The sequence below is a fragment of the Macaca nemestrina genome, chromosome 4 (assembly GCF_043159975.1).
Source record: "Macaca nemestrina isolate mMacNem1 chromosome 4, mMacNem.hap1, whole genome shotgun sequence".
NCBI lineage: Eukaryota > Metazoa > Chordata > Mammalia > Primates > Cercopithecidae > Macaca > Macaca nemestrina.
The window spans coordinates 128,551,400-128,691,024 of NC_092128.1; the positions used below are offsets into that span (position 1 = coordinate 128,551,400).

At 54.5% G+C, this 139,625-nt stretch overlaps 3 long non-coding RNA genes and 1 pseudogene across 12 annotated transcripts; 2 read left to right on the forward strand and 2 right to left on the reverse strand.

Moving 5' to 3' along the window:
* Positions 1 to 1,689: 1,689 nt before the first annotated feature.
* On the reverse strand, positions 1,690 to 12,076 carry LOC139362889 (uncharacterized). Of its 2 annotated transcripts, XR_011622439.1 has the most exons (6): positions 11,365 to 12,076; positions 9,719 to 9,893; positions 9,445 to 9,526; positions 6,443 to 6,614; positions 2,684 to 2,769; positions 1,690 to 2,047 (listed from the first exon to the last, which is right to left on the reverse strand). It is a non-coding gene; the product is annotated as an uncharacterized lncRNA (long non-coding RNA). The 2 variants fall into 2 exon arrangements; XR_011622438.1 differs by lacking the exon at positions 11,365 to 12,076 and having other exon boundaries at positions 9,719 to 10,615.
* On the forward strand, positions 3,719 to 4,983 carry LOC105465772 (mesoderm-specific transcript homolog protein pseudogene; annotated as a pseudogene).
* An 11,265-nt stretch (positions 12,077 to 23,341) lies between the features above and the next one.
* On the reverse strand, positions 23,342 to 87,152 carry LOC139362890 (uncharacterized). 5 transcript variants are annotated; one of them, XR_011622441.1, is made up of 9 exons: positions 87,138 to 87,152; positions 72,734 to 72,855; positions 64,114 to 64,205; positions 54,274 to 54,375; positions 44,751 to 44,869; positions 42,858 to 43,277; positions 40,011 to 40,095; positions 37,136 to 37,312; positions 23,342 to 23,942 (listed from the first exon to the last, which is right to left on the reverse strand). It is a non-coding gene; the product is annotated as an uncharacterized lncRNA (long non-coding RNA). The 5 variants fall into 5 exon arrangements; XR_011622443.1 differs by lacking the exons at positions 72,734 to 72,855; positions 87,138 to 87,152 and adding exons at positions 77,040 to 77,126; positions 78,593 to 78,765; XR_011622442.1 differs by lacking the exon at positions 87,138 to 87,152 and adding an exon at positions 78,593 to 78,607 and having other exon boundaries at positions 72,734 to 72,851.
* LOC139362892 (uncharacterized) lies at positions 43,273 to 85,912 on the forward strand. Of its 5 annotated transcripts, none has more exons than XR_011622457.1 (18): positions 43,273 to 43,515; positions 47,468 to 47,575; positions 48,649 to 48,779; positions 52,112 to 52,327; positions 53,211 to 53,387; positions 55,489 to 55,547; positions 56,090 to 58,233; positions 59,528 to 59,586; positions 60,715 to 61,203; positions 68,246 to 68,310; positions 72,746 to 72,800; positions 76,138 to 76,307; positions 76,440 to 76,555; positions 78,390 to 78,487; positions 78,805 to 79,021; positions 79,895 to 79,959; positions 84,407 to 84,529; positions 85,278 to 85,912. It is a non-coding gene; the product is annotated as an uncharacterized lncRNA (long non-coding RNA). The 5 variants fall into 5 exon arrangements; XR_011622459.1 differs by having other exon boundaries at positions 56,090 to 56,248; positions 57,750 to 58,233; positions 84,407 to 85,912; XR_011622460.1 differs by having other exon boundaries at positions 56,090 to 56,248; positions 57,796 to 58,233; positions 84,407 to 85,912.
* Positions 87,153 to 139,625: the final 52,473 nt, after the last annotated feature.

The following is a 139,625-nucleotide window of genomic DNA, read 5'->3' on the forward strand; positions in this document are numbered from 1 at the left end:
TGGGTGTTTCAAGGAGCTGGCACCTCCTTCTCTCTCTCTCTTTCTCTCTCTCTTCCTCCCTCTCTCTCCGTCTCTCTCCATGTGATGTGCCTGCCTGTTCTCTTTTCACCTTCTACCATGAGTAAGTTTCCTGAGGCCTCACCAGAAGCCTAGCAGATGCTAGTGTCATGCATGTAAAATCTGCATGTACAACCTGTAGAACCTTGAGCCAAATAAACCTCTTTTTTTTTTTTTTTTTTTTTTTTTTTTGAAGACAAGGCCTGGCTCTATCACCCATGATAGAGTGCTGCAGTGGTGTGATTATAGCTCACTGCAGCCTCAAACTCCCAGGTTCAAGCCATCCTCCCACCTCAGCCTCCCAGGTAGCTGGGACTACAGGCATGCACCACAACACTTGGCTAATATTTGTCTTTTTTGAAAAGACAGGGTTTCACCATGTTGCCAGGCTGGTCTCAAACTCATGAGCTCAAGCAATCCTGCAGCCCCAGTCTCCCAAAGCACTGGGATTACAGGTGTGAGCCTCTTTTCTTTGTAAGTTACCAGCCTCAGGTATTCCTTTACAGCATGGCAAAACAGACTAACTCACCCGTTCTTAAGTGTACATTTTGGTAGCATTAAATACACTTATAATGTACAACCTTTATTACCGCCCACTTCCATAATTCTTTTCATCTTTAGAAACTTAAATTTTATATACATTAAACAAGAATTCCCCATTTTCCTGTCTCCCCTGTCCCTGGAAATTGCCAATCAACTCTCTGTCTATATGATTGCGACTACTGTAAGTACCTCATATAAATGGAATTATACAGTATTTGCCTTTTAGGGGCTGGCTTATTTCACTTAGCATGATGTCCTTAAGTTTCATCCAGGTTATATATAGCATGTGTCAGAATTTTCCTTATTTTTAAAGCTGAATGGTATTTCATTGTGTTAAATGAACATTGTGTTTATTCATTCATGTGCAATGGACACTTGGGTTGTTTCCATGTATTAGCCATTGTAAATAATTCCACTCTGAATGTGGCTGCACAAGGATCTCTGAGTCCCTGCTTTCAATTTTTTTGGGTATATAACCAGAAGTAGAATTGCTGCATCATATGGTAATTTTTTTTCTTTTTTTTTTTTTTTTTGATGGAGTCTCTCATTGTGTCCCAGGTTGGAGTGCAGTGGCATGATCTCGGCTCACTGCAACCTCCGTCTCCCAGGTTCAAGCGATTCTCCTGCCTCAGCCTCCCGAGTAGCTGGGATCACAGGCACCTGCCATTACGCCCAGCTAATTTTTGTATTTTTTAGTAGAGACAGGGTTTCACCATGTTGGCCAGGCTGGTCTTGAACTCCTGACCTCAGGTGATCCGCCCGCCTCAGCCTCTCAAAATGCTGGGATTACAGGCATGAGCCACTGTGCCTGGCCAATTGTACTTCTAATGTTTCGAGGAACCACCACACTGTTTTCCACAATGGCTGTACTGTGTTACATTCCTACCAATATTCACAAGGGCTTCAATATCTCACATGACTGTAATTTATGGGCATATCAATTGCACAAGAAGGTCCAAGCTGGCCTTACTCAAAGGTCCAACAGTTAGTGCTGGCCATTAGCTGGGCACCTACAGTTCCTCAATGGTGCCTGTGTCAATCCTGGTATTCCAAGCAGATGCTAAGTCTGGATTTATTTGAGAAAACTCTAACAAGAGTGTAAGTAATTTATTAGGAAAAGTTCTGCAAGAGAAAATGGGAAGGGAGCCAGCAAAGTCCAGGAGAGTCATCAGACCTCAGTGCATGTCTAGCACCAGTGGAGAAGGGAAAGATGGGAACACAGTGCAGGGCAAGACTTCACACGAGGTTCTGCAGAAGCTTCTGCAAAGCTAATGGGGAGCCCATGACAGGAGTGGTGCATTTCCCAGGAGTGGGCTTGCCTGAGAATCCTGCCATGCTCAATCACTGCCTGGGAGCAGTCGGGAAAGCTTGGCTTCCATGGAAACACGGTGATTGGTAGATTTCTGAGCACAGCAGCTGGGTCAACTCATCCCCTGTGCTCCAACATCTGAGGAAGATAAGTGGGAAAAGGATTGGTATAAAGAACTGCACCTGCTTTGTAACTTCATCCCATTCACAAGAAGGCAGAACAGCTTCTCTTTACATGGAAATTATTGCAGTGTATTGCAGTAGGCCTCTGGCAGGGCCTACTTCAATAGTGATACTTCTTCCCTGGACCTCTGCTGCAGCCTCCAGCACCACTCAAGGTCTCTATTCAAATGCCATCCTCTGCATAGGTTCTTCCCTGATGACCCATTTAAAATCTGAAACACCTCTACCCCAGTCACATTTCTTGCCCTACTTCCCTGCCTTATTTCCTTCTATGGCGGGTGTTGCCTTCTATATATTATGATTCATGTTTGGCTCCTTCACTAGAATATCAGTTCTACAACTGCAGGGTTTGTCGGTTTTATTCAGTGTTATATCCTTAGCATTTACAAGTGGGATGGCCAAAGAATGTGCTCAGTGAAACAGACTTTTACTGAATAAAGAATAGTGGCTCATGTCTGTAATCCTAGCACTTTGAGAGACCAAAGCGTGAGGATCACTGGAGGCCAGAAGTTTGAGACCAGCCTGGGCAGCATGGCAAGACGCTGTCTCTACAAAAATTTTTTTTTAAAAATCTAAGCATGATGACAAATACCTGCTTGAGCCCAAGAGTTCCAGGCTGCAATGAACTATGATCACACCAGTGCACTCCAGCTTGGGTGACAAAGTGAGACTTCATCACTAAAAAAGAAAAAACAAAAAAAGAATGAAAAAAGTCTTTGACCTATTATGCATTGTCTTGCAGACTCTATTCATCTATGTATCATCTATCTATCCATCCATCCATCCATCCATCCATTTATCCATCTACATATCTGTATATCATCTATCCATTCATCCATTTATCCATTCATCCATCCAACTATCCATCAAGCTACCTATTCATTCATCTATTTATTCATTCATCCATCTATCCATCCATCCATCCATCCATTTATCCATCCATCCATTTATCCATCCATTTATCCATCGATCTAGCCATCCATCCATCCATTTATATATAATCTTATACAATTTATATAAAATTTAATCCATTTGTATATAATCTTATATAATTTTTCTCTACTTTGTTGTTATCCTTCAGTTACTAAGAGCTAGAACACTCACATAATGTGTATGGGGTCACTCAATTGTGAGTGCTGGACCTTGGATGGGAACCCACGCCTGTCTCCAAATCTACTATATTTCCCAGTAACATGCATGGCCTCATTACAGAGATACAGACAGAGAAAATGAGGAAGGAAGTGAGGGAGGAGGAAAGAAGTGACAACATCCACATATACCTAAACCCTGCTAAATTCAAGTAGAGTATTCCAAGTCCCGTAACTAGAAAACCATCTTGACTGTTTATATTGTTTTGTTTATCCACTGAAATGTCCAACACTTTAGCATAGCTTCAACAAAGTGCTTTTAACGATGTGCCTCCATTATAAGGGCAGAGGGAGAATCTTCATGAATTTGAGTGATTTCTGCTTTGGAATCACACATCCGCATCTGGGTGGCTTCTCTGAGCTATAAATAGATGAAAGAACTGCAAGATTCTGCACTTGCTAGTCCACCTGAGGAGAAAGCTTCCCAGCAAATTGAAGCTCTTTAGAATACTTCTTGAGAAAATGCAGGCAATGGGTTCTCCCAAACATGGAGTCCTGTAGCCCAGGTCTTACCTGAATCAGGTAAGAGGCGGGGAGGAAGGAGTGATCTCCCCGTGCACCCTCGCAGCCCGCTTCAGGACTGGAACTAGCGCTCCTTGGTGGGTGTGGCTCGTGTGCGTGGGCCACACCAGTCCTGGGGGGCAGGATGAGGGAGTGGTGGGTCCAGGTGGGGCTGTTGGCTGTGCCCCTGCTTGCTGTGTACCTGCACATCCCACCCCCTCAGCTCTCCCCTGCCCTTCACTCATGGAAGTCTTCAGGTAAGTTTTTCACTTACAAGGGACTGTGTATCTTCTACCAAGACTCTGTGGGTGTGGTTGGAAGTCCAGAGATAGTTGTGCTTTTACACGGTTTTCCAACATCCAGCTACGATTGGTACAAGATTTGGGAAGGTCTGACCTTGAGGTTTCATCGGGTGATTGCCCTTGATTTCTTAGGCTTTGGCTTCAGTGACAAACCGAGACCACATCACTATTCCATATTTGAGCAGGCCAGCATCGTGGAAGCACTTTTGCGGCATCTGGGGCTCCAGAACCGCAGGATCAACCTTCTTTCTCATGACTATGGAGGTACGGTTGCTCAGGAGCTTCTCTACAGGTACAAGCAGAATCGATCTGGTCAGCTTACCATAAAGAGTCTCTGTCTGTCAAATGGAGGTATCTTTCCTGAGACTCACCGTCCACTCCTTCTCCAAAAGCTACTCAAAGACGGAGGTGTGCTGTCACCCATCCTCACACGACTGATGAACTTCTTCGTGTTCTCTCAAGGTCTCACCCCAGTCTTTGGGCCGTATACTCGGCCCTCTGAGAGTGAGCTGTGGGACATGTGGGCAGGGATCCGCAACAATGACGGGAACTTAGTCATTGACAGTCTCTTACAGTACATCAATCAGCAGAAGAAGTTCAGAAGGCACTGGGTGGGAGCTCTTGCCTCTGTAACTATCCCCATTCATTTTATCTATGGGCCATTGGATCCTGTAAATTCCTATCCAGAGTTTTTGGAGCTGTACAGGAAAATGCTAATGTGGTCCACAGTGTCGATTCTGGATGACCACATTAGCCACTATCCACAGCTAGAGGATCCCATGGGCTTCTTGAATGCATATATGGGCTTCATCAACTCCTTCTGAGCTGGAAAGAGTAGCTTCCCTGTATTACCTCCCCTACTCCCTTATCTGTTGTGTATTCCACTTAGGAAGAAATGCCCAAGAGAGGTCCTGGTCATCAAACATTATTCTCTCACAAAGTCCACTACTCAAATTGGTGAACAGTGTATTGGAAGAAGCCAGCAGGAGCTCTGACTAAGGTTGACATAATAGTCCACCTCCCATTACTTTGACATCTGATCAAATGTATCTTGGCTTTGTTTTTGTGTTATTAGGAAATTCTGATGAGCATTACTATTCACTGATGCAGAAAGACGTTCTTTTGCATAAAATACTTTTTAACACTTTGGATTTCTCTGAAATATTTAGAAGTGCTCATTTCTGGCCCAGCACCAACAGGAATTCTATAGTAAGGAGGAGTCTCCTTGAGTGACTTTATGGGCACATGCCTTTTAAAAGTTCTTTAAGCAACACAGAGCTGAGTCCTCTTTGTCATACCTTTGGATTTAGTTTCATCAGCTGTTTTTAGTTATAAACATTTTGTTAAAATAGATATTGGTTTAAATAATATAGTATTCTAGGTATTTGATTTAACACTATGATTTACCTATACATTATATATATTTTATAAAGACAGTAAACCAGCATACCCTTACTCTGCCAGAGTAGCGAAGCTAATTAAACATGTTTGATTTCTGAATAAATTGAACTAAATCCAAACTACTTCCTAAAATCACAGGACATTAAGGACCAATAGCATCTGTGCCAGATATTTACTGTTATTAGCTGGGAAGACCAATTCTAACAGCAAATAACAGTCTGAGACTCCTCATACCTCAGAGCTTAGAAGCATGTTTCTCTTGAGCTACTATAGGGGGGAAGGGATTGTTGTGTAGTCCAAGTCACCATGCTGAATGTACACTGATTCCTTTATGATGACTGCTTAACTCCCCATTGCCTGTCCCAGAGAGGCTTTCCAATGGAGCTCAGTAATTCCTACACTTTACAGACAGGAAAGTTCCAGAAACTTTAAGAACAAACTCTGAAAGACCTATGAGCAAATGGTGCTGAATGCTTTTTTTTTTAAGCCATATTTCATTGTCTTAGTCAAAGCAGGATTAAGTGATTATTTAAAATTCATTTTTTATTTTTATTTTTATATATTTTTTTTATTTTTTATTATTATTTTTATTATTTTTTTTTGGAGATGGAGTCTCACTCTGTTGCCCAGGCTGGAATGCAGTGGCCAGATCTCAGCTCACTGCAAGCTCTGCCTTCTGGGTTTACGCCATTCTCCTGCCTCAGCCTCCCGAGTAGCTGGGACTACAGGCACCCGCCACCTCGCCTGGCTAATTTTTTGTATTTTTTTAGTAGAGACGGGGTTTCACCGTGTTCACCAGGATGGTCTCGATCTCCTGACCTCGTGATCCGCCCGTCTCGGCCTCCCAAAGTGCTGGGATTACAGGCTTGAGCCACCGTGCCCGGCCTTAAAATTCATTTTTTAAAATTAGCAACTTGAAGTATAACAGCTTTGAAACTGGAATAAGTGTTTATTTTCTATTAATAAAAATGAATTGTGACCAAAAAAAAGAGAACATACATGATTAATGAGCCATGTAGAACATATGCCAGAATCCACATGCTTTCTAAGTGCGTTCTGCATAGAAGCAGGGATTGTTGGTATCCAAGATATAAGGGCCTCTGTACACAGGATTCCTCTTCTTGTTCCAGAAAAGGGAGGAGATGAAAAATGCATCTACGGCTAAAGAGGCCTGGAAAACAGAGGTTGCTTTGAGAGAAGTATGATGTAACTGTGAAAGGAAAATAAATCTGGGGGCCCCAAATCATTAAGCTAAAGGGAAAAGTCAAGCTGGAAACTGCTTAGGGCAAACCTGCCTCCCATTCTGTCCAAAGTCAGTCCTCTGCTCACTGAGATAGAAGCATATCTGATTGCCTCATTTGAAACAAAGGCTCATCAGGAACTCAAAAAAAACCAACCATTTGTCTCTTACCTACCTATGACCCGAGTCGCCTGGCCTTTGCCTCCAGCCGTCCCACCTTTCTGGACTGAACTAATGTACATCTTACACATATTGATTGATGCCTCATGTCTCCCTAAAACGTGTGAAATCAAGCTGTACCCTGACCACCTTGGGCACATGTCGTCGGGACCTCCTGAGGCTGGGTCACGGGTGTGCACTCTCAACACTGGCAAAATCAACTTTCTCAATTAACTAAGACCTGTCTCACATTTTCAGGTTCACATAACCTTCCTGCAAAAGAATTTGAATGCCTCTAGTTTGACAGTTTTCATGTTTAGCAGCATAACTAACACTTCTGTTAGCACTATGAACAAGGAACTCCTTATTGAAAATAGAAAGCTAACTGAGATTCTGAAGGGCTTGTTTAGTTTACAGACAAAAGCAAATACCCCATCAACACAAGATTGACAGCACCTGAAGGCCCACTGTGTACTGCTTTGAAATCCACCTCATCTCTGAGTGATAAAGCACACTCTGAAGAGACTGCAAGACCAGCTTTTCCGTAAGTGGACTGTGGGTTATTTATAGTCACTCTGCACATGTGCTAATGAGCCATGGCCGCCTGGCAGACATAATTTAACTTTCTATGGTTCTTTGTTTTCTCATCTGTAAAATTACAAGGTCGGACAAGTTTAATTCTAAGAACTGTTGAACTGACCGGGCATGGTGGCTCATGCCTGTAATCCCAGCACTTTGGGAGGCTGCAGATCACGAGGTCAGGAGTTCGAGACCAACCTGACCAACATGGTGAAACCCCGTGTCTATTAAAAATACAAAAATTAGCCGGGCGTGGTGGCATGTGCCTGCAATCCCAGCTACTCGGGAGGCTGAGGCAGGAGAATCATTTGAACTCGGGAGACAGAGGTTGCAGTGAGCCGAGATTGTACCATCGCACTCCAGCCTGTGTGACAGAGCTAGACGCTGTCTCAAAAAATAAATAGATAAATAAATAAAAACTAAGAACCGTTGAACTAAAACATTCCCTGCTCTCAGGACACTGTGGTTAAAATAGTAAGTTATTCTGACTTCTTCGTAACCCTGACTGTCCTTCTTCCCTATTGATTCTCAACAGAGATTTTCTGCCTGCTCTAACTTACCCAAAACATTAGCGCAGCTGATGATCTGACACGCTGAACAATGACTAAACAGTGACTGAGAAAAGGCCACTTGCTAAATGTATGTAGGTAAGTGTTCTAACCTCTCTAGGTCTCAATGCTGGTGTATGGAAGACATACTTGATAGCAATAACTTAAGCCTGAAAATAATGCTATGGTCTAAGGAAATGTGTGTTCAAAGTTCCAAGCTAAGGAATCCAGAAGTGGCCAACCTGAAGATTCACTCCTTATCTGTGAAGCACATCAGAAGCCCTGGCCCATCCCCTTGAAATGCAGGCTCTACAGGGGCTCGAGGCCCTTTGTTTTGGGTTACATACAGGTTGCTAGGTGGGGGTTGCCAAGTGAAAAAACATTATAACCTTCATACATTTTTGTAAAAGATAGGGAGTCTCCTGTCCAGCCTGCCACTCCTGGACTGCACCATTTGTAAGTCCTCAATAAACCCTTTTGTCACAGGACTCTTTGGGTGCCGCTTTGCCAGCTGGAAACCTCTGTGGCTGGCAGCACCTCTGCCTGAGCTTTGCTTATGACCGCTGGGTTGGCTCTGCCCACTCAGCCCAGCAGGCTGTGCTGAGCTGGCTGTGCTCGGCTCTCACTACCGGCCCAGATCCCACACTCGCTGTGAGTGAGCCAGGTGCAGAGTGGCGAGGGGTGTGTGAGCGAGTAAGCATGGGGCACAGCCATGGCGTAGTCAAGTGCACCGCCTGCTAAAGTGGGGTGGGCAGCTCCAGGCACCAGGCATAAGCTCTGTACAAGGCTGTGGCTGGACCAGATGTGCCTCAAGTGGCTTCCGCCTTGGGTGCTGGCATCTGGATAAGGGGAATATGTTGGTGCCTGAAAATTCAGAGACACCACCAACCACAGAGGCCTAAGTGCATGTTACACCATGTCACAGCTCTGGATCAGGGAGTCCCAAGACCTGGGCCCCCAGAAGGTTTACCACTCTTCCCTTGTAGTCCAGCAAATGAGTGTGTCACCACCCACTTCTTGGCTGGCCAGCCAGGAACTTGCTACAGCCCTTTTCACTCCTGCCATTTAGCAAGCTCTGGGTTCTTGTCCCATGACCAAGAATAAGGTTATGTGGACAACCGGAGAGAGCAAGGTGGAGAAGAGTTTTATGGAGCAACATAACAGCTCTCAACATGAGAGGGGAACCTAAAGTGTAGCCCCTTCCCCAAGGCAGGTAGTCCCAGTGTGTGGCTGAGTCTGGGGTTTTATGGGCTCAGAATGGGGGAGTGCGTGCTGATTGATTCATGGGTGGGCCTGGAAAAAGCATCATTTGATTGTCTAAAAAGGCATAGAGGAAGTTCTCACTCTAGCCCTGGGCTGTAATAGCTATGTTTTCAGGCTTTGAGCTGTCTTTGGTTTGAAGGTCAGACTTCACCAGGGACCTGCCTCTGGCTGCCTAGGAATTTGTCTTCCTCCTGCCACTGACATTATGTCACCTTCACTGGCTCCGGGTCTTCTCTTTGGCTTCTGGGACATGGTGCCATCTCTACTGGAGTCAACAAGGGTCTGGCGCAATAGCTGGAAATTTGCAGAAGAAAAGAAAAGTTGCTCAAGGATGGGTGATGAAACAAATAACAAGGATGAAGCTAACAAATAGCATTCTATTTCTCAAGATTATAACAGCCCAAGATTATTGAAAGGAAATCACATTTGGAGCTGTCTCTCTGGGCTAGTTTGCTGGCAGATCTGCATGGTGGACCACACTGTCACCTGTCGTTTGTGTCCTTCAGCATGATGAACTCTGCTGTACGCGTCCTGGTGCTGGATCCGCTATTACCAACAAGCTAATTGAGTTTGCTGGCCTTGAAAATGCATCCCTGTAGGTAATGTGATGATGTAATGCTGTGTTCCTGCCCTCTGGATTTCCTCCTGCCATTACGGAGGCCTTATTTATAAGAATGGAAACAAAATCAAAAACAAAAAAACCAGGATCGCCTTTTGATGTGACTTAAACAAGGCTGGAACAGAGCCTGAGGCTTAGCCTTCCACATGCCCCTGAGATGCCAGGACTCAAGTGAAGCAGGAAAATCCCAGAAAGCAGGTGGGGGTCCATGAGAGTCTGGTGGACACAGGTCTGAGGAGGACAGGAACATAGGTGCAGGGAGGATGCCTGGAAGAAGGGTGAGCAAATGGCAAATGCTGGATGCACAAGCACCACTTATGAACAGAAGGAGGATGGAGCTAGGTCAAATAATCCAGCAGACACTGAGATGAGTTTGGAGGGAAGGCAGGACCCCTCTGAAGTCTAAGGAAAAAGAGCATGACAGACTGCCCAGGGCAGGTGGTATGCCCAACACAGGACAAGCTGGAGACAGACGGGGAAGTCCATCTGGGCTGTGCAAGGGAAAGCTAGAAACTATCACAGCTGGTCAGCTACTGGAAATTCAGTGAGCCCCTCTGTGCCAGAGGTGGGGCTGTGGAAAGCCAGGCAAGCCACCTGCCCTCATGGAACTAACCTTCTAGTGCTGTAAATCAACCGATAGGGCAAGAAGACAGACACACAGACCAGTGGAATAGAATCAAGTCCAGAAATAAACCCTTGTATATGTAGTCAAATGACTTAGAACCAAAAGCATTCAGTGCTGAAAGGACTTTTTTTTTTTTTTTTTTTTTACTTTTTTGAGATGGAGTCTCACTCTGTCACCCCGGCTGAAGTGCAATGGCACGATCTGGACTCACTGCAACCTCCACCTCCTGAGTTCAAGTGATTCTCCTGCCTCTACCTCCCAAGTAGCTGGGGTTACAGGTGCCCACCACAATGCCCGGCTGTTTTTTGTATTTTTGGTAGAGACAGGGTTTCACAATGTTGGCCGCTGGTCTTGAGCTCCTGACCTCAGGTGATCTGCCTGGCTTGGCCTCCTAAAGTACTGGGATTACATGTCTGAGCCACTGGACCAGTCCTTGAGCTATACAACTTTCTGAAAGCTGCTCAATTGTAAATTTAGGTGCTCAATTGCTATAAACTTAGGTCCCTTAATCAGTCTGCTTTTTTTTTTTTTTTTTTTTTTTTTTTTTTTTTGAGACAGGGTTTTACTCTGTCACACAGGCTGAAGTATAATGGTGCAATCATGGCTTACCACAGCCTGAAACTTCGGGGCTCCAAGGATTCTCCTGCCTTAGCCTCCTGAGTAGCTGTGGCTACAGGTGTGCACCACCACACCTGGCTATTTTTTTTTTAAATCTTTTGTAGAGATGGGGTTTTGCTATGTTGCCCAGGCTGGTCTCAAACTGCTGGCCTCAAGTGATCCTCCCAATTTGGCCTCCCAAAGTGCTGGGATTACTGGTATGAGCCACTGCACCTTGCTACTAAGGCTGCTTGAAGCGGAACAGAGACAATGAAATAAAGTGGTTATTACCTGGCAGACACAGTGCGTCCGAGAAGATATTCGTGTTACTTCAGTCTCTTTTGTCAAAAAGCTTTCTGATAAAAGTCAAAATGAATTATGAATTTTCATCATGAATCCTCTCCTTCTTTCTCCCGGTGCAGTGAACAGAGCCTCTAAAGTTGCCCTTGGGGTATCTCTTATCATACCGTTTTGCTCTTCAACATTCCCACCATAATTAACTACTTTTTGTGTTGCCTTTCATTTAGAGCTACGCCCAGTGCAATGACTGCCTCCTAGCAAATACTTCATGTCCTCAGCAGCACAATGAAGTTAGAAAAAAATGCAAAAATACTTCCTGAGTGAGTAAATGACTATGTTTTTTGTAATGCAATGCACACACAGACACACACCACTTCCAATGAAGGGAATCATTAAAATATTTTTAACCCCTTTCACATCAATATTGCCCATGTTAACTGAATCACTACTTGGCAAAATGAATATATATATATATCACTAAATTGGACTGTGAGAGCTGAGCATAAACACGTTGCAGAAGAAAAGTCCTGGTTTGTGATGACAGGTGAAAGGAAATAGTGCTTGCCTCCTAATGGAAGAGAAATTTCCCAGGAAGGGAAAGAATAAAAGCAACCTGAAACAAAAACAACATGAATCAATTTCATTCTGAAAGGAACACAGTGAAACAATGTTGCTAAATGAGACACAATTTCCGACAAAGATCTTCTCTGTTGTCCAAGAACTTTTATTGTGCTGTGCTTACCAAGAAGTATGTGTTTTCTTCCCAAAAAGAGACAATGTACTTTATTTTATGCGTGGTACCTCTCTTTGTCTCTTCTCCCCACTTGCTGCAATTTAAGCTGTCTATTGTAGTGCTCTATCTCTAATCAGCCCTAAATATCTGAAAAGTCCTGAGTTTGCAAGAATTAAAAAAAAAAAAAAAATAGGGCCTCAGGTTTGACAGCAATAGATCCTACTGTCCCCTCGGGATGACATTCCCGCACTGTGAAGACCACAGATCCTCCAGTAACAAACAGTAGCTCCTGGTTGCCTCATGTCTTTGTGTAGAGGTCACAATACCTGCAAGGGAAAGAGCATTGCTGGGAGAGCCTGGGCTACTTTTACGAAACACAACAGGGGCAGCTTCATGTTAAAGGCAACGTTTGGGTGAGAGGGAAGGTAGAGATACAGTCCTTGAACTCAAGGACGTCACAATGGAAAGCAAACTTTACGATGCAAAAATGACCCTTTACACTTAACCCCAAATTGCTATAAGCGACTTTCTTTATTTTTGGAGACAGGGTCTCACTGTGTTGCCCAGGCTGAAGTGTGGGCAATGGTGTGATCATAGCTCACTGAAGCCTCAAACTCCTGGGCTCAAGTGATCCTCCCGCCTCAGCCTCTGAGCAGCTGGTACGTAGGTGTGTGCCACCAGGCCCAGATAATTTTGTAAATATTTATTTTTCTTAGAGATGTTTCCCAGGCTGGTCTGGAACTCCTGGCCTCAAGTGATCCTCTCTTCTCGGCCTCTTGAAGTGCTGGGATTACAGGCGTGAGCCACCGTGCCCAACTGCTATTCAGCTACTTTCAAGCACTGTGCCCTTGCCTCCTTAAACCTCGGTTTCCTCATCTCTAAAATGGGATAACAGTAACATCAGCTGCAAAGGATTGCTGTAGGGAGCAAATCATATCATACACGCAAGGCTAGTATCACTGTGGTAAGAGCTGGAGAAATACCACTTCTTGTTATTATTTGTATAGTGAGCTTTTTATACCTTAGCATTCCTTGGTGTAGTGAGTGATTAATACCGTCTTATTTTTAATGAATGAACAATTAGAACCCAATTAAGCAAAGAGAATTGCATTACTTTTCTGATTAAAAGCCTGATACCAAAGTATGAAATTTGAACTCTGTTGCGTGGCTTTCCATCTGGCGCCACGCTCACCCACTGGCCTCTTCCCTGTCAGTACAAGCTCTGCTGAGCCACCTGAAATTACACACACTCACTGAACATTCACCGCATTTGAACTTGACTTGTGCCTATGGGTCCGAACATAGCATGTGCTCAGTCCTTTCCTCTATGACCAACAAATGGCAGATGGGAGTGGGTCGGAGAATTCCTATGTGATCTTCAATGCCCAACCCAGATGCCCCTTTCCCTGTGAAGCCATCCCTTGGCGCCCTCCTCTGGGTTCACACCATATTTGATGCCAGTGCTTCTCAAATTGTGGTCCCTGGACCAGAAGCAGCAGCATCATCTGGGCACATATTAGGCCAGTATCACTCTAATAGAGGCTGGAGAAATACCACTTGTTGTTGTTGTTATTATTATAGTGAGCTTTTTGTACCTTAACATGTGTTAGAAATGCAAATTACTTGGCTCCATCGTGGACCCACTGAACCAGAAACTCTGGGGCTGGGACTCAGCAACCTGTGCTTTAAGGAGCCTTTCCCATGATTCTGATGCACACTCACAGTAGAGAACCATAGCTCGATGCAAACTTCCACTTTACCGTACCTCCTGCACTTTCAAAATCACGTGCTTAAACATATGACTCTGTCCTACAAGAGTTAGCTTTTAGCCAACTTCTTTTACTTTCCTGCGTCCTAATTTTCCTCATCTTTTAAAAGTAGGAATGATCATTTTACTTTACAGGAATGCTTAAAATTAGCATTAATATATATAAACTGTGATCTATAATGTCTCAAACAGTAGTGTCCTCCAGATCCCTCCACCCTCACCTCTCAACTGTTTATTCATGATTGCCTAGTGTAATGGTCTGCATATAAAACTGCCCATTGCTTGCCAAAGAGACCCACCCAAGAGGTATAATTCCAGGTGGAGAGTCTGCTAGGCTTTGGGAACTGAGCGATCTATCGCAAACATCAACAAAAATGACTGAACTATTACAAATGAGTGAACCATGAGTAAACTCTTCAGCATGAGGTAGAGATGGCAGGAAAGGGAAGAAAGATTTATGGCTAGCTCCTAGAGAGGATGAATCAAGCCAGGGTCAAGAAAGGATAAGTTAGAGGGATGGATATACAACTTTGCAATCAACTTACTGTGATCGTGCCCTTGGGGTGGCTGTGTTGTATGTGAGTTATCTCTCCGTTGCAAAATGAGTATGCATAAAGATCCCAGAAATTGCACCATTTTGCCCATGAGCCTGGTTCTATACACATGGAAGGGCCTGCATGATGGATAACTGAAGGAGGCGTGGTGGCCACAGTGACGTCACCTATGTGGCTCACGTACCAGATAAAAATGTGTCACAGGCTCCATGCAGCTTTCCTGGCTGGAAGAGTTCTACAGATTTGGTGAACACATACTAAATGTTTTAGGAGTCAGGCAGGGCTTGCAGTCATCAGGGAAGGCTTCCCAGAAGTGAGCCATGGGTTTAAAGAGATCTGGGGTTCAGATTGGCAGACAGCGTTCAATGAATATTTCAGCCAAGGGAATAGCTGAGCACCCCCCACTAAGTGCTCTCATAAAACACCATTTGTTTATCTCATAGCACTTTTCACAATTTGTAATTATTGTTCATTTATTTAGGGTTGGTTTCATCCTTCTCCTATACATGCTAGTTGGGCAAGGGCCACATCCAACCTTTTTTTTTTAAATTATTTTATCCTGAGCATCTTAGAACTGGACGTAGTATGGGGTAGGTTCTCAATATATGTTTTTAATGTTCATCTCAATGGACACTGTTTAAATGAATGAATGAGTCAGGCCAGCTGACCAGGTAAGGCAGTGCCTAGTTCCAGAAGGCTCTGACATCTTTGCTGGAAAATCTGCTCTTAATATCATAGTCAGTAGACAATTGTGAGCTCCTGGAAAACAAAAATTATTGGCCAGGCATAGTGGCTCATGCCTATAATCCCAGCACTTTGGGAGGCTGAGGCAGGTGGATCACTCGAGGTCAGGAGTTCAAGACCAGCCTGTCCAACAGGGTGAAACCTTGTCTCTACTGAAAAATACAAAAATTAGCCAGGAATGGTGGTGGGCGCCTGGAATCCCAGCTATTCGGTAGGCTGAGGCAGCAGAATCGCTTGAACCCAGGAGGGAGAGGTTGCAGTGAGCTGGGGTTGTGCCACTGCACTCTAGCCTGGGCAACAGAGTAAGACAATGTCTCAAACAAACAAACAAACAAACAAACCAAGATTTCCCAATAATTATTAATTCAGTGAATTTATTCAGTAGTAGACTGTGCCAGACACCATATAAAGTTTAATCAGAGAGCACCCCTACATTAAAGGAGACCAGACTCTGAATGTGGGCAGGGATTGGCTGTGTACATGAGCAGCAATAACACAGAACAGGAAGGATGCCTGCTGCATGGGAGAGGTAGGAGTTCAGTGTGGAGAGATGGAAGGACAGAGAACTTCAAGTCTGTCTAGAGACAGCTTGTTGATGTGGAGCTGGGGAGACCGGGAGAGAGACCGGGAGAGAGCAGGTGGTTGAGTTTGGCTACATCCTCTTTGCCTCCCGCACAATGTTTAGCATACTGCATTGCACACTGCTGGCATTTAATGACAGTAATGTCTGTTGCATTATTACTTACTTCCTTGATCAAGGACGTGACAGAAGGCAACTGCGAATATTTTAAATGCAACTTTATCCAAACGGGAACTTGTTTTTTTTCACTAACCAAATTAACATTCAATTTAAAACAGGTCCTAAAAGTTCATCCATCAAAGGGGGATAGAAAGGATGATTTGTGTGTGTGTGGAGTATTGAGTCGTTTATCATTGCCTGAGAATTTGTAAGAGTTATGCAAGTAGGCAAAGACGGCCCATGTATGGCTCACATTCTGTCAAGGGCTTCATCCTAAAAGCAGCCTTTGGACAGTTTTAAAACTGGGGCATTTGGTCAGAACCTGCATTTTAGGAAGATCACCTGTATGGTTTTCTTTGTTTTGTTTTTGAGATGGAGTCTCACTCTGCCACCCAGACTGGAGTACAGTGGCACAATCTTGGCTCACTGCAACCTCCACCTCCCAAGTTCAAGCGTTTCTTCTGCCTCAGCCTCCTGAGTAGCTGGGATTATAGGTGTGCGCCAACATGCCTGGCTAATTTTTTGTATTTTTAGTAGAGACAGTGTTTCACCATATTGGCCAGGCTGGTCCTAAACACGTGACCTCGTGATCCACCCGCCTCAGCCTCCCAAAGTGCTGGGATCACAAGCATGAACCACCATGCCCGGCCTCACTTGCAAGGTTTTTGAGGGATGGGTTGGTGGTAGGAATGGCTAGTCTTCCTCCCTGCTCCAATAGTAACTACACTTCTCCCCTCTCTCATTGCAAGCCTCTCATGGAATAGGATTGTAATTATTGGCTCATGTGTCCTTCCTCCCACCAGAGAGAAGGGCAAGTTTTTGAGGTCATGGAGTGGGGCCTTATTCTTAGCAATCTCTCAGTATTGTATTAGCTAGCAAATTGTCAGGAGGGAAAACAAATGACAAACAATTTCAGTAATTCTGGCAATAAATGAGGCTAGCCTGAACTAAGGTAACATTTGTAAAACATGGAGGGCAGGCACAGTGGCTTACGCCTGTAATCCCAGCACTTTGGGAGGCCATGGTGGGAGGCTCACAAGGTCAGGAGATCGAGACCATCCTGGCCAACATTGTGAATCCTTGTCTCCACTAAAACTACAAAAATTAGCTGGGCATGGTGGCACGTGCCTGTAATCCCAGCTACTCGGGAGGCTGAGGCAGGAGAATTGGTTGAACCAGGGAGTCAAAAGTTGCAGTGAGCTGAGATCATGCCACAGCACTCCAGCCTGGCGACAGAACAAGACTCTGTCTCAAAAAAAAGAATGGAATGTGGGCATCAGATGTCTGCTACGCTTTAGCTGGAAGATATACAGGACTTTGTCACAGACGGTGGGGGTGAAGGAGGAGGAGTCAGGGATTTAAATGACTTAGGTAGAGAATGATGGGTGGCTCTTTGGGACAGGGCACAGAGGAGGAGAAACACATTTAGAGAAGCATAGCACAGGTTCAGTTTGGGACATGTTGTATTTAACAAACCAATGGATCTTTGAAGCAGAGATGTCTAAAATGGGTTGGATTTGCATGTATAAGGTTCAGAAACAAAGTTGAGCTAAGGAATTCGATGACTCCAAAAATCAATAGAGTGATAAAGACAGAGAAAGACATGAAGTCAGTCATCTGCTGTACAATATTTGGTATTGTCTAATTTTTGCCAACTGGGCCATTATAAGACAGAATCTCAATGCTGTTCTACTTTTCATTTATGTATTTATCTATATTCTTTTTTGCCTACCAGAGCTCCTTCTTCCGCGAATTGCCTTGAAATATCTTTGGCCTATTTTTCTACTTTTTTTCTGTCCTTTTGTCATTGGAGGATTTCTTTGTATACTCTAGAAATTATTCCCTTGACTGTTTTAGGCACTGGGAATATCTTCCCATACTCTGCGGTCTATTTAATTTGTATTTGCAGTTTCTAGCTTATGCCAGGGGAAGTAATGCATTAACTGAGCCCCAGAAATACAGTGGAAGAAGCACATTTCAGAGTAAGGTAAGGTTGGAGAGTAGACATATTGATTGAAGAGTGTAGGAATTTGACAGGCAAAGCCAAATATGTACCAACTGATGGGAATGGCATGTTTTTACGGGCTGTAATGTGGTTTGGATGTGTGTTCCCACCCAAATCTCATGTTCAATTGTAATTCCCCGTGTTGGACGTGGGGCATGGTAGGAGGTGATTGAGTCATGGGGGTGGATTTCTCATGAATGGTTTAACACTAAACTTGGTGCTGTTCTCATGATCATGAGTTATTTCGAGATCTGGTGGTTTAAAAGTGTGTAGCACCGCCCCCACCCTCCTCCCCCGTTCTTGCTCCTTCTCCAGCCATGTGAAGTGCCTGCGTCCCCCTTTGCTTCCCGCCATTATTGAAAGCTCCCTCAAACCTTCCCAAAAGCAGATTCCTCCATGCTTCCTATACCTCCTGCAGAACCAGGAGCTCTTCTTTATAAATTACCCAGTCTCAGGTATTTCTTTATAGCAAAGCGAGAATGGCCTAACACAGGGCACAGTTACAGAAAAGCCCAGGTGTGGGGCTGTGATAGGGTGGAGAGCCGCAGGAAGAGTGAGCACGAATGAGATGTTCATGTTGACAGAAAGCCAGGGGAGAGGGATAGGGGGAGCTTGAACCACAGTCTATAAAGAGCAGCAGATGTCAGTCTAAACATCTGGGGGTGGTGGAAGTTAAGCAGAGGAGAGACCTGGCCAGAGATTTCCTTTAGTAAGCTTAGCCTGGAAGTGGCACAGAAGGCGCTCAGAACAGGGGAGACTAGAATTGGGATGCCAATTTAGGGAACCTGGCAACAGGGTAGGGTGGTGAGTTTTATGTGTCAACCTGGTTAGGCTGTGGTACCCACTTATGGAATCAAACACTAATCTAAGTGTTTCTGTGAAGGTGTCTTGTGGATGTGATTAACAGCTCCAATCCGTTGACTACTTCTTATTTTTGAGACGGAGTCTTGCTCTGTTGCCCAGGCTGGAGTGCAGTGGCATGATCTCGGCTCACTGCAACCTCCGCCTCCCAGGTTCAAGCGATTCTCCTGCCCCAGGTGATCCGCCCGCCTTGGTCTCCCAAAGTGCTGGGATTACAGGTGTGAGCCACCACACCTGAACAATCCATAGACTTTAAAGTAGCTTTAAGTGAAGGGGGCTTAAGTAAAGTCTGTGAAATGGGTGGATTCCTCTTCCCACCCATGGATTCTTCTTTCAGTTGAAGGCCTGAAGAGTAAAACTGAGGGCCAGGTGCAGTAGCTCACACCTATAATCCCAGCACTTTGGGAGGCCAAAGCAGGCAGATCACCAGAGGTCAGGAGTTCAAGACCAGCCTGGCCAACATGGCGAAACACCATCTCTACTAAAAATACAAAAGTTAGCTGGGCGTGGTGGCGGGCACCTGTAATCCCAGCTACTCAGGAGGCTGAGACAAAAGAATCACTTGAACCAGGGAGGCAGAGGTTGCAGTAAGCTGAGATCGTGTCATTGTACTCCAGCTCAGGCAACAAGAGTGAAACTCCATCTCTGAGGTTTTCTGGAGAAGAACAAACTCTACCTCAAGACTGTGACAGACTAATTCTGCCCCAGTTTCCAGCCTGCCCTGATACATTTTGGACTTACCAGTCCCTACAATCATATAAGCCAATTTCTTCAACTCTCTTTCTCTCTCTCTCATAACACTCATCCCTAGGGGAGAGAGAAAAGATAAATAAATCCTATCAGTTCTCTTTCTCTGGAGAACTGACTGACACAGGAGGTAGGTATTGGCCTTTGAAGCTTTCTGTTGTTGCATGCCATCAACTGAAAATTAAATTTTAAAAGACACACACAATTCAATATATGTATATTTTTATTTAGAAATTATTTACATGTACCCAAGTACTAATATGTTGTATATATTACAAAACAGGAAAATAGAAGAATTTTAAAGAATGAACTACGGGTCGTGCATGGTGGCTCACGCCTGTAACCCCAACACTTTGGGAGGCTGAGGCGGGCTGGTCTCAAACTCCTGACCTCTTGATCTGCCTGCCTTGACCTCCCAAAGTGCTGGGATTATAGGCATGAACCACCATGCCCGGCCTCACCTGCATAGTTTTTGAGGGATGGGTTGGTGGTAGAATTGGCTAGTCTTCCTCCATGATCCCATAGTAACTATGCTTCTCCCCTCTCTCATTGCAAGCCTCTCATGGGATACGATTGTAATTATTTGCTCATGTGTTCTTCCCTCCCACCAGAGAGAAGGGTAAGTTTTTTGAGGTCATGGAGTGGGCCTTATACTTAGAAATCTCTCAGTAGTATATTAGCTAGCAAAATTGTCAGGAGGCAAAACAAATGACAAACAATTTCAGTGATTCAGGCAAGAAATGAGGCTGACCTGAGGCAAGGTAACATTTGTGAAAAATGGAAGCCAGGCACAGTGGCTCACTCCTGTAATCCCAGCACTTGGGGAGACCATGGCGGGAGGATCACGAGGTCAGGAGATCGAGACCATCCTGGCCAACATGGTGAAACCCTGTGTCTACTAAAACTACAAAAATTAGCTGGGCGTGGTGGCATGTGCCTGTAATCCCAGCTACTCGGGAGGCTGAGGCAGGAGAACTGCTTGAACCAGAGAGTCGAAGGTTGCAGTGAGCCGAGACTGAGCCACAGCACTCCACATGGTGACACAGCGAGACTCTGTCTCAAAAAAAAAAAAAAAAGGAATGGAACGTGGGGAACAGTTGTCTCAAAATATACGGGACTTTGACACAGACAGTGGGGTGATAAAGGAGAAGGAGGAGTCAGGGATTTGAATGACTTAGGTAGAGAATGATGGGTGGCTCTTTGGGACAGAGCACAGAGGAGGAGAAACGCGTTTAGAGAAGCTGAGGCAGGAGGATCACTTGAGTCCAGGAGATTGAGACTGCAGTGAGCTATAGTTGTGCCACTGCACTCCAGCCTGGGCAACAGAGCAAGACACAGTCTCAAAAAAAAAAAAAAAAAAAAAGAATTATCAAGATACTCAATTGTGGATACCATCTCAGGCCAGTCAGGATGGAATTATTAAAAAGAAACAACAGATGCTGGTGAGGCTGTGGAGAAATAGCAATGCTTTTACACTGTTGATGGGAAGGTAAATTAGTTCAACCATTGTGGAAGATAGTGTGGCGATTCCTCAAAGACCTAGAACCAGAAATACCATTTGATCCAGCAATCCCATTACTGGGTATATTCCCAAAGAAACAGAAATCATTCTATTATAAAGATACATGCACACGTATGTTCATTGCAGCACTCTTCACAATAGCAAAGACATGGAATCAACCTAAATGCCCATCAATGATAGACTGGATAAAGAAAATGTGGTACATATGCACCACGGAATACTACACAGCCATAAAAAGGAATGAGATCATGTCCTTTGCAGAGATATGGATGGAGCTAAGCCATTATCCTCAGCAAGGAACAGAAAACCAAACACCGCATTTCTCACTTTTATGTAGGAGCTGAACAATGAGAACACATGGACACAGGGAGGGGAACATCACACACTGGGGCCTGTTGGAGGGGCAGGGGAGGGAGAGCACCAGATAGACAGCTAATGCATGCGGGGCTTAATACCTATGGTTCCATAGGTGCAGCAAACCACCATGGCACATATTTAACCTGCATGTTCTGCACATGTATCCCAGAACATAAAATAAAATTAAATTAAAAAAAAAAAAAGAAAAAAAAAGATGCTCAGTTGTGGAATGACCTGGTTCTTAATAACACGCAATCCAGAGCAAAGCCTTGCTTCCTTGTGCTATTTTCCAAAGCATACAACACCAGCATGAATCCTAAATACATCCTTACTGAGGTGCCCTAGGGTTTTCCATGATCTGTGTGCTCTTCTTGCATCGCATCACTTTGTTCAGCTGTCAGTGTGTTCCTGGTGGTCTTGGAGGGGCAGGGCCAGCTTCATGTGTGTGGACCTGTGCAATCCACAAAGTCCTGGGCTTAGAAGCATTAATCCCTTGACCAGATTAATGCTTGGCTGCTGCCATATTGAATTCTTTTAAATATTTTAGAGACAAGGTCTCTTTCTCTGTTCCCCAGGCTAAACTGCAGGGGCGTGATCACAGCTCACTGCAGACTCAAGCTCCTGAGCTCAAGCGATCCTCCTGCCTCAGCCTCCTGAGTAGTTGGGACTACAGGTGCGGCCACCATGCCCAGTTAATTAAAATAATTTTTTTTTTAGAGGTGGGGGTCTTGCTATGTTGCCCAGGCTGGTCTTGAACTCCTGGGTTGAGGCCACCATGCCCGGCTTGAAATTCTTAATAATTTTTGTACAGGGGGCTCCCTGTGTTGGTTTTTCACTGGGCCCCAGAAGTTCCACAGGGAGTTCTGCTGAAGGGCAGGGCCAGTGGGTAACGTCAGGGTCATCGTGGAAGAGGATGTGAGAAGTGGGTGAATTCCGGACTTTTTGGCTAGGATCCGTAAGACTGGCTGATATTTGGGATTTGGGTGGGAGAAAGCAGGGAAGAGAGAGGAATCACTCCTGCATGTGGGCTGGGACTTGCGCAATGAGCGCCCTTTATCCAGATGGGAAATATCGGGTAAACAAGTCAAGCAGATTTTAGAGTGGGCAGGTGGGGTCAAGAATCTGTTTGGTGAAAATAAGCTTCCTACCAAATATTATAAAATAAGGATAGGATATTACATTTAAAAAAAATTGCAGACCAGCCAGGAGCGGTGGCTCATGCCTGTAATCCCAATACTTTGGGAAACCAAGGTGGGAGGATCCTTTGAGGCTAGGAGTTTGAGACCAGCCTGGGCAACATAGCAAGATCCCATCTCTACAAAAAATTTTTAAACAGTAGCCAAGCATAGTGGTGCGCACCTGTAGTCCCAGCTACCTGGAAGGCTGAAGCTGGGGAGGACTGCTTGAGACCAGGAGGTAGAGGTTGAAGTGAGCTATGATTGTGCCACTACACTCCAGCCTGGGTGACAGAGTAAGGCCCTCTACCAAAAAAAAAAAAAAAAAAATTGGGCCAGGCACAGTGATTCACGCCTGTAATCCTAATACTTTGGGAGGCCAAAGCGGGCAGATCACCTGAGGTCAGCAGTTTGAAACCTGCCTGGCCAACATGGTGAAACCCCGTCTCTACTAAAAATACAAAAACATTAGCCAGGTGTGGTGGCGGGCACCTGTAATCCCAGCTCCCTGGGATTATGACGCAGGAGAATTGCTTGAACCTGGGAGGTGGAGGTTGCAGTGAGCTGAGATCATGCCACTGCACCCCAGCCTCCAGACAGGGCAAGACTCCATCTCATAGCAAAACAAAACAAAACAACCACAAAAAGATAACCCAATATTGTACTATAGTTTTGCAAGATGCTACCACTGCAGGGGAACCAGGGAAGACAGTTCAAGAGCTCTCTGTAGTACTTCTTACAACCACATGTGAATCTACAATCATCTGAAAATGAAAAGTTTAATTTAAAAAAAAACTGGAAAATTGGTGACCCAGAAAATCAGGATGTGAATGGAGCAATAAGGCGGCTCAGGGCAAGCGTTGCTCATTTTTATTCCTCAGTTTTCAAATCTGCAAGGAGTTTGGGGGCAGCGCACAGAGGCGGACACAGTTGGAAACAGTGAAGGGACTGTTTGTGGTGTCTTGGGGGACGGTGGCAGCAGCTCTGGCACCTGAGCATCTGTCCTTCCTGGTGGTCTGGTGGTGAGGGCTGATGGGGTGGACAGCAGCTCATCTCTTGGAGGCCCTGCCAAGTAAAGGGGTGAACTTGGCTCTAGAGGACAATGTCCTTGGGTCTGAGGACATTGACTTCAGCGCTCACCTCCTCTAGTAATTTCAGGTTACTTTGGCAGTGGGACAGACACAGGGGCACGAAACCATGGGTAGGAGAGGAGGTCAGCGTAAGCCCGGTTGGTGTTCACTTTCAAGCTTTCCTTCACTACAGTCAGGCGCCCAGCGGGGGAGAAGAGCATCTCATCATAAGATATTTGCAGATGTATTCACGGAACTTCCCACATATCTGGATGAGGATATACGACTTGCCCCCTGGAGGAAAGAGTTAAATGAATCGCTAAAGCACAAAATGTTCCTGTAAAATTGCTTCCATATTTTATTAGATGCAGATGAGCATGAATTATTGTGACGCTAACAGGGGAGTTTGAAAATTTTGTTCTTACCTTTTTCCATCAACAACCCCCCCTCACCTAGATGGTTATGGAAGGACTGGTTGAGGGATGCTGGTTTGGGGTTGGACCATTGAGTAAAGAGCTCATTCGCTTATTAATTCATCCCATCAGATGTTTATGGGGCACCTATCGTATGTCAGGGAATGCAAGTGCAATTACAGCTTGCAGGTGTCATTCTTGTTGATCAACCTTCCAACGACACCACCAAGGTCCTTCTGAGATGCGCCATTTTTGTTTTGCGGTTATGCTGGGGATGGCTTTTGGGGGAGGAAGCTTCCTTTTGAGCCTCTCAGAGTGCCACTGTCTTATCTATGCCATAGAAAAGAAGGCGCATTTCACCTACCCCTCCAAGGTCAGAAATGCAAATTAACATTAATTCCACTTTCCCACAATCTCCCCGTTTGCATCAAGGTGTGAAACTCCATGGGGGGAAAATAGACACAGTTGTGCAAAACTGTTTTTCCAGCTGAACAGATCTGATTAGTTTCTTACACTCTGTGTGGCTCTGCCAATTTATTTTTTCTATTTATTTATGGGACAGAGTCTTACTCTGACACCCAGGCTAAAGAGCAGTGGCACGATCTCGGCTCACTGAAACCACTGTCCCCAAATTCAAGCGATTCTCCTGCCTCAGCCTCCTGAGTAGCTGGGATTACAGGCAAGAGCTACCACACTTGGCTAAGTTTTGTATTTTTAGTAGAGACGGGGGTTACCATGTTGGCCAGGCTGGTCTCGAACTCCTGACCTCAGGAGATCCACCTGCCTCGGTCTCCCAAAGTGCTGGGATTACAGGTGTGAGCCACCATTCCCGGCCACTAGTTTTTCTTTTTTAAAAAAATTTTTGGCCAGATGCGGTGGCTCACACCTGTAATCCCAGCATTTTGGGAGACCAAGGTAGGAGGACTGCTTGAGGCCAGGAGTTTGAGACTAGCCTGGGCAATATAGTGACAGCCCACCTCTACAACAAATAAAAAATTAGCCAGGTATGGTGGTACGTGCCTGTAATCCCAGTTAGCTGGGAGGCCAAGGCAGGAGGGTCACTTGAGCCTGGAGTTCAAGACCAGCTTAGGCAACATAGTAAGACCCCATCCCTGCAAAAATTACAAAAATTAGCCAGGTGTGATGGCACGAGCCTGTAGTCCAAGGTATTCAGGAAGCTGAGGTGAGAGGATCACTTGAGCCCAGGAGATTGATAGCACCGCTGCCCTTCAACTTGGGAAACTGAGCAAGACTGTCTCAAAAATTTTTTTTTTTTTTTTTTTTTTTTGAGACGGAGTCTCGCTCTGCCACCCAGGCTGGAGTGCAGTGGCCGGATCTCAGCTCACTGCAAGCTCCGCCTCCCGGGTTCATGCCATTCTCCTGCCTCAGCCTCCCGAGTAGCTGGGACTACAGGCGCCCGCCACCTCGCCCGGCCAGTTTTTTGTATTTTTTAGTAGAGACGGGGTTTCACCGTGTCAGCCAGGATGGTCTCGATCTCCTGACCTCGTGATCCGCCCGTCTCAGCCTCCCAAAGTGCTGGGATTACAGGCTTGAGCCACCGCGCCCGGCCTAAAAATTTTTTTATTTATTTATTTTTGAGATGGAGTCTCCCTCTGTTACCCAGACTGGAGTGCACTAGCACAATCTTGGCTCACTGCAACCTCCATCTCCCAGCAATTCTCCTGCCTCAGCCCCTACAGTAGCTGAAATTGCAGGCGCATGCCACCGTGCCCAGCTAAGTTTTTAGTAGAGACAGGGTTTCGCCATGTTGGCCAGGCTGATCTCGAACTCCTGACCCCAGGTGATCCACCTGCCTCAGTCTCCCAAAGTGCTAGGATTACAGGCATGAGCCACTGTGCCCTGGCAAAAATTTACTTATTTATTTTTATTTTTTGAAATGGAGTCTCGCTCTGTCCCCCAGGCTGGAGTGCAGTGGCACTATCTCGGCTCACTGCAAGCTCCGCCTCCCAGGTTCACACCATTCTCCTGCCTCAGCCTCCCAAGTAACTGGGACTATAGGCACCTGCCAAACCTGGCTAATTTTTTGTATTTTTAGTAGAGTGTTTCACCGTGTTAGCCAGGATAGTCTCGATCTCCTGACCTCGTGATCTGACCGCCTCGGCCTCCCAAAGTGCTGGGATTACAGGCGTGAGATACCGTGCCCAGCCGCAAAAATTTATTTTTAAGTTTTTCCATTTCAATAGCTTGAAGGGTACAAGTGGTTTTTGGAGACATGGAAGAATTCTATCGTGGTGAAGTCTAGGATTTTACAGCATCTGTCACCTGAGTAGCGTACTTTGTATCCAATAAGTAGTTTTTCATCCGTCACCACCTAACATCATCCTCCTTCTGAATATCCAATGTCCCCACTCTGTATGTCTCTGCGTACCCATAGCTTAACCCCCACTTATTGGTGAGAATGTGCAGCATTTGGTTTTCTGTTCCTGAGTTACTTCACCAAGGACAATGGCCTCCAGTTTCATCCAAGTTGCTGCAAAAGACATCATACTTTCTGTTTTGGAGACAGGATCTTTCTCTGTCACCCAGGCTGGAGTGCAGCAGTACATGATTCACTGCAGCCTTGGCCTCCCAGGTTCAAGCAATCCTCCCACCTCAGCCTCCCAAGTAGTCCCAAGACTACAGGTGTGCAACACCACACCCGGCTAATTTTTAAATTTTTCGTAGAGATGGGGGTCTCATTATGTTGCCCAGGCTGGTGTTGAATTCCTGGCCTCAAGCAATCCTCCTGTCTTGGCCTCCCAAAGTGCTGGGACTTCAGACATGAACCACCTCACCCTGCCTCTATTTCATTCATTCATTCATGCATTCATTTATAGATGAAATCTTGTTCTGTCACCCAGGCTAGAATGCAGTGGCATGATCTTGGCTCACTACAACCTCTGTCTCCTGGGTTCAAGTGATCCTCCCACCTCAGCCTCCCTAGTAGCTGGGACTACAGGCATGTGCCACCACGCCTGGCTAATTTTTGTAATTTTAGTAGAGATGGGGTTTCACCATGTTCATCAGGCTGGTCTCAAACTCCTGGCCTCAAGTGATCCACCTGCCTTAGCCTCCCAAAGTGCTGGGATTACAGGTGTGAGCCACCACACCCGGCCTCATTTTTTTTTTTTTTTTTTTTTTTTTTTTTTTTAAGGCTGAGTAGTATTCCATAATATATACACACTACATTTTTCTTTATCCACTCATCTGTTGATGGGCTCTGCCAGTTTGATCCCAGCTGGACATCTGAGGGGCCTGGCTGCCCCTTAGCACCCCATCCCAGGGTAGGGGCACTGGGGATGAGAAAATGCATATGTTGTATTTCTCAGCTCTCCTTTAGAGATTGGGTATAGCAGAAAGGCTTGTAGGATCACTGGAAGCTGGAGTGATTGGAGTCTTTCACAGGCCCTGTCTGTCCCCACAGAGGAGGGAGTGAGGGTTGTAAAGAGCTTGTCTCTGCTGGCTTTGGCCTGAGCTGCTGGTAGGAGCAATGGCAGCTGGTCCCATGGCCTGTGGGTGCTGGCTCAGTTGAGGGGTGGGGGGTAGGCCCTAAATGCACCTAGGAGGGCTTCCAGGGCTGTCAGGAGCACAACAAATTGATATCTAGAGACTGCGGAATCTTTTTTTTTTTTTTTTAAAACAATCAGACGGAGCCTCTCTCGGTCGCACAGGCTGGAGGGCAGTGGCACGATCTCAGCTCACTGCAACCTCCACCTCCGAGGTTCAGGCGATTCTCCTGCCTCAGACTTCCGAGCAGCTGAGACTACAGGCGTGTGACCATGACTGGCTAATTTTTGTGGGTTTTTTAAAAATTTTATTTATTTTTTTGGAGACAGTTTCACTCTTATTGCCCAGGCTGGAGGGCAGTGGCATGATCTTGGCTCACTGCAAACTCCACCTCTCAGGTTCAAGTGATTCTCCTGCCTCAGCCTCCTGAGTAGCTGGGATTACAGGCATCTGCCACCATGCCCAGCTAATTTTTTGCATTTTTAGTAGAGATGAGATTTCGCCATGTTGGCCAGGCTCATACTGCTAACCTCAGGTGACCCACCTGCTTTGGCCTCCAGAAGTGCTGGGATTATAGGCATAAGCCACCACACGCGGCCGTGGAAGCTGTGGAATCTGCCACGAGGAGAATTCCTGAGGAAAACCAGAGGCCACATTGATGGCCCTTCACCTGCGTGGCCACATGGGATTCTCACAGCAGCCCAAAGTAGGGCCTTGAGCAAGGGAGTTCTCCTGGCCCCCAATTTAGGGGCAGAGAAACAACTCAGCAAGACCCAGAACTTACCTCTGATTACCCAGTGAGTTGTGGAGATTGGATTTCCACTTGTCATACTGCCTTTACATCTTGGCTTTTCAGCGAGAAGCTGTGCATTCAGCCCCTTGCAAAGGCAGAAAAGTGTTGCCGAAAAATGTACCAGGGACCAGGCACAGTGGCTCACGCCTGTAATCCCAGCACTTTGGGAGCCTGAGGCGGTTGAATCACCTGAGGTCGGGAGTTCAAGACCAGTCTGGCCAACATGGTGAAACCCGTCTCTGTAAAGACAAAAAATTAGCCAGGCTTGGTGGCAGGTGCCTGTAATCCCAGCTACTCAGGAGGCTGAGGCAGGAGAATCACTTGAACCTGGCAGGCGGAGGTTGCAGTGAGCTGAGACTGGGTCATTGCACTCCAGCCCTGGAGACAAGAGAGACTCCATCTCAAAAAAAAAAAAAAAAAAAAAAAAAAAGATAACTATACCACAGTGGCTCATGCCTATAATTCCAGCACTTTGGGAGGCTGAGATAGGAGGATTGCTTGAGGCCAGGAGTTTAACACCAGCTTGGGAAATATACTGAGACCCTGTCTTGTAAAAAGAAAAAAAAAAATTAGCTAGGTGGTGGTGTGCACCTGTAGTCTCAGCTACTCAGGAGGCCAAGGAAGGAGGATCTCCTGAGCCCAGCAGTTTGAGGCTGCAGTGAACTGTGATCACTATCATGCCAGTACACTCCAGCCTGGGCAACAGAGGCCCCTGTGTAGAAAAGGGCACCCTTTGCTGCATCTCTCTCTCTCTCTTTTTTTTTTTTTAAGATATGCAGTCTCGTTGTGTTGGCCAGGTTGGTCTCGAACTCTTGGTCTCCAGCAGTCCTCTCACCTCAGCCTCCCAAAGTGCTAGTGTTGCAGGCATAAGTCACCATGACTGGCCTGCATCTCTTTTTGTGTTAAATGGTGGAGAATGACCCAGAAAATCTACAAGTTTCTTCTTCTGCAGTCTGAGGGCTGCAGTTTATGATCAAGCCAGGCAGGCACACAGGCTATCTGCCCTTCATTCCAAATTGTGGGTGCCTGGATTGCTCAGAAATTTGGAAAACACGCTGGGAACAGTGGCTCACACCTGTAATCCCAGCACTTTGGGAGGCTGAGGCGGGCGGATCACAAGGTCAGGAGTTTGAGATCAGCCTGGCCAACATGGTGAAACCCCGTCTCTACTAAAAACACAAAAATTAGCCAGATGTGGTGGCGTGCACCTGTAATCCCAGCTAGTCAGGAGGTTGAGGCAGGAGAATCACTTGAACCCGCGAGGCGGAGGTTGCATTGAGCCGAGATAGTGCCACTGCACTCCAGCCTGGGCAAATGAAAACTTCACCTCAAAAAAAAAAAAAAAAAATTGGAAAACAGAATTGGCTAGAAACTGGAATTCACACTAATTACCCCCAGGATGCAGAGGGCTCAGGGAATCAGTGGGCAGGGGGAGTACTGGGTGTCTGGTTCTCATTAGTTGAGAGATCATCAGGAGCACCCCCCTGGTTGAAACTTTCAGATTTATACTAAAAAAAATACCCAGAATGTCCATGGAGTAGAATAAAGGTGGCTGCGTCGTGGCTGGACGAAATGAGGATCTTTCTGGGGCAGGGTTTTACACGTGACTTCTCAACAGAAGACCCGTGCTAGAGTCTGGCTCTGACATCTCTCTGCCGTGGGACTTCAGGCAAGTCCCTGTTGTGAAGCTACAATGTTTTCCCTCTGTAATGGCGGGAGTGAGTGGCATTTGCTTTATGGACCATTCAGGGACATGTAAAGCTCACATTAAATGAGATGATCTGTCTTCTCACTTTGATTCTCACATCACTGTGCAAGCACACATTACCATTACCAACCAGGTGGAAGGGTGTCCGAGAATACAGGAACAAATGTCTTCTAAAATCCAGGTTAGGCCAGGTGCGGTGGCTCACATCTGTAATTCCAGCATTTTGGGAGGCTGAGGCAGGTGGATCACCTGAAATCCGGAGTTTGAGACCAGCCTGGCTAACATAGTAAAACCCTGTCTCTACTAAAAATAGAATATCAGCCGAGCGTGGTAGCACACTCCTATAATCCCAGCTGCTCGGGAGGCTGAGACAGGAGAATTGCTTGAACCTGGAAGGTAGAGGCTGCAGTGAGCTGAGATGGCACCATTGCACTCCAGCCTAGGCAACAGAGCTAGACTCCGTCTCAAAAAAAAAAGGAAAAGAAAAACAAAACCTAAAAATAAAATCCAGTTCAGGCTTAGGAAGTCTCTTATTTTCTCTTTATATGTCTCTTTCTTTCTTCTTTTTTTTGACAGGGTCTTGGTCTGTCCCCCATGCTGGAGTGCAGTGGTGCAATCACAGCTCACTGCAGCCTCGACCTCTAGGGCTCAAGAGATCCTCCCGCCTCAGCCTCCTGAATAGCTGGAACCACAGGAACATGCTACCATGCCTGGCTAATTTAAATTTTTTTTTTTTTAGAGACAAGGTCTCCCCCTAATGTTGCCCAGGCTGGTCTTGAACTCCTGGCCTCAAGCCATCCTCCCACCATGACTTCCTAAAGATCTGGGATTACAGGTGTGAGCCACTATGCCTGGCCTGCTCTCCTCTTTTCATCTGTGAGTTGGAGGCACGGTCTTTGGTAGCTCAGCTCCCTGGGAGAGGGAATGAAACACTGAGCATGCCTGGGGCCTGGGTTAGGGCAGAATTCTTGGTGGATGTGGGAGGAAGGGGGTGAAGTGAGGAATCTGGGCAGCTGTCAAGATGAGGAATTCAAAGTGTCAAAGGATAGAGAAAGATCTACAAGAAGCACTAACATGTAATCTTTTTTTTTTTTCTTTTGAGATGGAGTTTTGCTCTTATTGCCCAGGCTGGAGTGTAATGGCGTGATCTTGGCTCACTGCAACCTCCGCCTCCCACTTTCAAGGGATTCTCCTGTCTCAGCCTCCTGAGTAGCTGGGATTACAGGCGCCCACCACTACACCCAGCTAATTTTTGGTATTTTTAGTAGAGACAGGGTTTCACCATGTTGGCCAGGCTGGTCTCGAACTTCTGACCTCAGGTGATCTATCTGGCTCGGCCTCCCAAAGTGCTGGGATTACAGGCGTGAGCACCCAGCCTAACGTGTAATCTTAATTGAGAGCCATAAGCATTCATTCATCAGGTAACATTTGGTTTTTATTTAACGAGTATATTTCTTTGAAGGTGATGCCTCATTGGAACTGGGTCCCATGGGATTAATTTGGGTTATATTTAGGGATTCATCATCAGAATTTTGGAACTCAGCTGTTGTGTTCAGTTGAATCACTTATTAACATAACCACCCAAAGCTAGGTGCAGTGGCTCATACCTATAATCTCAGCACTTTGGGAGGCCAAGGCAGGAGGATCATTTGAGCCCAGGAGTTAGAGACCAGCCTGAGCAACATAGTGAGAACCCATCTCTACCAAAAAAAAAAAAAAAAAAAAATTAGCCAGTCCGGGTGTGGTGGCTTGCATCTGTAGTCCCAGTTATGCAGGAGGCTGAGAGGGGAGGATGGCTTGAGTCTGGGAAGTTGAGGCTGCAGTAAGCCATGATCACACCACTGCACTCCAGCCTGGGTAAAGAGCAAGACCCCAACTCAATAAAATAAAATAATCATGCAAGATCTGAGCTGTTGTATAATTAAAAATTTGTTCTAGAATGGGCCAGGCACAGTGGCTCATATCTGTAATTCCAGCACTTTGGGAGGCCAAGGCAGGCGGATCATGAGGCCAGGAGATCAAGGAGATCAAGACCATCCCGGCTAACATGGTGAAACCCCATCTCTACTAAAAATACAAAAAAATTAGCTGGGCATGGTGGCGGGCACCTGTAGTCCCAGCTACTCTATGTCCTCCAAATAGAGAGAGAGAGAGAGACAGAGAGAAAAAAAAAAAGAGAATAAAAACTGGAATAGTTGGAGAAATCTATGTGGAAAAGGCAATCCTAAATCACGTATTAAAAATAAGGGCCAAGCGCGGTGGCGGCTAACACCTGTAATCCCGGCACATTGGAAGGATGAGGCGGGCAGATCATGAGTTCAGGAGATCGAGACCATCATGGCTAACACGGTGAAACCCCATCTCTACTAAAAATACAAAAAATTAGCCAGGCATGATGGCACACGCCTGTAGTCTCGCTACGCACGAGGCTGAGATAGGTGAATCGCTTGAACCCAGGAGGTGGAGGTTGCAGTGAGCCGAGATCACGCCACTGAACTCCAGCCTGGGCAACAGAGCAAGACTCTGCCCCCCGCCAAAAAAAGATTTCCATTTCTAGCCATGAAAGTAAAACAGGGATCAGAGTTCCACTCCAACCTTAAATGCCTAGAACATCAGATAAACGGAAGAATCAAGGGTTTTCAGATACTGAACAATAGACAACACAGGACATTGATCCCTGAAAGAAGACCAGCAAATTATGTGAGCTGTAGGAGTGCCCCAACTCACCACCTTCTGAGAGGTGCCATGGCTAATCCCAATGGACAGGGAGCACAGCAAAGCCAGGTGGCCTTGCAGAATCGAGGGGACAGAGTGTGGTTCTAAGGCAGGAGGCTGGAGTTGGCATGGATGCTTCCTGGAGATAAGGAGGCCAAGCCAGAGACAGAGAGAGTGATTCATAGACCAGCCTGAACACGGCAAAACCGTCTCTACTAAAAATTAGCTGGGCATGGTGGTGCACACCTGTAATTCCTACTACTCAGGAGGCTGAGGCAGGAGAACTGCTTGAACCCTGAGGGGAGTGGAGGTTGCAGTGAGCTGAGATCGCGTCACTGCACTCCAGCCTGAGTGACAGAAGGAATGAGTCTCTGCCTGAATCTTTGAACACTGCTTTGTGCATGTGTATAAAGAAACTACTCAAACTGGGGGGTGGGGAGTGGGCATCCCTATCCTTCCCAACCTGGTTCACTGTTCTAATGGTAGGGGTGGAGGATCATTCTAGGTAAACATTGAAGTGGTGATCAAAGTCTTCCGTAAAGTGTTCCCCTTCAGTGATATCCAACTGTCTCCCTACTCACTGGCAAATCTGTATTTACCTGGAACACCAACCCCAGATCTTTTTTTCTTTTCAGGCAGCATCTCCCTCTGTCACCCAGGCTGGAATGCAGTGGCATGATCAGAGATCACTGCAGCCTTGACCTCCTGGGTTCAAGTGATCCTCTTACCTCAGCCTCCTGAGTAACTGGGACCACAGGCATGCCTCGCCATGTCCAGCTCGTTTAAAAAAATTACTTTTTGTAGAGATGGGGTCACCCTATATTGAGAAAGCAAGTCAGGGTCTTGCTCTCTCACCCAAGCTGGAATACAATTGTGCAAATATAGCTCACTGCAGCCTCCAGCTCCTGAGCTCAAGCAATTCTCCTGCCTCAGCCTTTCAAGTAGCTAAGACGACAGGTGTGCACACTATGCCTGGCTTATTTTGTTTTCCTGTGTGTGTATGTAGAGATGGGGTCTTGTTATGTTGCCCAGGTTGATCTCAAACTCCTGGCCTCAAGAAATCCTCTCACCTAGGCCTCCCAAAGTGCTGGGATCACAGGCATGAGGCACCACACCCAGTCTGAGCCCAAATCTTCCTATGTCTATACTGCTTTCCCTACAAATGCAAGAACCTAAAAATACATTCAGCCCAAAGCTATATCCTGACCACAAATACATAAAAACCACCATAAACACAACTATGGCCTTCTCCATTCAGTATTGGGGACTGAAATATTTGTTGTTGTTGTACACATAATATTTTATTCGTTCCTAATAATGATGCTGTGAATGCAGGATGGTAAATGTTGCCTACTTTAAGAAACCCAGTACCCAGAGACATTATTAACTTTCCAAATTCGCACAGCAAGATAATGGGAGAAGTGGAACCAGAATTCCACTTCTCTTAAGTAGTACTTAAGTTGATTCTTCCCATGAAATCTAAAATAAACTTGTAGGCTGGGTGCAGTGGCTCACACCTGTAATCCCAGCACTTTGGGAGGCCAAGGTGGGTGGATCACTTGAGGTCAGGAATTTGAGACTAGCCTGGCCAACATGGTGAAACCCCGTCTCTACTAAAAATACAAAAATTAGCCAGGTGTAGTGGTGCACTCCCAGCTACTATTATTTAGCACGTGCTGTGTCAGACATCGCAGAGTACCTGGGAAGCAACAATAAATAGAACTCTTTCTCTCTCCTGAGCCCACAGTCCAGTCAAATAGAGGCAAAGAAATAATGACAGTGCCTGGCGAGAACGCTGGGAGAGCCAGGTTCGGGCTGCAACAGGGGCAGAGCACGGGGAAGCCTCCCTCAGCCTGGAGCAGGCGGGGTAAACCTCCCCACAGCGGGACAGCTGTGGGGAGACTCGGCCAGTGAACAGAAATCTTTTCAGTCATGCATCGTGTGACTCACGCTCGTATTCCCAGTACTTTGAGAGTCCGAGGTGAGAATCACTAAGGCCAGGAGCTCAAGATCAGCTTGAGAGCGAGACTCCATCTCTACAAAAAAAAAAAAAAATTTTTTTGAGACGGAGTCTCGCCCTGTCACCCAGGCTGGAGTGCAATCGTGCAATTTCGGCTAACTGCAACCTCTGTCCGGCTAATTTTTTGTATCTTTAGTAGAGACAGGCTTTCACCATGTTAGCCAGGCCAGTCTCGAACTCCTGACATCGTGATCTGCCCACCTCAGCCTCCCAAAGTGCTAGGACTACAGGTGTGAATCATGGCGCCTGGCCCCCAAAATTTTAAAAATAGGCTGCCCATGGTGGTTCATGTCTGTTGTCCCAGCTACTCAGGAGGCTGAGGTGGGGGAATCACTTCAGCCCAGGGGTTTAAGGCCGCAGTGAGCTATGATGACACCACTGCACTCCAGCCTGGACAACAGAATAAGATCCTGTCAAAAACCAAAAAAAAAGGCTAGCACAGTGGATCACACCTCTAACCTCAGCACTTTGGGAGGCCAAGGCAGGAAGATCAATTGAGTCCAGGAATTCGAGACCAGCCTGGGCAACATAGTAAGAACCTATCTCCAAAAACATAAACAAAAAGAAAAGGATATTTTAGTTGGTGATTATTGTGTGGAAAAGAAAGAGAGATCAGACTGTTACCGTGTCTATGTAGAAAGAAGTAGACATAAGAGACTCCATTTTGTTCTGTATTTGAGATGCTGTTAATCAGTGACCCTACCGCCAACCTTGTCCTTGCAAGAGACGCGTGCTGTGGTGACTCAAGGTTTAAAGGATTTTGGGCTGTGCAGGGTGTGCTTTGTTAAACAAGTGCCTGAAGGCAGCTTGCTGGTTAAAAGTCATCACCATTCTCTTAATCTCAAGTACCCAGGGACACGTACACTGCCAAAGTTCGCAGGGACCTCTGCCTAGGAAAGCTAGGTATTGTCCAAGGTTTCTCCCCATGTGATAGTCTGAAATATGGCCTCATGGGAAGGGAAAGACCTAATCGTCCCCCAGCCTGACACCCGTGAAGGGTCTGTGCTGAGGAGGACTAGTATAAGAGGAAAGAAGGCCTCTTGGCAGTTGAGATAGAGAAAAGCATCTGTCTCCTGCCCGACCCTGGGCAATGGAACATCTTGGTGTAAAACCCGATTGTATGTTCTGTTTACTGAGAAAGGAGAAAACCGCCTTAGGGCGAAAGGTGGGACTTGCTAGCCAATGCTGCTCTTTATCCACTAAAAAGGTTTATGGAGATGTTTGCATATGCCTATCAAGGCACAGCACTTTTCCTTAAACTTATGTCAGAGATCTTTATTCATATGTCTTACTGTTGACCTTCTCCCTATGATGATCCTATTATCCTGCCACTTCCCTTTTTCTAAGATGGTAAAGATAATTATCAATAAATACTAAGGGAACTCAGAGACCGGTGCCAGCGTGGGTCCTCTGTATGCTGAGCGCCGGTCCCCTGGGCCCACTTTTTCTTTCTCTATACTTTGTCTCTGTGTCTCATTTCTTTTCTCAAGTCTCTCATTCCACCTAATAAGAAACGCCCACAGGTGTGGAGGGGCAGGCCACCCCTTCAATTATGGTGCCAACATGGGCATTCCAGGCAGAAGAAACAGCTTAAGCAAGAGCAGGAGAGCAACGAGGGCAGTGGAAACAGATCAGTGGCTGGGAGTGAGGAGAGAAGAGGATGAAAATCCAGGAGAGAGCAGAGGACACTGAGTGTCCTGACCAGGGATTACGGCTTTGTCCTGTGGGCCTGGGGGAGCCAATCACAGGACTCCCAAATTTTAATCTGTGGCCGGGCACAGTGGCTCACACCTGTAATCCCAGTGCTTTGTGAGGGTGAGACAGGAGGAACACTTGAGCCCAGGAATCAAGATCAGCTTGGGCAACACAGCAAGACCCCATCTCTATGAAAGTAAAAAAATTAGCCAGGCATGTTGGCATGTGCCTATGATCCCCACTACTCAGGAGGCTGAGGTGGCAGCATCACTTGGGCCCAGGAAGTTTAGGTTGCAGTAGCAGTGATCACACCACCACACTCCAGCCTGGGTGACAGAGAGAGACCCGGTCTCAAAAGCAAACAAATACAAATTTGGATTTTTTAGAAAGACCACTTGGGCATGGGTGATAGGAGGCTGTCTGGAAACAAGGCTGGTAAGGAGGCCACCTCTGAGGACCAAGTGAGTGGGACAGAGGCCTGGCTGCTGGCAGGAAGGGAATATGGACGGGACAGAGGGAGGTGAGCCCAAAGCTGAAGTGAGGGGAACAGTGCAGTGGGCGCAGGGCAGGCCGGGGGAGGCGAGTGACATCTCTGTCCCGAGATAACACATAAGCAGAAAGTTCAATAGCACTTACCTAATGAAACCCTGCAATCATTTCCGCTCTGTACTTGCTCTGAATAATGGGTTTCTGAAACATCTTTCACCACTTCTCAAACTGGGTGGCCAGCTGCAGCTGAATCAACTCCAGGTGCCTGTAGTCATGATATCAAGAGTAGCAGCTGTTCACACAGATCACATCCACATACGGAGCCTAGGACCAGAGCAGGAGAGCCCGTTCAGCACCCAGAAGACTGCATGATTCAGAACTCACATGCTTTGGGGGCTCTTCTGGCAGGAAGGTAAGAAGAGGATGTAATCGAGGCACTCAGGGAGGCTGAGGCAGGAGGATGGCTTGAGGCCAGGAGTTCGACACCAGCCTGAGCAACACATCAAGACCTCAGCTCTAAAAGTATAGTAGTAAGACAATTAACAGGGCACAGTAGCTCATGCCTGTAATCCCAGCACACTGGGAGGCCAAGGTGGGAGGATCGCTTCAGCACGGAAGTTTGAGACCAGCCTGGGCAACATTGCATGACCCCATTTCTACAAAACAAACAAACAAAAAAACTAGAAGAGGAAGAGCTGCCTCTCGGGACTGAGAACATCCAAGTTCGCCAATTTAGATCCTGAAATTACCCTGCCCCACAGGCAGGAAACGGTCACAAAGTAGCTCAAAGGAGGCAGGCCTGTGACTCTGCACTGACGTGCGCAGCTGAAAAGGACTGTGAGAGGCAGAGCAGCTGCCAATGCGCAGTCCTCAGCCAAAGCCGAGGGCCCCCGCCACTGGAGCTGACTCCTCTCCAGGCAGCAGTCCCATCACTGGAACTTGCCCTGGACTTACCTTGCCCTGGAGAAGCGCTCCCACCTGAGGGGCCGATGCAGTCATTCTCACAGAAAATCTTTTTCTGTTTTGTTTTGGATACAGAGTCTCACTCTGTTGCCCAGGCTAGAATGTAGTGTCATCATCTCGGCTCACTGCAACCTCTGCCTCCCACAATCAAGTGCTTCTTATGCCTCAGCCTCCCAGGTAGCTGGGATTACAGGTGCGTGCCACCACATCCAGCTAATTTTTTGTATTTTTTGTAGAAACAAGGTTTCACCAGTTGGCTGGTCTGCTCTCTAACTCCTGACCTCAAGTGATCCACCCGCCTTGGCCTCCCAAAATGTTGGGATTGCAGGTGTAAGCCACTATGCCCGGCCATCACAGAGAATCTTTTTTTCTTTTTTTTGAGACAGACTCTTGCTCTGTCGCCCAGGCTGGAGTGCAGTGGCCGGATCTCAGCTCACTGCAAGCTCCGCCTCCTGGGTTTACGCCATTCTCCTGCCTCAGCCTCCTGAGTAGCTGGGACTACAGGCGCCCGCTGCCTTGCCCGGTTAGTTTTTTGTATTTTTTAGTAGAGATGGGGTTTCATCGTGTTATCCAGGATGGTCTCGATCTCCTGACTTGGTGATCTGCCCATCTCAGCCTCCCAAAGTGCTGGGATTACAGGCTTGAGCCACTGCGCCCGGCCCATCACAGAGAATCTTGAGGCAGCTTTCATAAGGCGGCACTCTGGGCTGCAGAGGGCCTGAAAGAGTCCCACCTAGGAGCAGGGCAGAGATGACCAAGTAGGACCACCATCAGCTTCAGCAAACTGGTGCTCAGGGCTGAGCAGCAGATGCTTCTGTGTCCAACTGGCTAGTTTCTAATGCGTCCTGAACACACTACTTTCTAGTAAGAATGCTGGCTGGGTGCGGTGGCTCATGCCTGTAATCCCAGCACTTTAGAAGGCCAAGGTGGGTGGATCACCTGAGGTCAGGAGTTCGAGACAAGCCTGGCCAACATGGCAAAATCCTGTCTCTACTAAAAAATATAAAAATTAGGCAGGCGTGGTATCATGTGCCTGTAATCCCAGCTACACTGGAGGCCGAGGCAGGAGAATTGCTTGAACTCGGGCAGAGGAAGTTGCAGTAAGCCAAGATTGCACCATTGCACTACAGCCTGGGCAACAGAGCAAGACTCCATCTCCAAGAAAAAAAAAAAAAAAAAGAATGCTAATGTCAGCCAGGCATGGCAGCTTGTGTCTGTAATCCCACCACTTTGGGAGGCCAAGGCTGGAGGATCACTTGAGCTCAAGAATTTGAGACCAGCCTGGGCATTATAGTGCAATCCCATCTCTGCAAAAAGATCTAAAATTAGCCCAGCACACCTGAAGTCCCAGTTACTCGGGAGGATGAGGCGGGAGGATGAGGCAGGAGGATCTCTTGGGCCCAGTAATTCAAGGCTACAGTGAGCTGTGATTGCACCACTGCACTCCAGCCAGGGCAACAGAGTAAGACCTTGCCTCTACAGAAGAAAAAGAAAAATGCAGGCTCCAACTTTGGAGTTACTGAATCAGGATCTCAGAATGCAGAGATCTGCCATTTCGAAAAAAATTCCCCTAGAGATTCTGAACATCCAGGTGTGGGCCAGATGAACTCTAAGCCCCCTTAAACCTTTGACATTCTATGACTCTATTAAATCAAAGTGCAAAAAACGCTGAGTCCAAACTGAGCAAACAAATCCCATCTCCCTATGCCCAGCCTCCCTGAATTCAGAAAGCCACCTGCCTGGCGAGTAAGCAGGGAGAGAATTCTCATTAACCCAAAGACCATCTATGAAAAAAGACTGGCTGCAGCTGAGTGTGGTGGCCGACACCTGTAACCCCAGCCCTTTGGGAGGTTGAGGCAGGAGGATCGCTTGAGCCCAGGAGTTCGAGACCAGTCTGGGCAACATGGCAAGACCTTGTCTCTATCTTTTCAAGTAAAAAAACAAAATAAAAAATCCCTGGCTGGCAGCTCATGGTCCTTTCCAGCTGTTCCCATGAGCAGACTTCAGGACAAGCCCAGGCAAAGGTGGGGAAAAATGGGGTAGGGACCCCCAGGCTCACCCCTTTGTCCGCTGCATAGTTGGAGTTGGTCACAAAGGTCACAGGCCGGGAGGGGTCCAAGGCTTTGGCGTGAGCAATCACCATCCTGTCCACAGAAGGCAGAAGACACAGGTTCCGTCAGTCCAGGAAGGGCTCGAACACCCTCCCATCCTCCCCCATCAGAACACAACACGGGGCCAGGCACGATGGCTCACACCTTTAATCTCAGCAGTTCGGGAGGCCAAGGCGGGTAGATCACTTGAGGTTGGGAGTTCAAGATCAGCCTGGCCAACATGGCAAAACCCTGTCTCTACTACAAATACAAAAATTAGCCAGGCATGGTGGCACATATCTGTTTAACACCAGCTACTTGGGAGGCTGAGGCATAAGAATTGCTTGAACCCAGGAGGTGAAGGTTGCTGTGAGCCAGGATCACACTGCAGTCCAGCCTGATCCATAGAGCCGGGTCCATAGAGCCCTGTCTCAAAACAAACAAAAGAAAACACACACACACACACACACACACACACACACACACACACACACACACACAAAGCATAAAGCCACTGCTTTCTTCCCTAACTTGAGATGTATTTTACATAAGGGCACATGATCCTCTAGTCCTAGACCGAGCTCTCTAACATCACTCTTTCTCCCCCCGCCTCCGAATCCTATCCCCCCAGAGGAGAGCCACCCTTCGAGGCACACAGAGCTGAGGTCAGTGGGCTGGACACTGCCAAAAATGAGGTTGACTCCCTGAAACAGCTCTTGAACACAGGAGTGGATGGGTGCAGATTTGGGTGGGATATTTATTAATGCATCAAGCAAACAGGGAGTGCAGACTCTCAGATGGGAAGTTTCAAAGCCTTGTGACAGCCTGGCTGAACCTCTCCAGGCTGGGCGGCTCCCTCCAATTCCTGCCCCAGCAAACAGACATCTCCTCTGGCCACCTCCCAAAGAAGCCTGTCTGTCAGGCACCTGCTCCTGGAAGCCTGTGCTCTTCACCTTCGCAACAAAGGTCCTGTCCACCCAGTCCTGCTGAGCACACCCCTGTGCCCCAGAGCTCTGAACTGTTCTTTGTCCAGGCTGGGACGACTTCTCAGAGCCTTCTGCCTACTGCAGACTTGGCTCAGCCCAAAGCACTCCATGAAATCGGGGTGTAGTGTCTGCCTCAAGGAGCATTTCCAAAACCTCTACTGCCTCTGCTGCAAGTGAAAAATCTACCTCTGAATGCTGAGTTAGAACTGCATGATTGTAAGGAATAAAGGGGGCCCGGGCATGGTGGCACACACCTGTAGTCCCAGCACTTTGGGAGGCTGAGGCAGGTGGATCACTTAAGGCCAGGAGTTCAACGCCAGTCTGGCTAACATGGTGAAACCCCGCCTCTACTAAAAATACAAAAATTAGCCGGGCACAGTGCCTCATGCCTGTAATCCTAGCACTTTGGGAGGCCAAGGCAGGTGGATAACCTGAGGTCAGGAGTCCAAGACCAGCCTTGCCAACATGGTGAAACACAGTCTCTACTAAAAAATGCTAAAGTTAGCTGGGCATGTTGGCATTAGTGTTGTGGTGCGATCTCGGCTCACTACAACCTCTGCCTCCTGGGTTCAAGCGATTCTCCTGCCTCAGCCTTCTGTGTAGCTGGGATTAGAGGCATGCATGAGCCACTGCACCTGGCCTGTGCAACAGAGCAAGACCCTGTCTCAAAAAAGAAAACACACACATACACAGACACAAACAGAAAACAAAACAGAATAGCATCATTTCCTTATCATTAGCTTGAAGGAAGTGAATTGCCTGTAAAAGTTTCCATTTTCAAAAAAAGCATTAAAATACAGTGTAATCCCCGCACTTTGGGAGGCTGAAAAGGATTGCCTGAGCCCAGGAGGTGCAGCCTCCACCTCCTGGACTCAAGCGATCCTCCCACCTCAGCCCTACAAGCAGCAGGGACTACAAGCGCGTGCCACCATGCCCAGCTAATTTTGTGTATTTTTGTAGGGACAGGGTTTCACCATGTTGCCCAAGCTAGTCTGGAACCCCTGAGCTCAAGCGATCCACCGCCACGGCCTCCCAAAGTATGGGATTATGGGCGTGAGCCACTGGGCCCGGCCCCATTACTTCCTTCAGTCTGAGCATGAGCGCTGGAAGAAAAGCTCTCACTTGCATGTAAGGTTTTAGAGACAGAGTATCCCTCTGTCACACAGGCTGGAGTGCAACGGGGCAATCTCATCTGAGTGTAACCTCAACCTCCCGTGCTTGATCTTTTATATAATCTCGGCTCAGTGTAATCTCAACCTGCCGGGCTCGATCACACACACACAGACACACACACACACACACGTTTAGACAAAGTCTCGGTCTGTCGCCCAGGCTGGAGTGCAGTGGTGCCATCTCGGCACACTTCAACCTCCGCCTCCCGGGTTCAAACAATTCTCTGCCTCAGCCTCCGGAGTAACTGCGATTACAGGCGCCCGCCACCACGCCCGGCTAATTTTTGTACTTTTAGTAGAGACGGGGTTTCATCATGCTGGCCAGGCTGGTCTTGAACTCCTGACCTCGTGATCCACCCGCCTCGACTTCCCAAAGTGCTGGGATTACAGGCGTGGGCCACCGCGCCCGACCGATCGCTTATATTTTTAAAAAGATGTTTTCTTCGTTTTCTAGCCCCTTTTACACCGCTACAAAGTTTCAAAGGCTTAATGCGATTACAACGGCCCCTGAGAGGTCGAACTCGGCGATGCAGCTCCCTAATGCGGGGCAACCTCAGAGGGGGCCTACCCTGCCCAGGATGAGCCGCGCCAGGTGGCGGGGGACGCTCCCGGGGGTCCTCGGGCCCTGGCTGGGGGAGGTGTTGTGGGATGCACGTACCCGGGATCAGGTGAGGCGAGTGCACGGCGGAGGCTGCAGCTGCCGCTGGCCATTGAGGAGCTTCTCCGCAACGGGCCCGCCAGGAGCCGGCCAGTTGGGGCGCAGTGCCTGCTCGTGACGCGTCTGGTCCTTGCTACGCCCGGCCCTGCAGGCGGGGAAGTCGTAAAGCTCCTCCCGGTAGCTTATGGGCGGCGGCAGCCGGGCCGAAGCTTGCAGACACAAAAAGGCCAGCTCAGCTGCCGGTTGTACGTCACAAGCGCGCGCCTTCGGTGACGTCACAAGGATGGGCCTTGGGGCGACGTCACAGGCTGGGGTGTTCCGGGGCGTCACGGAGGTGGGAGTGTCAGTAGCTGAGCAGTTTTCTCCTGAGAGTGGAGCCTGGTAGCCGCGACCTCCCCTCCAGGTCCTGTGTGTTGCTGGCTGGAGAAGGGTAGTTGACAAACTCTGACCCAGCGCAGTGTTTATGTCGGTCAAAAACACAAAAATATGTCCAGGCGCGACCAAGGCGGGAGGATCCCTTCAGGCCACGAGCAGTCTAGCAACATGGCGCGACCCTGTCTCAGTAGTCCTACCTCAGCCCCCCAGCTACTTGAACCCCAAGGTTCAAGGCTCCAATGAGCTATGGTCCCACCACAGCATTCCAGCCTGCGAGACTGAGGTAAACCCTGTCTAAAAACGTAAAAAAAAAAACCTAAGTGTGCAACAGGGAGGGACTGCCAAATAAAACTGCCATCCCAGTACTTTGGGAGGCCGAGGCGGGAGGATGGATGGCTTGGGCTCAGGAGTTCTAGACCAGGCTGGGCAACATGAAGAAACCTCGTCTCTACAAAAGATACAAAAATTGGCCGGGGGCGGTGCTCACGTGGCCTAATTTTTGTAATTTTTGTAGAGATGGGGGTCTCGCTGTGTTGCCCAGGTCAGTTTCGAGCTCCTGAGTTCAAGCGGTCTTCTCACCTTGGCCATCAGAGTCGTCAGGATTACAGGCGTGAGGGACTGTGCCCCGCCTGGGTTAGGCTGTTTAATAACAAGAAAGTGCTTGGCCAGGCTCGGTGGCTCAAGCCTGTAATCCCAGCACTTTGGGAGGCCGAGGTGGGTGGATCACCTGAGGTCAAGAGTTTGAGACCAACCTGGCCATGGTGAAACTCAGTCTCTACAAAAAGTACAAAAATTAGCCGGGTGTGGTGGCACATGCCTGTAGTCCCAGCTACTCCTTGAACCCAGAAGGCGGAGGTTACAGTGAGCCGAGATTGCACCACTGCACCCCAGCCTAGGCAACACAGCGAGACTCCAAAGTATGACACCAGCCTGGGCAATGTAGTGAAACCCTGTCTCTACAAAACAAAAAACCCAGGTGTAACTGTGTCCACCTGTGGCCCAGGCTACTTAGGAGGCTGAGGCAGGAGGACCACTTGAGGCCAGGAATGAAAGCATGTCTCTAGATAGTTAACTAGCTAGCTAGCTATATATGTAGTTTTCAATTTTTTCCCCTAGATTTGAACATGTTTTTCTAAAGTAGCATTCAACACATCAGCATTTTACAGTGTTATTAGTTGTTAATATGATTCTGTTTTTCTGAAATACAGTATCCTTCACAAGCAGTTTTGTCTTTCAAAGTACATAGATAGGTCCTCGAGTGAATTTGTCTGATGTTGGCGACCTTGGTACCATTTTCTCCAGTTGACTGGAATAGTCAGTCAATAATTTCAGGTTACTGTTGGCCTGAGAAGAAGAGCCCAAAGGCAACAAGCAAATGTGCTGGTGTCCAATCACCTTCTAGAAACATTTTCACTTTCCTGTAAGGTTTCCCTTGATGAACATAGAAGTAGTGTATGTAGAACTGACCCAGTGCTGCTGTGGCAACTTCGTATATTAGGCCAAATTTACATTTCTTACCTTTGTGAGAGGCACCCTGGTAGGCTAGTGGAGTTACACACGAAGTCTGATCTCAGCTGCACTGTCCAGAGATACAACATGGTCCAATCAAATAACATTCTCTGAGCCTGTTTCTTAAGCTGTAAAATAAGAATAACAATTATACCTGTCTAAAAAGACAGCTTATTGTATTTGAGTGGTCTTTTATTTTCTACGAAGCTGTGTTTAACACGGTAATTATTTTTATTTCTGTACCACATTTGTGTTTTGTTTTGCTTTTCTTTTTGTTTTGAAATGGGGTCTGTTTTTGTTTTTTTTTGAGATGGAGTTTTGCTGTTGTCTCCCAGGCTGGAGTGCAGTGGCAAGATCTCCGCTCACTGCAACCTCCACCTCCCAGGGTCAAGCGATTCTCCTGCCTCAGCCTCCTGAGAAGCTGGGATTACAGGTGCCCACCACCACACCCAGCTAAATTTATATATATATATATATATATATATTCTTAGCAGAGATGGGGTTACATCATGTTGCCCAGGCTTGTCTCAAACTACTGATGTCAAGTGATCCACCGGCCTCTGCTTCCCAAAGTGCTGGGATTATAGGCGTGAGCCACCACACCTGGCTTGTTTTTAAATAAGGGTTTCTTGGCCAGGTGCGGTGGCTCACGCTTGTAATCCCAGCACTTTGGGAGGCCAAGGTGGGTGGATCACCTGAGGTCGGGAGTTGAAGACCAGCCTGACCAACGTGGAGAAACCCTGTCTCTACTAAAACTACAAAATTAGCCGGGCATGGTGGTGCATGCCTGCTATCCCAGCTACTCGGGAAGCTGAGACAGGAGAATTGCTTGAACCCAGGAAGTGGAGGTTGCAGTGAGCCGAGATCGCACCGTTGCACTCCAGCCTGGGCAACAAGAGCAAAAGTCCCGTCTCAAAATAAAAAAAAAAAGATTTTTTAAAATGATATTTTCAGTATTTTATAGATATGTGAGCAGCAATCTTAATAGGACGTTACCTGACACTTTGCGGGACTAGACGATGACAGAGGCAGCTGATTTGATCCAGATGTCTAATTTATTTTTTTTCTCTCTTTTTTTTTTTTTTTTTTTTTGAGACAGTCTTGCTCTGTCACCCAGGCTGGAGTGCAGTGGCACGATTTTGGCTCACTGCTACCTCCATCTCCCAGGTTCAACCGATTTTTCTCCCTCAGGATCCCGAGTAGCTGGGATTACAGGCACATGCCACCAGGCCAGGCTAATTTTTGTATTTTTGATAGAGACAGCAGTTCACCATGTTGGCCAGTCTGGTCTCGAACTCCTGACCTCAGGTAATCTACCTGCCTCAGCCTCCCAAAGTGTTGGGATTACAGGCATGAGCCACTGTGCCTGGCCCAGATGTCTCTAATTTTAACAAGAGATGTATTGCAGGATCATAGCAGATTGAGTTGCTGGTGTAACCAGAAGGAAGTAAGCATGGAACTCAGGATAGCTGTCCTGAGTAGTGTGTGTGCTGTGCTTGAATATCTCACTGCTCATTTATACACAGGCTTTCTTGTGACCGAGTCAACAGTATCTGTTTCATAAATAATGTAGCTTGCTTGCTTGCTTTCTCTCTTTCTTTCTTTTTTTTTTTTTTGAGACAGGGTTTTACTCTGTTACCCAGGCTGAAGCGTAGTGGTGCGATCACAGCTCACCGCAACTTCAGCCTCCCAGGTTCAAGCAATTCTCCTGCCTCAGCCTCCCAAGTAGCTGGGATTACATGTGCCACCACTCTTGGCTAATTTTTGTTCTCTTTTTTTTTTTTTTGAGACGGAGTTTCACTCTTGTTGCCCAGGCTGGAGTGCAATGGTGCGATCTTGACTCACCGCAACCTTTGCCTTTCGGGTTCAAGTGATTCTCCTGCCTCAGCCTCCCAAGTATCTGGGTTTACAGGCATGCGTCACCATGCCCAGGTAATGTATTTTTTAGTAGAGACAAGGTTTCTCTATGTTGGTCAGGCTGGTCTCAAACTCCTGACCTCAGGTGGTGTATCTGCCTTGGCCTCTCAAAGTGCCGGCATCACAGGTGTGAGCCACCGCTCCTGGCCTAATTTTTGTATTTTTGGTAGAGATGGGGTTTCACCATGTTGGCAAGGCTGGTCTCGAATTCCTGACCTCAAGTAATCAGCCTGCCTCGGCCTCCCAAAGTGTTGGAATTATAGGCGTGAACCACCATGCCTGGCCAGCCCTATTTCTTTAAGCCTCCACATTTTGCACTTGTTAAAAGTATTTGAACATAAATTACCCAGCTTCCCTTGTTTATGTGTGCTTGAATTTTGTACAATCTTAAATATTTTTTTCCAATCTAAGCTTTATTTTACCCCGTTTCTTCTATATTTGTGTAACTTTAGGTGGCTCTCTTCATTGGAAGTTTTTTCTCAAAAGCCTTAAAATAGATTATTGTTCTTGGCAGCAAGTTGAAAGCTATTTGAGGAGAAGAGGAGACTTATGATGATTCAAATGAAGCAAACTAAAAAGTAATGAAGCAAGACAGAAGAAAAAGCAGTATTCACTTGCGCACATCCCAAAAGAATAACATTTCAAATATAACTAGAAAAAAGTATGCTGAAGTTCGCAATACAGAAATAATTATTAATACTCAAAATAGCTTTAAAGCCCTGCTCAGATTTGGAATGTTGGGAATTGACCCGGAGGTGGCTGTAACCTAAGAAAGTTCCTTCAGTAATGAGCATTTGTTCTTTTTCAAGATGATGATTCTCCACCTTCTAAGAGACCAAAGACCATTGAGACACCACAGCCACCAGTCCCGTAACCTGCCAATGCTGGGCAACAGAGAGTGAGGGAGTTCAACTCTGGTAAGTTCTCAGTGAAATCCACTACCTTTTCCTTCATCTTCTGGACTCTCAGTGTGACTGATGAAAGTTACAACATTCTCTGCAGGGGGAAGTGTTTTAGCATGTATTACTACATTTTAATCACATCTTTGTAAAGCCAGGAGCATTTTGAAAGTCACATTACAGACATTGTTTAAACATAGTTTGTATTTGCCAAAACATAGGACGCTGTGTCATCTCATATTAATTAGTTAGTTGGCTCAAAATTAGTGCTAATGACTTAGTAATTCAATGATTTCTCTTAGCTTTAAAACCCTTTTTATTTCAGAACTATTTCACCTCTTGGTTTTCATTTTTTCTATGTGTCACTGCCTGCCAGCTGCTAATTTATTAACTCCCAGTGAATCATGTGTCCTGTGAAGGGACTGAATGAGATGTTAGTGGCAAATTATGTTGATGATTTGTATTTTGAATAGTTTGAATAAATAGAACATTAAGCTTGTATACATTTTGAAAATAGTATTTTAATATTCTACTGTCATAGTCACAATGATTGGATATATATTGAATTTATATGTACTTTAGGATATATTTTGAATTTGCATGTATATCTGTTAAGTTTTTTTTTTTCCTCCACGAAAATTAGACTCTGATTTATTGAGGCATCTGTTTGATGCCACGTTAGGTGGCCCAGGCTCTGTGTAGGGGGTGAGGTTAAAGCAAGAAGAAGGGTGGTGAGAGGCAGGGGTGCCAGGTTTAGGTTGGAATACCTGGGGGTACTCTGAGGCTCCCAAAGTTTCCTTGGTCCTGGCCGGCTGTGCTGCTGGCCTGGGTATCTGATGAGCCTGCAAGGGTGACTCCCAAGAGGTGAGTGATCCAGGTAGGGCAGGGACTTTCGAGTCATGCTGTTTGTTGGCTTTGAATCCAGACTCATACACTTGGTAGCTGTGAACTCTCCATGCCTCAGGGACCTGCAGAACTGAGCTCTGTCTGAGCCAGGTTCCATCCAGGCACTGCAGATCCATCCAGAGGGAAACCGCCCCAAGTTGCTCACTATTCAGTGCCTTCTCAAGCAGACCCTTGTCTCCTTCTAGGCCCTCACAATCCAGTGGAGGAGACGAAACTCATCTGCCTCTGTTCCTCTGGGCGCACCTCATGCCGGTGCATCTGTGGACCTGGGCCATGCTCCTGGGCTTCCGAAGTTGGAGAAAGCTGCCAGGCTCAGGTGGGTACCTCAGAGCAGCTGCTGCCCTCTGGACACAGTGACAAAAGAACCCTGTGGGTCTGGAGCCCTGGTCTGGGGCATTGGGCATTGGGCATTGGGCAAGGCTCTTGCACTTCTCTGAGCCCATTTCCCCATCTGGATAGTGTGCTGATTCTATCTCCCTGTGGGCACTGAGGGCTCAGTGTTAGAGAGTCAGCATCTGGGATTTGGGCTGTAATCCCCCTTCAGCCCCGTAGCTGGGGGGAGCCAGGGACTTTATCGGGATTAACCTAGGTGTCATTCTAGCTTTCTGCCCCTGGCTTGGGTTCAGCATATGAAGTAGTCTAGGCGGCAGGTGGTCCTGGTGGGGGTTGGGGCTTTTTCCCATTCTGAGGTCACACCCAGAGCCAGAAATGTTGGTGCCTGCTCTGGGCAAAGGTGGCAGCCTGTGCGACAAGAGCGAAATTCCGTCTCAAAAAAAAAAAAAAAAAAAAAACCTTCCACCATTTCAAGGGGCTCACATCTCCCTAAGGGCCCGGTAATTGGCCTCATCTGGCCTGCACTTGGCCCCCAGGGTGCAGGTAACACCCCACCTTACCTGGCTTCTTTCTGCCAGGGCCAATCTTCAGACCTCAGGACTTTCCAGCCTATCCCACCTCCCTCTCTGGCCAGCCTTGAGCCCTTGTGGGTCCAGCACATTTTCCAGGCTGTCTCCTGGTTGTCCTTCTGCCTCAAGGTCTGGATCATGCTGCTCCCCGTCCCATTCACCAAGACCCACAAGGACCACTCCACACCCAGCTCAGCCCCATCCCCTTGGATAGTCCTTTCTCTTTCCTCAGGTGGCCAGGTGCATATCTTGGTGTCAGGACCTTCACTGCACCTGGGAATGCCTACTGGTCACCTCGGTGACAGAGACCAAGGCATTTACTTGATATGACTACCCTGGTTCACTGTCTACATGGCCAGGGAAGAAGTCAGTAATAGGCTTTTGACTTGCTGAAAGGATCAGTTCTCCTGGCCCCATGGTCTAGGGATGGAGGATGCTGCAGGAGATGCACCCCTCACTTCCCAGCTGAGGACTGTGGGTCATCTCAGGGCAATTTCACAGTCCCCACATGCCCCACCCCCTCAGCTCTGCAAATACCAAGCAGTGCAGCCTGCCTAGGGGACAGTGGGCTCAGGGGTGCCCAGGTAGTCCCCAGAATGCCCTTGGCAGGCCCCTCACCTAGGTGCTCCCACAGCTCTGTAGCAAGAGTTCTAACCTTTTCTGACTGTGGAGCCTGCTGAGAATAAGCTGTGGACTGTTTTCCAGAAAGGCATGTACATGCTCTCCATGCAAAACCTTGCATTGTGGCCAAGCGTAGTGGCTCACGCCCGTGATCCCAGAACTTTGGGAGGCCGAGCCGGTCGGATCACCTGAGGTCAGGAGTTCGAGACCAGCATGCCCAACATGGTGAAACCCCATCTCTACTAAAAATGCAAAAAATTAGGCGTGGTGGCAGCCACCTTACTGGTGGCCTTACACCTTACAGCCTACTCTGGAAGCTAAGGCAGGAGATTCACTTGAACCCGGGAGGCAGAGGTTGCAGTGAGGTGAGATTGTACCACTGCACTCCAGCCTTGGTGACAAGAGTGAAACTCCATCTCCAAAAAAAAACCCTTGCATCCTTTCAGGGGGCTCACACTTCCCTAAGGGCCCGGTAGTTGAACCCCTTGGACCTGAGGATGAGAAACCTTGCTTCAGTTCTTCCCTGGGTGATCAGCCCAGGATAAAGAAGGAGAAGCCAAAAAGGAGGACCCATGAGAAGGGCCCCCTCCAGGAGTTTGAGGCCCACTCCCTCCTCCCCTGCCTGTCCTCTGTCCAGGTCTCCTCCCTGCTGTGCCCCTCCTGGGGCCATAACCATTTGGAGCTGTGTTTTTCTACAGGCTTCTGGGCACAAAGTGGGCAGGCTCACCTGGAGGGGATCAGAGTAACATGGCAGGAAATGAGGGGGAAAGCTGCCCTGGAACCGCGCCTCTCTTCCCCCTCATGTCACTGGGGTGCACTCCTCCCTCACCTCACTCAGGCAGTGACATGGGTTCCATGTGAGTGCTGTCCTGCTTCCTCTGCTGCCTCTTTTTTTCCTTAGGGCTATCATAAAACTTTCTCTTTCCCAGCTCTGCCAATCTGGTGGGACATTGGGCTTCCCTCTCACAGGGTCCTGGGGATAGGCCCATCCTGTATCATACCTGCAGAGAGACCCTGTTTTTCTCCAGGGCCTGGGGAGCAGCCAGGTTCCATGAGTGAAACGCAGATCTGAACCATACCAAGCTGGGGTTGGGGTCCACACTCCTCTACTGAGAAGGAGCTAGGGATTCCAGCTAGATGAGAGGGAGAGTGGGCAGAGCCAGACCAGACCAGGACTGATCCCCTGGAAAAAGCCTGCCTTGGTGAGTGCTGGGTGCGGTGGCTCACTCCTGTAATCCCAGCAGTTTGGGAGGCTGAGACAGGTGGATCACTTGAGGTAAGGCGTTCAAGTCTAGCCTGGGCAACATGGCAAAACCCCCTCTCTACTAAAAATACAAAAATTAGCTAGGCGTACTATGTTCCTGTAATCCCAGCTACTCAAGAGGCTGAGGCAGGAGAATTGCTTAAACTGGGGAGGCAGAGGTCGAAGTGAGCCGAAATTGTGCCACTGCACTCCAGTCTGGGAGACAGAGTGAAACTGTGTCTCAAACAAAAACAAAAACAAAAACAAAAACAAAAAACACCATAATACGGCTTTGGCAGAGAGCCTGGCCCGGCAGTGCCTTCCCTTGGGTTTCTCCTGGGTAGTCCTCTGCCAGGAGGAGGCGCTTCGTTTTGCCTGTCCATGGCCCACAGCAATGGAATGTCTGCTTCCGAGGGTTGGGTGGGGGACTCCTGGCAGAACTGGAAACTTCTTCAGGTGGGTTTTTTGTTTTGTTTTGTTTTTGTTTTCGAGATGGAGCCTTGGTCTGTCACCCAGGCTGGAGTGCAGTGGTGCAATCTCAGCTCATTGCAGCCTCCACCCCCCCACCCAGGGTGCAAACAATTCTCATGTCTCAGCCTCCTGAGTAGCTGAGATTACAGATATGTGCCACCATTCCCGGCTAATTTTTGTATTTTTTGTAGAGACAGCATTTCACCACGTTGGCCAGGCTGGTCTCGAACTCCTGACCTCAAGTGATCTGCCCTCCTCAGCCTCCCAAAGTGTTGGGATTACAGACATGAGCCACGGAGCCCAGCCCCTTCAGATGGGTTTTGAGGCTTCACTACAATACTAGTTTCCCGTGGCTGCTGCAGCAAATTACCACACAGTGACTTAAAACAACACGAATGTATTCCCTTACAGTTCTGAAGACCAGAATTCTAAAGTAAGTCCCACTGAAGCAAGGTGGGAGCAGGGTTGTTGCCTTCCGAGGCTCTGCGGGAGATTCTGTCTCCTGGCCCTGGAGGCGGCCTGCACTTCTCAGCTTGTGCTGCATGTCCTGAATGACTGGAGTTTCCTGCTTCCGTCACTACACCTCCCACCCTCTCCATCACCTTCTCTGCTCTTATAAGGATCCGGGTGAGTACATTAACCCCGCCAGTACAAGCCAGCCAAAGACCCTTAACTTCATTATATCTGCAAAGCCCCTTTTGCCATACAAGGTCATGTTCACCAGTTCCCGGGATTAGGATATGGGCATCTTGGGGGCATCAACCTGCTACAGCTAGGCTGCAAAACTGTTACACCTTCCTGGTGTTTCAAAGATTGAGAGAAAAAGGGTTGGCATTTTTTGCTTAGGGGTCCCTCTTAAACTTGTACCTTTAAGGTCTGGGGTCCCTTTTAACCTTGTTTTTGTTTTTGTTTTTTCTTTTTTGAGGTGGAGTGTTGCTCTGTCGTCCAGGCTGGCAGTGGCATGGTCTCGGCTCACTGCAACGTCTGCTTCCTGGGTTCAAGTGATTCTCCTGCCTCAGCCTCCTGAGTAGATGGGACTATAGGCGCCCACCACCATGCCTGGCTGTTTTGTATTTTTGGTAGAGATGGGTGGGGGTAGGGAGGGGGGTTTTGGCTATGTTACCCTGAGCTCAAAGCCATCTGCCTGCCTCTGCTGCCGAAGTGCTAGGATTACAGGCCTGCACCACCACACCCGGCTGCTGTAAAGACTTATTTCCACACAGTTGAGACATGTTTTAGGAAGTTTGCTAAAAGAGCCCTGGAGAACTCCTCTTTGTGGCCTCCCTGTTAGCGTGTTTAATTTGATTGAACTTTTCTGCCCTCCTGCTTTTCAACTTCTCTAATAGTCTCTCATTAAACCAATTCTAAGAACCACCAAAAAAGGGAAAAAATTTTTTGAAAGCAGTAAAATGATGTGGACTGTTAGAATGTAAAATATATGAAATAAGTTCTTACATGTTAGTGCTGCTCTGACATAGGGACATATTATTGAGAATCAGCTTTTGCTCAGTTTTCAGAGAAATGGAATAATCATATTGCTGATCTACATAAGCAAGTTGAAGAATTGTCTGAAAGAAAATATGGTATGTCTAAACTGGAAAATTCCTGTAATCCTGTGTTCATGAGCATTTACACAGTGGAGTTACTCTTCATCATGGGGGTACCGTGGACAGGCCCAGGGCTGCTGGTGAGTCATGCCTCCTTACACGTTTCTCCTTGTCAGGTGCTTTGCAGTGTCTAAATATTGGAAACATTCTGTTTCTAAATTGCTGCAAAGCTAAGGAAAAGTTGTGTTTCTTTAATTATTAGCATTTCTTTTAAACTTTCAGCATGGAGATTGGGAATTTATTTACATATTTATTGCAAAGCCTTTCATCTTAGGGATTTCATTGAATTATTATTATTATTATTATTTTTTGAGACAGAGCCTCACTCTGTCACCCAGGCTGGAGTGCAGTGGTGTGATCTCTGCTCACTGCAACCTCTGCCTCCCGGGTTCAAGCAGTTCTCTGCCTCAGCCTCCTGAGCAGCTGGGATTACAGGCGCCAGCCACCACGCCTGGCTGATTTTTGTATTTTTAATAGAGATGGTATCATGATCTTGGCCAGGCTGGTCTTGAACTCCTGACCTCCTGATCCACCTGCCTCAGCCTCCCAAAGTGCTGGGATTACAGGTGTGAGCCACCGTGCGTGGCAAAATGTTATTTTTTAAAATGAATTGTTTCTCTTAGTCTGCTTCATTAAATTTGGTATTCATCCAGGTGTGGTGGCTCACACCTGTAATCCCAGCATTTTGGGAGGTCGAGACAGGCAGATACTTGAGATCGGGAGTTCAAGACCAGCCTGACCAACATGGAGAAACCCCATCTCTACTAAAAATACAAAATTATATGGGCGTGGTGGCACATGTCTGTAATCCCAGCTACTCGGGAGGCTGAGGCAGGAGGATCGCTTTAACCTGTGAGGCAGAGGTTGTGGTGAGCTGAGATTGCATCATTGCACTCTAGCTTGGGCTAAAGGAGCAAAACTCCATCTCCAAATAAATAAATAAATAAATAAAAATTCAGTACTCACCAAGGTGCCTCTATTGTCTCTACCTTTATCTTGCTGCATCACTGAGTTGACATTAGATTTCAAATTCGTCATTGCACTTATACTATTCTATCCTGAAGCCACCTTTGTATAATGATGAAAGAAATTAGCAATTTGTTATTATCCTCTGTCTGTTGGTATATATCAAGTGCTTACCTAAAAAGAGCAATAACCAAAGTGCTTACCTAAAAAGAGCAATAACCAGTGGAAAACATCATGTGTTTTACTGTTTTTATTTGGATGACTACTTGTAATCTACTAGCAAACTATAAAATTGTATGAGATGCAGAATTTTAACTGAATTGCTTTAAGTGAACGTTTAAACATGATAAATCATATTGATGGTATTTATGTTAATATACTTAAAGTGAACATTTTTTTCTTCATCATGAATAATATAACCTACTCCTCAATGAAAATCTAGAATTAAATTTGCTAGTGAATTCAGTAACATTTCCATAATATTTTTAGTTATGTGCTTAAGGTTCTCTTAGTGTTTCTCCCACTTTTTAATAGCTTATGCCTTTTTTGCCTTTGGTTTTTTTTGGTTCATTTTAAAGTAAAAATCTCACAACATGTGATACCTGGAAGCAGTGTAACGGTCTCACCTGGTGGTAAGACTGTAGGCTCTGGGGGCACAGGCTGGCCACGTCTCTTCTCCTGTCTGAGCTTTAGTGTCCTCTTTTGTGGTCATGAGAACTGAAGATCTATCCTGAAGATTTGATAAGACACTAAAGTGCTTCATATAATACCAGGCATATACATGCACAGTAAATGCTTCTTCCTTACATTTTTATTGATTGATTGATTGAGACAGAATCTTGCTGTTTCACCCAGGCTGGAATGCTGTGGTGTGATTGTTGTTTCGCAACATCTGCCTCCTGGGTTCAGGCAATTCTCCTGTCTCAGCCTCCTGAGTAGCTGGGCTTACAGGTGCCTGCCACCATGCGTGGTTAATGTTTGTATTTTTAGTAGAGACAGGATTTCACCATGTTGGCCAGGCTGGCCTCGAACTCCTGACCTCGTGATCTGCCTGCCTCAGCCTTCCAAAGTGCTGGGATTAAAGGCATCAGCCGGCGTGTCCAGCCTGTCTTTTCTTATCAAAACCACCCTTGGTGATGAAATGTTAAATAAGTACTAGTGGATATTATTTTGCTTAATGTTGCCTAGTGAATATTAAGTATTCTTACCTTTCAGAAATGAACTTATGAATTCAACAGGTGAAGATTTACAACTTGATTAAACAGCTTCAGGAGGTAGGTCTTCAATCTTTTTTTTTTTTTTTTTTGAGACGGAGTCTCGCTCTGTCGCCCGCGCTGGAGTGCAGTGGCCGGATCTCAGCTCACTACAAGCTCCGCCTCCCGGGTTTACGCCATTCTCCTGCCTCAGCCTCCCGTGTAGCTGGGACTACAGGCGCCCGCCACCTCGCCCGGCTAATTTTTTGTATTTTTAGTAGAGACGGGGTTTCACCGTGTTAGCCAGGATGGTCTTGATCTCCTGACCTCATGATCCGCCCGTCTCGGCCTCCCAAAGTGCTAGGATTACAGGCTTGAGCCACCGCGCCCGGCCAGGTCTTCAATCTTAAGTCAGATTAGAAGATTATGTGAAATAATTATATAAGGTTTAACATTGAATTCTTTTAATGGTACCCTCCACATGAAATAATATGCCTCTGAGTATTAATTATGTGCCAGGACAAGAGAATTCGTGTTGTCAAAATTCTCATACTCTCTAGAACAGTGAACTCATTTTCTTTTTGTTAACCCATTACAAATACATGTAAATATTGCATTTACAGGTAGACAGAACTGGAAGAACAGTATTTGTCCTACTTTTGAGATGCAAGATTTATCTGGCGTAATGCATTGAACAGATTATTATTGAAGTCTACACCGGTCAACTGAACAAGCATTCGTCAAATGTCCATGATACGTAGGACAGAAGGTTTTCTTTTAGGGTGTGGAGCCATGCATATTATCTTTTAATTAGATTTAGTTGATATGTTTTTAAAGAAATAGAAGTATAATTGATTTTCTTGTTTTGGCTCTGGAGTGGGGACAAAACAGAATGGAATGACACTGTTTAGATTTACTAAAATGGAAGGCTAACCAGTGAGATCATATCCCATCTCCCTGGACCTTTGGCTTTTACAGGTTGAGCTATAAGAACAATTAGAAAAATGGATATCATTTAAACACAGTATGTAGAAAAGAATAATTTCTACATATTGTGAATAATTGCACCTGCTAGCAGTTCTTTTTTTTTTTTTTTTTTTTTTAGATGGAGTTTTGTTTTGTTGCCCTTGCAGTGCAGTAGTGTGATCTCAGCTCATGGCAAGTTCTACCTTCTGGGTTTAAGCAATTCTACCTGCCTCAGCCTCCCAAGTAGCTGGGATTACAGGCACCTGCCACATGCCTTCCTAAGTTTTGTAATTGTAGTAGAGTTGAGGTTTCACCGTGTTGACCAGGCTGGTCTTGAACTCCTGACCTCATGTGATTTATTCACATTGGCCTCACAAAGCGCTGGGATTATAGGCATGAGCCACTGGGCTTGGCCATAATTTTTTAAATAATGTTGTTTTATTTTAGGAAAGTAAATACAATGAGTAGGACTTAGCTCCAGTTTTCTCTTACTGTTTTTTGTTTGTCTGTTTTGTTTTGTTTTGAGATAGAGTTTAGCTCTTGTTGCCTGGGCTGGCGTGCAATTCCGTGATCTTGGCTCACTGCAGCCTCCGCCTCAAGCGATTCTCCTTCTTCAGCCTCCTGAGTAGCTGGGATTACAGGCGCCCTCCCCAATGTCTGGCTACTTTTTGTATTTTTACTAGAGATGGGTTTTCACTGTTGGCCAGGCTGGTCTCGAACTCCTGATCTCAGGTGATTCACCCACCTTGGCCTCTCAAACTGCTGGGATTACGGGTGTGAGTCACTACAACCGGCTTTAATGGGATATTTCACTACAGACTTTGATAAACAGAATATTAGCATTTTTGCTGTTGTTTTTATTTCAGTCATTATTTAAGGTTTAACATTGAATTCTTTTAATGGTACCCTCCACATGAAATAATATGCCTCTAAGCATTAATTATGTGCCAGGACAAGAGAATTCATGTTGTCAAAGTTATCATACTCTCTAGAACAATGAACTCATTTTCTTTTTATTAACCCATTACGAATACATGTAAATATTGCATTTACGGGTAGACAGAACTAGAAGAACAGTATGTGTCCTACTTTTGAGATGCAAGATTTATGTGGCGTAATGCATTGAACAGAGTATTGTTCAATGTTTTGAACAATAATATTTTTATTTTATTGCTATTTTTCTTTAGATTCAATTATATTAACAGAAGTAAAGATAAAAGTATAAAAGTTAAAGACCAATACAAATTTAATAGTTATTCTATTCTACATATTGTGTTTAAATGATATCCCTTTTTCTTTTTGTCGTTATAACTCAAGCTGTAAAAGCAAAGGTCCAGTGATGATCCCATACCCTTTTTTCCAGTGTCATGTTGAAGATCTTTATGTAGAAGGCCGTTCCAAAGGAACTCTTTTTGTGTGGTGGGGGATGGGGTTTTCATTCTTCTTGCTCAGGCTGGAGTTCAATGGTGTGATCTTGGCTCACTGCAACCTCTGCCTCTTTGGTTCGTGTGATTCTCCTACCTCAGCCTCCCGAGTAGGTGGGATTACAGGCGCCCACCATCATGCCAGCCTGATTTTTGTAATTTTAGTAGAGGCGGGGTTTCAGCATCTTGGCCAGGCTGGTCTTGAACTCCTGACCTCAGATGATCCTCCTGCGTCAGCCTCCCAAAGTGCTGGGATTACAGATGTGAACCACCATGCCCTGCCAGAAATTTTTTTTAAGAAGACTGTCTACTAATGGAATTCCTGGCCTGGAGAGGATATTGCTGTCAAAGGAATGGATTCATTTTTTTATTAAAAGGTAAGACTCTTGGATTCTTATTGGACTCTCCTCTCTGTTCTGAGTAATAAACTTTTTTATTGTTGACAAATATTTATTCACCACCAGGGTTATATTTAATTAAGTCTGAGTTATTTTATGGTTTTTTTTTGTTTTTTTTTGAGATGGAGTTTTGCTGTCCTTGCCCAGGCTGGAATGCAGTGGTGCGATCTCGATTCCATGCAATGTCTGCCTCCTGGGTTCAAGCGATTCTCCTGCCTCAGCCTCCCGAGGAGCTGGGATTACAGGCATGTGCCACTATGCCTGTCTAATTTTGTATTTTTAGTAGAGTTGGGGTTTGTCTATGTTTGTCAGACTGGTCTTGAACTCCCGACCTCGGGTGATCTCAGCCTCCCAAAGTGCTGGGATTACAGGCTTGAGCCACTGCACCTGGCCTATTTTAGGTATTTTTATCTTCTACTTTTTAATTTATCTGGGTCCAACATTGAGTAAGTCATGCCGGTGTTAGCTTTTAAAATGTGAAGACTGCCCTCACCTGACTGGCACGCAATTGACATTTTCTTTCACAGTTTTCTGCTACTTTTGCTAAAGAAAATAGTATCCATGTCTTGTTTTTAAGCCTGAGATTTTAAAGCCTATGTGGGAATAAATGATTTTTATAGATGTGTAGAGAAAGATAGTCTTGAATGCAATGTGATATTAAAGGATCCCATTTAAGATTATTGTAATATGTTTCAAAGACCTGTGGGTTGCAAAGTTACCAGTTTACTTGTGAGGACACATCCTCCACGAAGTACCTGATGAGACCATTTGCAATTATTATTTTGTTTGGTTACTGTATAGAAACCTCAAAAGAAGATTTAGTTGTGCTCAAGCATCCCGATTGTCTTTTCTTTTCTTAATTAATTAATTAATTATTTTTTTCCCTCCTGAGATGGAGACTTGATCTTTCACTTAGGCTTAGAGTTCAGTGGCATGATGTTGGCTCCCTGCAATCTCTGCCTCCTGGGTTCAGGCAATTCTCCTGCCTCAGCCTCCTGAGTATCTAGGATTACAGGCATCTGCCACCACACTTGGCAAATTTTTGTATTTTTAGTAGAGACGGGGTTTGACCATGTTGGTCAGGCTGGTCTCGAACTCCTGACCTCAAGATCTGCCTACCTCGGCCTCCCAAAGTGCTGGGATTACAGGTGTGAGCCACTGTGCCCAGTCTGTCTTTTCTTTTCACACCCACCCTTGGTGATGAAATGTTAAATATGTACTAGTGGATATTACTTTGCTGAATATTGCCTAGTGAATTATTCTTATCTTTCAGAGATGAACTTATGAATTCAACAGGTGAAGATTTACAACTTGATAAATCAGCTTTGTGAGGTAGGTCTTCAGTCTTTAGTCAGGTTAGAAGATTATGTGAAGTAACGTTTAACATTAATTTCTTTTAATGGTAGCTTTCACATGAAATAATATGCCTCTAAGTATTAATTATGTGCCAGGACAGGAGAATTCATGTTTTCAAAATTCTCATACTCTCTAGAACAAACTCATTTTCTTTTTATTAACCCATTTTTAAATACGTGTAAATACTACATTTTGGGTAGACAAAACTGAAAAAACAATATTTGTCCTACTTTTGAGATGCAAGATTAATGTGGCGTAATGCATCGAACAGGTTATTATTGAAGTCTACACCAGTCAACTGAACAAGCATTCATCAAATGTCCATGATACTCAGGACATAAGAAGTTTTTATTACTAGTATGGAGCCGTGCATATTATCTTTTAATTAGATGATTTAGTTAGATATGTTTTTAAAGAAATAGAAATATAATTGATTTTCTTGTTTTGGCTCTGGAGTGGAGTGGGGACAAAACAGAATGGAATCACACTGTTTGCAATTATTAAAATGGAAGGATTGCAGCAAGATCATATCCCTAGTCTCCCCATAGCAAATGTCATGTGCTAGCTGTTTTGTGTGTGTGTGTGTGTGTGTGTGGTTTTTTTTTTTTTAAGATGGAGTTTTGTTCTGTCGCCCATGCTAGAGTGCAGTGGTGTGATCTCAGCTCATGGCAAGCTCACCTCCTGAGTCCAGGCAATTCTCCCTGCCTTAGTCTCCTGAGTAGCTGGGATTACAGGCCCCTGCCACCACGCCTGCCTAATTTTTGTATTTGTAGTAGCGTTGGGGTTTCACCATGTTGACCAGGCTGGCCTCGAACTCCTTACCTCAGGAGATTCACCCGTCTCAGCCTCCCAAAGTTCTGGGATTATGGGTGTGAGTCACTGCACTTGGATTTAATGGGATATTTCACTGCAGACTTTGATAAACAGAATATTAGCATTTATGGTGTTCTTTTTATTTTACTCATACTATTTTTCTTTGGACTCAATTACAATAACATAATTAAAGATCAAAGTATAAAAGTTAAAGACCAATACAGATTTAATAATTATTCTTTTCTACATATTGTGTTTAAATGACATCCTTTTTTCTTTTTGTTCTTACAGCTCCAACTGTAAAAGCCAACGGTCCGGGGATGATCCCATACTGTTTTTTCCAGTCTCATGTTGAAGATTTTTATGTAGAAGTTCTTCCCAAAGGAATTTTTTTTTTTTTTTTGAGACAGAGTTTTCACTCTTGTCGCCCAGGCTGGAGTGCAATGACGCGACCTTGGCTCACTGTAACCTCTGCCTCCTGGGTTCAAGTGATTCTTCTGCCTTAGCCTCCCGAGTTGCTGGGATTACAGGTGCCCAGCACCATGCCAGGCTAATTTTTGTATTTTTAGTGGAGATGGGGTTTCGCCATGTTGGCCAGGCCTGTCTCGAACTCCTGACCTCAGGTAATCTTCCTGCCTCAGCCTCCCAAAGTGCTGGGATTAGAGGCGTGAACCCATGCCCGGCCAGAAATTTTTTTTTTAAGAAGGCTGTCTACTAGTGGAGTTCCTGGCCTGAGAGGATATTACTTTCCAAGGAAAGGATTTCTTTCATTATTTAAGGGTAAGATTCCTGGATTCTTACTGGACTCTTAATCTCTGTTCTGAGTAATCCATCTTTTTTATTGTTGACCAGTAGTCATTCACCACTAGGGTTGTATTTAATGAAATCTGAGTTATTTTATGGCTTTTTTTTTTCTTTTGAGACCGAGTTTTGCTCTCATTACCCTGGCTTGAGGGCAATGGTATGATCTCAGGTCATCACATTCTCTGCCTTCTGGGTTCAAGCTGTTCTCCTGCCCGGCCTCCTGAGTAGCTGGGTTTACAGGCATGCGCCACCATGCCCAGCTAAGTTTTTGTATTTTTAGTAGAGCTGGTGTTTCACCAGGTTGACCAGGCTGGTCTCGAACTCCTGACCTTGGGTGATCCACCCGCCTCATCCTCCCAAAGTGCTAGGATTACGGCACTTTAATCCTAGCACCGTGCCCGGCCTGTGCCTGCTTCTTTCATTCTCTTTTTCTTTTTTTTTTCATTAGCAGTTTAAAATTGGTGACTTATTCAGACACAAGCAAAAGAATATTAGCCCAGCTTTGGAAATAGGTGTGAGCCCATGTATGATTTTCCTAGTTTCTCCTCCCCCTTCGCTTTTTGCTCTCTTGTTAGTATGTTAATTGTTTTCTCTCTCTCAATCTTTTTTCCCCATTTCTTTGGCAGACATTTTTACTTGTCTTGGAAGAGTAGGCGAAGAGCTGTTTTTAGGACTCTTTGAAAGGGTACAGTATGGATGACAGTCTTGGCTAATGGCAACCAGATCCAGGGAGCCGGGGTCAGTGTGAGCTGGAATCAGTTCAAATTAGCAAAGCACTGGTACTCAGTGGCAGGAATACAAGTGACCGCAAATTGTTTAACACATCTGGAAAGGGATACTGACATCATCCTCAGAATCTGTGGGGAATACACATAGCCTGTAAGACACATTCCTCTTTGACCCTAAAAAGATTCTTTGAAGAATAATACCCTTAGCAATTTTCTAGCCGGCATGCCTGCTTATTTATCTTTGAGGACAACATGCCTCGTGGAGCTCCACAGGCCCCAGAGGATTCTGCATTTGAAAGTGCTGAAGCTGAGAGACTGGGTCTTGGTGGACCCCAAGAGGTCTGCTTTTCCTCTACTCATTGTTCCTTTTTTTTCCCAGCAACTGGCATTGCTGTTTAAATGGGTTGTTCTTTGCTGTTTAAGTTGTTTGGTAGTGGTGTGTCAGGATTTGGGTTTTCTGGATAGTTTCCCAGCTGGTGACTTGAGTGGTGGTTGGGGAGGAGCTGTTTTAGGGCTGTTCTGGAGCTGTTGAGTCAGGTGTATGGATACTCACAGCTCGTCTGTTGAGGAGAATGCTGTTCTCATTGTGCTGCCTTTGGTGGTGCTGTGTGTGGCCCTTTAGATGTGGGTGGAGGTGAGTTGGGGCAGTTAATGAGATCTTTTTTAGGTGCTTTTGATAAAGTAGCCTGCACTACAGGATTCACTGTGACTTTTTTCCTTAACTTGTGCGTATTTCTCTCCTAGCCTTTGCTGTCTTTCTCATGCCTTTGATTTTCCCAGCTCCTCGTGGTTGAAATTACATAAGTCCTCTGCTGTGGTTTAAGTGTGTCCCCCAAAGTTTATGTGCTGGAAACTCAATCCTCAATGCAACAGCTGGGATGTGGGGCCTAATAAGAGAGCCTTCATGAATGAGTTAATGTTGTTATTATGGTAATAGATAAGTAATCACAGAGTGGTCTTATTATAAAAGAGAGTTCAGCCCCTTTTGCCCTCTTGCTGTCTTGCACTCTCTTGTCCTTCTGCCTTCTGTCGTGGGATGATGCAGCAAGAAGATCCCTACTAGATGCAGGCCCCTCAACCTTGGATTTCATAGCATCCAGAACTACAAGAAATAGTTTCTTCCTTTCACCTTTTCCTTTCCTTTCCTTTCTGTTCCATTTGGTTCTGTTCCATTCCATTCCTTTCCGTTCCCTTCGCTTCCCTTCCCTTCCCTTCCCTGTTTTTCTGTTCTCTTCCCTTCCCCTCCCTTCCTCTCTCTCCGCCTCCCACCTTCCTTCCCTTCCTCCTTCCCTCTTTCCCTCTTTCCCTTCCTTCTCTTCCTTCCCTTCCCTTCCTTCCCTTCCTTCCCTTCCTCCCCTTCCTCCTTCCCGCCTTCCCTTTTTCCCTCCTTCCCTCCCTTCCTTCCCTTCCCTTCCCTTCCCTTCCCTTCCCTTCCCTCCCTTCCTCCCTTCCTTCCTTCCTTTTTTCCTTCTCGTAAATTATGCAGTCTGTGGCATTCTTTTATAGCAGCATGAAATGGACAAAGACCAACTCCATTTTCAAGAGCAAGCCCTTTTGTAGTTTCTGAGCCAATTATGACTACAAAGGAAGTTCTGTAGGTAGCCTCAGATCCACCACCTAGGAAGCATGCTACCAAGCAGTCCTAGCATCTAGGATTCGATCAAGTGCTGGGCAACATGATACCTCTGCAATTTAGCACCTCCCTATATACCTCCAGTTAGCTCAGCCCATCAGGGCTAAAACTACCCCTCATATCCTAGTGTCTCTTGTAGGCAGAAGCCTTGCCTAAACCCTAAGCTGCTTGGCTCACATTCTGTCTTGTGCTTTTTTTGTAGGGGGTTCAAACATACACAAAAGAAATAGGATGAACCTCCACGTACCCAACCCTCCGATTAAGCATTTACCTCCATTTTTCCAGATTTGTTTCATCTACTTTAATCTCCCTAAAAATTTATATTTGTAAGGGAAAAACTGAATAAATAGCTCCACAATACCTCTCATTTTAAGTCACTTTTCAGAGTAGTAAGTTAGTGACCTAGTAACCTTCCCTTTAGTGACCAATAGCTTTTTTTTCTGAATATCATCATGAACTCATAGATTATTGTTTGCTTTTGATGTATTTCAGGCCATTGCTGTCTTTATTGTTTTGGATGCTTACATTGTCTCATCGAGGTTAATAATTATCTCTTCAAGTTGACTCTCCTGTCTTTTTGATGTGATGCTGTTGGACTTTGATGACTTCCTTGCTTTCTGGCAAAAAAGATGTTCCAGGATCAATATACTGTACCATACATGGAGTCAGCCATTTCTCTAGGGGGCCTTAATTCCTGTTATTAGAGAACACCGTTTGGGGTCTTGGACTGAATGACTTTTCTGAACCTCCTCTTCTGAGACTACAGCCTGCGTCCCTGCATATAACCCATTTGGAGCTCTTGCTGGGCACCAGCAGATCTCCTGAAACTGCTATATAGTTCTGCCTCACTCTTACAAAACTCTCTCATCTCTTGAGAGTTTTGTGCTCTGTCCCCAGATATAGTCTTTCTGGTTCTGAAGCTTTTGTTTCAGTCCCCCTGAATTCCACCAGCCCTATGCATGCCATACCTTGGATTGCTAACCCAACCCCAGTGGAGCCTCTTTGGTTAGAATAGTTGCCACACCCCGTGCCTAGTACTCTAGTAAACAAGGTTCTACCCGGGCTTAGGTTAACTTTTGCTCCTTTGGGCCCTGTGTTCTACCAGCATTTCATTTATCTGAAACTCCCCCCTCACCTCCAGACCTTAATTGTTCTTTAATGGTTTACTGCTGCTTCCTGGGTTCTCAAGAACCCAGTTCAGGAGTTTCTCTTTTAGTTTGAGATCTTACAGGCCTGTCTCATCAGGTTGGTGTCAGTCCAGCTAGGATTAGGCAGAATTGGGTGGGGGTTGTAGTGCATTTTTGGCCCAGCATGTAGCTGTCTGACTAATTATCTGTCTTTTCTTTCCTGTTGCAATTCATGGGCCTTAGCATCTTCTAAATGGTGTTTAGTAGGTCATCCTGTTGATTTCCTGCTAGGGAGTAGCATACTCTGGCTCTGTACCATTGGCCAAGGGACTTAAGGATAGATGACAGGCTGCAGTTTTGTTAAATGGAACAATATGAAGAGATGGCATTTTGGCAGCAGGGCCTATTTGAATGGTTGGTCCTTTGTCCCTGTGTTGATATAGGCAGATCCTTGACGGGAATTTGGAATGATCCCAAATATTGTAGATCACTGGTACATCAAGTTATCCTCAAGGCTGTATTTCTAACAGTCTTGAATGATATTTTGTGAATTTTTGGAGATTCTCTGTGTAGGGTTTAATCGTTTAGTTTTTTTAGTCGTGCCTGTTTAGTTTCTTTGCAAAGAAATAAGAAATCTGAAAGAGATGGCAGGCATTAGGGAAAAAAGCCAGGAGCCTTGTTCCCTCACCCTCTACTTAGGTTCTGGAACTGTACTCATAGGTGAGTAGTGAGGAGCTGGGCCCAAGCACATTAATCCTAGATGTAGCTCTGCTTTGCGCTCGCTCTAGTACTTGTATCAAATTCACTTCAAGTCACCCAGAGTAATATGTAGAGGAGTCATTCAGGAGCATGCAACTGCAGTAGTGCAATTATGGCTCACTGCAGCCTCAACCTCCTGGGTTCAAGCAGTCCTCCTGCCTCAACCTCACAGGTAGCTGGGACTACAGGTGCTTGTCACCACACCTCACTAATTTTCCCATTTTTTAAATATTTGGATTCCACAGGACTGACTTCAAAACTTGAGTAGGCATGGATTTTGGTATACACAGAAATGGGGTAGCTGGAACTAATCCCCCCATATCCAAGGGACAAATTGTATCTGTTTTTACAATTATAGTGTAGGATACATTATGTTCCATGACAATGGTAATTTTTAATGACAATTTTTAATTGAGTGAAATTACCATAAAAATAATAATTTGCTGAGCTGTTACTAGGTGCCTATAAGTACCACAGATTTTTTAAATTCCCCATATCTCTTCCTTATTTCACTTAACCACTCTATCTTAAATTACTCATGCTTGCTTCAGTGGCACATGTACTTAAGTTGGAACAATAGGCCTCTGTGAAAGAATGACATGCAAATTTGTGAAGCATTCCATATTTTTTTAAAAATGAGGAAAAAATTACTCCCAGATTTTCACTGTGTTTGTGCATATCACCTTTCGTTTAGGTTGAATTATATCCAAAGGTGATATTTCCGGAAGTGAGATTACTGTGAGTGACAGGGTATGAGCATTCTTATTACCCTTGATGTAAATTGCCAAGCTTTCAGGCATGGTGGCTGTCAGCCTATAATTCCAGCACTTTGGGAGGCTGAGGTGGGAGGATTGCTTGAGGCCAGGAGTTGGAGGAGGCAGTATAATGAGTAACTGTCTGTATTATTTTAAAAAAATGTCCAAGCTTTATCCTGGAAGGTTTATATACAATTTAAACACCACTGATAGTACAAGAAAATGGCCATTTCACTGCACTTTCACTGGCACAGGTATTATAATTTAACAAGTTACTTTCTGTGTGATAAATAAAAGACTTCATATTACTTTGTCACCTTTTTTTTTTTTTTTTTTTTTTTGAGACACAGTCTCGCTCTGTCACCCAGGCTCTAGTGTAGTGGTATGATCTTGGTTCACTGCAACCTCTGCCTCCCAGGTTCAAGCAATTCTGCCTCAGCCTCCTGAGTAGCTGAGATTACAGGCACACACCACCATGCTTGGCTAATTTTTGTATTTTTAGTAGAGATGGGGTTTCACCGTATTGATCAGGCTGGTCGCAAACTCCTGACCTCGTGATCTACCCGCCTCGACCTCCCAAAGTGCTGGATTACAGGCGTGAGCCACGTACCCGGCCTATTTGTCACACGTTTTATCTTTCCTTGTGTTAGCTTCTTAGCTTTATTTCTTTATTGTCCTTTTTTTTTTTTTTTTTCTTTTTTTGAGATGAAGTCTCGCTCTGTCTCCCAGGCTTGAGTGTAGTGGCACAGTCTCAACTCACTGCAGTCTTGACCTCCTGATCTCAGGTGATCCTTCCACCTCAGTACTTGGGTTTATGGGCACATGCCACTATGCCTGGCCAGTTTTTTTTTAATTTTTAGTAGAGACGAGGTCTTGCTTTGTTTCTTAGGCTGGTCTGGGACTCCTGGCCTCAAGCGATCCCCCCACCACCCCCTCCCAAAATACTAGTATTATAAGCGTGAGCCACCATGCCTGAGCTGTCCATGTCTTTTCCATTTATTTATGGAATTAATTTGTCTTTTACTAATGCAATGATCTGTTTAATCTTTTATTAAATTATAAAAATAGTAAATACTTTTAAATAAATAAGTGAAAAATTTCCTTCAGTCTTTAGACCCATAATCTTATCTCAGGAAATAATTGCTATTGAGAAAATGGGCCATATCCTTCAAGACACATACATGGTGATTGAACATCACTTCACATTTTCATATGTTGTGGACATTTGTGCCAATACCTATTGATCTATCTTAATCCTTTTCATGGTTGCATAATATTTTGTTATATAGATGTATCACAGTTTACTCATCAGCTGCTGTAGGCATTTAGGCTCCTTCTAATATTTGCTTTGAGTTCTTTATATAATTAAAAATTAACCCCCTCAGCCAGGTGTGAGGTCACACCTCTGTGGTGTTACAGGCAGGTCACACCTGTAATCCCAGCACTTTGGAAGGTTGAGGTGGGAGAACTGCCTGAGTGTGGGAGATCACCACCAGCCTGGTCACCATAGCGACACTTTGTCTCTACTAAAAATTAAAAAAATATTGAGCTACACATTGCACTGTACACCTATAGTCCCAGCTACTGGGGAGGCTAAGACTGGAGGATCACTTGAGCCTAGAATGTTGAGGCTGCAGTAAGCTATGATCACACCACTGCACTTTAGCTTTGGTAAGAGCAAGACTGTTTCTTAAATAAAATAAAAATTAGATGGGAATATTGCTCGAGCCCTGGAGGTTGAGGCTTCAGTTAACTGTGATTGCACCACTGCAGTCCAGCCTAGGCGATAGAGCAAGACCCTTTTTCTAAAAATAAAATAAAAAGTAACCTTCTGTTATATTTCCCAGTAACACTTTCCCTCCTGTGTTTCTGCTGGAAGCCCTTGCATTTTGTTTGTTTTTCACATACCATTTAAAACTTTTAAGTACTGATGTATGTCTGTGTCATCCCTCTTTTTTCTTTTCTTTTCTTTTCTTTTTTTTTTTTTTTTTAAAGAATGTGTTTTTGTCACTCCAGCTGGATCTACCATGAAAGACTTCTGAATCCAGGAAGAGAGACTGACTGGGCAACATGTTATTCAGGTACAAAAAGACTTGGACTATAACTCAAAAATGATCAAATAATAGTGCGTGCATCAAGTGCAATGGGAAGCTCTTCTGGAGGGTGAGAGAAGCTTCCAGTTAAGGTGACATTGAAGCCAGGTCCTGAAAGATGAGGAAGAGTTGTATGAGAGTGGGGAGGGAAGAGGGACGTGGAGGGATGAGGAATGGGCCGGGATGGGATGGAGTGAGCAGCCCAGGCAGGGAAACCAGCACTGTACAGACCTGGACAATGAAGATGGCACATTTTGTTCAGGGAATGGTGAATTAAGTGTGGCAGGAATGCTTTGTAGAGACAGTAATTTGCTTGTATGGAATTTTGCCCGAGACCTCATTACAGTTTCTAAATTTTTGTGTTATCATGCATCACTGTCCTTGTCAAACAGTGTGATGATCACAGTAACATCAAGCATAGTATTTCATTAATTCTCACAAAAACAGGTAGGTGCCACAGTTATCCCCATTTTATGCATGAAATGATGAAGACTTGGGGTTAATGAGCGATTTGCCCAAGCTCACATGGATATTAAGACTGAGTCAAATGTTAGGTCTGGTCAGACTTTAATGCTTGCCTTGTTCATGAGCACCATGCATTGTCTCTCCTATGCAGTTAAGCAGGTAGACAGGTGAGAGAATAACTCATGTTTTTCTCTACTCAAACACTTCTAACCAAATGTATGTGTGGAGTTTCTACACCGGTTCTCCAACTCTCTGGATACCAACTGCGTATTCCACAATTCCATTCCAACACTACCTGGGGTTAGTGCAGACCTCACAGGTTAGGGGCTCAGTCCCACAAGACCACCCTTACTTCAGATGCCAATTGCAAGTCCTAGGTTGTCACCTGTATTTCAACCAACCAGTTAGAAATCAGGGTTTCCCATGACTCTCTTCTTCAGTTTAGTTATTTGCTAGAACAACTCACAGAACTTAGAAAAACAGGTTTTTCCTTTTCTTTCTTTTTTTTTTTTTAAAAAAAAGACAGGGCCTTGCTCTGTTGTCCAGGCTGGCGTGCAGTGGTGCAATCATAGCTCATTGAAGCCTCAACCTCCAGGGCTCAAGTGATTCTCCTGTCTCAGCCTCTCAAGTAGCTGGAATTACAGGGTTCCCACCACCACATCTGGCTAATTTCTTTTATTTTTTGTATAGATGGGGTCTTGTTATGTTGCCCAAGCTGGTCTCAAATTCCTAGACTCAAGTGATTTCCCCCCACCTCTGCCTCCCAAAGTGCTAGGATTACAGGCATGAGCCACCTCATCTGGCCAGCTTATTTTCTGTTACTGGCTCAATGTAAAGGCTCCATCTCAGGAACAGCCAGTGAAAGAGGTGCACAGGGCAAGGTAAGTGGGGAGAGGCACAGAGCTTCCATGCCCTCTGTTGAGCACACTACCCTCCCAGCACCTCCTTGTGTTCAGCGACACAGAAGTTCTCCAAACCCTGTTGTTTGGGTTTTTATGGAGGCATGATTGATTGACCATTGGTAGCTAAGTCAATCTCCAGTCCCTTTTGCCTCCTGGAGTTCGGCAGGTGAGGCTGAAAGTTCCAAGCCTCAAGAAATGTGGTTGGGACTGGGTGCAGTGGCTCATGCTGTAATCCTAGCACTTTGGGAGGCCAAGGCGTGCAGATCACTTGAGGTCAGGATTTTGAAACCAGCCTGACCAACATGATGAAAACCCATCTCTACTAAAAATACAAAAATTAGCTGGGCATTGTGGCACATCCCTATAATTCCAGCTACTCAGGAGGCCGAGGTAGGAAAATTGCTTGAATCTGGGAGGCGGAGGTTGCAGTGAGCTGAGATTGTGCCATTGCACTCCAGCCTGGACTACAAGAGCCAAACTCCGTTCAAAAAAAAAATGCGGTTGGTTCCTCTGGCAGCCAGCCCTCCTCCTGAAGCAGTCTGGGAGCTTGCAGCCACTCTGTCAGCTCAACAGCATCCCACATGCATTCTTACCATGCTGCAGATCTGAAAGACCTCAGAGGCCCTTGTGTCAGGAAACTGGGACTAAGACTGAATATTAAAACAGAAAATGCTCCTATTACCTCTGTCACTAAGGACTTTATAAGAGCTTTAGAAGTTCTATGCCAGGAACCAGGGGCAGAGACCAAATGTATGTTTCTTTTCTTATATTTGAGACAGAGTCTCGCTCTGCCACTGAGGCTGGAGTACAGTGATGTGATCGTAGCTCACTGCAGCTTTGACTTCCTAGGCTAAAGCGATCCTCCACCTTAGCCTGTCCAGTAGCTGGAACTACAGGCGTGCATCACCATGTCCAGCTGATTTTAATTTTAATTTTATAAAGGTGGGGTCTTCCTATGTTCCCCAGGCTGGTCTTGAACTCTTGGCCTCAAGTGTTCCTTTCTCTTTGGCCTCCCAAAGTGTTGGGATTACAGATGGGAGCCCCCATGCCCACCAATCAAGGATCTTTATAAGAGAAAGGAGGAGGTAGGAGAGTCAGAATTAGAGAAGGAGATGTGGTGATGGAAGAAGAGGTCAGAGAGGGAGATTTGAAGATGCTGCACTTCTGGCCTTGAATATGGAGTCAGGGGCCATCTTCAAGATGAGTCAAGGAATGGGGGTGGCTTCTAGAAGCTGGAAAAGGCAAGGGAGCACATTCTCTCTAGAGCCTTCAGAAGGAATGCAGCCCTTCTGACACCTGACTTTAGCCTTAATAGACCTAGTTGGGCTTCTGGACCCCAGAACTGTAAGGTGGTAGATTTGTGGTGTTTCAAGCCACTAAATATAGGGTAGTTTGTTGTAGCAGCAAGAAAAAGTGAACATGAAGCTGGGGCTTTATGTTACAGTTGCTCATGCCTGTAATCCCAGCACTTTGGGAGGCTGAAGTAGGAGGATCGCTTGAGCCCAGGAGCTTAAGACCAGCCTGGACAACATAATGAGACCTCATGTCTAAAAAAGTTTTTTTTAAAAAAGGCTGAGCGCGGTGGCTCACATTTGTGATCCCAGCACTTTTAGGAGGCTGAGGGGGTTGGATCATGAGGTCAGAAGTTCAAGACCAGTCTGGCCAAGATGGTGAAACCCCATCTCTACTAAAAATACAAAAATTAGCCAGGTGTGGTGCCTGTAATCCCAGCTACTCGGGAAGCTGAGGCAGAGAATCACTTGAACCTGAAAGGCAGACTTTGCAGCGAGCCGAGATCGCGTTGTTACACTTCAGCCTGGATGACTGAGACTCTGTCTCAAAAAAAAAAAAAAAAAATAGCCAGACATTGTGGCATGCAGCTGTAGTCTCAATTCCTAGGGAGGCTGAGGCGGGAGGATTGTTTAAGCCTGGGAGGTTGAGGTTGCTGTGAGCTATGATTGCACCACTGTACTCCAGCCTGGGCAATAGAGCAAGACCTTGTTTCAAAAAGAAAGAAAGAAATGAGCATGATGGGAATGGGGACAAATGGCAATGTTGAGTAGAGTGGTCACGGTTGGCCTCATAAGTGAATATTGAGCAAAAGTTTGAGGCAGATGATGCAGCTGGCCAAAGTGCTGAGGGAAGAGCTCTGTAGGCTGAGTCAACAGGATAAAGGCATTAGGAGGAAACTCCCTGGTGTGTCTGAGGCTCTGGAAGGAGGCCAGTGGAGCAAAGAGAGAGAGGGAGCAAAGTTGGCAAGGAGGCCAGGAAGTTGCTGGGCTGGGATCGGTACAGATCGTGTAAGCCCTGGGACTCTATTCCTGGGGCTTTGGCTTTTACTCTGACTAAAATGGGAACCACCGAGGGGTTCTGAGCAGAGAGGTGACATGATCTGTCTCCTGATTTAAAGCATGCCCTGGCTGCCAAGTTGAGAAAGACTCTGGGAAGATTTGTGTAGAAGCATGGGGGCCAAACTGTGGCAACATCCCAGTGAGAGATGATAGTGGTCCTGACCTGGTGCACAATGGTAGTGAGAGATGGTCAGAGTCTGGATACATGTTGAAGTCAGTCAATAGGATTTCCTGACAGACTGGATGTGAGCTGTGAGAGAAGGCAGGGGTCAAGGTTGAGTTTGATTCTAATTGAATTATTAAGTAATTAAAAAAAAAAAAAAACCCTACTGCCTTTCCCAATCCTACGAAGTAAAGGATGCTAGATAAAAAAAATCCTAAGTCAGGCCAGGGGCAGTGGCTCACACGTATAGTTCCAACAGTTTGAGAGGCAGAGATGGGAGTATGTTTTAAGGCCATGAGTTTGAGAGCAGCCTGGGCAACATAGTAAGACCTCCTCTCTACAAAAATAAAAGAAAGAAATTTAATAAAATAAAATAAATATAGCGAGGCATGGTGGTGTATACCTACTCAGGAGGCTGAGGCAGATCTCTTGAGGCTAGGAGTTTGAGGCCAGCTTGGGCCACATATTAAGACTTCTCTCTCTAAAAAAATTAATAATAATTTTAAAAAGCCTGACATGGTGGTACTTGCCTGTATTTCCAGGTATTGGGGCAGCTGAAGCAGGAGCATCTCTTGAGCCCAGTTGGTCAAGGCTGCGGTGAGCTATGATTATACCACTGCACTCCATCCTGGGTGACACAGTGGGACCCTGTCTCAAAATACAAATACAAATGAAATGAAATCCCAAGTCAGACCAGTCCCTTCTAGGCTATGTAGGCCTTGCAACCACATAGCTGCATGATCGGGTTTGTGTGGCTGTGGATGAGGAGACCCCTGCCCAACTGTTGTTGGCTTTATAATCAGTTTATTTTTCAGTATAGTAATCAAGTATATTTCATCATACTTGATGGTCTCAGATATGTGTGGGTTTTGGAATTCCCCTTGGAACAGGTTGTAACATCTTATTTGCTCCATCATTCCATAATTTTAAAAATCTGATCATTGTTTAATAAGATCGGAATTGATATTAGACTACCTAGTCAGTTTTGATTATTGAGAAAATGAAATTGTATTGTTTGTACTTTATCCAAGATTGGTGTCATATTGGGTAAATCTAATCAATACTTGAACAAATGCAAAATTAGAGCTTTATCATGAAAAACTATGTCATTCTTGAAGAAGATGCCATTTCTTTTTTTCTTTTTTTTTTTTTTGTTTAAGATAGAGTCTTGCTCCTGTCGCCCAGGCTGGAGTGCAGTGGTGCAATTTTAGCTCACTGTAACCCTTGCCTTCTGGGTTGAAGCAGTTCTCCTGCCTCAGCCTCCCGAGTAGCTGGGATTATGGGTGTCCGCCACCATACCCAGCTAATTTTTGTATTTTTAGTAGAGACACGGTTTCACCATGTTGGCCAGGCTCATCTTGGACTCCTGACCTCAGGTGATCTGCCTGCCTCAGCCTCCCAAAGTGCAGGGATTACAGACGTGAGCCACCAGGCCCAGCCTCCATTTCTTTTTCGTAGTCTTTAATAAATAGCTGGTATTGTTGCAGACTTGCTATTTAGGCACTTAGGAATTTTTCACTAGAAGGCATGTAAAGAAAGACCATGGGCATTTGTAATGAATTTAGCATTCATTCTTTGCATGACTGTCCCCAGAGCTGTAACTTTACTAATGAATTGTTTCCAAACCACTTAGCTAGCAACCGAGCCTAACCAGCCACTCACCCTGGTTATTCAGTGCTCTTTTGTTCTTGTCTGTTTCTCCTCCAACTTGGCTGCACTCACAAAGTGATACAAACTTGCATTTGTTTTCCTTCCTTTTTAGAGACAGGGTCTTGCTCTGTTGCTCAGTATGCAGTACAATGACCTGGTCATGGTTCACTGTAGCCTCAAACTCCTGGACTCAAGCAGTTCTCCCACTTCAGTCTCCGAAATAGCTGGGACTCCAGGCATGTGCCACCATGCCCAGCTAATTTTTTCATTTTTTATCATAGAGATGGGATCTTGCCAGGTTGCTCACACTAGGCTCAAAACTCCTGACCTCAAGTGATCCTCCTGACTAAGCCTCCCAAAGTGCTGGGATTACAGGCAGGCATGACTACCTGTGCTATTATTTTAAATAATAGCTTTATTAAAATATTATTCACATGCCATTCACTTTATTTATTGAAATCTGCAATTCAGTAGGTTTTAGAATACTCAGAGAGCTGTGCATCGATCACCACAGTCACTTTTAGAATCTTTTATTACCCTATAGAGAAATCCATACCCCTTAGCCACTACCTCCTACTCCCCCCACCTGCCTTGGCCCCCAGCCTTAGGCAACCATTGATTCATTTTTTTGTCGCTATAGATTTGCCTAATCTGGACAAATAGAATTGTACAATATGTGATCTTTTGTGGCTTTTTTTCCCTCTTAGCACAATGTTTTCAAAGTTCCTTTATGTCATAGTGTGTATCAACATTTCATCGTCCTATTGCTGAGTAATACTCCGTGGTAGAGACACGCTGCATTTTGTTTATCTGTTCATCAGTTGGTGGACATTTGGGTTGTCTTCATGTTTTGGCCATTATGAATAATGCTGCTCTGAAGATTGTTGTACAATATATATTTGTGTGGATATGTATTTTTATTTCTCTGGGATATATGCCCAGGAGTGAAGTTGTTGCATTATATGATGACTGTACATTTTGAGAAACTGCCAGACTGTTTTCTTAAGTGGCTACACCAGTTGGGTGTGATGGCTCACACCTGTAATCCCAGCTACTCAGGAGGCTCCGATGGGAGGAATTGAGCCCATGAATTCAAGACCAGCCTGGGCAAGATAGTGAAACCCTGTCTTGATTTAAAAAAAAAAAAAAAAAAAAAAAAAACCAATTGAAATGACAGGAAAAGAAATATCCAAAGTGTTTACACGCTTTTATGTTCCCACCAGTAATGTATGTGGGTTCCAATTCCTCCACATCTTCACTGACATTATTTTTTTTTTAGATAGGGGCTTCTCTGTCTCTTAGGCTGCAGCCCAATGACACCATCACAGTTCACTGCAGCCTTGACCTCCCAGGCACAAGTGATTCTCTCATCTCAATGCCTGGCTAACTTTTATATTTTTTTGGAGTGATCGGATTTTACCGTGTCACCCAGGCTGGTCTCATACTCCTGGCCTTGAGTAATCTACCCACCTCAGCCTCCCAAAGTTCTGGAGTTACAGGCTGAGCCACTATGCCTGGCCTTCACCAACATTTGTCATTATGTTTTGTTTTTTCTTTTATACCTTAAAGCAGTATAAGAACAAGTGTCTTCAATTACAGGAAACAATATAATCCCAGGGCATTGGGAGGCTAAGACAGGAAGATGTGTTGATGCCAGGAGTTTGTTTTCTGTTTTTTTTTTTCAGACAGAGTCTCACTCTGTGGCCCAGAGTGGAGTGCAGTGGTGCGATCTTGGCCCACTGCAACCTCCGCCTCCCAGGTTCAAGTGATTCTCCTGACTCAGCCTCCCAAGTAGCTGAGACTACAGGTACACGCCACTACTGCCCGGCTAATTTCGTATTTTCAGTAGAGTCGGAGTTTCACCATGTTGGCCAGGCTGGTCTCGAACTCCTGACTTCAGGTGATTTGCCTGCCTCAGCCTCCCAAAGTGCTGGGATTACAAGCATGAGCCCCCATGCCCAGCCTGATGCCAGGAGTTTTAGACCAGCCTGGGCAACCTAGCAAGACCTTGTCTCTACAGAATATTTAAAAATTAGCCAAATGTGGTGGTGCCTGCCTATAGTCTCTCTCTCTCTCTCTCTCTCTCTTTTTTTTTTTTTTTTTTAACTTTTTGAGACATGGTCTGGCTCTGTCTGAAACTCCTGGGATCAAGTGATCAGTCCTCCCACCTCATCCTACCAAGTAATAGGGACCACAGGTGCATGCTACCGAGGTCTTGCTATGTTGCACAGGCTGGTCTTGAGCTCCTGGCCTCAAACAATCCTCTCACCTTGGCCTCCCACAGTACAAGGATTACAGGTATGAGCCACCATGCCTGGCCCCTACCCTGCCTGTTGAGAACCAAAAGAAGGATCCAAATTCTCCTTAGCTCAACTCGAGCCATTTCCTGATTGCATCATCAGCAAGGAGCTGGTTATTGGGCTGTCCAGACCTCCCAAGTGGCACAGAAATGAGGTGAGGGAGTTTTCCTGCTCCTCCACTCTGTGAGGAGTTGGAAGATGATGTTTACTCGTTTGCAGAGAGAGATGCCTTGTAGGCACCTTAGGATGGAGGGGACCCTGATTCCAATGTCATTTTTTTCTTTAGAAACAGGACCTTGCCTTGTCACTCAGGATGGAGTTCAGTGGTCCAATCACGGCTCACTGTAGCCTCAAACTCAAGCAATCCTGCCACATCAGCCTTCCCAGTAGCTGGGACCACAGGTGAGCACCATGACACTCTGTGAATCTTGTTGTGATTTTTTTTGTAGAGATGGGGCCTCAAGTGTGTTGCCAGAGCTGACCTTGAACTCCTGTACTCAAGGGATTTTCCTGCCTTGGCCTCCCAAAGTATTGGTATTACAGGCATGAGCCATTGTGCCCACTATCTCTGGTTCTTAACCTTCTGCCTCCCTCTTCCACTTTTAAAGAATGCTTGTAATTACATGGACTCTTCTAGATATTCCAGGATAATCTTGTTTTAAGGTCAGCTGATTTTCAACATTAATTTTATCTGCACTCTTAATTCCCCCTTCCTATGTAATTGTGCTGTGTAACATAGGACATGAACAATTGGTGGGGGTGGGGGTTATTACTTTGGCTACCACAGTAACTGTTTTGTGCTAGGTACTGAGCTAAGCACTGGTGAATTAAGCATGAATAACACACTCTCCCTAATCTCCATCCATTCATGGGAGGAGCACCTCACCTGCCATGCTCCTGAGAATCTGGGGAGTCAAGGAAGTCTTCCGTGAGGAGGTGATGCCAAAGCGGACAAGTGACAGAGGAGCTGAAGCTAGCCAGGAAGAGAGTAGAGGTTTAAGGGGAAGCGTATTATAAGCAGAGGGCATCACCCACTTCAGAGAGTCCCAGAGGAGAAAGATGAGGCTCAGCTGGACTCCATAGTAGGTGAAATGGAGAGGGGCAAGCAGTGAGGCTGCCTTGCAAGGCAGGGCAGAGCAGGGGCTGTTAAGGAGTCTGGACTTAATCCCGGAGGCAAGGAGAAGTGATGTAAATGGGGGAGTAACGTGATGAGATTCACGGATTAGAGACATGGTTCAGGCTGCTATAGCGAAGGCACCAGGAGGAGCAGATGGCTCAGTGGGTGTGCAGGAGACCTCTCACTGAGTTTAGGAAGAGGTTTTTAAAATAGAAGAAGTTTGAGTAATTTAAATGATGGTGGGAAGGAGCTAAAAGTGGGGGATAGGTTAAAGATACAGGAAAGTGGGAGGAAGAACTGACAAGTGAGGTTCCTGAGAGGGCAGGAGAAGAGGAGATTCCCATAGGGGGATTAATACTTTCTTTTCTTTTTCTAAGACAGGGTCTTACTCTGTCACCTAGGCTGGAGTTCAGTGGCATGATCTTGGCTCACTGTAGTGTAGACTTCCCAGGCTCAAGGGATCCTCCCACCCCAGACTCCCAAGTAGCTGGAACTACAGGTGTACACCACCACCACACCTGGCTAATATTGTTCTTTTTTTGGGTAGACACAGCGTCTCACTATGTTGCTCTGACTGGTCTCCAACTCCTGGCCTCAAGCGATCCTGCTGTCTAGGCTTCCGAAATTGCTGGGATTACAGGCATGAGCCATAATGCCTGACCTCTGCTAGTTCTGTATTCTCTAGAGATGTCTTTACTTCGTGCTAGTGTGTCCCTCATTATGCTGATCCTCTGTTAAAATTAATACCTTTTTTTCTTTTGAGATGGAGTTTCACTCTTGTTGCCCAGGCTGGAGTGCAATGGCGCTATCTCGACTCACCGCAATCTCCGCCTGCCGGGTTCAAGTGATTCTCCTGCCTCAGCCTCCTGAGTAACTGGGATGACAGCCATGTGCCACCATGCCCAGCTAATTTTGTATTTTTGGTAGAGACTGGGTTTCTCCACGTTGGTCAGGCTGGTCTCGAACTCCTGACCTCAGGTGATCTGCCTGCCTTGGCCTCCCAAAGTGCTGGGATTATAGGCATGAGCCATTTCGCCTGGCCAAAATCAATACTTTTATATTAAATTGACATATATGTATTTTTTTCTTTTTGATACCGGGTCTCACGCTGTCACCCAGGCTGGAGTACAGTGGCACAACCTCTGCTCATCGCAGCCTCCACCTGCCAAGCTCAAGCAATTCTCCTGCCTCAGCCTCCCACGTTGCTGGGATTACAGGTAAGTCCCACCACGTAGCTAATTTTTGTGTTTTTTGTAGAGATGGGATTTCACCATATTTCCCAGACTGGTCTCAAACTCCTGAGCTCAAGGCAATCCACCCACCTTGGCCTTCCAAAGTGCTGAGATTACAGGTGTGATCCACCTTGCTCATTCCAGTTTAAACTTTTGAGTTGTTTGTGTCTCCTGATTGGACTCCTACAAATACAGAATTGATGCTAGGAAGGGTACCAGGAGATAGACCCACACAGATAGGATTTGGGAATAGGTTTGGTTATCCAAGGAGCAGTGCTGAACTCCTTCCTAATGGGATATAGGATGCTGGTGATTTCCAGGAAGTGACCTCACAATGACTCAAGCTACCACTTACTATTGATTGTGGTGAAATGCCAGGTGAAGCGTATGCCCTGTGAGCTTAGGGGTGCTACAGTTGACCACTGCCACAGTAAAGATGACTCTGAAGAATGGCATGGGATGGATCCTTTCGAATGCACTTGAGCAGCGGTCTCCAACCAAAGGGCCATAGAACTGGAGGTGAGCAGCAGGCGAGTGAGGGGAAACTTCATCTGTATTTCTAGCCCCTCCTATCGCTTGTATGACCACCTGAGCTCCGTGTCCTGTCAGATGAGCAGCAGCATTCGATTCTCATAGAAGCACGAACCCTGTTGTGAAGCATGCATGCGAGGGATCTAGGTTGTGCACTCCTTATGAGAATCTAATGCCTGATGTTCTGTCACTGTCTCCCATCACCCTAGATGGACAGTGTCGTTGCAGGAAAACAAGCTTAGAGATCCCACTGAGTCTACATTATAGTGAGTTGTAGAATTATTTCATTATATATTACAATGTAGTAATAATAGAAATAAAGTGCACAGTATATGTAATGCATTTGAATCATCCTGAAATTATTCCCTCCACTCCCAGTCTGTGGAAAAATTGTCTTCCACACATTCACTCTGTTTTTTGGTAGAGACAGGGTCTTAATATATTGCTCAGGCTGATCTCAAATTCCTGGCCTCAAGTAATATACCTCTCGGCCTCCCAAAGTGCTGAGATTACAGGCGTAAGCCACCACCCTCAACCAAGACTTATTCCTTAAACCAAATAAAAATTAAGTGAGATGACTTGAGACCCGGTGGTCGAGGCTGCAGCGAGCCCTAATTGCACCACTGCACTCCAGCCTAGGTGACAGAAAATAAAAAATAAAATAAAAATAATGTCTCAAAAAATAAAATAAAATACAAATTACCCTTTTATGACATTCCCAGTAACTTTCCCTCCTAAATGTTCCCCACAAGTCTTTGAATTTTGTTTAATTTTCACACGCATACCATTTAAGACGTTTAAAACTTCCGTCTATCTGTGTCATCCCTTTATTTCAAAAGAATGTTTTTTTGTCACGTCCAGCTGGATCTACCATGAAAGACTTCTGAATCCAGGAAGAGAGACTGACTGGGCAACATGTTATTCAGGTACAAAAATACTTGCACTGTAACTCAAAAATGATCAAATAATAGTGCATGCATCAAGTGCAGTGGGAAGCTCTTCTGGACAGTGAGAGAAGCTTCCAATTAAGGTGACCCTTGAAGCCAAGTCCTGAAAGATGAGGAAGAGTTGTATGAGAGTGGGGAGGGAAGGGGGAGGTGGAGGGATGAAGAATGGGCTGGGATGGGATGAAGTGAGCTGCTCAGGCAGGAAGACCAGCACTGTACAGACCTGGACAATGAAGATGTCACATTTTGTTCAGGGAATGGTGAATTAAGTGTGGCAGGAATGCTTTGTAGAGACAGTAGTCTGCTTGTATGGAATTTTGCCTGAGAGACCTGACTACAGTTTCTAATTTTTTCATGTTATCATCCATCACAGTCCTTGTCAGATAGTTTGGAATAGGTATAATGATCACAATAACACCAAGCATAGTATTTCAGTAATTCTCACAGAATCACAGGTAGGTGCCACAGTTATCCCCATTTTATGAATGAAGTGATCAAGACGTAGGAATAATGAGTGATTTGCTCAAGCTCACCTGGATATTAAGACTGAGTCAAATGTTGGGTCTGGTCTGACTTTAATGCTTGCTTTGTTCATGAGCACCACATATTGCCTCTCCTATGCATTTAAGCAGGTAGACAGGTGACAGAAAAGCCCGTGTTTGTCTCTACTCACACACTTCCGACTGAGCGTATGTATGGAGTTTCTACACCAAATTCTCCAGTGCTCTGGATATTAACTGGCTATCCCATGATTTTATTCTGATACTACCTGGACTTAGCACAGACTCCACAAATTAGGGGCTCAGTCCCACGAGACTGTCCTCACTTCAGATGCCAGTGGCAAGTCCTAGGTTGTCACCTGTACTTTTGACCAACCTGTTACAAATCAGGGGTTCCCATAACTCTCTTCTTGGGTTTAATAATTTGCTAGAACAGTTTACAGAACTCAGAGAAACAGTTTATTTTCTTTTTTTCTGAGAGAGACGGTCTTATTTTGTTGCCCAGGCTGGTGTGCTATATTTCTTTTCTTTTTTTTTTGAGACAGAATCTCCCTGTGTCATCCAGGCTGGGGTGCGATGATGTATCATAGCTTATTATAGCTTTGACCTCCTGAGATCAAGCGATTCTCCCACCTCAGCCTCCGAAGTAGCTGGGACTACACATGCATGTCACCCATGCCTAGCTCATTTTTGTAGTCGGTGTTTCACCATGTTGGCCAGATGGGGTCTTGTTGTGTTGCCCAGGCTGGCCACAAATTCCTGGGCTCAAGTGATCCTCCCACCTCATCCTTGTAGAGATGGGATTTACTTTATGTCGCCCAGGCTGATGTCAAACTCCTGGGCTAAATCGATTGTCTCACCTCAGCTTATCAAGTAGCTGGGACTACAGGCACACACCACCATGTCGGGCTAATATTTATTTTTATTTTTTTCTAGAGGTGGGTCTCACTATGTTGTTCATGCTAGTTTCAAACTTCGGGCCTCAAGTGTTCCTCCTGCCTTGACCTCCCAAAGTGTTGGGATTATGGGTGGTAGCCACCATGCCCAGCAATCGCAGGGTCTTTATGAAAGAAAGAGGGTAGGAGATTCAGAAGTGGAGCAGGAGATGTGGTGATGGAAGCAGAGGTAAGAGAGGGAGATTTGAAGATGCTTCACTTCTGGCTTTGAAGATGGAGTCGGGGCCATGATCCAAGGAATGGGAGTGGCTTCTAGAAGGTGAAAAAGCCAAGGGAGCACTTCAGAGTCTCCAGAAGGAATGCAGCCCTGCTGACACCTTGACTTTAGCCTTAATAGACCTAGTTTATGTTTCTGGCCCCCAGAACTGTAAGATGGTACATTTGTGGTGTTTTAAGCCACTGAATGTAGAAAACTGCAAACTATATTGCAGCAGCAAGAAGAAATGAACATGAAGCCAGGCATGATGGCTCATGCCAGTAATCCCAGCACTTTAGGAATTTAGGCAGGAGGATTACTTGAGGCCAGGAGTTCAAGACCAGCCTGGGCAACATAGTAAGACCCTGTCTCTACAAAAAATGAAAAAATTGGCCAGGCATGGTGGCTCACGCCTGTAATTCCAGCACTTTGGGAGACCGAAGTGGGCAGATCACCTGAGGTCAGGAGTTCGAGAGCAGCCTGGCCACATTGCGAAACCCTGTCTCTACTAAAAATACACAAATTAGCTGGGCATGGTGGCACGCACCTGTAATCCCAGCTACTTGGGAGGCTGAGGCAGGAGAATCACGTGAATCTGGGAGGTGGAGGTGGCAGTGAGCTGGGATTCCACCATTGCACTCCAGCCTGGGCAAGAAGAGTGAAACTCTGTCTCAAAATAAAATAAAATAAAATAAAATACTAAAAAAATTAGCCAGGCATGATGGCATGAACCTGTAGTCTCAGCTACTCGGGAGGCTGAGGTGGGAGGATTGCTTGAGCCTGGAAATTTGAGGTTGCAGTGAGCTGTGATTGTGTCAGTGCACTCCAACCTTGGTGACAGTGAGATCTTGAAAAAAAGAAGGCAGAAAGTAAAGAAGAAATGAGCATGGTGGGCATGGGGACAGATGGCAATGTTAAATATTACGGTCAGGGGTGGCCTTCTAAATGAAAATTGAGCAAAGACTTGGAGGGGAAGGAGCTGGCCAAGGTGCTGAGGGAAGAGGATTGTAGGCAGAAACAACAGAATAAAGTGTCCGAGGTGTGTCTGAGGCTCTGGAAGGAGGCCAGTGGAGCAGAAGGAGAGAGGGAGAGAATTAGGGGACGGGGCCAGGGAGTTGCTGGGTGGGGATCAGTACAGATCACGTAAGCCCTGGGAGGTTATTGCTGGGGCTTTGGCTTTGACTCTGACTCAGATGGGAACTGCAGGAGGGTTCTAAGCAGAGAGGCGACATGATCTGTCTCCCAGTTTAAAAGCATTCTCTGGCTGCTGAGTTGAGAAAGACTGTGGGAAGATTTGGGTAGAAGCATGGGGGCCAAGTTATGGCAACATCCAGGTGGGAGATGATTTTGGTCCTGACCAGGGTCATGGTGGTGTAGAGAGATGGTCAGAGGGGAGAAGTAGGGGAGGAGGCCAGGGAGTTGCTGGGTGGGGATCTTTAGTGTGTGTTGAAGACAGTCAACAGGATTTCCTGACAGACTGGATGTGAGAGAAGGCAGAGGTCAAGGTTGAGTTTGATTCTTACTGAATTATTAAGTAATTGAAAAAAACACTACTGCCTTTCCCAATCCTAGCAAGTACGGGATGCTAGATTAAAGAAATCTCTTCAAGTTCATTGCAGTGGCTCATGTCTGTAGTCCCAGCTGTTTGGGAAGCAGAGATGGGAGTATCTTTTAAGGGCAGGAGTTCAAGACCAGCCTGGGCAACACAGCAAGATCTGCTCTTTACAAAAATATTTTTCAAAATTAAATAAATGTAGCTAGGCATGGTGATGTGTACTTGTAGTTTCAGCTACTCAGGAGGCTGAGGTGGGCAGATCTCTTGAGGTCAGGAGTTTGAGGCCAGCTTGGGCAACATAACAAGACCCTCACTCTACAACAAAATTAAAAAAATAGCCAGGCATGGTGGCACTCAACTGTAGTACCAGCTGCTGGGGAGCTGAGGCAGGGAGATGGCTTGAAGCCAGGAGGTTGAGGCTGCAGTGAGCTGTAAGTGCACAGCTGCACTCTAGTCTGGGTGACAGAGCAGAACCTGTATCACAGTACAAATAAAAAAATGAAATCTCAAGTCAGAGCCTTTCAGCTCTACAACCCTTGCAAACCCTGAGCCATGCAGTAGGGTTTGCATCGCTGGGAATGAGGAGACCCGTGCCCAGTGTTGTTGCCTGACTAATCAGTGTTTTAAGCATTTATTAATCAGGGTGGGCGCGGTGGCTCACGCCTGTAATCCCAGCACTTCAGGAGACCCTGGTGGGTGCATCACCTGAGGTCAGGAGTTCAAGACCAGCCTTGCCAACATGGCTAAACCCTGTCTCTACTGACAAAATACAATAATTAGCCGGGCATGGTAGTGGGTGCCTGTAATCCCAGCTACTTGGGAGGCTGAGGTAGGAGAATCGCTTGAGCCTGGGAGGCGGAGGTTGCAGTGAGCTGAGATTACGCCACTTCACTCCAGCCTGGGCGAAAGAGCGAGTATTATATCAACATGTAATGGTTTTATTATTAATATGTAATGAATGTTAAATATTTTAAGAATCTTGTATTGTATCAACATGTAATGGCTTTATATGTGAATATTTTTAAAATTCTGTCTTATTTTCTAGTTTTAATATACTTATTTATATAAAGAAATAGTCTTAGAGGTCTTTAATAAAGTTAAAAAATGTAAAGACATCCTAGACCCCAAAAGATTGAGAACTTCTAGTTTAGAAATATTCAGAATAAGCCACGTACAACTTGCTACTTGAACTATTTTTTTTCTTTGTTTTTTATTTTAGGAGATGAGGTCTCACCCTGTCGCCCAGGCTGGAGTACAGTAGTACTATCACAACTCACTGCAGTCTTGAGCTCCTGGGCTAAGGATCCTCCTGCCTGAGCCTCCTGAGTAGCTGGGACTATAGGTATACATGACGACACTTGGCTAATTTTTAAATTGTTTTGTGGACATGGGGTCTCACTTTGTTGGCCTGGCTGGTGTCAAACTTCTGGCCTTAAGTAACCCTTTCACCCCTGCCTCCCATCCTAGAGGTATGAGCTGCCACAACGAGCACTTGTTCAATTTTCTAAACAAATAAAACATTTCTAAAGTAAGGCTGTAGGATGATGGCAGGAAGATAAAAATAGAAAAACAGAAGAATAAGTTCAGATGACTTACACATATTCTTTTGACAGCAAGAAGAACTTTTAGTATATACATTCCTTGCAAACGAACATAAGGCAAATAAACAGTGTTGTATAGGAACGTCAACACACACTACAATATTCCCACTTTGCTGACATGAGTTATGGAAATTTTGTGGTTTACTTGAGTATCGCTATCAGTATTTTGCTTCTCTGATCATTTTTATGAACTTCCTCATCTGTTAACTTCTCTCCAAGGTATGTCATATCGTGACATACTGCTGCTGCACAAACATGGCCAGTGTCTTCCTCTTAAACATGTTGAATGCTTTCTTAATTTCTTTTACCCTCTGTCTCTGTGTTTTGCATTTTTCTTACCTTTATTGTCAGAAACTCGAGAAAGTCAGTCATACTAATTTATCGCCATTTGCTTTATTAATTTATACTTTTCTTATACGGAATTTTGCCCAACAGGCCTCATTACAATTTCTAACCTGTTTTGTTTTATTTTGTTTTTTTCTGAGGCAGAGTCTCGTTCTGTTGTCCAGTCTGGAGTGTAGTAGTGCTATCACAGTTGACTGCAGCCTCAACCTCCCAGGCTCAAGCAATCCTCCCGTCTCAGCCTCCCACGTGGCTGAGACTATAGGTGCTTGCCACTGTGCCCAACTAATATTTGGAATTTTCCTATACGTGGGTTCCAGAGGGATGACGGCGAAACGTGAGTAAGCATGGATTTTGGTATATGCAGAGATGGGGGGCTGGAACTAATTCTGTCTGTATACCGAGGGACGACTGTATATGTTTTTACAATTATGCTGTAGGACACATAGTATTACATAGCCTTGAAAATAATAATTTTTAACTGAGTGGAGTAATGATAATATTGATAAAAGTAGCAGCTGGCCAGGTGTGGTGGCTTAACACCAGTAATCACAACACTTTGGGAGGCTGAGGCAGGAGGATGGCTTGAGGCCAAGAGTTTGAGACAGGCCTTGGAAACAAAGGGAGTCACCATCCCTACAGAAAAATACATGAATTAACCTAGTGTGGTGGCATGTTCCTGTAGTCCCAGCTACTTGGGAGGCTGAGGTGGGAGGATCGCTTGAGCCCAGGGAGGCTGAGACTGCAGTGAGTCATGATCAGGCCTCTGCACTCCAGCCTGGGTGACAGAGTGAGATACTGTCTCAAAACAAAAAAGTAGCAGCTAACATCAACTGAGCTTTTACCAGTTGCCTGTTAATACCATGGTTTAATTTCTTATAACTGTTTCTTATTTCACTTAACCACTCTGTCTTCCGTTACTCCCAGATTTTCACTGTGTTTGTACAGATGACCTTTGTTTAGATTGAATTGTCTCCCCAAGGTATTTGCAGAAGTAAGATTACTGTGAGTCATGGTGAATGGACATTCTCATTACCCTTGATGTAAATTGACAAGGTTTTGGGTGCCTCCCAGCTATAATCTCAGCACTTTGGGAGGCTAAGACAGGAGGATTGCTTGATGCCAAGAGTTGGAGGAGGCAGTTTGGCAGTATGGTGAGACCCTGTCTCTATTATTTTAAAAAATTGTCAAGCTTTACCCTGGAAGGCTTATATACAATTTAAACACCCCTCATAGTATAAGAAAGTGCCCATTTCACTGCATCTTTGCCAGCACAGGGTATTAAAATTTAATGTCATTTTTTGTTTTTTTAAATTGGTAAAAGACCTCATATTACTTTACTTGTCACATTTCTACATCTTTCCTTAGCTTATTAGCTCTATTTCTTTTCTGTCTGTAAATGGTTGTTGTTGTTTTGTTCTTTGAGACAGGGTCTTGCTCTGTCACCCAGGCTTGACTGTAGTGGCATAATCATGACTCACTGCAGCCTTGATCTCCCAGGATCAAACTTCAGCTTCCTGAGTAGCTGAGACTACAAGTGTGCACCACCACTCCCAGCTAATTTTTTTCTTTTTTTGAATAGAGACAGGGTCTCACTGTGTTGTCCAGACCGGTCTCTAGCTCCTGGCCTTAAGCAGTCCTCCTGTGTTAGCTTCTCAAATTGCTGGAATTTTGGGTATGAGCCACCATGCCTGGCCTGGGCTAGTCCTGATTTCTCTAGAGTTCTCTTTACTTTGTGCTAGCCAGTCTCTCATTATGCTGTTCCCCCGTTACAATGAATAATTCTCTGGATTAAATTTTACCACTTTAAACTTTTGAGTGGTTTATGTCTCCTGATTGGACTCTGACTAATATGCTCGGAAGGGTCCCAGGAGATAAACTCACACAGATGGGATTTGGGCATAGGTTTGATTTTCCAAGGGACAGTGCTGAGTTCCTTGCCAATGGGAAATGGGATGCTGGTGATTTCTGGTAAGTGACCTCACAGTGACTCAAGCTACCACTTACTGTTGATTGTGATGAAATGCCAACTGAGGCACATGCCTTGGGAGCTAAGTGGTTGCTGCAGTTGACCGCTGTGAAGACTGGTGTGGGAAGGGTCCTTTTGGATGCACTTGAGCGGGGGTCCCCAACCCCTGAGCCATGGAGCTGTAAGGAGCCACACAACAGGAGGTGAGTGGTAGTGAGTGAGGGAAGCTTCATCTGTATTTACAGCCACTCCCCTTTGCTCACATTCCCGCCTGAGCTCCACCTTCTCTCAGGTCAGCAGCAGCATTAGATTCTCATAGGAGCACGCACCCTGTTGTGAACCGTGCATGCGAGGCATCTAGGTTGTGCTGTCCCTATGAGAATCTAATGCCTAATGATCTGTCACTTTCTCCCGTCACGCTCAGATGGGACCATCTAGTCGCAGGAAAACAAGCTTAACATGCCCACTGATTCTACATTATGGTGAGTTCTATAATTACTTTCCTATATATCACAATTTAATAATGGAAATAAAGTACCTAATATATGTAACATACTTGAATCTTTTGGCCCAGGTCTTGCCTCCCAGCAGCCTCTGCAGCCTCTCCAGGCCCCAAGCTTTCTCCAGTCGGCCTCTACAGACCAAGCTCATGACTCACAGTGGTCTATTTAGGCCCGTACCCTACCTCACAGCGGTCTCCGCGGATAAAGCTACTGCCTCACAACAGCCTCCACAGGCCCAGCTCCATCGTTACCACGGCCTCTTTAGAGCCAGCTCCTGCCTCCCAGTCTTCTCTCCAGGCCCAGAACTTTCTCAAGTCGACCTCACCAGACCTAGCTCCTGCCTCTCATTGCCCTCCCAAGGGCCAGCTTTTGCCTCACGGCCACCTTCCGAGACCCAGCTCCTGTTTTACAGTGGCCTCATGAGGCCCATCTTCTGACTCCCGGCAGCCTGTACAGGCCCAGCTCCTGCCTTACAATGGCCTCTTTAGTCCCAGCTCCTGCCTCTTTGCAGGAGGCCCAAATGTCCTCAACTCCAGGCCACAAAATCCAGGCCCAAAATGTCCACAAGTCGGCCTCTGAAGGCCCCGCTCCTGCCTTTCGTTGGCCTCTCCAGGCCCAGCTGCTGTCCCCAGGTGACCTCTACAGGCTGCACTTTTACTTCTGGCTGTGCCTGGAGGCCCAACTCCTGCCTCAGAACAACCTCTTTTGGCTCAGCTCCTGCCCAGTTCCTGGTGGCCTTTGAAGGCCCAAAAGTGCCTCAAGTCAAGCTTTCCAGGCCCACCCTCTGCCTCCCAATGGCCTGGACAGGCCCAGCTCCTACGTAACAATGGCCTCTCCAGGCCCAGCTTTTGCCTCACTGACATGTTCTCCAAACAAGCTCCTACCTGCCTCCCGGCCAGCTCGATGGGCCCAGATCCTGCCTCACAGTAACCTCGTTAGGCCCAGCTCATGCCTCACTGTGGCCTGTCCAGGCCCAGGTCCTGCCCCCCGACAGGCTGTCCGTGCCCAAAACTTCCTCAAGTCAGCCTCTCCAGTCACAGCTCCTGCCCAACATTGGCCTCTTTAGGCAGGACTCATGCCTTGATGGCCTCTCCAGGCCCAGCTCCTGCATCCTGGCAGCTTCTCTAGACCAAGAACTTTCTCAGGTCTGCCATTCCAGGCCCAACTCCTGCCTCCCGTCAGCCTCCATAGGCTCAACCTCTGCCTCGCAGGAGACTTTCCTGGCCACCTAGGCCAAGCTCCTGCCTTTCAGCAGCCTCTACAGGCCCAGCTCCTGCCTCTCAATGACCTCTCTAGAGCAAGCTCATGCCTCACAGCGGCCATTCTGGCTCGACTTTTGCCTGTCGGCAGCATCTCCAGGCCCAGAACTTCCTCAAGTGGGCCTCTTCAGGCTCAGCTCTTCCTCCTGACTGCATCTCCAGGCCCGTCTCCTACGTCACAACAACCTCTTTCAGCTCAGCTCTTGCCCAGCTCCTGGCAGCCTTTATGGGCCCAAAGCTTTCTCACATCAGGTTCTCTAGCACAACCTGCCTCCCAGCAGCTTAAATAGGTCCAGCTCCTGCGTGACCATGGCCTCTCCAGGCTCAGCTCTTGCTTAACGGGGTCCGTCCTTGGCCAAGTTCCTGCCTGCCTCCCAGCAGGCTCGAAAGGCCCAGCTCCTGCCCCCGACAGTCTCTCCAGACCAAAATCTTCCTCAAGTCAGCCTCTACAGGCTGGTCTCTTGCCTCACACTGGCCTCTCCAGGCCCAGCTCCTGCATCTTGGCAGCCTCTCCAGGCCCAGCTCTTGCCTCGTGGCAGCTGCCCCAGGCCAAGTTTCTGACTGCCTGCCAGCAGCCTCAACAGGCACAGCTCCTCCCTCACACTGGCCTGTTTAGGTCCAACTCCTGACTGTCAGGCCCTATCCAGGCCCAGTGCCTGCCTTCTGACTGACTCTTGAAGCCCAAAACTTCCTCAAATCAGCCTTTTTAGGCCCACCTTCTGTCTACTGTCGGACTCTACAGGCCAGCCTCTGCCTCACAGTGGACCCTGCAGACCCAGATCATGTCTTATTGTGGCATTCTCAGGTGAAGATCCTGCCCTTTGGCAGCTTCTACAGGGCCATCTCCTGCTTTGCAATGGCCTCTTTAGGCCAAGCTCATGCCCCATGGTGACTTTTCCAGGCACAGATTTTGCTTTTTGCAGCCTGTCCAGGCCCAGAATATCCTGAACTTGGCATCTCTGGGATGAGCTCATTCTCCCGGCTGCACCTACAGGCCCATTTCCTGCCTCAAAACAACTTCCTTTGGCCCAACTCCTGCCGAGCTGCTGGCAGCCTCTGTAGGCCACAGACTTCTTAATGTAAAGCTTTCCAGGCCCACCTTCGGCCTCCCGGCAGCCTCAGCAATCAAACTATTCCCTCATGGCAGCTACAAAAAGCCAAGTTTCTCCCTGCCTCACGGAATCCTCCAAAAACAGCATTTGCCTCACGGCAGCCTCCTCAGGCCACAAATCTGCCTGTCTGCCAGCAGTCTTGACAAGTCCAGCTGATGCCTCACAATGGCCCCTTTAGGCCCAGCTCATGCCAAAAGATGGACTCTCCAGGCATAGCTCTTGCCTCCTGGCAGCCTCTGCAGGCCCCAATTCTCTAAAAGTTGCCCTCTCCCAACCCAGCTCCTACCTCACGAGGTCAGCCTACAGAGGCCCAAACTCTACCACACAGTGGCCCTTCCAGGCCCACCAGATCATGGCCTCCTCAGGTGAAACTCCTGCCTCACAATGGCCTCTGTAGGCCAAGCTCACATCTCCCGGTGGCCTTTCCTAGCTTTACTTTTGCTTTTTGACGCATACTCCAGGCCCAAAACTTCCTCCATTCAGCCTGTCCAGGCCAAGGTCTTCCTCCCAAAGGCCTCTGCAGTCCCAAATCGTCCTGAAGTCAGCCTCTGCAGGCCCAGGTCCTGCCTCCCAGTGCTGTGTAGGTCAAACTAATGCCTCACAGCAGACTTTCCAGGCCAAGCGTTTGCTTTTGTGCATCGTCTCCATGCCCTTAAATTACTCCAGTCGGTCTTTCCAGGCCCAGCTCTTCCTCCCAGCAGCCAAATTGTCCTCAATTTGCCCTCTCCAGGACCAACTCCTGTCTTCTGGTGGCTTCTGCAGGCTAAAATTGACCTCACGTCAGCCTCTCTAGGCCTGGCTCTTGCCTCTAAGTAGACTCTCCCAGGTGCACAACTGCCTGAAGTTAGCCTCTCCAGGCCCAACTCCTGCCTCCCAGTGGACTCTTCAGGACCAGCTCATTCTACATAATGGATTTTACAGGCCCAGTTTTTCCCTGTTGATGGCTTCCCAAGGCCCAGAACGTCCTCAAATCGGACTCTCCAGACCCATTTGCTGCCACATGGTGGTCTCTCCTGGCCCAGATCTTCTTCCCGGCTGTGTTTATACGCTCAATCCAACCAGACAACAACCTCTGTGGATGTCCCTTTTGCCAAGCTCCTGACGGCCTATATAGGCCCAAAACTTCCTCAACGCAAGCTCACCAGGACAAATTCCACCCACATGGGGGACTCTGCAGGCCCAAACCATCCTGAAGTTGGATCGTCCAGGTCTAGCTACTGCCTCCTGATGACCTTTGCAGGCCCAGACTCTGTCTCATGGCAACCTCGACAGGCCAAGGTCTTCCACCGGCTGCATATACAGGCCCAACTCCTGCCTCTGAAAACACAACTTTTGTTTCAGCTCCTGCATATATCCTGCCAGCGTCTTTAGGCCAGATACTGTTTCCAATCAAGCTCTTTCGGCCTCCGCAGTCCAGAGGTGCTCCTGACTTGCGGCAGTTTCGACAGGCACCACTCCTGCCTTCCAGTGGCCGCTTTAGGCCCCGCTCATTCCTCTCGGGGAATGGCCTTTCCAGGCCCACTCTTTGCCTTCTGGCGGCCTCTCCAGGCCCGAAACTTCCTCAGGCCGGCCTCTCCAGGCCAAGTTGTGGCCTCCCGGCCTCCCGTCCAGGCCCAGCTCCTCCTGCTCCCGGCTGCGGTCACAGACCCAGCCCCGGCCTCACAACAACCTCTTTGGACTCGGCTCCTGACCAGCTCCCGCTCCGCGGCCTTTGTAGGCCCTAAACGTCCTGAGGCCGGGCCCCACGGTGGCCTGTCCGGGCCCAGCTCCTGCCCTCCGACGGCGTCTCCATGCCCCAGACTTCCTCCAGCCAGGCTCTCCAGGCCCAGCTCCTCCTCCCAGCGGCCTCTGCGGCCCACGCTGGCCTTGAGTCGGCCTCTCCAGGGCTCGCTCCTGCTCCTGGCGGCCCCTGCGGGCACAACTCGTCGCCCAGTCGGCCTCCGCCGGCCCAGATCCTGCCTCTCCGTGGCCTCTCCAGCTGCCAGACGTCCTCAGGTCAGCCTCTCCAGGCCCAGCTCCTCCTGCCTGCTACTGGCCTCTTGAGGCCCAGCATCGCTCACGCCTCTGGGCGGTCTCCTCAGGCCCAGGACTTGACCTCCAGTGGGCCTCGCCAGGCCCAACCTCCCGCCTCCCGAAGGCCTGCAGAGGCCCAGCCTCTGCCTCGAGCGGACTCTCCACGCCCAGCTCTCGCCTGACTGCGGCCTCCCCAGGCCAGAGCTCCTCCTGCCTTTCGGCAGCTCCGCCGGGCCCCGCTCCTGCCTCCCAGTGGCCTCACTAGGCCCCGCGCATTCGTCACGGGGAACGGCCTTTCCAGGCCCAGCCTTTGCCTTTTGGCGGCCTCTGCAGGCCCCAAACTTCCTCAGACCGGCCTCTCCAGGCCCCGTTGTGTCCTACCGGTCTCCCGTCCAGGCCCAGCTTCTCCTGTTCCCGGCTGCGGCCGCGGGCCCAGCCCCGGCGTCACGACAACCTCTTTGGACTCGGCTCCGGCCCAGCTCCCGCTCCGCGGCCTTTGTAGGCCCCAAACGTCCTGAAGCAGGGCCCCACGGTGGCCTCTCTGGGCCCGGCTCCTGCCCTCCGACGGCGTCTCCACGCCCCAGACTTCAGCCAGCCTCTCCAGGCCCAGCTCCTCCTCCCGGCGGACTCTGCAGGCCCACGCTGGCCTCGAATCGGCCTCTCCAGGGCTCGCTCCTGATCCCGGAGGCACTTGCGGGCCCAACTCGTCGCCCAGTCGGCCTCCGCCGGCCCAGCTCCTGACTCTCCGCGGCCTCTCCAGCTGCCAGACTTCCTCAGGTCACCCTCTCCAGGCCCAGCTCCTCCTGCCTGCCACTGGTCTCTTGAGGCCCAGCCCTGCTCACACCTCTGGGCGGCCTCCTCAGGCCCAGGACTTGACATCGAGTGGGCCTCGCCAGGCCCAGCCTCCTGCCTCCCGAAGGCCTGCACGGGCCCAGCCTCTGCCTCCCAGCGGACTCTCCACACCCAGCTGTCGCCTGACTGCGGCCTGCCGAGGCCAGAGCTCCTCCGGCCTTTCAGCAGCTCCGGCAGGCCCTGCTTCTTTCTCACAGTGGCCTCACTAGGCCCCGCGCATTTGTCACGGGGAACGGCCTTTCCAGGCCCAGCCTTTGCCTTTTGGCGGCCTCACCAGGCCCCGACCTTCCTCAGGCCGGCCTCTAAAGGCCCAGATGCGGCCTCCCGGCCTCCCGTCCCGGCCCAGCTCCTCCTGCTCACGGCTGCGGCCCCCGGCCCAGCCCCGGCCTCATGACAACCTCTTTGGACTGGGCTCCGGCCCAGCTCCCGCACCGCGGCCTTTGTAGGCCCCAAACGTCCTGAAGCCAGGCCCCACGGTGGCCTCTCTGGGCCCGGCTCCTGCCTTCCGACGGCGTCTCCACGGCCCAGACTTCCTCCAGCCAGCCTCTCCAGGCCCAGCTCCTCCTCCCGGCGGCCTCTGCAGGCCCACACTGGCCTCGAGTCGGCCTCTCCAGGGCTCGCTCCTGCTCCCGGCGGCCCCTGCGGGCCCAACTCGTCGCCCAGTAGGTCTCTGCCGGCCCAGCTCCTGCCTCTCCGCGGCCTCTCCAGCGGCCAGACTTCCTCAGGTCAGCCTCTCCAGGCCCAGCTCCTCCTGCCTGCCACTGGACCCTTAGGGCTAGCCCCGCTCACGCCTCTGGGAGGCCTCCTCAGGCCCAGGACTTGACCTCCAGTCGGCCTCGCCAGGCCCAGCCTCCTGCCTCCTGACGGCCTGCACTGGCCCAGCCTCAGCCTCCCAGCGGACTCTCCACGCCCAGCTCTCGCCTGGCTGCGGCCTCCCTAGGCTAGAGCTACTCTTGCCTTTCGGCAGCTCCGCCGGGCCCCGCTCCTGCTTCCCAGTGGCCTTCTTAGGCCCAGCTCATTCGTCACGGGGATCGGCCTTCCCAGGCCCAGCCTTTGCCTTTTGGCGGCCTCCCCAGGCCCCGACCTTCCTCAAGCTGGGCTCTCGTGGCCCAGTTGCGGCCCCCCGGACTCCCGTCCAGGCCCAGCTCCTCCTGCTCCCGGCTGCAGCCGCCGGCTCAGCCCCGGCCTCACGACAACCTCTTTGGACTCGGCTACGGCCCAGCTCCCGCTCCGCGGCAGTTGTAGGCCCCAAACGTCCTGAAGCCGGGCCCCACGGAGGCCTGTCCGGGCCCGGCTCCTGCCCTCCCATGGCGTCTCCACGCCCCAGACTTCCTCCAGCCAGCCACTCCAGGCCCAGCTCCTCCTCCCAGCGGCCTCTGCAGGCCCACACTGGCCTCGAGTCGGCCTCTCCAGGGCTCGCTCCTTCTCCCGGCAACCCCTGCGAACCCAACTCGTCACCCACTCGGCCTCCGCCGGCCCAGCTCCTGCCTCTCCGCGGCCTCTCCAGCTGCCAGACTTCCTCAGGTCAGCCTCTCCAGACCCAGCTCCGCCTGCCTGCCCCTGGTCTCTAGAGGTTCAGCCCCGCTTACGCCTCTGGGCGGCCTCCTCAGGCCCAGGACTTGACCTCCAGTGTGCCTCGCCAGGCCCAGCCTCCTGCCTCCCGAAGGCCTGCAAAGGCCCGCCCTCTGCCTCCCAGCGGACTCTCCACGCCCAGCTCTCGACTGACTGCGGCCTCCCCAGGCCAGAGCTCCTCCTGCCTTTCGGCAGCTCCGCCGGGCCCAGCTGATGTCTCCCAGTGGCCTCACTAGGCCCCGCGCATTCGTCACGGGGAACGGCCTTTCCAGGCCCAGCCTTTGCCTTTTGGCGGCCTCTCCAGGCCCCGAACTTCCTCAGGCCGGCCTCTCCAGGCCCCGTTGCGGCCTCCCGGCCTCCTGTCCAGGCCCAGCTCCTCCTGCTCCCGGCTGCGGCCGCGGGCCCGGCTCCGGCCTCACGAAAACCTCTTTGGACTCGGCTCCGGCCCAGCCTCCGCGCCGTGGCCTTTGTAGGCCCCAAACGTCCTGAAGCCGGGCCCCACGGTGGCCTCTCCGGGTCCGTCTCCTTCCCTCCGACGGCGTCTCCACGCCCCAGACTTCCTGCAGCCACCCTCTCCAGGCCCAGCTCCTCCTCCCGGCGGCCTCTGCAGGCCCACGCTGGCCTCCAGTCGGCCTCTCCAGGGCTCGCCTCTCGTCCCGTCGGTCCCTGCGGCCCCAACTCGTCGCCCAATCGGCCTCCACCGGCCCAGTTTCTGCCTCTCTGTGGTCTCTCCAGCTGCCAGACTTCCTCCGCTCAGCCTCTCCAGGCCCAGCTCCTCCTGCCTGCCACTGGCCTCTTGAGGCCCAGCCCCGCTCACGCCTCTGGGCGGCCTCCTCAGGCCCAGGACTTGACCTCCAGTGGGCCTCGCCAGGCCCAGCCTCCTGCCACCCGAAGGCCTGCACAGGCCCAGCCTTTGCTTCCCAGTGGACTCTCCACGCCCAGTTCTCGCCTGACTGCGGCCTCACCAGGCCAGAGCTCCTCCTGCCTTTCGGCAGCTCCGCCGGGCCCCGCTCCTGCCTCCCAGTGGCCTCACTAGGCCCCGCGCATTCGTCACGGGGAACGGCCTTTCCAGGCCCAGCCTTTGCCTTTTGTCGGCCTCTCCAGGCCCCGAACTTCCTCAGGCCGGCCTCTCCAGGCCCCGTTGCAGCCTCCCGGCCTCCCGTCCAGGCCCAGCTCCTCCTGCTCCCGGCTGCAGCCGCAGGCACGGCCCCGGCCTCACGACAACCTCTGTGGACTCGGCTGCGGCCCCGCTCCTGCTCCGCGGCCTTCGTAGGCCCCTAACGTCCTGAAGCCGGGCCCAGCTCCTGCCCACGGTGGCCTCTCCGGGCCCATCTCCTGCCCTCCGGCGGCGTCTCCACGGCGCAGACTTCCTCCAGCCAGCCTCTCCAGGCCCAGCTCCTCTTCCCGGCGGCTTTTGCAGGCCCACAATGGCGACAAGTCGGCCTCTCCAGGACTCGCTGCTGCTCCCGGCGGCCCCTACTGGCCCAACTCGTTGCCCAGTCGGCCTCCGCCAGCCCAGCTCCTGCCTCTCTGCGGCCTCTCCAGCTGCCAGACTTCCTCAGGTCAGCCTCTCCAGGCCCAGCTCGTCCTGCCTGCTACTGGCCTCTTGAGACACAGCCCCGCTCATGCCTCTGGGCGGCCTCCTCAGGCCCAGGACTTGACCTCCAGTTGGCCTCGCCAGGCCCACCCTCCTGCCTCCCGAAGGCCTGCAAAGGCCCGGCCTCTGCCTCCCAGCGGAGTCTCCACACCCAGCTTTCGCCTGACTGCGGCCTCCCCAGGCCAGAGCTCCTACTGCCTTTCGGCAGCTCCGCCGGGCCCCGCTCCTGCCTCCCAGTGGCCTCCTTAGGCCCGGCTCATTTGTCATGGGGATCGGCCTTTCCCGGTCCAGCCTTTGCCTTTTGGCGGCCACCCCAGGCCCCGACCTTCCTCAGGCCGTCCTCTATAGGCCCAGTTGCGGCCTGCCGGCCTCCCGTCCAGGCCCAGCTCCTCCTGCTCCCGCCTGCGGCCGCCGGCCCAGCCCCAGCCTCACGACAACCGCTTTGGACTCGGCTCCGGCCCAGCTCCCGCTCCACGGCCTTTGTAGGCCCCAAACGTCCTGAAGCCAGGCCCCACGGTGGCCTCCCCGGAACCGGCTCCTGCCCTCCGACTACGTATCGACGCCCCAGACGTCGTGCAGCCAGCCTCTCCAGGCCCAGCTCCTCCTCCCGGCGGCCGCTGCAGGCCCACGCTGGCCTCGATTCGGCCTCTCCTAGGCTCGCTCCTGCTCCCGGCGGCCCCTGCGGGCCCAACTCGTCGCCCAGTCGGCTTCCGCCGGCCCAGCTCGTGCCTATCCGCGGCCTCTCCAGCTGCCAGACTTCCTCAGTTCAGCCTCTCCAGGCCCAGCTCCTCCTGCCTGCCACTGGCCTCTTGAGGCCCAGCCTACTCACACCTCTGGGCGGCCTCTTCAGGCCCAGGACTTGACCTACAGTGGGCTTCGCCACGCCAAGCCTCCTGCCTCCCGAAGTCCTGCACAGGCGCAGCTTCTGCCTCCTATCAGACTCTCCACGCCCAGCTCTTGCCAGACTGCGGCCTCCCCAGGCCAGAGCTCCTCCTGACTTTCGGCAGCTCCGCCGGACCCCGCTCCTGCCTCCCAGTGGCCTCACTAGGCCCCGCGCATTCGTCAAGGGAAACGGCCTTTCCAGGCCCAGCCTTTGCCTTTTGGCGGCCTCTCCAGGCCCCAAACTTCCTCAGGCCGGCCTCTCCAGGCCCCGTTGCGGTCTCCCGGCTCCCGTGCAGACCCAGCTGCTCCTGCTCCCGGCTGCGGCCGTGGGCCCAGCCCCGGCCTCACGACAACCTCTTTGGACTCGGCTCAGGCCCAGCTCCCGCTCCGCGGCCTTTCTAGGCCAAAAACGTCCTGAAGCCGGGCCCCACGGTGGCCTCTGCGGGCCCGGCTCCTGCCCTCCGATGGCGTCTCCATGCCCCAAACTTCCTCCAGCAAGCCTCTCCAGGCCCAGCTCCTCCTCCCGGCGGCCTCTGCAGGCCCACCCTGGCCTGCAGTCGGCCTCTCCAGGGCTCGCTCCCGCTCCCGGCGGCCCCTGCGGGCCTAACTCGTCGCCCAGTCGGTTTCTCCGGCCCAGCTCCTGCCTCTCCACGGCCTCTAGAGCGGCCAGACTTCCTCCGGTCAGCTTCTCCAGGCCCAGCTCCTCCTGCTTGCCACTGGGCTCTTGAGGCCCAGCCCTGCTCACGCCTCTGGGTGGCGGCCTCAGGCCCAGGACTTGACCTCCAGTCGGCCTCGCAATGCCCAGCCTCCTGCTTCCCGAAGGCGTGCATGGGCCCAGCCTCTGCCTCCCAACAGACTCTCCACACCCAGCTCTCGCCAGACTGTGGCCTCCCCAGACCAGAGGTCCTCCTGCCTTTCGGCAACTCCGCCGGGCCCCGCTCTTGCCTCCCAGTGGCCACCTTAGGCCCGGCTCATATGTCACGGGGAAGGGCCTTTCCAGGCCCAGCCTTTGCCTTTTGGCGGCCTCCCCCGGCCCCGACCTTCCTCAGGCCGCCCTCTCCAGACCCAGTTGCGGCCTTCCGGCCTCCCGTCCAGGCCCAGTTCCTACTGCTCCCGGCTGCAGCCGCCGGCCCAGCCCCGGCCTCACGACAACCTCTTTGGACTCGGTTCCAGCCCAGCTCCCGCTCCGCGGCCTTTGTAGGCCCCAAACTTCCTGAAGCCGGGCCCCACGGTGGCCTCTCCGGGCCCGGCTCCTGCCTTCCTACGGCGTCTCCACGCCCCAGACTTCCTCCAGCCAGCCTCTCCAGGCCCAGCTCCTCATCCCGGTGGCCTCTGCAGGCCCACGCTGGCCTCGAGTCGGCCTCTCCAGGGCTCGCTCCTGCTCCCGGGGGCCCCTGCGGGCCCAACTCGACGCCCAGTCGGCCTCCGCCGGCCCAGCTCCTGCCTCTCTGCGGCCTCTCCAGCTGCCAGACTTCCTCAGGTCAGCCTCTCCAGGCCCAGCTCGTCCTGCCTGCTACTGGCCTCTTGAGACACAGCCCCGCTCATGCCTCTGGGCGGCCTCCTCAGGCCCAGGACTTGACCTCCAGTTGGCCTCGCCAGGCCCACCCTCCTGCCTCCCGAAGGCCTGCAAAGGCCTGGCCTCTGCCTCCCAGCGGAGTCTCCACACCCAGCTTTCGCCTGACTGCGGCCTCCCCAGGCCAGAGCTCCTACTGCCTTTCGGCAGCTCCGCCGGGCCCCGCTCCTGCCTCCCAGTGGCCTCCTTAGGCCCGGCTCATTTGTCACGGGGATCGGCCTTTCCCAGTCCAGCCTTTGCCTTTTGGCGGCCACCCCAGGCCCCGACCTTCCTCAGGCCGTCCTCTATAGGCCCAGTTGCGGCCTGCCGGCCTCCCGTCCAGGCCCAGCTCCTCCTGCTCCCGCCTGCGGCCGCCGGCCCAGCCCCGGCCTCACGACAACCGCTTTGGACTCGGCTCCGGCCCAGCTCCCGCTCCACGGCCTTTGTAGGCCCCAAACGTCCTGAAGCCAGGCCCCACGGTGGCCTCCCCGGAACCGGCTCCTGCCCTCCGACTACGTATCGACGCCCCAGACGTCGTGCAGCCAGCCTCTCCAGGCCCAGCTCCTCCTCCCGGCGGCCGCTGCAGGCCCACGCTGGCCTCGATTCGGCCTCTCCTAGGCTCGCTCCTGCTCCCGGCGGCCCCTGCGGGCCCAACTCGTCGCCCAGTCGGCTTCCGCCGGCCCAGCTCGTGCCTGTCCGCGGCCTCTCCAGCTGCCAGACTTCCTCAGTTCAGCCTCTCCAGGCCCAGCTCCTCCTGCCTGCCACTGGCCTCTTGAGGCCCAGCCTACTCACACCTCTGGGCGGCCTCTTCAGGCCCAGGACTTGACCTACAGTGGGCTTCGCCACGCCAAGCCTCCTGCCTCCCGAAGTCCTGCACAGGCGCAGCTTCTGCCTCCTATCGGACTCTCCACGCCCAGCTCTCGCCAGACTGCGGCCTCCCCAGGCCACAGGTAATGCTGCCTTTCGGCAGCTCCGCCGGGCCCCGCTCCTGCCTCCCAGTGGCCTCACTAGGCCCCACGCATTCGTCACGGGGAAATGCCTTTCCAGGCCCAGCCTTTGCCTTTTGGCGGCCTCTCCAGGCCCCGAACTTCCTCAGGCCAGCCTCTCCAGGCCCCGTTGCGGCCTCCCGGCCTCCCGTCCAGACCCAGCTCCTCCTGCTCCCGGCTGCGGAAGCAGGCCCAGCCCCGGTCTCACGACAACCTCTTAGGACTCGGCTCTGGACCAGCTCCCGCTGCGCGGGCTTTGTAGGCCCCAAATGTCCTGAAGCTGGGCCCCACGGTGGCCTGTCCGGGCCGGGCTCCTGCCCTCCGACGGCGTCTCCATGCCCCAGACTTCCTGCAGCCAGCCTCTCCAGGCCCGGCTCCTCCTCCCGGTGGCCTCTGCATGCACACGCTGGCCTCCAGTCGGCCTCTCCAGGGCTCGCTCCTGCTCACGGCGACCCCTACGGGACCAACTCGTCGGCCAGTCGGCCTCTGCCGGCCCAGCTCCTGCCTCTCCGCGGCCTCTCCAGCTGCCAGACTTCCTCAGGTCATCCTCTCCAGGCCCAGCTCCTCCTGCCTGCCACTGGCCTCTTGAAGCCCGGACCCGCTCACGCCTCTGGGCGGTCTACTCAGGGCCAGCACTTGATCTCCAGTGGGCCTCGCCAGGCCCAGCCTCCTGCCCCCCGAAGGCCTGCACAGGCCCAGTCTCTGCCTCCCAGCGGACTCTCCACGCCCAGCTCTCGCGTGTTGCGGCCTCCCCAGGCCAGAGCTCCTCCTGCCTTTCGGCAGCTCCGCCGGGCCCCGCTCCTGCCTCCCAGTGGCCTCACTAGGCCCCACGCATTCGTCACGATGAACAGCCTTTCCAGGCCCAGCCTTTGCCTTTTGGCGGCCTCTCCAGGCCCCGAACTTCCTCAGGCTGGCCTGTCCAGGCCCCGTTGCGGCCTCCCGGCATCCTGTCCAGGCCCAGCTCCTCCTGCTGCCGGCTGCAGCCGAAGGCCTAGCCGTGGCCTCACGACAACCTCTTTGGACTCGGCTCCGGCCCAGCTCCCACTCGGCGGCCTTTGTAGGCCCCAAACGTCCTGAAGCCGGGCCCCACGGTGGTCTCTCCGGGCCCGGCTCCTGTCCTCCGACGGCGTCTCCACGTCCCAGAGTTCCTCCAGGCAGCCTCTCCTGGCCCAGCTACTCCTCCCTGCGGCCTCTGCATGACCACGCTGGCCTCCAGTCGGCCTCTCCAGGGCTCGCTCCTGCTCCCGGCAGCCCCTGCGGGCCCAATTCGTTGCCCAGTCGGCCTCCGCCGTCCCAGGTTCTGCCTCTCTGCGACCTCTCCAGCTGCCAGACTTCCTCAGGTCACCCTCTCCAGGCCCAACTCCTCCTGCCTGCCACTGGCCTCTTGAGGCCCAGCCCCGCTCACGCCTCTGGGCGACCTCCTCAGGCCGAGGACTTGACCTCCAGTGGGCCTCGCCAGGCCCAGCCTCCTGCCTCCCGAAGGCCTGAACAGGCCCGGCCTCTGCCTCCCAGCGGACTCTCCATGCCCAGCTCTCGCCTGACTGAGGCCTCCCCAGCCAGCGCCCCTCCTGCCTTTCGGCATCTCCCCCGGGCCCCACTCCTGCCTCTCAGTGGCCTCACGAGGCCCCGCGCATTCGTCACGCTGAACGGCCTTTCCAGGCCCAGCCTCTTCCTTTTGGCGGCCTCTCCAGGCCCCGAACTTCCTCAGGTAGGCCTCTCCAGGCCCCGTTGTGGCCTCCCGGCCTCCCGTCCAGACCCAGCTCCTCCTGCTCCCGGCTGTGGCCACGGGCCCAGCCCCGGCCTCATGACAACCTCTTTGGAGCCGTCTCCGGCACAGCTCCCGCTGGGCGGCCTTTGTAGGCCTCAAATGTCCTTAAGCCGGGCCCCACGGTGGCCTGTCCGGGTCCGGCTCCTGCCCTCCGACGGCGTCTCCTTGTCGCAGACTTCCTCCAGCCAACCTCTCCAGGTCCAGCTCCTCCTCCCAGCGGCCTCTGCAGGCCCACGCTGGCCTCCAGTCGGCCTCTCCAGGGCTCGCTCCTACTCCCGGCGACCCCTGCGAACCCAACTCGTCAGCCACTCGGCCTCCAACGGCCCAGCTCCTGACTCTCCGCGGCCTCTCCAGCTGCCAGACTTCCTCCGCTCAGCCTCTCCAGGCCCAGCTCCTCCTGCCTGCCACTTGCCTCTTGAGGCCCAGCCCGGCTCACGCCTCTGGGTGGCCTCCTCAGGCCCAGGACATGACCTCAAGTGGGCCACGCCAGGCCCAGCCTCCTGCCTCCCGAAGGACTGCACAGGCCCAGCCTCTGCCTCCCAGCGGACTCTCCACGCCCAGCTCTCGCCTGACTGCGGCCTTCCCAGGCCAGAGCTCCTCCTGCCTTTTGGCTGCTCTGCCGGGTCCCGCTCCTGCCTCCCAGTGGACTCACTAGCCCCTCGCATTCGTCACGTTGAACGGCCTTTCCAGACCCAGCCTTTGTCTTTTGGCGGCCTCTCCAGGCCCCGAACTTCCTCAGGGCGGCCTCTCCAGGCCCCGTTGCAGCCTCCTGGATTCCGTCCAGGCCCAGCTCCTCCTGCTACCGGCTGCGGACGCGGGCCCAGCCCCGGCCTCACAACAACCTCTTTGGACTCGGCTCCGGCCCAGCTCCCGCTCCGCAGCCTTTGTAGGCCCCAAACGTCCTGATGCCGGGCCCCACGGTGGCCTCTCCGGGCCCGGCTCCTGCCCTCGGACGGCGTCTCCTCACCCCCGAACTTGCTCCCGCAGCCTCTGCAGTCCCTGCTCCTCCTGCCCGCGGCATCTGCAGGCCTACGCTGGCCTCACATCATCCTCTACAGGGCTCGCTCCTGCTCCCGGCCGCCCCTGCAGGCCCAACTCGTCGCCCAGTCAGCCTCCGCCGACCCAGCTCCTCCCTCTCCGCGGCCCCTCCAGCTGTCAGACTTCCTCAAGTCAGCCTCTCCAGGTCTAGCTCCTCCTGCCTGCTACTGGCCTCTTGAAGCCCGGACCCGCTCACGCCTATGGGCGGTCTCCTCAGGCCCAGCACTTGATCTCCAGTGGGCCTCGCCAGGCCCAGCCTCCTGACTCCCAGTAGCCACACTAGGCCCCGCGCATTCGTCACGGTGAACGGCTTTTCCAGGCCCAGCCTTTGCCTTCTGGCGGCCTCTCCAGGCCCCGAACATCCTCAGACCGGCCTCTTCAGGCCACGTTGCGTCCTCCCGGCCTCCCGTCTAGGCCCAGCTCCTCCTGCTCCCGGCTGAAGCTGCAGGCCCAGCCGTGGCCTCACGACAACCTGTTTGGACTTGGCTCCGGCCCAGCTCCCGCTCCGCGGCCTTTGTGGGCCCCAAATGTCCTGAAGCCGGGCCCCACGGTGGCCTCTCCGGGCCCGGCTCCTGCCTTCCGACGGGGTCTCCACGCCCCAGTCTTCCTCCAGCCAACCTCTCCAGGTCCAGCTCCTCCTCCCAGCGGCCTCTGCAGGCCCACGCTGGCCTCCAGTCGGCCTCTCCAGGGCTCGCTCCTGCTCACGGCGGCCCCTGCGGGCCCAACTCGTCGCCCAGTCGGCCACCGCCGGCCCAGCTCCTGACTCTCCGCGGCCTCTCCAGCTGCCAGACTTCCTCCGCTCAGCCTCTCCAGTCCCAGCTCCTCCTGCCTGCCACTTGCTTCTTGAAGCCCAGCCCCGCTCACGCCTCTGGGCGGTCTCCTCAGGCCCAGGACTTGACTTCCAGGGGACCTCGCCAGGCCCAGCCTCCTGCCCCCCGAAGGCCTGCACAGGCTCAGTCTCTGCCTCCCAGCGGACTCTCCACGCCCAGCTCTCGCCTGACTGCGGCCTCCCTAGGCCAGAGCTCCTCCTGCCTCTAGGCAGCTCCGCCGGGCCCCGCTCCTGCCTCCCAGTGGCCTCACTAGGCCCCGCGCATTCGTCACGGTGAACGGCCTTTCCAGGCCCAGCCTTTGCCTTTTGGCGGCCTCTCCAGGCCCCGACCATCCTCAGGCCGCCCTCTCCATACCCAGTTGCGGCCTCCCGGCCTCCCGTCTAGGCCCAGTTCCTACTGCTCCCGGCTGCGGCCACCGGCCCAGCCCCGGCCTCACGACAACCTCTTTGGACTCGGCTCCAGCCCAGCGCCCGCTCCGCGGCCTTTGTAGGTCCCAAACGTCCTGAAGCCGGGTCCCACGGTGGCCTCTCCGGTCCCGGCTCCTGCCCTCCGTCGTCTCCACGCACCAGTCTTCCTCCAGCCAGCCTCTCCAGGCCCAGCTCCTCCTCCCGGCGGCCTCTGCATGCCCACGCTGGCCTCGAGTCGGCCTCTCCAAGGCTCGCTCCTGCTCCCGGCGGCCCCTACAGCCCAACTCGTCGCCCAGTCGGCCTCCGCCAGCCCAGCTCCTGCCTCTCCGCGGCCTCTCCAGCTGCCAGACTTCCTCAGTTCAGCCTCTCCAGGCCCAGCTCCTCCTGCCTGCCACTGGCCTCTTGAGGCCCAGCCCCGCACACGCCTCTGGGCGGTCTCCTCAGGCCCAGGACTTGACCTCCAGTCGGCCTCGCCAGACCCAGCCTCCTGCTTCCCGAAGGCCTACAGAGGCCCAGCCTCTGCCTCCCAGCGGACTCTCCACGCCCAGCTCTCGCCTGACTGCGGCCTCCCCAGGCCAGAGCTCCTCCTGCCTTTCGGCAGCTCCGCCGGACCCCGCTCCTGCCTCACAGTGGCCTCACTAGGCCCCGCGCATTCGTCACCGTGAACGGCCTTTCCAGGCCCAGCCTTTGCCTTTTGGCGGCCTTTCCAGGCTCCGAACTTCCTCAGGCTGGCCTGTCCAGGCCCCGTTGCGGCCTCCCGTCCTCCCGTCCAGGCCCAGCTTCTCCTGCTCTCGGCTGCGGCCGCGAGCCCAGCCCCGGACTCACGACAACCTCTTTGGACTCGGCTCCAGCCCAGCTCCCGCTGCGAGGCCTTTGTAGGCCCCAAATGTCCTGAAGCCGGGCCCCACGGTGGCTTCTCCGGGCCCGGCTCCTGCCCTCCGACGGCGTCTCCACGCCCCAGACTTCCTCCAGCCATCCCCTCCAGGCACAGCTCCTCCTCCCGGCGGCCTCTGCAGGACCACGCTGGCCTCGAGTCGGCCTCTCCAGGGCTCGCTCCTGCTCCCGGCGGCCCCTGCGGGCCCAACTCGTCGCCCAGTCGGCCTCCGCCGGCCCAACTCCTGCCTCTCCGCGGCCTCTCCAGCTGCCAGACTTCCTCAGGTCACCCTCTCCAGGCCCAGCTCCTCCTGCCTGCCACTGGCCACTTGAAGCCCGGACCCGCTCACGCCTCTGGGCGGTCTCCTCAGGCCCAGCACTTCATCTCCAGTGGGCCTCGCCAGGCCGAGCCTCCTGCCTCCCGAAGGCTGCACAGGCCCAGTCTCTGCCTCCCAGCGGACTCTCCACGCCCACCTCTCAGCTGACTGCGGCCTCCCCAGGCCAGAGCTCCTCCTGCCTTTCGGCAGCTCCCCCGGGCCCCGCTCCTGTTTCCCAGTGGCCTCACTAGGCCCCACGCATTCGTCACGGTGAACGGCCTTTCCAGGCCCAGTCTTTGCCTTTTGGCGGCCTCTCCAGGCCCCGAACTTCCTCAGGCCGGCCTGTCCAGGCCCCGTTGCGGCCTCCCGGCCTCCCGTCCAGGCCCAGCTCCTCCTGCTCACGGCTGCGGCCGCGAGCCCAGCCCCGGACTCACGACAACCTCTTTGGACTCGGTTCCGGCCCAGCTCCCGCTGCGCGGCCTTTGTGGGCCCCAAATGTCCTGAAGCCGGGCCCCGTGGTGGCCTGTCCGGGCCCGGCTCCTGCCCTCCGACGGCGTCTCCATGTCGTAGACTTCCTCCAGCCAACCTCTCCAGGTCCAGCTCCTCCAACCAGCGGCCTCTGCAGGCCCACGCTGGCCTCCAGTCGGCCTCTCCAGGGCTCGCTCCTGCTCCCGGCGACCCCTGCGAACCCAACTCGTCGTCCACTCGGCCTCCGACGGCCCAGCTCCTGACTCTCCGCGGCCTCTCCAGCTGCCAGATTTCCTCCGCTCAGCCTCTCCAGTCCCAGCTCCTCCTGCCTGCCACTTGCCTCTTGAGGCCCAGCCCCGCTTACGCCTCTGGGCGGTCTCCTCAGGGCCAAGACTTGACTTCCAGGGGGCCTCGCCAGGCCCAGCCTCCTGCCCCCCGAAGGCCTGCACAGGCCAGCTCTCGCCTGACTGCGTCCTCCCCAGGCCAGAGCTCCTCCTGCCTTTCGGCAGCTCCGCCGGGCCCCGCTCCTGCCTCCCAGTGGCCTCACTAGTCCCCACGCATTCGTCACGATGAACGGCCTTTCCAGGCCCAGCCTTTGCCTTTTGGCGGCCTCTCCAGGCCCCGTACTTCCTCAGGCCGGCCTCTCCAGGCCCCGTTGCGGCCTCCCGACATCCCGTCCAGGCCCAGCTCCTCCTGCTGCCGGTTGCAGCCGCAGGCCCAGCCGTGGCCTCACGACAACCTCTTTGGACTCGGCTCCGGCCCAGCTCCCGCTCCGCGGCCTTTGTAGGCCCCAAATGTCCTGAAGCCGGGCCCCACGGTGGCCTCTCCGGGCCCGGCTCCTGCCTTCCGACGGGGTCTCCACGCCCCAGTCTTCCTCCAGCCAGCCTCTCCAGGCCCAGCTCCTCTTCCCGGCGGCCCCTTCAGGCCCACCCTGGCTTCGAGTCGGCCTCTCCAGGGCTCGCTCCTGCTCACGGCGGCCCCTGCGGGCCCAACTCGTCGCCCAGTCGGCCACCGCCGGCCCAGCTCCTCCCTCTCCGTGGCCTCTCCAGCAGCCAGACTTCCTCCGGTCTGCCTCTCCAGACCCCGCTCCTCCTGCCTGCCACTGGCTTCTTGAAGCCCAGCCCCGCTCACGCCTCTGGGCGGTCTCCTCAGGCCCAGGACTTGACCTCCAGTCGGCCTCGGCAGGCCCAGCCTCCTGCCCCACGGAAGGCCTGCACAGGCCCAGTCTCTGCCTCCCAGCGGACTCTCCACGCCCAGCTCTCGCCTGACTGCGGCCTCCCTAGGCCAGAGCTCCTCCTGCCTCTAGGCAGCTCCGCCGGGCCCCGCTCCTGCCTCCCAGTGGCCTCACTAGGCCCCGCGCATTCGTCACGGTGAACGGCCTTTCCAGGCCCAGCCTTTGCCTTTTGGCGGCCTCTCCAGGCCCCGACCATCCTCAGGCCGCCCTCTCCATACCCAGTTGCGGCCTCCCGGCCTCCCGTCCAGGCCCAGTTCCTACTGCTCCCGGCTGCGGCCACCGGCCCAGCCCCGGCCTCACGACAACCTCTTTGGACTCGGCTCCAGCCCAGCGCCCGCTCCGCGGCCTTTGTAGGTCCCAAACATCCTGAAGCCGGGTCCCACGGTGGCCTCTCCGGGCCCGGCTCCTGCCCTCCGTCGTCTCCACGCACCAGTCTTCCTCCAGCCAGCCTCTCCAGGCCCAGCTCCTCCTCCCGGCGGCCTCTGCATGCCCACGCTGGCCTCGAGTCGGCCTCTCCAAGGCTCGCTCCTGCTCCCGGCGGCCCCTACAGCCCAACTCGTCGCCCAGTCGGCCTCCGCCAGCCCAGCTCCTGCCTCTCCGCGGCCTCTCCAGCTGCCAGACTTCCTCAGTTCAGCCTCTCCAGGCCCAGCTCCTCCTGCCTGCCACTGGCCTCTTGAGGCCCAGCCCCGCACACGCCTCTGGGCGGTCTCCTCAGGCCCAGGACTTGACCTCCAGTCGGCCTCGCCAGACCCAGCCTCCTGCTTCCCGAAGGCCTACAGAGGCCCAGCCTCTGCCTCCCAGCGGACTCTCCACGCCCAGCTCTCGCCTGACTGCGGCCTCCCCAGGCCAGAGCTCCTCCTGCCTTTCGGCAGCTCCGCCGGACCCCGCTCCTGCCTCACAGTGGCCTCACTAGGCCCCGCGCATTCGTCACCGTGAACGGCCTTTCCAGGCCCAGCCTTTGCCTTTTGGCGGCCTTTCCAGGCTCCGAACTTCCTCAGGCTGGCCTGTCCAGGCCCCGTTGCGGCCTCCCGTCCTCCCGTCCAGGCCCAGCTTCTCCTGCTCTCGGCTGCGGCCGCGAGCCCAGCCCCGGACTCACGACAACCTCTTTGGACTCGGCTCCGGCCCAGCTCCCGCTGCGAGGCCTTTGTAGGCCCCAAATGTCCTGAAGCCGGGCCCCACGGTGGCTTCTCCGGGCCCGGCTCCTGCCCTCCGACGGCGTCTCCACGCCCCAGACTTCCTCCAGCCATCCCCTCCAGGCACAGCTCCTCCTCCCGGCGGCCTCTGCAGGACCACGCTGGCCTCGAGTCGGCCTCTCCAGGGCTCACTCCTGCTCCCGGCGGCCCCTGCGGGCCCAACTCGTCGCCCAGTCGGCCTCCGCCGGCCCAACTCCTGCCTCTCCGCGGCCTCTCCAGCTGCCAGACTTCCTCAGGTCACCCTCTCCAGGCCCAGCTCCTCCTGCCTGCCACTGGCCACTTGAAGCCCGGACCCGCTCACGCCTCTGGGCGGTCTCCTCAGGCCCAGCACTTCATCTCCAGTGGGCCTCGCCAGGCCGAGCCTCCTGCCTCCCGAAGGCTGCACAGGCCCAGCCTCTGCCTCCCAGCGGACTCTCCACGCCCAGCTCTCAGCTGACTGCGGCCTCCCCAGGCCAGAGCTCCTCCTGCCTTTCGGCAGCTCCCCCGGGCCCCGCTCCTGTTTCCCAGTGGCCTCACTAGGCCCCACGCATTCGTCACGGTGAACGGCCTTTCCAGGCCCAGTCTTTGCCTTTTGGCGGCCTCTCCAGGCCCCGAACTTCCTCAGGCCGGCCTGTCCAGGCCCCGTTGCGGCCTCCCGGCCTCCCGTCCAGGCCCAGCTCCTCCTGCTCACGGCTGCGGCCGCGAGCCCAGCCCCGGCCTCACGACAACCTCTTTGGACTCGGTTCCGGCCCAGCTCCCGCTGCGCGGCCTTTGTGGGCCCCAAATGTCCTGAAGCCGGGCCCCACGGTGGCCTGTCCGGGCCCGGCTCCTGCCCTCCGACGGCGTCTCCCTGTCGTAGACTTCCTCCAGCCAACCTCTCCAGGTCCAGCTCCTCCTCCCAGCGGCCTCTGCAGGCCCACGCTGGCCTCCAGTCGGCCTCTCCAGGGCTCGCTCCTGCTCCCGGCGACCCCTGCGAACCCAACTCGTCGTCCACTCGGCCTCCGACGGCCCAGCTCCTGACTCTCCGCGGAATCTCCCGCTGCCAGACTTCCTCCGCTCAGCCTCTCCAGTCCCAGCTCCTCCTGCCTGCCACTTGCCTCTTGAGGCCCAGCCCCGCTTACGCCTCTGGGCGGTCTCCTCAGGGCCAAGACTTGACTTCCAGGGGGCCTCGCCAGGCCCAGCCTCCTGCCCCCCGAAGGCCTGCACAGGCTCAGTCTCTGCCTCCCAGCGGACTCTCCACGCCCAGCTCTCGCCTGACTGCGTCCTCCCCAGGCCAGAGCTCCTCCTGCCTTTCGGCAGCTCCGCCGGGCCCCGCTCCTGCCTCCCAGTGGCCTCACTAGTCCCCACGCATTCGTCACGATGAACGGCCTTTCCAGGCCCAGCCTTTGCCTTTTGGCGGCCTCTCCAGGCCCCGTACTTCCTCAGGCCGGCCTCTCCAGGCCCCGTTGCGGCCTCCCGACATCCCGTCCAGGCCCAGCTCCTCCTGCTGCCGGTTGCAGCCGCAGGCCCAGCCGTGGCCTCACGACAACCTCTTTGGACTCGGCTCCGGCCCAGCTCCCGCTCCGCGGCCTTTGTAGGCCCCAAATGTCCTGAAGCCGGGCCCCACGGTGGCCTCTCCGGGCCCGGCTCCTGCCTTCCGACGGGGTCTCCACGCCCCAGTCTTCCTCCAGCCAGCCTCTCCAGGCCCAGCTCCTCTTCCCGGCGGCCCCTTCAGGCCCACCCTGGCTTCGAGTCGGCCTCTCCAGGGCTCGCTCCTGCTCACGGCGGCCCCTGCGGGCCCAACTCGTCGCCCAGTCGGCCACCGCCGGCCCAGCTCCTCCCTCTCCGTGGCCTCTCCAGCAGCCAGACTTCCTCCGGTCTGCCTCTCCAGACCCCGCTCCTCCTGCCTGCCACTGGCTTCTTGAAGCCCAGCCCCGCTCACGCCTCTGGGCGGTCTCCTCAGGCCCAGGACTTGACCTCCAGTCGGCCTCGGCAGGCCCAGCCTCCTGCCCCACGGAAGGCCTGCACAGGCCCAGTCTCTGCCTCCCAGCGGACTCTCCACGCCCAGCTCTCGCCTGACTGCGGCCTCCCTAGGCCAGAGCTCCTCCTGCCTCTAGGCAGCTCCGCCGGGCCCCGCTCCTGCCTCCCAGTGGCCTCACTAGGCCCCGCGCATTCGTCACGGTGAACGGCCTTTCCAGGCCCAGCCTTTGCCTTTTGGCGGCCTCTCCAGGCCCCGACCATCCTCAGGCCGCCCTCTCCATACCCAGTTGCGGCCTCCCGGCCTCCCGTCCAGGCCCAGTTCCTACTGCTCCCGGCTGCGGCCACCGGCCCAGCCCCGGCCTCACGACAACCTCTTTGGACTCGGCTCCAGCCCAGCGCCCGCTCCGCGGCCTTTGTAGGTCCCAAACGTCCTGAAGCCGGGTCCCACGGTGGCCTCTCCGGGCCCGGCTCCTGCCCTCCGTCATCTCCACGCACCAGTCTTCCTCCAGCCAGCCTCTCCAGGCCCAGCTCCTCCTCCCGGCGGCCTCTGCATGCCCACGCTGGCCTCGAGTCGGCCTCTCCAAGGCTCGCTCCTGCTCCCGGCGGCCCCTACAGCCCAACTCGTCGCCCAGTCGGCCTCCGCCAGCCCAGCTCCTGCCTCTCCGCGGCCTCTCCAGCTGCCAGACTTCCTCAGTTCAGCCTCTCCAGGCCCAGCTCCTCCTGCCTGCCACTGGCCTCTTGAGGCCCAGCCCCGCACACGCCTCTGGGCGGTCTCCTCAGGCCCAGGACTTGACCTCCAGTCGGCCTCGCCAGACCCAGCCTCCTGCTTCCCGAAGGCCTACAGAGGCCCAGCCTCTGCCTCCCAGCGGACTCTCCACGCCCAGCTCTCGCCTGACTGCGGCCTCCCCAGGCCAGAGCTCCTCCTGCCTTTCGGCAGCTCCGCCGGACCCCGCTCCTGCCTCACAGTGGCCTCACTAGGCCCCGCGCATTCGTCACCGTGAACGGCCTTTCCAGGCCCAGCCTTTGCCTTTTGGCGGCCTTTCCAGGCTCCGAACTTCCTCAGGCTGGCCTGTCCAGGCCCCGTTGCGGCCTCCCGTCCTCCCGTCCAGGCCCAGCTTCTCCTGCTCTCGGCTGCGGCCGCGAGCCCAGCCCCGGACTCACGACAACCTCTTTGGACTCGGCTCCGGCCCAGCTCCCGCTGCGAGGCCTTTGTAGGCCCCAAATGTCCTGAAGCCGGGCCCCACGGTGGCTTCTCCGGGCCCGGCTCCTGCCCTCCGACGGCGTCTCCACGCCCCAGACTTCCTCCAGCCATCCCCTCCAGGCACAGCTCCTCCTCCCGGCGGCCTCTGCAGGACCACGCTGGCCTCGAGTCGGCCTCTCCAGGGCTCGCTCCTGCTCCCGGCGGCCCCTGCGGGCCCAACTCGTCGCCCAGTCGGCCTCCGCCGGCCCAACTCCTGCCTCTCCGCGGCCTCTCCAGCTGCCAGACTTCCTCAGGTCACCCTCTCCAGGCCCAGCTCCTCCTGCCTGCCACTGGCCACTTGAAGCCCGGACCCGCTCACGCCTCTGGGCGGTCTCCTCAGGCCCAGCACTTCATCTCCAGTGGGCCTCGCCAGGCCGAGCCTCCTGCCTCCCGAAGGCTGCACAGGCCCAGCCTCTGCCTCCCAGCGGACTCTCCACGCCCAGCTCTCACCTGACTGCGGCCTCCCCAGGCCAGAGCTCCTCCTGCCTTTCGGCAGCTCCCCCGGGCCCCGCTCCTGTTTCCCAGTGGCCTCACTAGGCCCCACGCATTCGTCACGGTGAACGGCCTTTCCAGGCCCAGTCTTTGCCTTTTGGCGGCCTCTCCAGGCCCCGAACTTCCTCAGGCCGGCCTGTCCAGGCCCCGTTGCGGCCTCCCGGCCTCCCGTCCAGGCCCAGCTCCTCCTGCTCACGGCTGCGGCCGCGAGCCCAGCCCCGGCCTCACGACAACCTCTTTGGACTCGGTTCCGGCCCAGCTCCCGCTGCGCGGCCTTTGTGGGCCCCAAATGTCCTGAAGCCGGGCCCCACGGTGGCCTGTCCGGGCCCGGCTCCTGCCCTCCGACGGCGTCTCCCTGTCGTAGACTTCCTCCAGCCAACCTCTCCAGGTCCAGCTCCTCCTCCCAGCGGCCTCTGCAGGCCCACGCTGGCCTCCAGTCGGCCTCTCCAGGGCTCGCTCCTGCTCCCGGCGACCCCTGCGAACCCAACTCGTCGTCCACTCGGCCTCCGACGGCCCAGCTCCTGACTCTCCGCGGCCTCTCCAGCTGCCAGACTTCCTCCGCTCAGCCTCTCCAGTCCCAGCTCCTCCTGCCTGCCACTTGCCTCTTGAGGCCCAGCCCCGCTTACGCCTCTGGGCGGTCTCCTCAGGGCCAAGACTTGACTTCCAGGGGGCCTCGCCAGGCCCAGCCTCCTGCCCCCCGAAGGCCTGCACAGGCTCAGTCTCTGCCTCCCAGCGGACTCTCCACGCCCAGCTCTCGCCTGACTGCGTCCTCCCCAGGCCAGAGCTCCTCCTGCCTTTCGGCAGCTCCGCCGGGCCCCGCTCCTGCCTCCCAGTGGCCTCACTAGTCCCCACGCATTCGTCACGATGAACGGCCTTTCCAGGCCCAGCCTTTGCCTTTTGGCGGCCTCTCCAGGCCCCGTACTTCCTCAGGCCGGCCTCTCCAGGCCCCGTTGCGGCCTCCCGACATCCCGTCCAGGCCCAGCTCCTCCTGCTGCCGGTTGCAGCCGCAGGCCCAGCCGTGGCCTCACGACAACCTCTTTGGACTCGGCTCCGGCCCAGCTCCCGCTCCGCGGCCTTTGTAGGCCCCAAATGTCCTGAAGCCGGGCCCCACGGTGGCCTCTCCGGGCCCGGCTCCTGCCTTCCGACGGGGTCTCCACGCCCCAGTCTTCCTCCAGCCAGCCTCTCCAGGCCCAGCTCCTCTTCCCGGCGGCCCCTTCAGGCCCACCCTGGCTTCGAGTCGGCCTCTCCAGGGCTCGCTCCTGCTCACGGCGGCCCCTGCGGGCCCAACTCGTCGCCCAGTCGGCCACCGCCGGCCCAGCTCCTCCCTCTCCGTGGCCTCTCCAGCAGCCAGACTTCCTCCGGTCTGCCTCTCCAGACCCCGCTCCTCCTGCCTGCCACTGGCTTCTTGAAGCCCAGCCCCGCTCACGCCTCTGGGCGGTCTCCTCAGGCCCAGGACTTGACCTCCAGTCGGCCTCGGCAGGCCCAGCCTCCTGCCCCACGGAAGGCCTGCACAGGCCCAGTCTCTGCCTCCCAGCGGACTCTCCACGCCCAGCTCTCGCCTGACTGCGGCCTCCCTAGGCCAGAGCTCCTCCTGCCTCTAGGCAGCTCCGCCGGGCCCCGCTCCTGCCTCCCAGTGGCCTCACTAGGCCCCGCGCATTCGTCACGGTGAACGGCCTTTCCAGGCCCAGCCTTTGCCTTTTGGCGGCCTCTCCAGGCCCCGACCATCCTCAGGCCGCCCTCTCCATACCCAGTTGCGGCCTCCCGGCCTCCCGTCCAGGCCCAGTTCCTACTGCTCCCGGCTGCGGCCACCGGCCCAGCCCCGGCCTCACGACAACCTCTTTGGACTCGGCTCCAGCCCAGCGCCCGCTCCGCGGCCTTTGTAGGTCCCAAACGTCCTGAAGCCGGGTCCCACGGTGGCCTCTCCGGGCCCGGCTCCTGCCCTCCGTCGTCTCCACGCACCAGTCTTCCTCCAGCCAGCCTCTCCAGGCCCAGCTCCTCCTCCCGGCGGCCTCTGCATGCCCACGCTGGCCTCGAGTCGGCCTCTCCAAGGCTCGCTCCTGCTCCCGGCGGCCCCTACAGCCCAACTCGTCGCCCAGTCGGCCTCCGCCAGCCCAGCTCCTGCCTCTCCGCGGTCTCTCCAGCTGCCAGACTTCCTCAGTTCAGCCTCTCCAGGCCCAGCTCCTCCTGCCTGCCACTGGCCTCTTGAGGCCCAGCCCCGCACACGCCTCTGGGCGGTCTCCTCAGGCCCAGGACTTGACCTCCAGTCGGCCTCGCCAGACCCAGCCTCCTGCTTCCCGAAGGCCTACAGAGGCCCAGCCTCTGCCTCCCAGCGGACTCTCCACGCCCAGCTCTCGCCTGACTGCGGCCTCCCCAGGCCAGAGCTCCTCCTGCCTTTCGGCAGCTCCGCCGGACCCCGCTCCTGCCTCACAGTGGCCTCACTAGGCCCCGCGCATTCGTCACCGTGAACGGCCTTTCCAGGCCCAGCCTTTGCCTTTTGGCGGCCTTTCCAGGCTCCGAACTTCCTCAGGCTGGCCTGTCCAGGCCCCGTTGCGGCCTCCCGTCCTCCCGTCCAGGCCCAGCTTCTCCTGCTCTCGGCTGCGGCCGCGAGCCCAGCCCCGGACTCACGACAACCTCTTTGGACTCGGCTCCGGCCCAGCTCCCGCTGCGAGGCCTTTGTAGGCCCCAAATGTCCTGAAGCCGGGCCCCACGGTGGCTTCTCCGGGCCCGGCTCCTGCCCTCCGACGGCGTCTCCACGCCCCAGACTTCCTCCAGCCATCCCCTCCAGGCACAGCTCCTCCTCCCGGCGGCCTCTGCAGGACCACGCTGGCCTCGAGTCGGCCTCTCCAGGGCTCGCTCCTGCTCCCGGCGGCCCCTGCGGGCCCAACTCGTCGCCCAGTCGGCCTCCGCCGGCCCAACTCCTGCCTCTCCGCGGCCTCTCCAGCTGCCAGACTTCCTCAGGTCACCCTCTCCAGGCCCAGCTCCTCCTGCCTGCCACTGGCCACTTGAAGCCCGGACCCGCTCACGCCTCTGGGCGGTCTCCTCAGGCCCAGCACTTCATCTCCAGTGGGCCTCGCCAGGCCGAGCCTCCTGCCTCCCGAAGGCTGCACAGGCCCAGCCTCTGCCTCCCAGCGGACTCTCCACGCCCAGCTCTCAGCTGACTGCGGCCTCCCCAGGCCAGAGCTCCTCCTGCCTTTCGGCAGCTCCCCCGGGCCCCGCTCCTGTTTCCCAGTGGCCTCACTAGGCCCCACGCATTCGTCACGGTGAACGGCCTTTCCAGGCCCAGTCTTTGCCTTTTGGCGGCCTCTCCAGGCCCCGAACTTCCTCAGGCCGGCCTGTCCAGGCCCCGTTGCGGCCTCCCGGCCTCCCGTCCAGGCCCAGCTCCTCCTGCTCACGGCTGCGGCCGCGAGCCCAGCCCCGGCCTCACGACAACCTCTTTGGACTCGGTTCCGGCCCAGCTCCCGCTGCGCGGCCTTTGTGGGCCCCAAATGTCCTGAAGCCGGGCCCCACGGTGGCCTGTCCGGGCCCGGCTCCTGCCCTCCGACGGCGTCTCCATGTCGTAGACTTCCTCCAGCCAACCTCTCCAGGTCCAGCTCCTCCTCCCAGCGGCCTCTGCAGGCCCACGCTGGCCTCCAGTCGGCCTCTCCAGGGCTCGCTCCTGCTCCCGGCGACCCCTGCGAACCCGACTCGTCGTCCACTCGGCCTCCGACGGCCCAGCTCCTGACTCTCCGCGGCCTCTCCAGCTGCCAGACTTCCTCCGCTCAGCCTCTCCAGTCCCAGCTCCTCCTGCCTGCCACTTGCCTCTTGAGGCCCAGCCCCGCTTACGCCTCTGGGCGGTCTCCTCAGGGCCAAGACTTGACTTCCAGGGGGCCTCGCCAGGCCCAGCCTCCTGCCCCCCGAAGGCCTGCACAGGCTCAGTCTCTGCCTCCCAGCGGACTCTCCACGCCCAGCTCTCGCCTGACTGCGTCCTCCCCAGGCCAGAGCTCCTCCTGCCTTTCGGCAGCTCCGCCGGGCCCCGCTCCTGCCTCCCAGTGGCCTCACTAGTCCCCACGCATTCGTCACGATGAATGGCCTTTCCAGGCCCAGCCTTTGCCTTTTGGCGGCCTCTCCAGGCCCCGTACTTCCTCAGGCCGGCCTCTCCAGGCCCCGTTGCGGCCTCCCGACATCCCGTCCAGGCCCAGCTCCTCCTGCTGCCGGTTGCAGCCGCAGGCCCAGCCGTGGCCTCACGACAACCTCTTTGGACTCGGCTCCGGCCCAGCTCCCGCTCCGCGGCCTTTGTAGGCCCCAAATGTCCTGAAGCCGGGCCCCACGGTGGCCTCTCCGGGCCCGGCTCCTGCCTTCCGACGGGGTCTCCACGCCCCAGTCTTCCTCCAGCCAGCCTCTCCAGGCCCAGCTCCTCTTCCCGGCGGCCCCTTCAGGCCCACCCTGGCTTCGAGTCGGCCTCTCCAGGGCTCGCTCCTGCTCACGGCGGCCCCTGCGGGCCCAACTCGTCGCCCAGTCGGCCACCGCCGGCCCAGCTCCTCCCTCTCCGTGGCCTCTCCAGCAGCCAGACTTCCTCCGGTCTGCCTCTCCAGACCCCGCTCCTCCTGCCTGCCACTGGCTTCTTGAAGCCCAGCCCCGCTCACGCCTCTGGGCGGTCTCCTCAGGCCCAGGACTTGACCTCCAGTCGGCCTCGGCAGGCCCAGCCTCCTGCCCCACGGAAGGCCTGCACAGGCCCAGTCTCTGCCTCCCAGCGGACTCTCCACGCCCAGCTCTCGCCTGACTGCGGCCTCCCTAGGCCAGAGCTCCTCCTGCCTCTAGGCAGCTCCGCCGGGCCCCGCTCCTGCCTCCCAGTGGCCTCACTAGGCCCCGCGCATTCGTCACGGTGAACGGCGTTTCCAGGCCCAGCCTTTGCCTTTTGGCGGCCTCTCCAGGCCCCGACCATCCTCAGGCCGCCCTCTCCATACCCAGTTGCGGCCTCCCGGCCTCCCGTCCAGGCCCAGTTCCTACTGCTCCCGGCTGCGGCCACCGGCCCAGCCCCGGCCTCACGACAACCTCTTTGGACTCGGCTCCAGCCCAGCGCCCGCTCCGCGGCCTTTGTAGGTCCCAAACGTCCTGAAGCCGGGTCCCACGGTGGCCTCTCCGGGCCCGGCTCCTGCCCTCCGTCGTCTCCACGCACCAGTCTTCCTCCAGCCAGCCTCTCCAGGCCCAGCTCCTCCTCCCGGCGGCCTCTGCATGCCCACGCTGGCCTCGAGTCGGCCTCTCCAAGGCTCGCTCCTGCTCCCGGCGGCCCCTACAGCCCAACTCGTCGCCCAGTCGGCCTCCGCCAGCCCAGCTCCTGCCTCTCCGCGGCCTCTCCAGCTGCCAGACTTCCTCAGTTCAGCCTCTCCAGGCCCAGCTCCTCCTGCCTGCCACTGGCCTCTTGAGGCCCAGCCCCGCACACGCCTCTGGGCGGTCTCCTCAGGCCCAGGACTTGACCTCCAGTCGGCCTCGCCAGACCCAGCCTCCTGCTTCCCGAAGGCCTACAGAGGCCCAGCCTCTGCCTCCCAGCGGACTCTCCACGCCCAGCTCTCGCCTGACTGCGGCCTCCCCAGGCCAGAGCTCCTCCTGCCTTTCGGCAGCTCCGCCGGACCCCGCTCCTGCCTCACAGTGGCCTCACTAGGCCCCGCGCATTCGTCACCGTGAACGGCCTTTCCAGGCCCAGCCTTTGCCTTTTGGCGGCCTTTCCAGGCTCCGAACTTCCTCAGGCTGGCCTGTCCAGGCCCCGTTGCGGCCTCCCATCCTCCCGTCCAGGCCCAGCTTCTCCTGCTCTCGGCTGCGGCCGCGAGCCCAGCCCCGGACTCACGACAACCTCTTTGGACTCGGCTCCGGCCCAGCTCCCGCTGCGAGGCCTTTGTAGGCCCCAAATGTCCTGAAGCCGGGCCCCACGGTGGCTTCTCCGGGCCCGGCTCCTGCCCTCCGACGGCGTCTCCACGCCCCAGACTTCCTCCAGCCATCCCCTCCAGGCACAGCTCCTCCTCCCGGCGGCCTCTGCAGGACCACGCTGGCCTCGAGTCGGCCTCTCCAGGGCTCGCTCCTGCTCCCGGCGGCCCCTGCGGGCCCAACTCGTCGCCCAGTCGGCCTCCGCCGGCCCAACTCCTGCCTCTCCGCGGCCTCTCCAGCTGCCAGACTTCCTCAGGTCACCCTCTCCAGGCCCAGCTCCTCCTGCCTGCCACTGGCCACTTGAAGCCCGGACCCGCTCACGCCTCTGGGCGGTCTCCTCAGGCCCAGCACTTCATCTCCAGTGGGCCTCGCCAGGCCGAGCCTCCTGCCTCCCGAAGGCTGCACAGGCCCAGCCTCTGCCTCCCAGCGGACTCTCCACGCCCAGCTCTCGCCTGACTGCGGCCTCCCCAGGCCAGAGCTCCTCCTGCCTTTCGGCAGCTCCCCCGGGCCCCGCTCCTGTTTCCCAGTGGCCTCACTAGGCCCCACGCATTCGTCACGGTGAACGGTCTTTCCAGGCCCAGTCTTTGCCTTTTGGCGGCCTCTCCAGGCCCCGAACTTCCTCAGGCCGGCCTGTCCAGGCCCCGTTGCGGCCTCCCGGCCTCCCGTCCAGGCCCAGCTCCTCCTGCTCACGGCTGCGGCCGCGAGCCCAGCCCCGGCCTCACGACAACCTCTTTGGACTCGGTTCCGGCCCAGCTCCCGCTGCGCGGCCTTTGTGGGCCCCAAATGTCCTGAAGCCGGGCCCCACGGTGGCCTGTCCGGGCCCGGCTCCTGCCCTCCGACGGCGTCTCCATGTCGTAGACTTCCTCCAGCCAACCTCTCCAGGTCCAGCTCCTCCTCCCAGCGGCCTCTGCAGGCCCACGCTGGCCTCCAGTCGGCCTCTCCAGGGCTCGCTCCTGCTCCCGGCGACCCCTGCGAACCCGACTCGTCGTCCACTCGGCCTCCGACGGCCCAGCTCCTGACTCTCCGCGGCCTCTCCAGCTGCCAGACTTCCTCCGCTCAGCCTCTCCAGTCCCAGCTCCTCCTGCCTGCCACTTGCCTCTTGAGGCCCAGCCCCGCTTACGCCTCTGGGCGGTCTCCTCAGGGCCAAGACTTGACTTCCAGGGGGCCTCGCCAGGCCCAGCCTCCTGCCCCCCGAAGGCCTGCACAGGCTCAGTCTCTGCCTCCCAGCGGACTCTCCACGCCCAGCTCTCGCCTGACTGCGTCCTCCCCAGGCCAGAGCTCCTCCTGCCTTTCGGCAGCTCCGCCGGGCCCCGCTCCTGCCTCCCAGTGGCCTCACTAGTCCCCACGCATTCGTCACGATGAACGGCCTTTCCAGGCCCAGCCTTTGCCTTTTGGCGGCCTCTCCAGGCCCCGTACTTCCTCAGGCCGGCCTCTCCAGGCCCCGTTGCGGCCTCCCGACATCCCGTCCAGGCCCAGCTCCTCCTGCTGCCGGTTGCAGCCGCAGGCCCAGCCGTGGCCTCACGACAACCTCTTTGGACTCGGCTCCGGCCCAGCTCCCGCTCCGCGGCCTTTGTAGGCCCCAAATGTCCTGAAGCCGGGCCCCACGGTGGCCTCTCCGGGCCCGGCTCCTGCCTTCCGACGGGGTCTCCACGCCCCAGTCTTCCTCCAGCCAGCCTCTCCAGGCCCAGCTCCTCTTCCCGGCGGCCCCTTCAGGCCCACCCTGGCTTCGAGTCGGCCTCTCCAGGGCTCGCTCCTGCTCACGGCGGCCCCTGCGGGCCCAACTCGTCGCCCAGTCGGCCACCGCCGGCCCAGCTCCTCCCTCTCCGTGGCCTCTCCAGCAGCCAGACTTCCTCCGGTCTGCCTCTCCAGACCCCGCTCCTCCTGCCTGCCACTGGCTTCTTGAAGCCCAGCCCCGCTCACGCCTCTGGGCGGTCTCCTCAGGCCCAGGACTTGACCTCCAGTCGGCCTCGGCAGGCCCAGCCTCCTGCCCCACGGAAGGCCTGCACAGGCCCAGTCTCTGCCTCCCAGCGGACTCTCCACGCCCAGCTCTCGCCTGACTGCGGCCTCCCTAGGCCAGAGCTCCTCCTGCCTCTAGGCAGCTCCGCCGGGCCCCGCTCCTGCCTCCCAGTGGCCTCACTAGGCCCCGCGCATTCGTCACGGTGAACGGCCTTTCCAGGCCCAGCCTTTGCCTTTTGGCGGCCTCTCCAGGCCCCGACCATCCTCAGGCCGCCCTCTCCATACCCAGTTGCGGCCTCCCGGCCTCCCGTCCAGGCCCAGTTCCTACTGCTCCCGGCTGCGGCCACCGGCCCAGCCCCGGCCTCACGACAACCTCTTTGGACTCGGCTCCAGCCCAGCGCCCGCTCCGCGGCCTTTGTAGGTCCCAAACGTCCTGAAGCCGGGTCCCACGGTGGCCTCTCCGGGCCCGGCTCCTGCCCTCCGTCGTCTCCACGCACCAGTCTTCCTCCAGCCAGCCTCTCCAGGCCCAGCTCCTCCTCCCGGCGGCCTCTGCATGCCCACGCTGGCCTCGAGTCGGCCTCTCCAAGGCTCGCTCCTGCTCCCGGCGGCCCCTACAGCCCAACTCGTCGCCCAGTCGGCCTCCGCCAGCCCAGCTCCTGCCTCTCCGCGGCCTCTCCAGCTGCCAGACTTCCTCAGTTCAGCCTCTCCAGGCCCAGCTCCTCCTGCCTGCCACTGGCCTCTTGAGGCCCAGCCCCGCACACGCCTCTGGGCGGTCTCCTCAGGCCCAGGACTTGACCTCCAGTCGGCCTCGCCAGACCCAGCCTCCTGCTTCCCGAAGGCCTACAGAGGCCCAGCCTCTGCCTCCCAGCGGACTCTCCACGCCCAGCTCTCGCCTGACTGCGGCCTCCCCAGGCCAGCGCTCCTCCTGCCTTTCGGCAGCTCCGCCGGACCCCGCTCCTGCCTCACAGTGGCCTCACTAGGCCCCGCGCATTCGTCACCGTGAACGGCCTTTCCAGGCCCAGCCTTTGCCTTTTGGCGGCCTTTCCAGGCTCCGAACTTCCTCAGGCTGGCCTGTCCAGGCCCCGTTGCGGCCTCCCGTCCTCCCGTCCAGGCCCAGCTTCTCCTGCTCTCGGCTGCGGCCGCGAGCCCAGCCCCGGACTCACGACAACCTCTTTGGACTCGGCTCCGGCCCAGCTCCCGCTGCGAGGCCTTTGTAGGCCCCAAATGTCCTGAAGCCGGGCCCCACGGTGGCTTCTCCGGGCCCGGCTCCTGCCCTCCGACGGCGTCTCCACGCCCCAGACTTCCTCCAGCCATCCCCTCCAGGCACAGCTCCTCCTCCCGGCGGCCTCTGCAGGACCACGCTGGCCTCGAGTCGGCCTCTCCAGGGCTCGCTCCTGCTCCCGGCGGCCCCTGCGGGCCCAACTCGTCGCCCAGTCGGCCTCCGCCGGCCCAACTCCTGCCTCTCCGCGGCCTCTCCAGCTGCCAGACTTCCTCAGGTCACCCTCTCCAGGCCCAGCTCCTCCTGCCTGCCACTGGCCACTTGAAGCCCGGACCCGCTCACGCCTCTGGGCGGTCTCCTCAGGCCCAGCACTTCATCTCCAGTGGGCCTCGCCAGGCCGAGCCTCCTGCCTCCCGAAGGCTGCACAGGCCCAGCCTCTGCCTCCCAGCGGACTCTCCACGCCCAGCTCTCAGCTGACTGCGGCCTCCCCAGGCCAGAGCTCCTCCTGCCTTTCGGCAGCTCCCCCGGGCCCCGCTCCTGTTTCCCAGTGGCCTCACTGGGCCCCACGCATTCGTCACGGTGAACGGCCTTTCCAGGCCCAGTCTTTGCCTTTTGGCGGCCTCTCCAGGCCCCGAACTTCCTCAGGCCGGCCTGTCCAGGCCCCGTTGCGGCCTCCCGGCCTCCCGTCCAGGCCCAGCTCCTCCTGCTCACGGCTGCGGCCGCGAGCCCAGCCCCGGCCTCACGACAACCTCTTTGGACTCGGTTCCGGCCCAGCTCCCGCTGCGCGGCCTTTGTGGGCCCCAAATGTCCTGAAGCCGGGCCCCACGGTGGCCTGTCCGGGCCCGGCTCCTGCCCTCCGACGGCGTCTCCATGTCGTAGACTTCCTCCAGCCAACCTCTCCAGGTCCAGCTCCTCCTCCCAGCGGCCTCTGCAGGCCCACGCTGGCCTCCAGTCGGCCTCTCCAGGGCTCGCTCCTGCTCCCGGCGACCCCTGCGAACCCAACTCGTCGTCCACTCGGCCTCCGACGGCCCAGCTCCTGACTCTCCGCGGCCTCTCCAGCTGCCAGACTTCCTCCGCTCAGCCTCTCCAGTCCCAGCTCCTCCTGCCTGCCACTTGCCTCTTGAGGCCCAGCCCCGCTTACGCCTCTGGGCGGTCTCCTCAGGGCCAAGACTTGACTTCCAGGGGGCCTCGCCAGGCCCAGCCTCCTGCCCCCCGAAGGCCTGCACAGGCTCAGTCTCTGCCTCCCAGCGGACTCTCCACGCCCAGCTCTCGCCTGACTGCGTCCTCCCCAGGCCAGAGCTCCTCCTGCCTTTCGGCAGCTCCGCCGGGCCCCGCTCCTGCCTCCCAGTGGCCTCACTAGTCCCCACGCATTCGTCACGATGAACGGCCTTTCCAGGCCCAGCCTTTGCCTTTTGGCGGCCTCTCCAGGCCCCGTACTTCCTCAGGCCGGCCTCTCCAGGCCCCGTTGCGGCCTCCCGACATCCCGTCCAGGCCCAGCTCCTCCTGCTGCCGGTTGCAGCCGCAGGCCCAGCCGTGGCCTCACGACAACCTCTTTGGACTCGGCTCCGGCCCAGCTCCCGCTCCGCGGCCTTTGTAGGCCCCAAATGTCCTGAAGCCGGGCCCCACGGTGGCCTCTCCGGGCCCGGCTCCTGCCTTCCGACGGGGTCTCCACGCCCCAGTCTTCCTCCAGCCAGCCTCTCCAGGCCCAGCTCCTCTTCCCGGCGGCCCCTTCAGGCCCACCCTGGCTTCGAGTCGGCCTCTCCAGGGCTCGCTCCTGCTCACGGCGGCCCCTGCGGGCCCAACTCGTCGCCCAGTCGGCCACCGCCGGCCCAGCTCCTCCCTCTCCGTGGCCTCTCCAGCAGCCAGACTTCCTCCGGTCTGCCTCTCCAGACCCCGCTCCTCCTGCCTGCCACTGGCTTCTTGAAGCCCAGCCCCGCTCACGCCTCTGGGCGGTCTCCTCAGGCCCAGGACTTGACCTCCAGTCGGCCTCGGCAGGCCCAGCCTCCTGCCCCACGGAAGGCCTGCACAGGCCCAGTCTCTGCCTCCCAGCGGACTCTCCACGCCCAGCTCTCGCCTGACTGCGGCCTCCCTAGGCCAGAGCTCCTCCTGCCTCTAGGCAGCTCCGCCGGGCCCCGCTCCTGCCTCCCAGTGGCCTCACTAGGCCCCGCGCATTCGTCACGGTGAACGGCCTTTCCAGGCCCAGCCTTTGCCTTTTGGCGGCCTCTCCAGGCCCCGACCATCCTCAGGCCGCCCTCTCCATACCCAGTTGCGGCCTCCCGGCCTCCCGTCCAGGCCCAGTTCCTACTGCTCCCGGCTGCGGCCACCGGCCCAGCCCCGGCCTCACGACAACCTCTTTGGACTCGGCTCCAGCCCAGCGCCCGCTCCGCGGCCTTTGTAGGTCCCAAACGTCCTGAAGCCGGGTCCCACGGTGGCCTCTCCGGGCCCGGCTCCTGCCCTCCGTCGTCTCCACGCACCAGTCTTCCTCCAGCCAGCCTCTCCAGGCCCAGCTCCTCCTCCCGGCGGCCTCTGCATGCCCACGCTGGCCTCGAGTCGGCCTCTCCAAGGCTCGCTCCTGCTCCCGGCGGCCCCTACAGCCCAACTCGTCGCCCAGTCGGCCTCCGCCAGCCCAGCTCCTGCCTCTCCGCGGCCTCTCCAGCTGCCAGACTTCCTCAGTTCAGCCTCTCCAGGCCCAGCTCCTCCTGCCTGCCACTGGCCTCTTGAGGCCCAGCCCCGCACACGCCTCTGGGCGGTCTCCTCAGGCCCAGGACTTGACCTCCAGTCGGCCTCGCCAGACCCAGCCTCCTGCTTCCCGAAGGCCTACAGAGGCCCAGCCTCTGCCTCCCAGCGGACTCTCCACGCCCAGCTCTCGCCTGACTGCGGCCTCCCCAGGCCAGAGCTCCTCCTGCCTTTCGGCAGCTCCGCCGGACCCCGCTCCTGCCTCACAGTGGCCTCACTAGGCCCCGCGCATTCGTCACCGTGAACGGCCTTTCCAGGCCCAGCCTTTGCCTTTTGGCGGCCTTTCCAGGCTCCGAACTTCCTCAGGCTGGCCTGTCCAGGCCCCGTTGCGGCCTCCCGTCCTCCCGTCCAGGCCCAGCTTCTCCTGCTCTCGGCTGCGGCCGCGAGCCCAGCCCCGGACTCACGACAACCTCTTTGGACTCGGCTCCGGCCCAGCTCCCGCTGCGAGGCCTTTGTAGGCCCCAAATGTCCTGAAGCCGGGCCCCACGGTGGCTTCTCCGGGCCCGGCTCCTGCCCTCCGACGGCGTCTCCACGCCCCAGACTTCCTCCAGTCATCCCCTCCAGGCACAGCTCCTCCTCCCGGCGGCCTCTGCAGGACCACGCTGGCCTCGAGTCGGCCTCTCCAGGGCTCGCTCCTGCTCCCGGCGGCCCCTGCGGGCCCAACTCGTCACCCAGTCGGCCTCCGCCGGCCCAACTCCTGTCTCTCCGCGGCCTCTCCAGCTGCCAGACTTCCTCAGGTCACCCTCTCCAGGCCCAGCTCCTCCTGCCTGCCACTGGCCACTTGAAGCCCGGACCCGCTCACGCCTCTGGGCGGTCTCCTCAGGCCCAGCACTTCATCTCCAGTGGGCCTCGCCAGGCCGAGCCTCCTGCCTCCCGAAGGCTGCACAGGCCCAGCCTCTGCCTCCCAGCGGACTCTCCACGCCCAGCTCTCACCTGACTGCGGCCTCCCCAGGCCAGAGCTCCTCCTGCCTTTCGGCAGCTCCCCCGGGCCCCGCTCCTGTTTCCCAGTGGCCTCACTAGGCCCCACGCATTCGTCACGGTGAACGGCCTTTCCAGGCCCAGTCTTTGCCTTTTGGCGGCCTCTCCAGGCCCTGAACTTCCTCAGGCCGGCCTGTCCAGGCCCCGTTGCGGCCTCCCGGCCTCCCGTCCAGGCCCAGCTCCTCCTGCTCACGGCTGCGGCCGCGAGCCCAGCCCCGGCCTCACGACAACCTCTTTGGACTCGGTTCCGGCCCAGCTCCCGCTGCGCGGCCTTTGTGGGCCCCAAATGTCCTGAAGCCGGGCCCCACGGTGGCCTGTCCGGGCCCGGCTCCTGCCCTCCGACGGCGTCTCCATGTCGTAGACTTCCTCCAGCCAACCTCTCCAGGTCCAGCTCCTCCTCCCAGCGGCCTCTGCAGGCCCACGCTGGCCTCCAGTCGGCCTCTCCAGGGCTCGCTCCTGCTCCCGGCGACCCCTGCGAACCCAACTCGTCGTCCACTCGGCCTCCGACGGCCCAGCTCCTGACTCTCCGCGGCCTCTCCAGCTGCCAGACTTCCTCCGCTCAGCCTCTCCAGTCCCAGCTCCTCCTGCCTGCCACTTGCCTCTTGAGGCCCAGCCCCGCTTACGCCTCTGGGCGGTCTCCTCAGGGCCAAGACTTGACTTCCAGGGGGCCTCGCCAGGCCCAGCCTCCTGCCCCCCGAAGGCCTGCACAGGCTCAGTCTCTGCCTCCCAGCGGACTCTCCACGCCCAGCTCTCGCCTGACTGCGTCCTCCCCAGGCCAGAGCTCCTCCTGCCTTTCGGCAGCTCCGCCGGGCCCCGCTCCTGCCTCCCAGTGGCCTCACTAGTCCCCACGCATTCGTCACGATGAACGGCCTTTCCAGGCCCAGCCTTTGCCTTTTGGCGGCCTCTCCAGGCCCCGTACTTCCTCAGGCCGGCCTCTCCAGGCCCCGTTGCGGCCTCCCGACATCCCGTCCAGGCCCAGCTCCTCCTGCTGCCGGTTGCAGCCGCAGGCCCAGCCGTGGCCTCACGACAACCTCTTTGGACTCGGCTCCGGCCCAGCTCCCGCTCCGCGGCCTTTGTAGGCCCCAAATGTCCTGAAGCCGGGCCCCACGGTGGCCTCTCCGGGCCCGGCTCCTGCCTTCCGACGGGGTCTCCACGCCCCAGTCTTCCTCCAGCCAGCCTCTCCAGGCCCAGCTCCTCTTCCCGGCGGCCCCTTCAGGCCCACCCTGGCTTCGAGTCGGCCTCTCCAGGGCTCGCTCCTGCTCACGGCGGCCCCTGCGGGCCCAACTCGTCGCCCAGTCGGCCACCGCCGGCCCAGCTCCTCCCTCTCCGTGGCCTCTCCAGCAGCCAGACTTCCTCCGGTCTGCCTCTCCAGACCCCGCTCCTCCTGCCTGCCACTGGCTTCTTGAAGCCCAGCCCCGCTCACGCCTCTGGGCGGTCTCCTCAGGCCCAGGACTTGACCTCCAGTCGGCCTCGGCAGGCCCAGCCTCCTGCCCCACGGAAGGCCTGCACAGGCCCAGTCTCTGCCTCCCAGCGGACTCTCCACGCCCAGCTCTCGCCTGACTGCGGCCTCCCTAGGCCAGAGCTCCTCCTGCCTCTAGGCAGCTCCGCCGGGCCCCGCTCCTGCCTCCCAGTGGCCTCACTAGGCCCCGCGCATTCGTCACGGTGAACGGCCTTTCCAGGCCCAGCCTTTGCCTTTTGGCGGCCTCTCCAGGCCCCGACCATCCTCAGGCCGCCCTCTCCATACCCAGTTGCGGCCTCCCGGCCTCCCGTCCAGGCCCAGTTCCTACTGCTCCCGGCTGTGGCCACCGGCCCAGCCCCGGCCTCACGACAACCTCTTTGGACTCGGCTCCAGCCCAGCGCCCGCTCCGCGGCCTTTGTAGGTCCCAAACGTCCTGAAGCCGGGTCCCACGGTGGCCTCTCCGGGCCCGGCTCCTGCCCTCCGTCGTCTCCACGCACCAGTCTTCCTCCAGCCAGCCTCTCCAGGCCCAGCTCCTCCTCCCGGCGGCCTCTGCATGCCCACGCTGGCCTCGAGTCGGCCTCTCCAAGGCTCGCTCCTGCTCCCGGCGGCCCCTACAGCCCAACTCGTCGCCCAGTCGGCCTCCGCCAGCCCAGCTCCTGCCTCTCCGCGGCCTCTCCAGCTGCCAGACTTCCTCAGTTCAGCCTCTCCAGGCCCAGCTCCTCCTGCCTGCCACTGGCCTCTTGAGGCCCAGACCCGCACACGCCTCTGGGCGGTCTCCTCAGGCCCAGGACTTGACCTCCAGTCGGCCTCGCCAGACCCAGCCTCCTGCTTCCCGAAGGCCTACAGAGGCCCAGCCTCTGCCTCCCAGCGGACTCTCCACGCCCAGCTCTCGCCTGACTGCGGCCTCCCCAGGCCAGAGCTCCTCCTGCCTTTCGGCAGCTCCGCCGGACCCCGCTCCTGCCTCACAGTGGCCTCACTAGGCCCCGCGCATTCGTCACCGTGAACGGCCTTTCCAGGCCCAGCCTTTGCCTTTTGGCGGCCTTTCCAGGCTCCGAACTTCCTCAGGCTGGCCTGTCCAGGCCCCGTTGCGGCCTCCCGTCCTCCCGTCCAGGCCCAGCTTCTCCTGCTCTCGGCTGCGGCCGCGAGCCCAGCCCCGGACTCACGACAACCTCTTTGGACTCGGCTCCGGCCCAGCTCCCGCTGCGAGGCCTTTGTAGGCCCCAAATGTCCTGAAGCCGGGCCCCACGGTGGCTTCTCCGGGCCCGGCTCCTGCCCTCCGACGGCGTCTCCACGCCCCAGACTTCCTCCAGCCATCCCCTCCAGGCACAGCTCCTCCTCCCGGCGGCCTCTGCAGGACCACGCTGGCCTCGAGTCGGCCTCTCCAGGGCTCGCTCCTGCTCCCGGCGGCCCCTGCGGGCCCAACTCGTCGCCCAGTCGGCCTCCGCCGGCCCAACTCCTGCCTCTCCGCGGCCTCTCCAGCTGCCAGACTTCCTCAGGTCACCCTCTCCAGGCCCAGCTCCTCCTGCCTGCCACTGGCCACTTGAAGCCCGGACCCGCTCACGCCTCTGGGCGGTCTCCTCAGGCCCAGCACTTCATCTCCAGTGGGCCTCGCCAGGCCGAGCCTCCTGCCTCCCGAAGGCTGCACAGGCCCAGCCTCTGCCTCCCAGCGGACTCTCCACGCCCAGCTCTCACCTGACTGCGGCCTCCCCAGGCCAGAGCTCCTCCTGCCTTTCGGCAGCTCCCCCGGGCCCCGCTCCTGTTTCCCAGTGGCCTCACTAGGCCCCACGCATTCGTCACGGTGAACGGCCTTTCCAGGCCCAGTCTTTGCCTTTTGGCGGCCTCTCCAGGCCCCGAACTTCCTCAGGCCGGCCTGTCCAGGCCCCGTTGCGGCCTCCCGGCCTCCCGTCCAGGCCCAGCTCCTCCTGCTCACGGCTGCGGCCGCGAGCCCAGCCCCGGCCTCACGACAACCTCTTTGGACTCGGTTCCGGCCCAGCTCCCGCTGCGCGGCCTTTGTGGGCCCCAAATGTCCTGAAGCCGGGCCCCACGGTGGCCTGTCCGGGCCCGGCTCCTGCCCTCCGACGGCGTCTCCATGTCGTAGACTTCCTCCAGCCAACCTCTCCAGGTCCAGCTCCTCCTCCCAGCGGCCTCTGCAGGCCCACGCTGGCCTCCAGTCGGCCTCTCCAGGGCTCGCTCCTGCTCCCGGCGACCCCTGCGAACCCAACTCGTCGTCCACTCGGCCTCCGACGGCCCAGCTCCTGACTCTCCGCGGCCTCTCCAGCTGCCAGACTTCCTCCGCTCAGCCTCTCCAGTCCCAGCTCCTCCTGCCTGCCACTTGCCTCTTGAGGCCCAGCCCCGCTTACGCCTCTGGGCGGTCTCCTCAGGGCCAAGACTTGACTTCCAGGGGGCCTCGCCAGGCCCAGCCTCCTGCCCCCCGAAGGCCTGCACAGGCTCAGTCTCTGCCTCCCAGCGGACTCTCCACGCCCAGCTCTCGCCTGACTGCGTCCTCCCCAGGCCAGAGCTCCTCCTGCCTTTCGGCAGCTCCGCCGGGCCCCGCTCCTGCCTCCCAGTGGCCTCACTAGTCCCCACGCATTCGTCACGATGAACGGCCTTTCCAGGCCCAGCCTTTGCCTTTTGGCGGCCTCTCCAGGCCCCGTACTTCCTCAGGCCGGCCTCTCCAGGCCCCGTTGCGGCCTCCCGACATCCCGTCCAGGCCCAGCTCCTCCTGCTGCCGGTTGCAGCCGCAGGCCCAGCCGTGGCCTCACGACAACCTCTTTGGACTCGGCTCCGGCCCAGCTCCCGCTCCGCGGCCTTTGTAGGCCCCAAATGTCCTGAAGCCGGGCCCCACGGTGGCCTCTCTGGGCCCGGCTCCTGCCTTCCGACGGGGTCTCCACGCCCCAGTCTTCCTCCAGCCAGCCTCTCCAGGCCCAGCTCCTCTTCCCGGCGGCCCCTTCAGGCCCACCCTGGCTTCGAGTCGGCCTCTCCAGGGCTCGCTCCTGCTCACGGCGGCCCCTGCGGGCCCAACTCGTCGCCCAGTCGGCCACCGCCGGCCCAGCTCCTCCCTCTCCGTGGCCTCTCCAGCAGCCAGACTTCCTCCGGTCTGCCTCTCCAGACCCCGCTCCTCCTGCCTGCCACTGGCTTCTTGAAGCCCAGCCCCGCTCACGCCTCTGGGCGGTCTCCTCAGGCCCAGGACTTGACCTCCAGTCGGCCTCGGCAGGCCCAGCCTCCTGCCCCACGGAAGGCCTGCACAGGCCCAGTCTCTGCCTCCCAGCGGACTCTCCACGCCCAGCTCTCGCCTGACTGCGGCCTCCCTAGGCCAGAGCTCCTCCTGCCTCTAGGCAGCTCCGCCGGGCCCCGCTCCTGCCTCCCAGTGGCCTCACTAGGCCCCGCGCATTCGTCACGGTGAACGGCCTTTCCAGGCCCAGCCTTTGCCTTTTGGCGGCCTCTCCAGGCCCCGACCATCCTCAGGCCGCCCTCTCCATACCCAGTTGCGGCCTCCCGGCCTCCCGTCCAGGCCCAGTTCCTACTGCTCCCGGCTGCGGCCACCGGCCCAGCCCCGGCCTCACGACAACCTCTTTGGACTCGGCTCCAGCCCAGCGCCCGCTCCGCGGCCTTTGTAGGTCCCAAACGTCCTGAAGCCGGGTCCCACGGTGGCCTCTCCGGGCCCGGCTCCTGCCCTCCGTCGTCTCCACGCACCAGTCTTCCTCCAGCCAGCCTCTCCAGGCCCAGCTCCTCCTCCCGGCGGCCTCTGCATGCCCACGCTGGCCTCGAGTCGGCCTCTCCAAGGCTCGCTCCTGCTCCCGGCGGCCCCTACAGCCCAACTCGTCGCCCAGTCGGCCTCCGCCAGCCCAGCTCCTGCCTCTCCGCGGCCTCTCCAGCTGCCAGACTTCCTCAGTTCAGCCTCTCCAGGCCCAGCTCCTCCTGCCTGCCACTGGCCTCTTGAGGCCCAGCCCCGCACACGCCTCTGGGCGGTCTCCTCAGGCCCAGGACTTGACCTCCAGTCGGCCTCGCCAGACCCAGCCTCCTGCTTCCCGAAGGCCTACAGAGGCCCAGCCTCTGCCTCCCAGCGGACTCTCCACGCCCAGCTCTCGCCTGACTGCGGCCTCCCCAGGCCAGAGCTCCTCCTGCCTTTCGGCAGCTCCGCCGGACCCCGCTCCTGCCTCACAGTGGCCTCACTAGGCCCCGCGCATTCGTCACCGTGAACGGCCTTTCCAGGCCCAGCCTTTGCCTTTTGGCGGCCTTTCCAGGCTCCGAACTTCCTCAGGCTGGCCTGTCCAGGCCCCGTTGCGGCCTCCCGTCCTCCCGTCCAGGCCCAGCTTCTCCTGCTCTCGGCTGCGGCCGCGAGCCCAGCCCCGGACTCACGACAACCTCTTTGGACTCGGCTCCGGCCCAGCTCCCGCTGCGAGGCCTTTGTAGGCCCCAAATGTCCTGAAGCCGGGCCCCACGGTGGCTTCTCCGGGCCCGGCTCCTGCCCTCCGACGGCGTCTCCACGCCCCAGACTTCCTCCAGCCATCCCCTCCAGACACAGCTCCTCCTCCCGGCGGCCTCTGCAGGACCACGCTGGCCTCGAGTCGGCCTCTCCAGGGCTCGCTCCTGCTCCCGGCGGCCCCTGCGGGCCCAACTCGTCGCCCAGTCGGCCTCCGCCGGCCCAACTCCTGCCTCTCCGCGGCCTCTCCAGCTGCCAGACTTCCTCAGGTCACCCTCTCCAGGCCCAGCTCCTCCTGCCTGCCACTGGCCACTTGAAGCCCGGACCCGCTCACGCCTCTGGGCGGTCTCCTCAGGCCCAGCACTTCATCTCCAGTGGGCCTCGCCAGGCCGAGCCTCCTGCCTCCCGAAGGCTGCACAGGCCCAGCCTCTGCCTCCCAGCGGACTCTCCACGCCCAGCTCTCACCTGACTGCGGCCTCCCCAGGCCAGAGCTCCTCCTGCCTTTCGGCAGCTCCCCCGGGCCCCGCTCCTGTTTCCCAGTGGCCTCACTAGGCCCCACGCATTCGTCACGGTGAACGGCCTTTCCAGGCCCAGTCTTTGCCTTTTGGCGGCCTCTCCAGGCCCCGAACTTCCTCAGGCCGGCCTGTCCAGGCCCCGTTGCGGCCTCCCGGCCTCCCGTCCAGGCCCAGCTCCTCCTGCTCACGGCTGCGGCCGCGAGCCCAGCCCCGGCCTCACGACAACCTCTTTGGACTCGGTTCCGGCCCAGCTCCCGCTGCGCGGCCTTTGTGGGCCCCAAATGTCCTGAAGCCGGGCCCCACGGTGGCCTGTCCGGGCCCGGCTCCTGCCCTCCGACGGCGTCTCCATGTCGTAGACTTCCTCCAGCCAACCTCTCCAGGTCCAGCTCCTCCTCCCAGCGGCCTCTGCAGGCCCACGCTGGCCTCCAGTCGGCCTCTCCAGGGCTCGCTCCTGCTCCCGGCGACCCCTGCGAACCCAACTCGTCGTCCACTCGGCCTCCGACGGCCCAGCTCCTGACTCTCCGCGGCCTCTCCAGCTGCCAGACTTCCTCCGCTCAGCCTCTCCAGTCCCAGCTCCTCCTGCCTGCCACTTGCCTCTTGAGGCCCAGCCCCGCTTACGCCTCTGGGCGGTCTCCTCAGGGCCAAGACTTGACTTCCAGGGGGCCTCGCCAGGCCCAGCCTCCTGCCCCCCGAAGGCCTGCACAGGCTCAGTCTCTGCCTCCCAGCGGACTCTCCACGCCCAGCTCTCGCCTGACTGCGTCCTCCCCAGGCCAGAGCTCCTCCTGCCTTTCGGCAGCTCCGCCGGGCCCCGCTCCTGCCTCCCAGTGGCCTCACTAGTCCCCACGCATTCGTCACGATGAACGGCCTTTCCAGGCCCAGCCTTTGCCTTTTGGCGGCCTCTCCAGGCCCCGTACTTCCTCAGGCCGGCCTCTCCAGGCCCCGTTGCGGCCTCCCGACATCCCGTCCAGGCCCAGCTCCTCCTGCTGCCGGTTGCAGCCGCAGGCCCAGCCGTGGCCTCACGACAACCTCTTTGGACTCGGCTCCGGCCCAGCTCCCGCTCCGCGGCCTTTGTAGGCCCCAAATGTCCTGAAGCCGGGCCCCACGGTGGCCTCTCCGGGCCCGGCTCCTGCCTTCCGACGGGGTCTCCACGCCCCAGTCTTCCTCCAGCCAGCCTCTCCAGGCCCAGCTCCTCTTCCCGGCGGCCCCTTCAGGCCCACCCTGGCTTCGAGTCGGCCTCTCCAGGGCTCGCTCCTGCTCACGGCGGCCCCTGCGGGCCCAACTCGTCGCCCAGTCGGCCACCGCCGGCCCAGCTCCTCCCTCTCCGTGGCCTCTCCAGCAGCCAGACTTCCTCCGGTCTGCCTCTCCAGACCCCGCTCCTCCTGCCTGCCACTGGCTTCTTGAAGCCCAGCCCCGCTCACGCCTCTGGGCGGTCTCCTCAGGCCCAGGACTTGACCTCCAGTCGGCCTCGGCAGGCCCAGCCTCCTGCCCCACGGAAGGCCTGCACAGGCCCAGTCTCTGCCTCCCAGCGGACTCTCCACGCCCAGCTCTCGCCTGACTGCGGCCTCCCTAGGCCAGAGCTCCTCCTGCCTCTAGGCAGCTCCGCCGGGCCCCGCTCCTGCCTCCCAGTGGCCTCACTAGGCCCCGCGCATTCGTCACGGTGAACGGCCTTTCCAGGCCCAGCCTTTGCCTTTTGGCGGCCTCTCCAGGCCCCGACCATCCTCAGGCCGCCCTCTCCATACCCAGTTGCGGCCTCCCGGCCTCCCGTCCAGGCCCAGTTCCTACTGCTCCCGGCTGCGGCCACCGGCCCAGCCCCGGCCTCACGACAACCTCTTTGGACTCGGCTCCAGCCCAGCGCCCGCTCCGCGGCCTTTGTAGGTCCCAAACGTCCTGAAGCCGGGTCCCACGGTGGCCTCTCCGGGCCCGGCTCCTGCCCTCCGTCGTCTCCACGCACCAGTCTTCCTCCAGCCAGCCTCTCCAGGCCCAGCTCCTCCTCCCGGCGGCCTCTGCATGCCCACGCTGGCCTCGAGTCGGCCTCTCCAAGGCTCGCTCCTGCTCCCGGCGGCCCCTACAGCCCAACTCGTCGCCCAGTCGGCCTCCGCCAGCCCAGCTCCTGCCTCTCCGCGGCCTCTCCAGCTGCCAGACTTCCTCAGTTCAGCCTCTCCAGGCCCAGCTCCTCCTGCCTGCCACTGGCCTCTTGAGGCCCAGCCCCGCACACGCCTCTGGGCGGTCTCCTCAGGCCCAGGACTTGACCTCCAGTCGGCCTCGCCAGACCCAGCCTCCTGCTTCCCGAAGGCCTACAGAGGCCCAGCCTCTGCCTCCCAGCGGACTCTCCACGCCCAGCTCTCGCCTGACTGCGGCCTCCCCAGGCCAGAGCTCCTCCTGCCTTTCGGCAGCTCCGCCGGACCCCGCTCCTGCCTCACAGTGGCCTCACTAGGCCCCGCGCATTCGTCACCGTGAACGGCCTTTCCAGGCCCAGCCTTTGCCTTTTGGCGGCCTTTCCAGGCTCCGAACTTCCTCAGGCTGGCCTGTCCAGGCCCCGTTGCGGCCTCCCGTCCTCCCGTCCAGGCCCAGCTTCTCCTGCTCTCGGCTGCGGCCGCGAGCCCAGCCCCGGACTCACGACAACCTCTTTGGACTCGGCTCCGGCCCAGCTCCCGCTGCGAGGCCTTTGTAGGCCCCAAATGTCCTGAAGCGGGCCCCACGGTGGCTTCTCCGGGCCCGGCTCCTGCCCTCCGACGGCGTCTCCACGCCCCAGACTTCCTCCAGCCATCCCCTCCAGGCACAGCTCCTCCTCCCGGCGGCCTCTGCAGGACCACGCTGGCCTCGAGTCGGCCTCTCCAGGGCTCGCTCCTGCTCCCGGCGGCCCCTGCGGGCCCAACTCGTCGCCCAGTCGGCCTCCGCCGGCCCAACTCCTGCCTCTCCGCGGCCTCTCCAGCTGCCAGACTTCCTCAGGTCACCCTCTCCAGGCCCAGCTCCTCCTGCCTGCCACTGGCCACTTGAAGCCCGGACCCGCTCACGCCTCTGGGCGGTCTCCTCAGGCCCAGCACTTCATCTCCAGTGGGCCTCGCCAGGCCGAGCCTCCTGCCTCCCGAAGGCTGCACAGGCCCAGCCTCTGCCTCCCAGCGGACTCTCCACGCCCAGCTCTCACCTGACTGCGGCCTCCCCAGGCCAGAGCTCCTCCTGCCTTTCGGCAGCTCCCCCGGGCCCCGCTCCTGTTTCCCAGTGGCCTCACTAGGCCCCACGCATTCGTCACGGTGAACGGCCTTTCCAGGCCCAGTCTTTGCCTTTTGGCGGCCTCTCCAGGCCCCGAACTTCCTCAGGCCGGCCTGTCCAGGCCCCGTTGCGGCCTCCCGGCCTCCCGTCCAGGCCCAGCTCCTCCTGCTCACGGCTGCGGCCGCGAGCCCAGCCCCGGCCTCACGACAACCTCTTTGGACTCGGTTCCGGCCCAGCTCCCGCTGCGCGGCCTTTGTGGGCCCCAAATGTCCTGAAGCCGGGCCCCACGGTGGCCTGTCCGGGCCCGGCTCCTGCCCTCCGACGGCGTCTCCATGTCATAGACTTCCTCCAGCCAACCTCTCCAGGTCCAGCTCCTCCTCCCAGCGGCCTCTGCAGGCCCACGCTGGCCTCCAGTCGGCCTCTCCAGGGCTCGCTCCTGCTCCCGGCGACCCCTGCGAACCCAACTCGTCGTCCACTCGGCCTCCGACGGCCCAGCTCCTGACTCTCCGCGGCCTCTCCAGCTGCCAGACTTCCTCCGCTCAGCCTCTCCAGTCCCAGCTCCTCCTGCCTGCCACTTGCCTCTTGAGGCCCAGCCCCGCTTACGCCTCTGGGCGGTCTCCTCAGGGCCAAGACTTGACTTCCAGGGGGCCTCGCCAGGCCCAGCCTCCTGCCCCCCGAAGGCCTGCACAGGCTCAGTCTCTGCCTCCCAGCGGACTCTCCACGCCCAGCTCTCGCCTGACTGCGTCCTCCCCAGGCCAGAGCTCCTCCTGCCTTTCGGCAGCTCCGCCGGGCCCCGCTCCTGCCTCCCAGTGGCCTCACTAGTCCCCACGCATTCGTCACGATGAACGGCCTTTCCAGGCCCAGCCTTTGCCTTTTGGCGGCCTCTCCAGGCCCCGTACTTCCTCAGGCCGGCCTCTCCAGGCCCCGTTGCGGCCTCCCGACATCCCGTCCAGGCCCAGCTCCTCCTGCTGCCGGTTGCAGCCGCAGGCCCAGCCGTGGCCTCACGACAACCTCTTTGGACTCGGCTCCGGCCCAGCTCCCGCTCCGCGGCCTTTGTAGGCCCCAAATGTCCTGAAGCCGGGCCCCACGGTGGCCTCTCCGGGCCCGGCTCCTGCCTTCCGACGGGGTCTCCACGCCCCAGTCTTCCTCCAGCCAGCCTCTCCAGGCCCAGCTCCTCTTCCCGGCGGCCCCTTCAGGCCCACCCTGGCTTCGAGTCGGCCTCTCCAGGGCTCGCTCCTGCTCACGGCGGCCCCTGCGGGCCCAACTCGTCGCCCAGTCGGCCACCGCCGGCCCAGCTCCTCCCTCTCCGTGGCCTCTCCAGCAGCCAGACTTCCTCCGGTCTGCCTCTCCAGACCCCGCTCCTCCTGCCTGCCACTGGCTTCTTGAAGCCCAGCCCCGCTCACGCCTCTGGGCGGTCTCCTCAGGCCCAGGACTTGACCTCCAGTCGGCCTCGGCAGGCCCAGCCTCCTGCCCCACGGAAGGCCTGCACAGGCCCAGTCTCTGCCTCCCAGCGGACTCTCCACGCCCAGCTCTCGCCTGACTGCGGCCTCCCTAGGCCAGAGCTCCTCCTGCCTCTAGGCAGCTCCGCCGGGCCCCGCTCCTGCCTCCCAGTGGCCTCACTAGGCCCCGCGCATTCGTCACGGTGAACGGCCTTTCCAGGCCCAGCCTTTGCCTTTTGGCGGCCTCTCCAGGCCCCGACCATCCTCAGGCCGCCCTCTCCATACCCAGTTGCGGCCTCCCGGCCTCCCGTCCAGGCCCAGTTCCTACTGCTCCCGGCTGCGGCCACCGGCCCAGCCCCGGCCTCACGACAACCTCTTTGGACTCGGCTCCAGCCCAGCGCCCGCTCCGCGGCCTTTGTAGGTCCCAAACGTCCTGAAGCCGGGTCCCACGGTGGCCTCTCCGGGCCCGGCTCCTGCCCTCCGTCGTCTCCACGCACCAGTCTTCCTCCAGCCAGCCTCTCCAGGCCCAGCTCCTCCTCCCGGCGGCCTCTGCATGCCCACGCTGGCCTCGAGTCGGCCTCTCCAAGGCTCGCTCCTGCTCCCGGCGGCCCCTACAGCCCAACTCGTCGCCCAGTCGGCCTCCGCCAGCCCAGCTCCTGCCTCTCCGCGGCCTCTCCAGCTGCCAGACTTCCTCAGTTCAGCCTCTCCAGGCCCAGCTCCTCCTGCCTGCCACTGGCCTCTTGAGGCCCAGCCCCGCACACGCCTCTGGGCGGTCTCCTCAGGCCCAGGACTTGACCTCCAGTCGGCCTCGCCAGACCCAGCCTCCTGCTTCCCGAAGGCCTACAGCGGCCCAGCCTCTGCCTCCCAGCGGACTCTCCACGCCCAGCTCTCGCCTGACTGCGGCCTCCCCAGGCCAGAGCTCCTCCTGCCTTTCGGCAGCTCCGCCGGACCCCGCTCCTGCCTCACAGTGGCCTCACTAGGCCCCGTGCATTCGTCACCGTGAACGGCCTTTCCAGGCCCAGCCTTTGCCTTTTGGCGGCCTTTCCAGGCTCCGAACTTCCTCAGGCTGGCCTGTCCAGGCCCCGTTGCGGCCTCCCGTCCTCCCGTCCAGGCCCAGCTTCTCCTGCTCACGGCTGCGGCCGCGAGCCCAGCCCCGGACTCACGACAACCTCTTTGGACTCGGCTCCGGCCCAGCTCCCGCTGCGAGGCCTTTGTAGGCCCCAAATGTCCTGAAGCCGGGCCCCACGGTGGCTTCTCCGGGCCCGGCTCCTGCCCTCCGACGGCGTCTCCACGCCCCAGACTTCCTCCAGCCATCCCCTCCAGGCACAGCTCCTCCTCCCGGCGGCCTCTGCAGGACCACGCTGGCCTCGAGTCGGCCTCTCCAGGGCTCGCTCCTGCTCCCGGCGGCCCCTGCGGGCCCAACTCGTCGCCCAGTCGGCCTCCGCCGGCCCAACTCCTGCCTCTCCGCGGCCTCTCCAGCTGCCAGACTTCCTCAGGTCACCCTCTCCAGGCCCAGCTCCTCCTGCCTGCCACTGGCCACTTGAAGCCCGGACCCGCTCACGCCTCTGGGCGGTCTCCTCAGGCCCAGCACTTCATCTCCAGTGGGCCTCGCCAGGCCGAGCCTCCTGCCTCCCGAAGGCTGCACAGGCCCAGCCTCTGCCTCCCAGCGGACTCTCCACGCCCAGCTCTCACCTGACTGCGGCCTCCCCAGGCCAGAGCTCCTCCTGCCTTTCGGCAGCTCCCCCGGGCCCCGCTCCTGTTTCCCAGTGGCCTCACTAGGCCCCACGCATTCGTCACGGTGAACGGCCTTTCCAGGCCCAGTCTTTGCCTTTTGGCGGCCTCTCCAGGCCCCGAACTTCCTCAGGCCGGCCTGTCCAGGCCCCGTTGCGGCCTCCCGGCCTCCCGTCCAGGCCCAGCTCCTCCTGCTCACGGCTGCGGCCGCGAGCCCAGCCCCGGCCTCACGACAACCTCTTTGGACTCGGTTCCGGCCCAGCTCCCGCTGCGCGGCCTTTGTGGGCCCCAAATGTCCTGAAGCCGGGCCCCACGGTGGCCTGTCCGGGCCCGGCTCCTGCCCTCCGACAGCGTCTCCATGTCGTAGACTTCCTCCAGCCAACCTCTCCAGGTCCAGCTCCTCCTCCCAGCGGCCTCTGCAGGCCCACGCTGGCCTCCAGTCGGCCTCTCCAGGGCTCGCTCCTGCTCCCGGCGACCCCTGCGAACCCAACTCGTCGTCCACTCGGCCTCCGACGGCCCAGCTCCTGACTCTCCGCGGCCTCTCCAGCTGCCAGACTTCCTCCGCTCAGCCTCTCCAGTCCCAGCTCCTCCTGCCTGCCACTTGCCTCTTGAGGCCCAGCCCCGCTTACGCCTCTGGGCGGTCTCCTCAGGGCCAAGACTTGACTTCCAGGGGGCCTCGCCAGGCCCAGCCTCCTGCCCCCCGAAGGCCTGCACAGGCTCAGTCTCTGCCTCCCAGCGGACTCTCCACGCCCAGCTCTCGCCTGACTGCGTCCTCCCCAGGCCAGAGCTCCTCCTGCCTTTCGGCAGCTCCGCCGGGCCCCGCTCCTGCCTCCCAGTGGCCTCACTAGTCCCCACGCATTCGTCACGATGAACGGCCTTTCCAGGCCCAGCCTTTGCCTTTTGGCGGCCTCTCCAGGCCCCGTACTTCCTCAGGCCGGCCTCTCCAGGCCCCGTTGCGGCCTCCCGACATCCCGTCCAGGCCCAGCTCCTCCTGCTGCCGGTTGCAGCCGCAGGCCCAGCCGTGGCCTCACGACAACCTCTTTGGACTCGGCTCCGGCCCAGCTCCCGCTCCGCGGCCTTTGTAGGCCCCAAATGTCCTGAAGCCGGGCCCCACGGTGGCCTCTCCGGGCCCGGCTCCTGCCTTCCGACGGGGTCTCCACGCCCCAGTCTTCCTCCAGCCAGCCTCTCCAGGCCCAGCTCCTCTTCCCGGCGGCCCCTTCAGGCCCACCCTGGCTTCGAGTCGGCCTCTCCAGGGCTCGCTCCTGCTCACGGCGGCCCCTGCGGGCCCAACTCGTCGCCCAGTCGGCCACCGCCGGCCCAGCTCCTCCCTCTCCGTGGCCTCTCCAGCAGCCAGACTTCCTCCGGTCTGCCTCTCCAGACCCCGCTCCTCCTGCCTGCCACTGGCTTCTTGAAGCCCAGCCCCGCTCACGCCTCTGGGCGGTCTCCTCAGGCCCAGGACTTGACCTCCAGTCGGCCTCGGCAGGCCCAGCCTCCTGCCCCACGGAAGGCCTGCACAGGCCCAGTCTCTGCCTCCCAGCGGACTCTCCACGCCCAGCTCTCGCCTGACTGCGGCCTCCCTAGGCCAGAGCTCCTCCTGCCTCTAGGCAGCTCCGCCGGGCCCCGCTCCTGCCTCCCAGTGGCCTCACTAGGCCCCGCGCATTCGTCACGGTGAACGGCCTTTCCAGGCCCAGCCTTTGCCTTTTGGCGGCCTTTCCAGGCTCCGAACTTCCTCAGGCTGGCCTGTCCAGGCCCCGTTGCGGCCTCCCGTCCTCCCGTCCAGGCCCAGCTTCTCCTGCTCTCGGCTGCGGCCGCGAGCCCAGCCCCGGACTCACGGCAACCTCTTTGGACTCGGCTCCGGCCCAGCTCCCGCTGCGAGGCCTTTGTAGGCCCCAAATGTCCTGAAGCCGGGCCCCACGGTGGCTTCTCCGGGCCCGGCTCCTGCCCTCCGACGGCGTCTCCACGCCCCAGACTTCCTCCAGCCATCCCCTCCAGGCACAGCTCCTCCTCCCGGCGGCCTCTGCAGGACCACGCTGGCCTCGAGTCGGCCTCTCCAGGGCTCGCTCCTGCTCCCGGCGGCCCCTGCGGGCCCAACTCGTCGCCCAGTCGGCCTCCGCCGGCCCAACTCCTGCCTCTCCGCGGCCTCTCCAGCTGCCAGACTTCCTCAGGTCACCCTCTCCAGGCCCAGCTCCTCCTGCCTGCCACTGGCCACTTGAAGCCCGGACCCGCTCACGCCTCTGGGCGGTCTCCTCAGGCCCAGCACTTCATCTCCAGTGGGCCTCGCCAGGCCGAGCCTCCTGCCTCCCGAAGGCTGCACAGGCCCAGCCTCTGCCTCCCAGCGGACTCTCCACGCCCAGCTCTCACCTGACTGCGGCCTCCCCAGGCCAGAGCTCCTCCTGCCTTTCGGCAGCTCCCCCGGGCCCCGCTCCTGTTTCCCAGTGGCCTCACTAGGCCCCACGCATTCGTCACGGTGAACGGCCTTTCCAGGCCCAGTCTTTGCCTTTTGGCGGCCTCTCCAGGCCCCGAACTTCCTCAGGCCGGCCTGTCCAGGCCCCGTTGCGGCCTCCCGGCCTCCCGTCCAGGCCCAGCTCCTCCTGCTCACGGCTGCGGCCGCGAGCCCAGCCCCGGCCTCACGACAACCTCTTTGGACTCGGTTCCGGCCCAGCTCCCGCTGCGCGGCCTTTGTGGGCCCCAAATGTCCTGAAGCCGGGCCCCACGGTGGCCTGTCCGGGCCCGGCTCCTGCCCTCCGACGGCGTCTCCCTGTCGTAGACTTCCTCCAGCCAACCTCTCCAGGTCCAGCTCCTCCTCCCAGCGGCCTCTGCAGGCCCACGCTGGCCT